Consider the following 113,567-nt stretch of genomic DNA (forward strand, 5'->3'; position numbering starts at 1 on the left):
ATTATTATTATTATTATTATTATTATTATTAAAAAATAACAGGCCAAATTATTACCATAATATAATAGAAGTATGGAAGTTATCATTCTTCTCTAATGGAAGAAACAAAATTATTTTTAATAGTTTATTTAACGTTTAGTAGAATAAAAATAAATTTTATTAGAATAAATTTTAGTACGAGTTTAATATTTTTATTCATCATAAAATATTTATAGAATTACTCGTAGATAAATTTTGGAAAAAAGAAAAAAAAACATGATTTTTAATTTTATTTTTTAATAATATTAATTTTTTACCGTATATAATTATTCAATTATTCTTTAATTATATATAAATAAATTACTCTTAATAAGACTTTTTTGTGTTATTTAATTATCTTTTTTAAAAATTAATTAATTATTAAAATAATTAAACTTTTCAAAACAAAAATAATAAAAAAAATTATGAACGAAAAAATTAATTATCCTGATAATTTTTTGTATTTTTATTCATATTTTAATTATAAACATAAATATAATTTAATTATATTATTTATGAAATGTGACTATAGATGTAGATAAAATTTAGTTATATTACTTATATATAGTTTCATTGTATTGTATTGCTTATAAAGTTAGATTATAATTATGACAATAAAATTGTTCTTGTATTTTTATATGTATGACTAATTGGTGGTGTTAAAACCTTACTCTTAATTATAAATAAGGTTTATAATTTAAAAAATCAAAGACTCAATTAAAAAGATACGAAAAAAATGATGTTAAAATATTCTAACTCTTTAAAATAAAAATATTCGAAATTCAATTAAAAATTATTTAAAATTTAAACTCAATAAAAATTTATATTCAATGTGTTTTGTATTAAATATATTTAATAACCTATTATATCATATTGGTTGAAATTAGTTTTTATAATGTTAATTTTTTAATAACACTTTATTAGAAAAAATTATATTTTCAGAATTTTTTAAAAACTAATTAATATTATATATATTTTGTTACATTACATCTTGTTATAAAAAATTTATTTATTTCTAATGCTTATATTAAAAATAAAAACAAAATTTAAATTAATAAATTTTAATCTATAATATAATAATAATATAGTAATTATTTTATATATTATACGAATAAAAATTAATTATTTTTTTATTTATAAAAATTTTAAGAGTTTGTAATATATATATATATATATATATACACGATGAATGTGATATATTTTTTTATGTAAATAATCTTTAAAAAAAATCTAATAGTTAATTTATTACTTTTTTTGTTTTAGTATAAATTAAATATTTTTTATTGTTTTTGGAAAGAAAATATTTTAAAGAATTTAATAATATGTGATGAGGAACACCGAATAAATTATACAAAAACCAATTAAAACACAACATAAAAACATCTTTAAAAAAAAGACGTTTTAGGCGTCTTTATCTGAGTGGCCTCCTAAAGAAAATATTATGAATTTTGATATGAAAAGCTTTTATTGAAAATCCAGATATTTGAAGTCTCTAATGCCTTCTGTAGCATGTTTATTAAAAAAAGAAATAAATAAAAATAAAACTATCTACTTTAAATAACTTTAACAAGTGTTCTTAGAAAAGTTTTTAAATATATATATTTTAGTATTCGGTAGATATTCAAAAATAAGGGAAATGATATAGTTTAAAAATAAGCACGACTAAAGGAAAAACAGTGAGATAATATTATGTTATTGTTCCTGAATTCTAATAATGGATAAAGGAAAAACAGGCATCTATATATTTCTCTATCCTTGAAGAAAATCATGAAACGCAAGCTCAGACGAATGATGACAATAAAAAATGTACCTCCAGCGATCGAAAGATTAATAATAATACATAATATTTTTATGAATAAATTAAATATCCTAATAAAAATACTTGTTAAAATAAGTTTTAAAAAATGTGCTAAGTTACTTTTTCGTGTGTATTGAAATCATTAAATCTTAAAACAACTTCAACTTTTATATTATAATCATGAACAAATATCCTAATAATAATAATAATAATAATAATAATAATAATAATAATAATAATAATAATAATAATAATAATAACTTTCCTCCATTGCCTTGGCTGACATGGAAGATTCGGTTCTGGACATGAACGTGGTCTTCTAAATCTAGAACAATGGGACTAGGACTAGTAAAATAAATTGGCACGCGAAAACAATGTTATAGACTTATTGAAACCCATCATGAGGGAGCTCAACATAGTTGATTTATGGTGCTAAATGCTAATGTCTTCTAAAATAACTAGTGTACGTCAAAGAGTTAAGTTGATTTAATCATTTAAGACGAATGATTCTTCGCTTATCAAGGTAAGTGTAGTCTTGTCTCCTATTCCACCGCATACCAAAGCCAAAATAATTTATCTTTCGTATCCTAACAGTACAAAATAGTTTATATTTGCATTTAGTTACATAACATTATATTAGTAAAAATAAATATTTTTTATATTGATAGTTTGAAATTTGAATAGTCATTAAAAAGATAGATATATAATTACATGATTATGTAAAATGTTTTATACTTCACTGCATTAAAATTAACCTCATATATTAAAGGTGAAACTGAATGAAAAATATTAGATGATTATTTTTTCTCTTACATTTGAATTAATAATAGCTAATCATCTATTTTTTACATTTTAAGTGTTGACGTTCTGATATTTTCCAAAGTAAACAGCCAAATTAACCTAGTTAGACATGAAGATAAAATATTACCATCTATTAATTATTTCGTAAGACCTCCAAATCTGACCGAGTGTAAGCCGAGGGAAAGGAATTGGAAGTGCAGTTTGACAAATGAGGCAACATAGAGACAGAAAATTTACTTGATATGTGAGAGGCACAACTGTCCTGAAAATCAATTTCAATGGCTTGTGCATATGGATTTCAGTCCCCAATGTGGTTAGTACCATCTATTTTCAACATGTTTTGTTTGCTATGACCAACCTGCAAAGCATATTTTAAACAATAATAATTACAAGGCACATGATCACCATCTGTAGACTGTAGGGCCTCCATACTATCTCCCCCAGGACTTAAACGTAACGACTAACGAGTGAAAATTTAAAGTCTTAAATTAAACGTTTTAATAATGGGAGCAATAATTTATTAGTAAAGGGATCCTAAATGAACAGTATTATTGATTCAACTATTTTTAAAGTTCAGCAAGTGTTGCTATAAGATTGTCCCCAACATGTTGTAAATTATAACAGGTAATAACTTATCATTCTATTAATTCTATTCTTGGAGGTTAAACATTAATACAGTAGTGAATAATGCAAAATTTGTTGTGGAAAAATATTAGATGCTCACGTTAATTAAAAAACACCTATTTAAATAAAGATGTTAAAAATATTTTTTCATGGAGATAGTTGTAATAAAAGTGTGACTTATTTATTTAGTCATACTTTAAATAAATATAATATTTTTATAATATACTAAAATTAAATCTTATAATTCATTATCTAATAGTTAAAAAAAATCATTTTTACATAAAAACAATTATAAAATTTTTATTGTAATATCCATCTAATTAGAATGGTATCTATTCATTTACATATATCTAGTTCTCAATATATATAACTGGGGAGAGTTTCACCGGAAGAAAAACACTTTCAACGTTTTGGATTAGAATTCTTGTTTAGAACTTAACTCTAATTAATTTTTAAACTTTATTTTAATCACAAATGAATCAAAACTCATAACATAATTTAAGTTAAGAAGTATTTAATTTAAATAAGTAATTTTGATGTAATAATAATTTTCCAATAATAATGAATATTTTCAAAAGGGATAATTGAATATTAAGAAAGCTGGATTCTAGTCCCATAAATCCCATTAGTAAAGGGATTAACTCAGAGAGAAGATTTATGACTTACCTTCTGCTATGACCTAATTCTTATTCTATATTAACCCAGTTAAACCCAATTATTCGAATACATTCCTGAAACCTCATGAGAACTCCCCTTATTAAGGGTAGTCAGGAAGGTTTTCTATTTTTAGCATTTGATAATTGGTAGTTAGGCTTTCAGTTACATTCAGTTTTAGGCTAACAGCTTTCTGTTATTGTATCAGACCTTAGCAACTATGTGTATATATATATAAGCCTTGGTCTTACACCTCTTGTATATTTATTTCATTAGATGCTAATTCAGATGAAAACTCTTCTCTCGTACTCTTCCAATCATATTCGAAAGCCTTTCACCGTTACCACTACTGAGCTATTCTTGTTGTTGTGTTCTATTTCGCGTACAATCATCTAGAGCACTTTACACCACTAACTCAGAATCCGTGCAAGTATACCCCCACTACTGAAGTGTCATAGGTCTGGAACAAGAAAGATCGTAGAGATTTGTATCCCAACCTCACACAAGGGCAGAAAAGTCAAGTAATTATGATTTCCTAATTCTTATTTAAAGAAAAAAAATACCTCCATAGGAGAGCAGTATAAAACAAAATAAATCATAAAAATCAACTCCTAAACACATACAAGGATATCAACCGCAAGTACCTAGACACCACTACCTCAAAATAGTAGTTATATTTGAGTAGTAGTTCTTTAACTCAGTGTTAGTCTGTTAGACTAATTCATTTAGCCTAACTCATACATTGTGCATAGTTGCATCATTTTAGCCATCTTATTCGCTGATGCTTTGTGATAGCTTAGCACTTAAAAACACCAATGATGGCTAATTAATGGCTACAAATCACAAAATTTGATGGCCCCTAGCACTCTTCTTTTTGAAAAATGAGGATTCAAAACAAAGCAACTCTGGAGAGAACAAGACCAGTATTACATATATGGTGCAATATGGATGACTCCAGAGTCCAGATAAATATCACTTTCAATCAGTATATCCATGCCCATACAGAAGCGAGTATACCCGATACAGTGTTGACAGAGTACGAATAGTTAACTGATGGAAGAAAATATGATGAATCATGTCCAAATGGTGTGTACAATATAATATCAGAAAAACGTTTCTAGGGTATTATTTACTTCTTATGTTAGTTGTTAGTTTGTTACATATCTTTCAGCGTGTAACACCAAATCCAAACAAGGTTTAAACTAGAATCAATATAGCCAATTTTAAAAAAGCATGACATGCTTGAATAATGAATAAGGTCACTAAAATAATCTGCAATCAGATATTGAATTCACCTCAAATTTAGATGTGATCCATCTAATTCATCATTGATCTTCAGAAGACTTTGGTGTTGGTACAACCTTCGCAAATTCTGTCTTTTAATTCCATTTCTGAACGCAGTGCTTGCCGGACATCTTTTTTCTTTGTAGGATAAACCTGACATTTTCTGCTCGCTTTTTTTCCTTCTAAGGTACTCTGCTGCTTGCACCTGAACTGATGATGAGAGAAAATTTGTGAAGAACAAGTGACTACTTCAATGCTATATAATAATTCTTTTAATTTAAAAAAAAAAAGGTTCTTTTAACATCAACGCGGTATATACTATATAACTCATCAAGAATGGAGAAAAGGTGACATTCGAAAATTCTCTGATATATCCATCCAAAGATGTTTAGGATTTTAAAATAAATGATCCTTCATAGACTAGCAACTGATAAATAACTTCAATGAAGCTTCATTCAAAATAGCTATAAAGTTAAAACTAAACAATGAAGAGGACTAGTGCTAAAAGGGAGAAATCTGGGGGAAGCATCCTACCAAACAAAAATGAAAATTAATAAGAAAATAGAGAGGAGAAGAATACAGCAAAGTTACATGCAGCATCACAGCATTTTAAACATGAAAAATTTAGGACAGTCATGGAAAATGAATATTGTACAAGATACAATCCTATGACAAAGCAAATACTCGAACAAAATGATGCCTTCACGCCAACGAGCTATAGCTTAAATGGCATAGTCTCCCCATACTCACTTAGAGGTTGCAGGTTCGAGTTTTACTTCTAACTTTGGAAAAAAAAATGATGCCTTCACAAATGTGAGCATGGGAGTTCTACTCTAACCAAACCAATAGAACACCATAAATGGCATACTTCAACAAAATTAGTTCCTAGCTGCAACAAAAATCCTTAGAACAAATCAAGAAAAAATTTCCCTAGTATAAAGGACATGAGGAATAAAGGAAAAAAGAATCATAGATAAGGGAGGGCCAGGAAATAAAAGTGTAAGTCAAGAAAACCTCACTACTTAATATTTTTCAATCACATAATCCAAAATGATTTGAAGTCAAATCTGCTTGCAGTATTCACATTTGCATTAATGACAGGAGTTTTCAATGCAAAAGATAAGGAGATACCAGATCGTGAAGCTACCAATGTCATCGCACGGTTTCTGAGCCTTGTAATCTCGCTAATGGCATTCAGATTTTCAGTAAATGCGTCTGGTCCAGGCTTTACAACATCATTATTCCCGTGATATGACAATGCATTTTCACATGCCTAATTTCCAGACGGAGAGCGATGAAGCATACAATTAATTCAGATTTAAATCACCAAAAAAAAAAGAAAAAGAAAAGAAAACAACAGCTAAAATTTAGCAAATGTATCACCATAAAATTAAAAAGGTAGCCATTAACAAAAAAAAAAAGTCCAGAGTATGGTTTAAATTGCTTCTTCTATACGGCATTTTCAATCACAATTCACAATTCAAAACACTGTTAAATTCACTCCAAAAACTTTACTCTCTCTCTCTCTCTCTCTCTCTCTCTTTTTTTTTTTTTCTGTTGACAAGAAATATGGCTCGTTAGGTTCGTTGTCTTATCCTCCTTCAAATTGCAGTTTTCAGATCATAATTATACACTTCAAACAAACGCACCCACTCTCTCTTATATATATATACCTTCTCTGCAACAGAATGAAAACCATTATTCAGCGCATCCTCCACAAAGCGCAACCATTCCAAAGGCGTAACTCGAAGCCATTGATATTTGGAGGACTTCGTCTCTCTCATAACTAAAGCCTCGTACCTCAAGACCAAGCAGCTCTTCAGAGAAAACCAGAAATAAAAAAAAAATGTCGACACATCGTCGCTCGCTAGTAATTCTTCAGGATTAGAAGATGAAATGAAAATGAAAATGAAATGAAATAAAATACGCGCAAAATGAAGCAGAATTCTGATTCATCTAAAGCGTTACTGTCGTGGAACTCAGAAGCACAAGAAGAAAGTACCACATGATCGCCAACGAGTGCGAAAGCACGGACGAAGAATTCAAGGACGAGAAGCTTCTCGTGAACGGTTTTGTCGGAGATAGAAAGGAGAACGGAGATGGATTCAGATCTGAGGAGTTGCGTAACGTCAGAACGGACTTCGATCAGCGATTTCACATCCTTGGAGACCAAAAGCGATCCAAGGAATTGAAGTGTCGAGTCGCTGAAACTGGGAGAAGGAATTGCAAAATGCTATGTTAGAGAGAGAGAGAGAGAGAGAGAGAGAGAGAGAGAGAGAGAGAGAGAGAGAGAGAGAGAGAGAGAGAGAGAGAGAGAACCTTCTAGCTTGGATTAGCGAGCGAAGGAGAGAAAGTGGTTGCTCTGTGCAGTGTGACATCGCGGGAAGAAGGATTTGGCGGTTAGGAAAGGTACTTAGTATTTGAAAAAGAAATTTTCAATTTATATATTAGGATTTTTTTTTTCCGGTTACGAAAGTTTTTTTTTTTCTGTTACAAAATTGTTTATCGGGATTAAATACGAAGAAAGATGGGCTTCAGCCCTTTAGGGAACTAAAAGAAACACGATATAAAGTACAAAAAGAGTAGTTACCAAAAAAAAAAAAAAAGTACAAAAGAGTCATGACCAAAAAAAAAAAAGTACAAAAAGAGGAAGAGGATGTTCAGTTAAAAAAACAAAAGATTAGCATAATTAATTAATTATGTTTTTCTTTGTCGCATCTTTTAAAATAAAAAGATAGAAGAGATTTACCAAAAAAAAAAAAGATAGAAGAGAAATCAAATCCTTGTGTCGAGTATATATCAAGTGATAGATGCTGGCGTTATAAGAATTCATTTTCATGTGCGCATTAATATTGTCATGGTGATGCCATGCATGTGAAGAAAGAAAGCAGAGTTATGTGAAGACTAGTATGAGCGAAAAGCAAATTATGAATCATGAACCATGATACATGCATTTCGCACAATATGCGACTCTCTCTTTCTAGGTATACTTATGATATTCTTTACGTGCAATAATGATTGATAAGCGCACAAGTTTCTGAATTTGTGTTCTTTTTATTTTATAGTCAGGTATATAATTTTCCTACGGCTGCAGTTGCTCAACGCAAGGATATTCATCACTACACAGTACACACTACTGGTTGGGTAATTCATGCCACGTTATTAAAGGCATTAACAGAATAATGACTAATCCAAACGACAAACTATTCTAGGTTAAATTTTAAGCAATCAAATTAAATCACATACAATTTGAAAGAGATTGGTAATACTCATTTTCAATTTCCACATTGTGTCTTCACTATTCAAGTTTTTTTTTTTAAGGATTCGATTAAGATTTCTAATGAAAAAGTACCATTAATAACTGCAAAAAATAGCATTAACGAAATATTTTTTAGAAAAAGGCTTCCAACTTTTAATTGATTTTACTTTTCTCATTAACTATAACTGCAATCTAAAATAATGATATTAAGGAGAGGGCTTTCATTTGTTACAAAGATGGTATGTTATCACAACATTATGAAGAAACAAGTACAAAGACGAGAACAAAATCAAAGCAGCATTCACGGGTCCATTTGCGGCAAAAAGAAAGCCCGACCACCAATTTAATTGTATCTTAGATCAACTATATGGTTTTCAAGTACATTCACTCGAGCAAAGACAAGCTAAGGGAAGAACATTGGGCGTTGGTAACTGTCGTATGACCAAAATGAAGGGCATTCTGTTAGCAAGTGATTCCCCGAATAAGCAAAGAACCATGGAAGCTTGATGTAAGAACCACGATTTAAGGCATATTCTGCCATTGCCCCCAATCCCCATTGCAGATAATCACCGTAGAATAGATGCATGGAAATCTGAACTACAACGTATATCTAAACCATGCAGAAGATAATACCAATAGATGCGTATAACGAACAGTTAAAAATGCACACACTAGCTATTATTTATTATTATTAATACTTGTTCAAACCTAAGAGAAGGGCGAATAAGAGACTTTATACATTATTAATATAAAAATTGATGCTGGTTTGATTCGACTTAAGAATAAGACTGGAAAAAAGATAAACCAATAAAAGGCAAAAAGAGGGGGGGTTTCTGTCATGGGGTTTTGTTTAAAGGGCTTCTGCACTCAAATCAATAATGTATGAGTTGAATTTCTACTGCAATGAAAATATCTGAATCTGAAATTGCATCATTTCTTTAATTAAATAATACACAAAAAGACATGGTAAAATATTCCGAATTTCCGTATTTCAGTAAACCTGCCACCTGATAAGTCGCCAATCAATCAAGGACTAGTTTCACTACTCAAATGCAATAACACAACCATGACAAAATTGCTAACTCATGCCATTCCTGTTCAATGCAATAATTTTAACTCACCGTGTTGGTTTCAAAATATGGGCATTGTCCAATCAAATGCATATGTTGTTGTAAATGAATACTGCTTAAAACATATTCCACTAAGTCATCGCTTTCCTTTCAACTGGCCATGATTATAAATGCAATTTAGCAGCCAACCTATCCACTTTTCTGTCAAAAGCATATTATAGACGACAAACTCTCTCATTCGGATTCATTAATGATCCTATGGAACTATGACTAATATAGTATTATATTCGTTAATGACATTACCAGCTTGTACCACACATGGTTTTATTCCAAGCAAGTATAAAACACATTTTCATGAAAGCGACACTCACCTGAAAAATCAACCTACCTTAGCAGCAAGCAATTTGGAGATTATCCACTTGTCTCTATAAAAACATTCACATGATTGAATTAATCCCTGTTTAAAGATCAAAAACCTACCAGCCAGTGACAGGAAACACAAAGGAGCAAAGAGGCCTCTGCTCAAAGTACGTGAACAACCTACCTCTTTGCTTCCAGTTCAAGAAACCAGCCAACTGAAATAATAAATCCCTCAGCCCACAATTCATAGTACATAAAATGCTCATGTCAGAGCTCTCAGTAGGGTCGTGACCGGTTCCCACCATAATGCTCACGTCTATCAGGCCCAGAATTATCTCTATAATTGTCTCTGCGCCTATCTCCACCATAGCCACCTCTATTGCCCCTATAAACAAAAGAATGCAAATAAACATTCAACTTTGAATTTTGACAAAGAAACATGAAACACTATATATATATATATATATATAAACCTCAATTGATATACAAAACTACAAGGTCATTTTATGAAATCAATAGATAAAGCAAGTACCTGTCAAAGGACTAAACTTATTCCAATATTTAGACCAAACGATAACCTTGAAAATAATTCTTACTTATTTTTTTTCCCATTGTTTTAATTGATAGGGAAGTCATTCAATACTCCAACTTCAACATCTACTCAGGAGAATACGATCTACATATATGAAGAATGACACTGAACCCTCAAGTTCAACAATATACTAGTATCGAGCATTTTAGGTTCGTCAACATTTGGACTTAACAATGGGAGCGACCGTCTCATTCCTACTAGTCCTTCCAACCTAAACCCACTGTCACTTCAACTATGAACTTTTATGGTGTATGTATTACGAAAAATAGCACAAGTATCTCTATCAAAAGATTTAACATAATGAAACCGCTACAACTAAACATTTCAACAACATTAATTCTTGGACATATATAAAGTGTCATCAGTCTATGTATAATGAATACCCATGATTATATGCAGGCCGTGGTGCAGATTTTTCTGCCATTGCAACACTGATTTTATAACCCCTCAAATCGTAATCTGAAATGCAGGAGTTATTATTAGTACTCTTCATATTCAAGAACATATATAAATATGTTAGTAGAGAAGCCAGATAAATACTATTGTAGAAACCGCCGGCTGAGTGTGCTGCAGAGGGATCTTCATAAGCAAGGCAGGCATCACCCTTGTTATTCCCATTCTCATCAGTGTATATTTTTATATTCCAGGGCCACTGATCCTTATAACCCCTCTTCTGCTTTATTCTACCAACCTACAGAGTTAAAACACAGATATGTAACAAAATTCCAACCATGCTCAACAAAAGCTAGTTAAATATAATCATATTTTCCCCTGCACAGAAATCTGGTATTTTTCTTACATGAAGCACAAATAATTAACCGATATAGCACATAAAAATATGCTTAGGGACCAAGAAGCAAGAACATTCCTCACATAATTTATTTTAAGAAAAAAAGAAAACCCTTTATATATAGCTTGTGCAGTAGGCAACAGATCAGAACATTACTTGACCAATGCCTCCAAAAAGTTCTCTCAATTCTTCAGTAGTCACATCTGGTGGTAGGTTGGAAATGTAGATTCTAGAGTTGTCACAGGTATCATCACAATTCTCATCACACTGCTTCACCGGAGCTGCAGGCTCAGCAGGAGCACCACCATACCCACCTCGACCACCACCGCCAGCGCCAGCATTATAACCACTGTCATATCCTCCTGGGGGCCCACTTCTACCACCCCCACGTGAATCGGCTACATTATCGCCACCATAACCACCCGTGTTACCTCCATAAGATGGAGGATATGAAGTAGGTCCACCAGTATAGCTTGTAGGTGGGGGACCAGCATCTGTTCCATAATTTGAATTTCCATCATAAGAATTATAGGAGGGTGGGTAGTTACCACCAGCAGAACCACCATAAGTTTGGGCTGCAGGAGGGGGAACTTGACCATAGCCACCGTCCTCTCTCCCCTGATTACCACCATAAGAACCACCTCTACTTCCACCTCCACCTCTACCATCATTATTACTACCCCTACCACCAGTATAGTCATTACCCCTGCCTCCATCATAGTTACCAGATCTACCCCCTCTGTTATTACTATACCCCCCACCGCCTCCTCCTCTGTTATACCCACCCCCACCACCACCGCCGCCAGTACCACGATCATTACCACCGGTAGGAGATGGAGTACCGCATTTGTTACACTCAACCCTTCTTGCAAAGTTCAAGTTTCCACAACTAGATATAGAAATTTCCAGTGAAGTTCATAATAATAATAATAATAATAATAATAATAATAATAATAATCAACATACTTAAAATTAACAAGTTGAGTTACTGGAATTTTAAAGAATTGGTAAAAGATTGATAGATCACAAACCTTGGGTTAGGGCAACGCCAATCTCCGTCTCTGCCACTACCACCGCCACCGCGGCCGCCACGACCACCACCTCGTCCACCGCGATCTCCACCACCTTGATATCCACCACCACCTCCTGAAATTCAAATCAAATTATAACATGAAATATATGAACAGAAAATTGAATCAAACAAATTTGAAAACGGAGCCAGAAACACAAACCTCGACCACCATAGCCTCCACCTCCTCCCCGACCACCATAACCACCACCGCCGCCTCCCCTTCCACCATAACCTCCGCCATCGTTTCCACCATATCCTCCGCTCCTTCCACCATCGCCACCTCCACTGCCATATCCACCCCCTCCACCGCTGCCTTTCCCTCCGTATCCCCCTCCGCCATCACCACCTCCACCATAACCCCCTCCACCGGAGCCGCCTCCTCCATAGCCTCCACCTCCGAAATTACCACCGCCTCCATAACCACCGGAGGCACCGTAGCCTCCTGTAGCTCCATATGACGGTGGCGCAGAGCCGCCGCCGCCTTCTTGACCGTACGCTCCAGACATGATTCTGATCTAGGGTTTGCAAGACACACTGCGTTCTAGAAAGAGAGAGAGAGAGAGAGAGAGAGAGAGAGAGAGAGAGAGAGTAGTGAGAATATTTTGCGAACACGAGCTTTGTGAAGTGATGTAGAGTTGTAGTAGGCAAAGAACTGTGTGACTGTGAAACGAGTCACCTAGTGAAGTCTCTAAGCCCAACCCTTTGCATACTAATGGGCCCGATTGGGCTAATCCATGACCCATACAAATAGTGAAAACTAATTGTGCACAAAATAAAATTTGGGTTGGTATACTGGTTACTGGTCAGCTCACCTGTTCATTTAAGTAAGTGTTGAAAGTTCAAATTACGTTCTATGCATACAACAATCATTATAGGGTTGGAAGTGAGTCAAGCCAGCTCATGAGCTAGTTCGAACTCGACTCGTTAATAGCTCGATAAGCTGAGCTCGTGAGCTAGTAAGCCAAGTTTGAGCTTGGAATTGAGCTCATAAATTAAATTAGCCGAGCTTGAGCTTGGATAAGCTCAGCTCATTAGCTCGTGAGCTGACTCGATTATATATATACACATATCCTATATGCATTTAATCTATATTTTTAATATTATATATATACATATGAAATAGTAATATATAATTTTATATATATATATATTAATGATCTTAAGTATTTAAAATTTTATATTTATTTTTTACATATAATTTTGATGTAGGACATAAATAAAAAATTTATAATTTTGATGTAAGATATAAATAAAAAATTTATAATTTATTGATAGATAGAAATATATAAAATTGATCTTTTTAAATATTTTTAAAATATATAAATTATAATTTATTGATATAGAATTATAGATTACGTATTTATGTTTCTATAATTTAAGCCAGCTCGTGAGCTCGAGTCAGCTCGTGAGCTTTCGGTGAGCCGAGCTTGAGCTTAAGAAATATGCTCGATTATTAATGAGTCGAGCCATGAGCCAAGCTCAATTTTTGTGAGCCGAGCTTGAGCTTGGTCTAGCTCGACTCAGTTCAGCTCACTTCCAGCCCTAAATCATTGGCCTGTTAAGTTTGTATTGAAGTGATTTATGTTTGGCCATCTTTATATTAAAATGGATTATAGTAAAATAAATATTGTTTGGATTATATTATTTAAAATCACTTTTAGATGAAAAATTATTAAAATAGATATCAACTTAAATAATTTTTTTATATTATCTTATCATTTAAATTTAGATATTTGAATAATCTTATTAATTAATTTTATAATAAAATTAATATTTATTTATTAAAATAAAACAACATATAAAAATTAGCAAAATATATTTTATATTAAAAATAAGAAATATAAATTATATATATAAGAGTATTTAATCAAATATGTTACAATTTCCTTAAATTTTAAGTATTAACGTGAAAATATTAATTTAATATTTTTTTTACATTGTATTTTTGTTCTAATATTCTCAATAATCTTATTCTTAATATTATTTTGGAATCCAAGGTTTATGATTTTATTAATACCTTAGATTACTTTTTATTTAATTTATCTTTTTTTAATGAGATCATAATCTATATTATAAAAGAATTACAATAAAAATTTGTATATGCCAGAATTATAATTATAAAAAAATACTAAAAATAATAAAATTAAATATTTACCTTGATAGTGATGGAAATAAATCTAAAAATTCTTGATAATATGTTTTATATAGTATACTTTTAGTTCTTTTAGTACTTTTTTTTAGTACCCTATAGTTTTTTACTATTATTATTTATGATTAATTTTTTGTTTAATTTACAATACCTAATGAAATTAATAAATTATATTATAAAAATAATAATAATATATATAATATAATCACAATTATAAGAATATATAATGTCAAATAAAAATTTAGCAAAAAAATAAAAATAATAAATAATAAAAAAAGAGAGCTAAAATTTATAAATAATACAATAACATGTCTAAAGGATAAAATTGATAAAAGAAAAATAAATGTTTAGTGTAAATAGCTAAAAATCTGTTAGTGAAAGGCAGACGCAAGAAATTGTTGCTTCTTGTAAACGTGGTTTTAAATACAAAATCATTTTTGCGTTTGTCAAACCAAAAATTAGCCAAACAAAAAATTAAAACTTTTAAACACGTACATTTTCTCTTTTAACGAGTTTGTCAAACACACCCTTAATCAAGTGATTAGCTCACTAATATGAGTAAATTAGTTTTGGCTCACTAATTTAATGCTATTAATTAAATTTAAAATTAATTTACTTTTTTAACCTTATTAATTCACATTTTTCACACATTGTTCAAAATGGACATTGGTTACCTATACTTTTCCAAATTAAAAATAACACCGCAAACAACGTGATATATATATAGTTAGAAAATGGTAGTAATTTTGTGATATATTTGTGAAAAAATGGCAGATTGGTACTTTAGCCGGGTAATGCAACGGGTACCATTTACAAATATCTAATCTGCATTGTTGTATTGACAAAAATTACTAGCTTTCGCCCCTTAAATTTTTTACAACAATCAAGATTAAGCCCAAATCACCAAACAGGAAAAAAAAATGTGACAAATTGAATATTACATCTGCATGAACAACTTAAAAAATAAGTGCTAGCAATTTCATTCACCGAGAAACATGTACAACAAAATTGCAGCAAGCCAAGGAAGCTGCAAAAAAATGGTCATTTTTTACCCATGTCAAACTATCACCAACTGGATTGCTATCACTAAAATCATCCACTGAAAATTATACAAACCGAAAAGTTCAGCATGAGATGTCCAAATCTCAATTGGAAACCTGCAATTATCCATAGACGGATCGACCGACGTGATTAAACCAAGTCCGCCAAAGTCACAGCTTTCGGCTCTCTGATCATGCTCCTGATAGTAACTATTAAAAGCATAAGATATGTTATTAGGCCAGCTGATATTAAAGCAAGATCCGCCGGGGGACAGTGCAGTACAATCAGCATTCGAACAAGCATCTAAAGCGCTGACAGTTGCATTAGACAAGTCCTTGTTGTTGTTCACAACACACCACTTTGAAGAAAGGTACTCAACATTTTGTGCATCCACAAGGCCCTTTGAACCCTGGCCAAGATCCACATGGTACTTTGCTTGGCCATCGAAAGTGAACAAACCCCAATGCCGTTCAAAGTTTCCGGCAGCTATGCTCCTTTGGTCCTCGTCGAGAAGGCTTAAGATGTAAGTTTCTAGTGGAGGATGCCGTGGTCTAAGTGGAGTCCCCAAGTTGCTGTGAAGGTGGTTCATAAGGCCTTTCATAAAGGATTCAGCTAGATTCGAGCTTGCGTTGGCAGCTCCGTCTGTCGGCCAACCAATCTTTGCCACAACAATGTCCATACTAGGAAATCCTGCCGTTGATAATGCTGTCACGACAGTATCATAGCTCAAATCGAAGCTGTTTTTGTAAGCTTTATGGTTAAAATTATGAGGTTTTGCGGTTTCTTTAAAGAGGGAAAAGTCCAGTGATGTGTTTTTCGCTTGTAGGAGAGTCAAGAATGGAGAAATGGTCACAAAGAAAGGTGATCCATTCTTGTCAAGAAATGTGAGGAGCTCAATCATGGTTTTGTTGAGGTCGGGTCGAAAATGAACCTCAGATGAGGACATGTTAGATTCTGACTCAAAATTGTCAAGGCTGCACGGAACCACTACTTTCACTTTGCTGTCCAAATTCGCTCTCTTTAAAGCCGCTTGAATGTTCAAAGCCGCTCCAACGACGAAAGGCTGAAATTGCTCACCATAACTTTTGAGAAACGGCTCATCACCAACAGCAACATATCTGCAAAAGTATGATAGGTAAAGCTGAGACAACAGAGATTCCGCCTTCCCACAAGCTCTAATTTCTTAAATCCCAATATCAAGGAGTGAGTTATACTCATTCTTACAACTATAGGGGAAGAATCATATACAATAAAATGTGATTAAAAAGTTTAGACTCCTACTCTGGGTGCTAGAATAGTAACACAAAATATGATTAAAAGTTTGATTTTGTGAAATACCTATTAGGGAGACGAAGAACTTCGATCGACACAACTTAAAACAAAAGAGCAATGGCAATTGCCAATGCGCCAACATGTACTTGTAGTAAATTATTAAGGCATAAAAGAACCATACACATACAGCATCAATATTTCAGTGCAGCAAGAACATTTGAGAAACAAAAGGTAAGAATTTAAAGTTTCTGACTAGCATGCATGGTGAGATTAGAAAACAGTAATGTTATTCTGTTCAAATCAAAAGCAACATTTCACAAGATTTTCCCACTTGAGCTTGCAATGGAGGGAACACATAGACATAGTAAACCAAGAAAGCATATACAGAGAAAATTAACATGGTCACGGCAAAAGAGGTGAATTCAAGGAATTATGCATTATCTTGTTTCATTCAAACCCTGAAAATCTGCAGGTGTTTCTTTCTTCCATTTCCTTTAACACAATCCTGATATGCCCCTATAGCACTGTTCATGCACTAATTAACCAGACTTTCACACTTAAATTAAACTGAACACAAGCCTTCAAAAATATTCAGGACCATTACTTAATTGAACACTAGCAAGTAGCAACATCACCAAAAGCATTTTTTTTTTCTCACTAGGTAAGTTCAACTACACATCAGCATAACTTAATTAAAACATAAAAGTAACAATCATAAAATAAATCATAAATGAAAGTGAAGCTCACTCAATTTTAGCTGCATTTCCCCCATTGGAAACGTAGCGGGTGACATTATCATGGACCCAAGTGTCAGAAGCTTTCTTAGAAGAGTTGAATGTTTTGAGCATGGAGTTGGGAACACCAAGAGTGATAGCAAGGTTGGAGCGAGAAAGAGCTTGAAGAACATGAGGGTTTGCATCAAAGAGCTTAACCTTGTTGATGTTGTTGGACTTCAAGAGCTTGACGACGATGTGAGGTGGCAAGGGGTGTGAAGCCATGGTGCCCCAGTTGACACCAATAGCTTCAGAAACACATGATATGGTGGAAATGGTGAAGAGGATGAATGCGAGAGTGGTGATGAAGTGGCAAATGCTACTCCCCATTTTTTGGTACACTGAAGGGGTCTTTTCCTTCTTGAGTTAAGAAGAGTGAAGACTGAAGAGTGAATTGTAATTGGGTTAGAGAGGGAGAGAGACAAATGGGAAAGAAATGTGTGTTGTGTGAGTTGGGATCAATGGATCATTTTTTATGAAATAAAATAATGAACGAAAAAAAAATTAAAAACTATCAGAATTTATTAATTTTTATTATTATTTAATTTTATTAATTTAATTTTTTTAATCATGTTTTTAAATATTAATAATTAATTAATGATCAAAATTAATCAATTCTAACGAACCTCTAATAATTTTCTATCATTTTTCATAATTAAAATGTCTAAAAGTTGAATTTATAAACTTTTAGTTTAAATATTGCTCACACATTTAATAAAAGAAAAAAAAAAACTCTAAAGAACTCTAATTATCTCAAAAACAATGAGATTTTTAATAAAAAAATATTTTTTCAGTTTCTAATTTTTACTTTTGTAAGATTGATTAACTTTTTTATTAATATTTTTTATTATTGACATATAGATTAATCAGTCTCATAAAAATAAAAATAAAAAAATTATTTAAAAATTTTGTAGTTCTTTAAAAAATTATCAAGAGTTGAATTGAGTATTCACTCTTTATAAAAAGATGTGAAAGGAATGTCTTGCACAAATTGCTTTTCCTAAAATAATTTTCATCATATATATAATTTATAATAAAAATACTTTTATACTGTTTCTAAAACTCCGACTCAAAATAGTTTAATTAAAATATAAAATATTTACTATCTTAATTAACTTTTTATTTATTATTATACATACTTAATTTATTATAAAAATGATTTAAAAACATGTTAGTGCTTATTAATACCATGTTTTATAAATAGAAAAGAAGAATATATATTTTCTTATTTGTCCTCATATATTTAAACGGACAAGTTAATAATATATTAAGGCTCACGAAAAACAATTTAATTAATTTTTTTTTGAAAAAATAGTTTAAATAATAAATGACTATATTAAAAATAGCTTATAAATAAGTTATTTTGTATTTGAATTTTTAGTTCTAAAAGTGCTTATTTTAAAAGAAATATAATAAAAAGTAATAGTATTATGAGAGAAGTCATTTTTTTTAACTTCTCTATAAATTCTTAAATAATTCTTTAAAAAACTGTAATTTGATTTTAATATTACTACTTTTCATAAGTCAAAAACTCAACAAAATTACTTTTAAAGTTTTCTAAACGGTACCAAGTATATATATATATATATATATATATATATATATATATATATATATATATATATATATATATATTGGAAATTTGAAAATTCGCCGAACTAAATAGATCAACTTTGTTTTTGTCTAAATAAAACGCGAACAAAAAAAGATTGGGTTATAACTTATAATATTAACTTTGAGCCAATTTTTTGGCCTTCTAATAGGATATTAGGTTAGAATTTGAGATATTTTTTAAAACTTTAGATATTTAGATTGGATTGTTAAAAAAGTTGTTAAAAAATTAAAAAATGGTTTAAAAAATGAAAAAAAAAAAAAAAAAAACTTAAACATGCTAAATGCAGTTCATTTATTTCGCCGAATAGCTCCTTTGATTCATGGGTTAAATTAACCTTAGTTTGTTAAACGTTTCATTTTTCACATTGCCTATTTTTAAAGCTAAAAGCTTGGTCATTTAAAATGGTTAAATAAATACACATGAAAGACTCGACCCATTTTAACAGCATTAATACATATATTAGCAACTCAACTAGCGGTATTAATAAGTAAGGTTGGGTTTAAACTCCATCCTAATTTACTTATAAATTTAAATTTATTAATCCGAATTTTAGTATTTTACTCGTACACTAAACAAATTTATTTTTATTCACATACAACATCTAATTATTCCACAATTCATAATACCAAATATTATTTATTTACTATTATTAAACACAACATATAAATACTAGTGCAAAAACAAAAAATTTAAATTTAAATCTTCACTTGTTCATCATATGTATATATATACATTTTTATGAACATACCCATTATATATTAAAGATGCAGAAAATAGTGTTCCCAATCCTAATTCCAAAAGGTGTTTTGAGCCCTTTTTATTCTGGTAGAAATTAATACAATTTATTAATCTACTTAAATAATAAATATCTTAAATTTTAATTAAGATGTTTTGGATTTAAGTTTTAGAAATAGTAAAAAATATATATTTTTTTATAAATTATATATAATACAAAATATTTAAAAAAAATTACATACCAAATTCCTCTCAATTTCTATTATATAGATAGAAAAAATAAATAATCAACAATGCTACGTATAAAGAATTATCACTAAATTAATTGAAAATATAAAATACATGAATACATAATATCTATAATTTAATAGATACAAAATCGATTATATCTAAATAATTTAAAAATTATTTTTAATATGAAAATAGAGATGGTGTTTTATTTGAATATTAACATTTGAAGTGTATCATAATATTATGGAAATTATTCAACACACTCCACGTGTTAACTAGAATGTTGTCATGTATTTAATACATCCCACGTGTTAGTCAGGATGTTGCCACGTGGGCAACATACTCCCCACGTATTGACTCTCTACCAACTAAATCCATTCACTTGTAATTATACTAAATATTTTCATTTTTAATAAAATCACTAATATTTTTTTCATATATAAAAGAAAGTAAACTACAATTTCTACTCATAAAAGTTGAAAACGTAGACATATCTATTCGTAAAAGATAAAAATTACTATTTGTATCCATAAAAGATTGACTTTCGTAAGCAAAATTTCACAAACCCTAAGTAATTACATAAAATTTCCAAACTACCCTTGGTGAGTCTCATCGTCTTTAATTCTTTGTCTATAGCTCTCTCCTTTGTTACAACTCCTCCTTGCCCCTTCTCTTCTCTCACACACCCACCTTCTAACTCATTCACTCACTATCTACAGCACTTCTGTTAGTTGTGAACCACCACTGTCGTAGCATCATCTCTATCTCTCTTTTCCGCTCTCACCTCTTGAACATCAACATAGTCCAGCCATTATCCTCTTCAAAATCATAAAAAAAAAAAACTCATATCAGATCGAAGAATAGAACATGCATAGGTTCAAAATAAAACCCTAATTTCTTAGAATCTTCACAAAAAAATTGTCAATTTCTCATATTCCAAATCACCATTTTCGTTACAAAGAACATAGAACACTAATTTGATTTTGGCGACCTTGGAAGGATAAGACGACGAAGACGCATCGCTAGGAGGAGAAGAGAGCAGTGATGCCGAGAGAAGGAGAAGACGAAGATACGATGTTTGGAAAAAGGAAGGAACTCAACGCTGAAGAAGTTGTGGTTGCAGAAAATAGAGGATTCAAAATTGCTACTTATTGAAGGCAAAAACCTCTCGAAGAAGAAGAAAAAGAAGAAGAGGGGAGGAGAAGATGGAGCTCGCGACACTAAAAGGAGAAACCACCATTAATACACAGAAGAGAGAGAAAAACGACAAAGAAAAGAGAAACATCAGTAGAGAGAAGAAGAAGAAAAAGGAAAAAAGTGCGAAGATGGAAGGAGAGAGAAAGAGAGGACGATTGAAGAAGATAGAGGGGAATGAACACAACTGGTGAGTGAGTGAGAGAGTGGAAAGAGGGATGATGTTGCGACAGTGGTGGTTCGCGGATATAGATAAAGAATTGAAAAGGATGAGACTCACTAAGGGTAGTTTGGAAATTTTATGTAATTATTTAAGGTTTGGATAATTTTACTTACGAAAGTCAATCTTTTAAGGTACAAATGGTAATTTTTATTTTTTATAAATAGATATGTCAGTATTTTCAACTTTTATGTATAAAAATGATAGTTTACTCAAAAAAAAAAATTAGCTATAAAAACTCTCAAACAACATAATATGAAGATATCCGGTTAAAATATAATTATTAAAAAAAAAAAAAGGCTTGCATACAAGGTGTTCAACGAGGAGTCCAGCCATCATATTACTAACATTTAGTTGGGAAACCATGTTCTATTATTAGGTACTAAGTTTGCTGTGTAACTAAAATCATTCTCCAAGTGCAAAGCGCAAACCAATTATGTGTATTTGGATTAACGTTCGTAACCGAAAATTTGTATAAAATTGTATAAAATTCTCACTTCCCCAAAACAAAACCAAACACACCCTATCCTATGTATGTGGATGTTTTTTCTTTTTTCGTCATAACATTGGCACATTGGATTTGGTGTGCGGTGTGGAAACCGCACGTCCTTGTCTTTTCTTTCTCCATGCCCTCTTCTAAACATTGAAGGTTCGTTTCACTTTTTAATAATTTAAATTATTTGTCTCTTTAGCCTCTTATTCTATCATATTATTTATTTATTTTATTTTTATTGCTTCTCAATGTTCCAATTTTCCAGCTTTCAGCTTTGTTGTTTGAATTCTAATTCTCTTCTTTGATCATACATTTGTTATGCCTTCATGCATGATGGGGTTACCTAATTATTCTTCTTTAAGAGTTTTGGTTTCTTAGCAATTCTTGGTTCAGAAATTACCAGCTCCATGGATATCTATGTTCATTGCTAGGAGGATAAACCTTGCACAAACCCATGTTTCTTTCTATTTGTCGTGAGTATTTTTCTTTTCTGCACTTTCTCTTCTTCATATAGATTGTTATAAGAGCAAGTATATGAGATCTGATATTTTGTTATTGAATTTTACTTGGTTATTTTTTCTTCAATGCTCTGTTTTCTTAGCTTAAAGGACAAATTCATGTTATTATTATTATGAGGGTATCAAACTATAGTGAATTAAAGTAGATTGAGGGAGGAATAATGAAATGTATTTGCTTATTTAACCTTGTTTGATTCCTAAGCATTGAAATTTCTGGCCTCAGAATTATTAAAACATATTGGAGTCTATAAATAAAACCTTTTCTCTTAGAGGTTTAATTTGTACCCTGAGATTTTGTCATGATACTTTAATACTTCACCTACTAGTATGCAGAATTAGTCTTAAAAATTCAATGTCACTTTTGTTTGGTTATGTTATTTCTTAAATTGCAGTGTAAATATTTCGCTATTTGGTTTCTTCTCAAATTGCAGAATAGAAAGAATGCTTATACTTTAGGATGTATATGGTAAGTTTTCATCTCAAAGACAAAAGCATAAAGATATAGTTTATAAAATACAGATATAATATATAAAAAAATTGTATCTTTGAATGTTTTTGCTTATTTTAATTTATTTTAATCCTTGTGTAGCCATATACTAGGAGCAATAACATGGCTGCACAGACAGTACCTAAGTTGGCACTAATACATAAGCATGATTGGCTTATTCTTCTGCTTCTTGGTGCTATAGAGATACTCTTGAATTTTATAGAACCCTTTCATCGCTACGTTAATAAAGACATGATCAGAGATCTTACTTTTCCATTCAAAGAAGATACCATACCTATGTGGGGTGTTCCTGTAAGTAGTTTCGCAACTAGACTCCGTTTGGTTTATGTTTTATTTTCAGTGTTTTCTGTTTTTGAGGATTTTGTAAAGAAACGTTTTAAAATGAATGACGAGGTTCTGTTGTTTTCTGATTTTCTTAATAAACAGAACATTTTTTTCAAACCAAATGCTGCTAAGAAAGAAAATTTTTTAAGAAAAGATTGTTCTATATAGCCTCTTATGTTTCTTACATTTTTCTTTCTTTTTCTTTTGTTGGCTTTAGTGCTATTATGATTAGTTTAACAAACTAGTTGATTATTCTTTTGAAACAGATAGTGTCTATACTCGTCCCCATTCTTATTTTTATTGGGTTTTACTTTATAAGAAGGGATATCTACGATTTACACCATGCAATCATGGGTAATTTTCTTTTGATCTTTTAGTCCCTTGTTGATTTATGAACTTTTATTATGCTTGACCCCTGCATTCTATTAACTACTCTTTGGTTTCTTCAACTTGGAACCTTAGGTATCATGTATTCTAGCTTAGTAACAGGTGTTATCACGGATGCGATCAAAGACGCCGTTGGTAGACCACGGCCGAACTTTTTCATGCGTTGTTTCCCCGACAAAATACCGGTTTGTTTTTGTTCTTAACTTCTTATTAAATTCTATGTCCTAAGTGTATAAAATATTTTACACTGATAGCCAACATAGAATTTGGAAAAATTGACAAATTGTAAATGCTAGTTACTCGTCGTTATTCGATATAAAGATAAGTATGATATGAAAACGGAGAATAGTTACCAAATGTTTTTGCTAAAAAAGAAAAGTAACCGGTGCCCACTTCTTCGTTATGTTTGATTCTTGTCATTCAGGAGTTTGATGAAGAGACTGGTGATGTTATTTGTCATGGGATTGCGAAAGTTATAAAGGAAGGATACAAAAGTTTTCCAAGTGGGCATACTTCATGTAAGTACTAAGAACATGTTTCATTTTGTTAGTTTCATGTCAGAGAGGACCATGAAAAAGAGTAAGAAGTTTTATCAAATTCATAACTACTATTCATAACATATTGAATATTCAAATTATCTCTTATGCATGGATGTTTACTTTGTTAGTTTTCATTTCTCATAATAAGGTTTGTTATACTATCAATTAGTAAAATGATTTGATGTTAATTCTTTTTGGTAATTAATAATTGTTAAACCAAATGCAGGGTCATTTGCTGGGCTAGCCTTTCTTGCTTGGTACTTATCTGGGAAAATCAGAGTCTTTGATAGAAGGGGCCATATAGCCAAACTATGCATTGTGTTGCTTCCATTACTAATTGCTTCTCTAATTGGAATTACTAGAGTTGACGATTATTGGCATCATTGGACCGATGTCTTTGCCGGAGCTATCATTGGTCAGTACGTAGTATTCTTTAGATGGGCGAGCATTATTTTAAATAAATTGTAAGACAAAAATGCTATCTGTACGCTAAAAAAGTTATTATTTGTTTCACATATTTTTCTGACCAAATAATTAGCTACTAGGATAATCAAACCTGCATTTGACGATTAACCAAACTTGTTTTACAGTAGTATAGGAAAAAAGTTTTTATGAGATACTAAATATGTATTTCTATATCCGGTGATTGATTTTTACTGTACACGTAACACGATTGATTATGAAAATATCGTTTACGATCCGTTGAAATTGTTGTACATGTAATATTATTGATTCCTATTAAATCTTAACAATTTGTTGTTTCAGGACTTGTGGTGTCTTCAATTTGTTATTTGTTACTCTTTCCCTTTCCTACTCTACAATCTGGTGAGTATTTATTTATTTATTTATTTGCTTAAATTGATGTTGTCTAATACCAAATTGGTTTCCTTTTTTTCCCTTTTTTTTGGGGGTCAATTTGTGTATGTAGGTTGGGCACCTCATGCATATTTTTATATGACTGAGATATCCATTGAGATGAATAATGACTCTGAAGATTTGGAGAATGAAACAAGAACTAAGTAATTGCTGACTTAATGAAGTAAATGGAGATTGTGTGACACTAACCCATCGTTTTATAATGAGATGCAATGTCAATTTAGCAGTCATAGCTACATGAATCGATGGCTTTATCAATAGGTAATATAAAATCTGTAAATGCTTGTTGAGTTTGGAATATGTTGTAATATATATAAGCTTATTGAAAACTTTTATTATATTAAAAGAAATTTGACATAGAATGTTAGTTTAATAAATAGGTTAAATTACTTTGTTAGATGTATAATTTCTTCAAATTTGTAATTAAGTTCTTATATTTTAAAAGTTTTTAATTGGTTCCTCTATCATCAGTTATAGATTTGTAATTATATTCTTGCCATGTGTGAGCAATGGAGAGGACAAGGGACTGAAGGGAGGATGTAATGGAGAGAAGAGAGGGGAAGGGGGAGGAAGGTTTGGTTGTTCAGAAGTGCGAGGAGTGAGAGATTGATTTTTGAATTTAGAATAAAAATTACCATGGAATTTACTTCCGAAAAAATCCAATGATAAAGACTAAAGAGAGTGATTGTCAGTGAAATGATGCGTTTTGATTTTTATGGAATTATTGTCCATCAGTCTTAGGGTGTGTTTGTGAAATACGTTGGAGAGGATAAAAGTGCGTTTCAGTGCTTTGAATGCTGTTTTTTGATGTTTGGCAACTTTTCTTCTCTGAACGCCAACGTGATTCTGCATCCCAAAAGCTCCTTCACTAGAAGCAAAATATTATAGCTTCTGCGTTTACTCAAAAGCACGTTTAAGTTGTTACTAGTTATTATTGGTTTTTTCATAATTTTTTCTAAATAAATACTGAGAATATTAAAATAATTATTCTAATTTTTGTGCTATTTACTATTTTAATTTTTTATAATATATATTATTGTTTCTATTAAAAATGATAAATTAAATAAAAAATTAATTATAAATAATAATAAAAATATAACTTATAAAAAATTAAAACTTAAAATAATAATAAAAATAAGATTATTAAGAATACTTAAAAAAATACTAAAATATATTATTTTATATATTATTTTTAATTTAATAAATAAATATTAATTTTTACTATAAAAAAATATTTAAAAAGTTGTCAATTTTTATATGTTATTTTAATTTTATAAATAAATATTAATTTTTATTATAATAATAAAAAATTATAATATACTAAAATAGAGTATTATAAAAAATTATATACAAAATACTAAAAAATATATAAAAAAATTAAATATACTTAAAAAAATAATATTATAATTTAATATTATATTTTTTTAGTAATTAATTAATTATTTATCTAGAAGTGATTTTAACTAATATGTCTAAACAATATTTATTTTATCAAAATCAATTTTAGTAAAATTGTCAAACATAAATTATGTTGGCACAAACTCATTTTTAACCAAAATCAATTCTACAAAATCACTTCCATTCAAGCTCCAATTTACCCAACGTGAATCCAAATACACACTTAGTCAAATAATTGTGTTTGGCGCCATCTTTTTACGACAAATTTATCGTTGGAACGCCGAATTTGACAGTAATATTTTGAAAAAAAAAATTGTGGATTTGTTTTGAGTTATTCGATGTTAAATCCGATAATAACAACTGTGTTTCTAGTAGTGTTTTGTAGAATACTAATTCCTAATGGCGGTATACAACATTAAGGCTGCGTTTATTTTTTGAGATAGTATAAGACATGACACTAAGACAGAGATAATAGAATGGAGATATTGAAAATTATTTGTTGTGTATTGTATTTGGATAAGATGGACAAGACACTAATATAATGTCTTATATTATGTTTGGATAGATATAGATAGAACTAAGATATTATGCGAAATAACTAAAATAACAATGTAATTCCAAATTTTTTACATCAAATACAAATTAATTTAATAAAACATAAGAGTAAGTAGGAGTACAGAAAATTACGAGAGGAATTGGTCTATGAACCAATAAGATAAAAATTGTATTAAAGTAACAAAATTAAGAATAAATAAAGTAACATAAAGTAAAAGAGTGAATTAAGTTTTCATTAATACAGTATGCCATAGAGAAGATAATGAACCATAAAAAAAATAAATTAATTATCCAATCAAGCAACAAATTCTACAAAAAAAAGAGTATCTGAAAAAAAGAATGTAGGGATAATAGTGAAATAATAAAAAATATCTATGAATAGAAAGGGAAAAAAATTTTGATAAAAAAGTCTGTGTCCACCTTCTTAAATTCCGTGTCCATCATTATCTTTCGTAAAAAAATTAACACAAAATTATAAAATATTGTCCTGAAGACAATGTGTTCCATGTCAATGTCTCTGCCTCCAAATACGTTTTAAACATTCGTTGTCCATATCTTTGTGTCCTGTCTCCAAAAACAAACGTTACCTAATATACGGATTAGAAATTAAAGATTAACAAAAAATAATATTCTAAATCAGTTTTTAAACAATCTAACTAGACATATTTTATTTTTTAACAAATTTTAATTATTAAATAATCTCTAAAATTTCATTATATTAGATAAATGAATTTTCGGATCAACTTTTTCTATTAGTGACTAATAAACTTATCAATAAAGCTCTACATTCAAATAAAATACTTAATCAAGACTAACCAAGATGTTATAATAACTTTTCAAATCACATGCCTCCTTCTCCTTTCCCTTCTCTTTCTTCATTCATGCATGCAAGTTCTTTTTCTCCCTCAATATTATGTCTTCTTTTTTTTTTTTTCTTTTTCATTATCATTATCACCAATAATATCAACATTTTGCAAACATCTTTATTAGTTCTTATTTTATCTAATGTCATCATTAAATAATTTCGGTTCATTTCTTAATTTATTTCAATTCATTTGTGTGTTAATTGAGGTTCACTTGATGCTGCTGATAAGTATTGACCAAATTTTTTATTCCTTAAGTAATTTTGGTTCATTTCTTAATTTAATTGAGGTTCATTTGGATCCAAAAATAAATTTGATGTGTTTTTGTTAATGATTGAGTTTGTTCAAATTTGAACTAATTTCGGTTCATTTGTGTGCTAATTGAGGTTCACTTGATGCTGCTGATAAGTATTGACCAAATTTTTTATTTCTTAAGTAATTTCGATTCATTTCTTAGTTTAATCGAGGTTCATTTGGATCTATAAATGAATTTGATGTGTTTTTATTGATAATTGAGTTTTTTAACTGCTTGTTCAAATATGAACTAATTGAATGGAATGGAGTGGAATCTAATGCAATTGAATAAAGTGATAATGAATAATTTCATTCTTCTTTGCTAAAAAATTTGGTCAATACTTATCAGCAGCATCAAGTGAATCTCAATTAACACAAACATATTGAATTCATTCCTGGATCCAAATGAATCTCAAATAAACTAATAAATGAATTGAAATTAATTACTTAAAGAATAAAAAATTTGGTCAATACTTATCAGCAGTATCATGTGAACCTCAATTAACACACAAATGAACTGAAATTAGTTCAGTTTTCAACAAGCAAATAAAAAGACTCAATCATCAACAAAAACACATATAATTTATTTTTGGATCCAAATGAACCCCAATTAAACTAAAAAATAAACCGAAATTACTTAACGAATACAAAATTTGGTTAATACTTATCAACAGCATCAAGTGAACCTCAATTAATTCACAAATGAATCGAAATTAGTTCAATTTTGAACACGCAATCAAAAAGACTCAATCATCAACAAAAATACATTGAATTCATTTCTGAATCCAAATGAATCTCAATTAAAAGGAGAAAACGAAAAAACACAACAACAACAACATAAGTAATAAAAGAATGACGATTGAGAGAAAACACGCAAAGAAAAAGGAAAAAGACAAAGAAGAAGAAGGAAGAACACGAAGAAGAAGAAAGAATGCGAAGACGAAGAAAGAAGAACGCGAAGAAGAAGACGAAGAAGAATATGTTTTACGTTATTGAAACACGCATGCGTACACACTGGTGTGATGAAAGTGATTTTTGTTGAGTTTGAGCTAATTTAATTACCAAAAATACTTAAATGTATAACTACACTGTAACTCTTAATGTTTTTTACAAGTAAAAATTGTCCAAAACTTCATTAATTCCCTAACTTTTAACTCTCTTTGGATTTTGTTGCTTAATAATAATAGGCCAAAGATTTTAGGTAGCGTTTGTTTTGAGGTACTAAGATAGAGACTAAGAGATTGAGACACAGTATCGTATTTGTTAGTTCAGAGACTGGTATTAAAATTTCTGTTTCTGTCTCTAAGGTAGCGTTTGTTTTGAGGTACTGAGACAGAGACTGAGAGACTGAGATTCAGTATCGTGTTTGTTAGTTCAGAGACTGGTACTAAAATTTTTGTCTCTGTCTCTAAAATTTCAGTATTTCAGTACCTCCAAATAGTAGGGACACAGGGGACTGAAATTTTTAGAGATAGAGACTGAAACTTTAATAACATTTTATACCTAAAATACTTTCATTTCAATTAATTAATTCCAATTTTACCCTTTGTACAAATTAAATTAGAGTTTCATTCTTGTTTCAATTCCTGTCTCCCATTTTGCACCAAACAGAATACTGAGATTTATTTCAATCCATGTCTCTAAGTCTCTGTCTCTCAGTATCAGTCTTTCAATCTCTGTCTCTCTACCAAACGCTACCTAAAATTTCAGTATTTCAGTACCTCCAAAAAGTAGGAACACAGGGGACTGAAATTTTTAGAGATGAAGACTGAAACTTTAATAACATTTTATACCCAAAATACTTTCATTTCAATTAATTAATTCCAATTTTACCCTTTGTGCAAATTAAATTAGAGTTTCATTCTTGTTTCAATTTCTGTCTCCCATTTTGCACCAAACAAAATACTGAAATTTATTTCAATCCCTGTCTCTTAGTCGCTATCTCTCAGTCTCAGTCTTTCTATCTCTGTCTCTCCACCAAACGCTACCTTATAGCTCATGTACATGTATACAAATCTTGTGTCGTACAGCGACCTTCCAAGTTCCAAGTCAGTGAGCCATAAAAGTAAAAACAATAGATACATAAATTAAATTATGAATATATATAAAATTATACACATACATGCACATAGTACATTGTGAGGATAGGTTAAATTTGACCCCTGGCCTTCAAAGGAATGAAATATAATGGGTGATTGACAACTCTTGCATTGTAAGCAAAACGTATATAAATGTCCATTACTGTTTAATTAATATAATTAAATTTATGTTTGGAATTTCTGTAAACTAATAACTCAGTTTTCCTTTCTTAAAACAATAACATAACTCATCTGTTCCACAAAACCGAAAGGGACCAGAGAAAAAATATTCCAATAAGGAGGATATTCTTAAAACAATGTCTGCAGGCATTCTTGCACAATGGCATGGATGTTCTATTTTGCTTTTAGAACGGAGATGTAGTATATATTTAATTTTGAATATGTATTAGAAAAGAATCGAAATTCAGTTGAATAAATTATTTTTATAAACAAATCGAATTAAATTATTTTACAGTGTGTTTTTAGAGATGGCAAACGGATCAAAATCTATTAGACCAGTTCGATTAATTCGCAAAAAAAAAAAAAAAAAAAAAAAAAGGAATCAAGCTAAAATTTTAAATCTATCAAAATTAATAAATTCTGCCTAACTCATAGATTTCGGCAGGACGAAAAGGGTTGATATGGTGGGTCCGTTATTTTTTTAAGACCTAAATTAAAAATTATCGAAACTCATAAACCCAACTACTAAACTCAATATAAATAATCTACTAATAAAGACAATTCACTCCCGTCAACCTTCCTATCTATCCTTAACCCTACTCACATTTGTAATTAAGTTTGTATTTGAAATGTTTGTTTATTTTACTTAAGTTATAACTTGATAATATTTGATTGATTAAAAATTTAGATAATATTTAATTAGATATTTTTTATAATATTTATTTTAATTTGGATAATATATATTTAATTATTTTGTTTTAAAAAATTTGGTTAAAGATTAAGTTTATTAGAAATTATAGATTTATTTAAATGTTTGTGAAATTGTATTTTTTTTAAATATTTAATGGTTTAGTAATTTTTTAGAGAGAGAAAAAGAGTAGGTGGGTTTATCTTGTTGGCCCACAAACCGGCAGATAGATGAGGCAAGGCAGAGATTTGAGACCACCTCACTAAACAGGGTGGAGCGGATTTAGGGGTGAACGCGGATCGGATCGAATCGGATATGTTCAAAATTTCGATTCGATCCGCACTAAAATTATCGGATTGGATCGGATTCAATATCCGCAGTTTTTAAGTTTGGATTCAATCCGATCCGATCCGCAAAACATAAAAATAATTTTAAAAGCTTTTTTTTATTAAAAAATATCAATAAAATTTATTTTTTCTATTCTTTTAAATATGTTTACTCTTAAAATAAGATTAAACATACTTTTTTTAAATAATAAATTAAAATAATACAACATATATGATAATTATTAGTTGAAATAAAACATAAAAAGAATATTTACTTATTTATTTCTTTATTTTGCAGATACGCGAATATGCGGATATCTACATAAAATCCGCAATCCGATCCGATAGTCTTGCGAATTTGATCCGATCCGATCTGATAGCCTTGCGGATCGAATTCATATCCGCAATTTCCGAATCGGATTCGGATAAATACCGTATATATACGGATTGGGTCCGATCTATTAACACCATAAGCGGATTAGTCCACCAATTAACAGACTTTTGACGGAATGAGATGGGACAAGCTTACCCGCTTCTCATCCATACGTGTTTTCAATTTGGTGGAAACTCAAGTGCAGTCAACTTCACGTAAAGTTGATACCTGAGAGTAGTTAGATGAAAATTCAGTCAAATCATCTAACAGTTCTCAGTATCAACTTTACGTGAAGTCGACTTCACTTGAGTTTTCACCTTCCAATATATCTTATATATTGACGCACTTGACGCACTTGTTCAACTTCCGGTATGGTCTTCTTTTTTTTTTAATAAAAATATAAGAAGAAAATACATAAATTTATTAAAAATATATATATAATTTTTTTAAAGATAAAACATAATATTTTAAAAAGAAATGAAAGAAAAAAATACAATGTTTATATTATACAATTAAAATTTATGTGTTATGTAATTAGTTTTTTTGTATTTTTTTGTTATTTAATAAAAAAAATTGTATAATTCAAACCAATTTGTGTATTATGAAAGTAAAATTTCTTTAATTTCTCGCATCGCAGCAAGCAAAGAAGAAACAATGCAAATAACAACTTTTATATGCATGTTGTGTGAACGATTTTTATTTAATCAAACCAAATTAGTTGTATTTAGTTCAAAAATCCGGTTAGTGATGTAGCATGATCGTATTTGATAATCCTAAATTGCTCATTGTCAGAAATGTACTCCAACATCTTTAATGAAAAATTTAATTAACCATTATCCTGAAAATATTGGTCAGAAGAAATGACTTTAATCTTTTAATTCTAAAAATTATTAGGAGCAATCACTTTTAATTAAAAAAATAGAGAGTTGGTTAGTGTTGATTTAAATATATACAAGGAAAAAATTGTTAATTGCTTAACATTTTTTGCTAATTATTTATTTTTTAATTGGATATAGTAAGTCTTTTTAAATATTTATGTGTATTTCTATATAAAGAAAAACTAAGAAATCCTGAGAAAATAAAAATAAAAACACCCCAAAGAGCTTCTACCAAATCAAATAATTCAATGATTGAGGGTTCACCTACTTCATCTCTTATCCTTTAACTGTATATGACTTGATTAGAGATTCAACTCCTATATATCTATAAGAATAAAGCATATTTTTATGACTAGTCTTTTATTTCTTTTATTATTAGGAGAAGTTCCCAACAAGAAAATATAATTATTACCGATAAAAAAATGCTAGTCTCTTAAAAAAATAGAAAAAAAGAAAAATAGAAAAAGAAGTTGATGGTAACCAATTACCCAACCAACCTCTTGTTGCCGCGCAAGGTACATGTATTAGGAAAAGTCAAAACTAGTATATGTGTTGATGTTATTTAAAGTCAATTACTAGTCTTCTATATTTTACTTATATAAAATACACTTATTGTATTTAATAAATATATATATATATCTTTGTCCGTACCTATGCAAACATTAACTTAAAAGGCAAATTATTTCGCTACTATATTTTACACGGAGTTTAAATTTAGGTAATCAATAATTTTTTGAACAATATGAACAACGAATGTTTAATTTATTAGATGTACGAATAATTATCTTAATATTAAAATTTAAATAGATAATTTAAGAGTGTAATGTATTTTTATTTTATTGAGCTTATTATTCACAAAAATTATTATCTACTAATATTTTTTCTTAAATTTAATAACGGTTAAGTACAATTTTAATCTCTAAAATATGGATCAAAATTTTTTATCTTTAACCTTTTTTTTATATAAAATCTTCATTTTTATTTAAATATTAAAATTTAGACTAAATTACCTATAACAAAAAAAATTATAAAATAAATTAAAAAAATAAGAAAAAAAAGAATGTTTCTACTTCTACCAAAGAGAAAAGAAAAAAGAAGAAGCAGTTGTCTACGATCTATTTCTGCATCCATTTTTACTGTCATTTTCGTACGATTTTGGTCTCTAAAATAAGGACGATTTTAAAACCAAGTTAAACTTTAGGGACAATTTTATATGTAAAAAATATTCCAAACGAACAAAATTTTCAACATATACTTTAAAGATCAAAATCATACTTAACCTATTTAATAACCAAGTCGTTTATTATTAGAATTGCATAATAGATGTGAACTAATAAGATTTTAAACAAAAGTATATATCCAGATTTGAGTTTGGAAGGAGAACTTTAGAGTTTTTGATAATTAATTGGAATTAGGGTGAGAACTTATTCAAATGTTACAGACAAACACACGAGATAATAAATTATTTTTTAAGGGAAAAAATGGAGAGTTACTTTGTTTTGGCTGAAACGTAGGATTTTTTTTAAATAAAATAAAAAAATTATTATTTTCTTAAACCCTATTTTTTTAACTTTAATTTTTTAAATATGATTTTTTTTTTGTTTAGGACAAATTCGTTACATTTCCGACAAATTTTATCGAATTTTTGGATATCTAAATTTCTAAACAATTATCATCTCCAAACAGTAAAAAAGAGTAGACAGAAATACACAGGCAACAAACTTTTTCAATATCGTCGGCGTTAATGGCAACTATTATCATCGTCTCTAAAAATATACCGGTACACAGGAATAAGCCATATTTAACAAAGATTTTTTTTTAATTATAAATTAAAAAAATTACTATTTCCAAAAAAAATAGTTTATTCTTGTATACTCCTATGTACTCTGGAGACGATGATAATGATTATCATTGTTGATTTTTTAACTATTTTTTTACCCAATCTGATATTTATGAAGAAGCATATTGAAGTTCACCGGAAATAAGGTGAACTCTATAAAAATATAGAAGTTTACCGGTATTAGTCGAACTCTATATAAATTATAGAGTTTGCCAGGATGCAGCGAATTTGTCCTAAATATATAAAAAATATATATTTAAAAAATTAAAATAAAAAATTGGATTTAAAAAAATTATTTTTTTAATTTCAGTAAAAAATCCCTCAAACGTAAAGTAAATAAATAGAATGAAAAAAATGTTGGTGATCTAACCTTTTTCATAAAGAATACAATTTTCATTTTTAAATAATATTTTAATTTAAAGTATTTGGATTATTAATATTAAGAGACATTGTATATTTTTATAAAAATATTTTTAAAATGATACTCGATTTCTCTCCGATTTTGAAAAATAATTTTACTAAAATTTATATAAATAAAATTTATATATGATATTTAAGATTTAGGGTTAATGTAATAACAATATCATAATTATAAAGTCATCAGTTGAACATTACTTAGTAAAAAAAAAGTCATGCTACACATTCATGTAATTTTATATCCAAGTTCATCCAAGTTGGTCATCAAACACTAAAAAAACCAATACCATTAAATGAAACATGAAATACACGCGCTAAATACATATGAAATTGCTCTTACTCAATGCTTCTTCTCTTCTCCCCCGCGCTTCTTCTTCTTCTTCTTCATCTCCTGCACTTCTTCTTCTTCTTCTTCTTCTTCTTCTTCTCACGCTCGTTTACGCACGGAGCGTCTTCTTCTTCTTCTTCTTCTTCACCTTCTTCTTCGCATTCCTCCTCCTCATTCTCCTTTTTTTTGCATTCCTTCTTCTTCACATGTTCTCTTCTTCTTCTTCTCTTCTCCCCTGCGCTTCTTCTTCTTCTTCTTCTTCTTCATCTCCTGCACTTCTTCTTCTTCTTCTTCTTCTTCTTCTTCTTCTTCTTCTTCTTCTTCTTCTTCTTCTTCTTCTTCTTCTTCTTCTCACGCTCGTTTACGCACGGAGCGTCTTCTTCTTCTTCTTCACCTTCTTCTTCGCATTCCTCCTCCTCATTCTCCTTTTTTTTTGCGTTCCTTCTTCTTCACATGTTTTCTCCTTATCATCTTTCTTTTGTTGTTGTTGCTGCTGTATTTTTTTTCTTTTTCTCTTTCTCTCTGGTGAAGAAGCAGTAGAAAGTGAGGAGGAAGAGTTTTAAATTGTGCAGAACAGAAATGAACCAACACATGTGATTATGGTGAAACAATTGTATAGTACTAAATGAATGGAATATTATCCATTATATAAATTCAAATTCAAACATCATTCTGCATAATGAACCGAACACGTATTCATGGTGAAACAATTGTATAGTACTGAGTGAACGAAATATAATCCATTATATTAAATCAAATTCGAACAGCTTTATGCATAATGAACCAAAACACGTACTCATGGTGAAACAATTGTATAGTACTGAGTGAACGAAACATAATCCACTACATAAAATCAAATTCAAATAGCTTTCTGCATAATGAACCGAAACACGTACTCATGGTGAAACAATTGTATAGTACTGAGTGAACGAAACATAATCCATTATATAAAATCAAATTCAAACAGCTTTCTGTATAATGAACCGAACACGTACTCATGGTGAAATAATTGTATAGTACTGAATAAACGAAACATAATCCATTATATAAAATCAAATTCGAACAACTTTCTGCATAATGAACCGAACTCATACTCATGGTAAAATAATTGTATAGTATTGAGTGAATGAAACATAATCCATTATATAAAATCAAATTCAAACAGCTCTGCCTACAATTTACAGATTATCAATTCAATTCAATTCAATTCATTACACCTCTGTCCATTCAATTCAATTCAAATTAGCAATTGCATTTCATTCAATTCGATTCAAAATTGAATAATCCAAACTTCGTCAATTTGATTCGTTTCAGAAGAATAATCCAAATCACTCTCATTCAACTGATTTGAAGTTGAGTCATTCAATGTTTCGATTCAGAAGTGCAGATCGAAGAAGAAAATGAAGAAGAATATGAAGAAGATAAATCCAACGTAACCAGATCGAAAGAAGAAAATGAGAAGATGAATGCGACCAGAGGAGAACGTTGAAGGTAATGCAGATCAATAAGGAAGAACAGAAGAAGGTTTACTTTGAGCAAAGCTTTAGGTTGCAGCACGTTATATGTAGCGCGTGTATGACAAACAAGTGAGGGAGGAGGGGAGCGCGTCTGGCCAATATTGCTTGGATAATTTAGATGCATTTTTTACATGGATGTAGAGTATTATTGTAAAAAGAAAATGCTTAGAACTATGTTTTCTCAACTAAAAATAATTTTTTATTTTAATCATAATTAATCTTTATTTTAACTCAAGTATAATTGATTTTTTTGGGTACAGGATGAGATTGAATGCTTATTTATTAATATTTGTTCGTTGTTCCAATAAATTCTTACTATATATAATATTTTCAAAGCAATAGGCTATATTTATGTTGTATTATATTTTTTTCAAAAAAAATATCATAATATTATATATGATTCTTAGCAAGTGGAAACACTAACCCGCCAAAGTTTTGATTTGTTGTGTTTTTGTTTTCAGAAAATAATTCTAACCTTAATTGAAATTAATAAAACTAAGTTTTCCTTGGTTTATATATTACTAATATATTACTGATACATGTATTAACGAAAGAAATTAATTTTGGATTTGTTTATTATTTAATTAATAAAATGATATACACATATTATAATTTAATTGAAAAAACAACAAAAAATACCAAGTTATGACAGGTGATCATCTACTTCCAAATTAAACCATTGGTGTTGATTACTATGGGAACTATTTTTTCTTTCTCTCGTAGGATTGTTTTAACATTTTAGGTTTTTTTTTTTTTTTTTTTTTTCTGAAATGGGTATTGATTTGGCTTAAAAAAAAAGGGGCGAGTGCCCGCCAAGATTTTAATTCAAGTGAAAAATCATATTTTTTTTAATATGTTGCATTTGAATTCGAATCTTGACAAATATTTTGTGAATAAATTTATAAATATTGTGTGTGAACGTTTAATATGGATAAATTATAGTGTTGTAAACTAAAAAATAAGAGTTGTTCCGTCTATAAAAAAAATAGTACACTACAATAATTCCGGCAGATAGCGGCGGAAATTTTGCGACGGTTTTGTAAAACTGCTGCGAAACGACAACCTGTGGCGCATATAGCGGTGGTTAGGAGTTGGGGTTGCAATCAGGCCGATATTTAGCGGCGGTTTTTCTCGAACCACCGCTGTATTCAATCAGGTATGCATTTAGCAGCGTATTTTCGAAAACCACCGCTATATATACCGCCGGGTGAATTATGGTTTTACATTTTGCGGCGGTTTTGTTTAAACCGCCGCAAAATACTATTACCACATATTGCAATGTTTTCTTTAGTAATAAACTATCTGGGTATAATCTAGTTAAGTAAAGACTATTATCTTAAGCTACATATGTTTAAATCATTGTTACTTAAACTCGTAACACTTTTTTTACATTCGTTTTACGTAAAAAAAATTCACAAGTTAAATAAGCTATATATGTTAACTCACGTGAACAAATTTACCAATAAGATTTTCTTGATTACGTTATTGGCATTTAAATTTGCTTTCAAACATGGATGTAAAAGAAGAAAATAAAATTACACTCTGAATTTATAAAGTTAAAATAAAGTTATAGAGAATATAAATCAAAGTTACTCCTCTTTAAAGTTATGCCTTACTAAACCTAAATCAAGAAACTCTAAAAGTAGATAAACACGTACAACGGCGACCCAAATTATTAAACTAAGGAAATCAGCGTAACTGTTATAATAAAAGATCAAAATTTCTCTCCAACATCGTATTGACCTGGCGAAAAATACTCTATTATGAATCTTTGGGCTTCACGTTTTAGAGGATTTGATATTTCATCTCCATACCATAGCATTTTATTCAGATCAAAGCACCTTTTCTTAACATGTATACCATCTTGTTTATCTTGTTGATCTTCTAAAGTTTCATCGTCTTCTTCCGGAACCTTATTCAGATCAAACTGCATGGATCTGTCGACTGCGATAGAGAAGATATCATCTAAATCGTCTTCTGAATCAGACTCTTCTCCATCTAGACTGTCAGGAACTATTTCTCTGAAATATTCAGGTAAGACTGAAAATATCAACATGCACATAACAGATTTAGTATACATAGAAGAAACTGAGAACTCCGGAGTCATTAAATACTGACTTAGAAAAAAAACCAGACTACAAGATGCTAAGACAATTTTAAAACTAAACGCAAATTTTTGACAATTACCATCACCCTTGTTAGTAGTTTGGGCAAATTTCTTAAACAGAAGCTCTATAGCAATTGTTGTGCTTGCAGAGGATGACGAAAAGTCCTCAGTTTTTATTGATCTTGTTCCACCGTCATGTTATGTTCACTATTGTTTTCAAAACGTAACACTAGTGAAATTATATTGCGTAATAGATAGCAAGATTATAAAAAATGCAACCATAAGAAAAACAACAACTGTAGAAGGAATAAAGATTTAACGTAAACTAACTTTTTCGTATTAAAAACGTTGAAAGAAACGAAAAATCTGCTTTTACTCATGAAAATTCACAATAACATAAATATTTAACTGCAAATAAAAACTACACAAGTATAAAGTAACCAAAGAAAACAACGTACAACGTTGAGTTTATTTAACTTAGTTTATGACAGAAAGATCATTTTTAAATTACATTAAAAAGGCTTCATATAAGCATTACGCGACATCATCGAAATTCTCTAAAGCATTTTCTATGAGGTCTTCTATATCTTCCTCCCTTGTCAACAGTAAATCTCCAATGTCACCTTCCGCTGACATGTTCAACCCTGGCTGTGGAGAAAAATCAACTTCAGCTTCTTCATTCTCTTCTCTCATGTCATATAAATTCCTTGGTTTCACATGAACCACAACACTCCATTCCTTAGCTACTTCATCATCCACATAGTATACAAGCTGAGCTTCCGATGCCAATGTGTACGATTCATCTTCTTCTTGATTACCAGTGTGTATCGGACGAGAGAAATTAACGCTGGTAAGCCCCAAATGATTTTGTTTGATGCCTCTACTGGTAGTGGTATCAGCCCAAACACATTTGAACAATACCACCATGAAGGAACATCTATAATTCAATTCAATTATGTCTACAATTTTTCCGTAATACGAAACACTACCAACAGCTACTCTATTGTCACGCATGCTTGTATAACTTTTTGTATTAGATGATACATATATTCCACTATTTTGTGTTTTCATCCCGTTTTCCTTTGTGATAGTTCTAAACTTGTACCCGTTAACATTGTACGCCTCAAAACGTCTTGCCCGAATCATGGGACTGCACGCAAGCAACTTCAAGTCTTTCGAATGAAGCGTACTTTTCATAGAAACCTGGAACCACATAACATTCATGCTTTAGATTAAAATCAGTTTTCATATAGTACTAATTCCAGGGTAAAAACACATTGTTCAGGTTAGTATTCTGTCAACCTCATGCTTGAACCACCGAGGAAATTCTGCATGGACGACACTATCTATCTTAGCTTGCGACCTTGTCTGATGACGCAAGCTTCGCTTTGTTTTTCCCTAAATGTACTTTATGGGAGAAAAGAAAATTAGTCCAACTAGTCACTGTGAAAAAAGAGTTATATTGGTGATTTAGAAATACATGTGTATACTTACTCAACGAACGGAACTACAGCATCGCAGTTGACTAGCACATGATGATAATGAGCTTGATGTTTTTTCATTGGAGTGAGTTCAAAATGCGAAACAGCCCCTAATGCCTTTCCAATAGCTGGAAACATACTTTTCCCTGAAGTATGAAGAACATCAACGGGCTCATCATCAACTCACCCTAGTCGGTTGATTCTAGTCTCAATATCATCCAAATATCTAGAACAGAAAGTCAGGATTTCCTCAGATAAATAGCCTTCTGCAATTGAGTCTTCTGGTTGTGTTCTATTATGAATATATTACTTCAGACATCCTAAATACCTTTTATATAAATACAATAAAATGCTCAGTATATACACAATTAATTCAACTAAGTGTACTAAATGGGTTTATCAGCAAGCTAACTTTTCTATTGGAACCATCCACCTATGATGTACTGGTCCACCAAGAGTAACCTCATCAACGAGATGCACCGTGAGGTGAACCATGACGGTGAAGAAGGATGGAGAGAAAATCATTTCCATCTGACACAGGATTTGCATAACATGATTCTGAAGCTCAGCAAGCTGCATAGGGTTTATGGCTTTCCCACAATTTCTCGAAAAAATGATGACAAATTTGCAATCACATTGAACATCAGACTCGGAAGTGCATTCTTCACCAAAATTGGGAGTAATTGTTTCATCAGAATATGACAGTCATAACTTTTCAACCCAGATAACTTGCGCTGTCACAAATCAACACAACGAGCAACATTGCTAGAGTAACCATCTAGAAAGACCACATTCTGCAAAGTCTTCAGGAATACATCCCTCTGTGAATTCGACATCGTAAATATTGCAGAAGGATATTTACCACCTTCCCCCGGCCATAATTCAGGCCTTATGCCCATGCATTGTAAATCTCTGTGAGCTTTAAGATTATCTTTTGATTTGCCGCTATCGTTTAAGATAGTGAAGACCACATTGTCACACACGTTTTTTGTATATGCATCACATCAAGGTTATGACGCAACATCTGATCCTCCCAGTACGGGAGGTCAAAGAAAACACTATTCTTCTTCCAATGCGAGTCATCTTCATCCGCATCCTGACCATTGCATCTTTTTTTGGATGTCACAGTTGAACTCTTCCCAAATGAAACATGCACATTAGACTGTTACCTCAATACATCTGTTCTGGATAACTTCTTTGGTGGATCTCTACCTTCGACCTGCCCATCAAATCTATTCCGGTCTAGTCTGTATTTGTGTCCCTGATTCAAAAAGCGTCGATGGCCCATGAAACACCATTTTTGACTGTCTTTCAGCCGCTGTGGCTTAGCATCCAAGTTACATGTAAGACAAGCTAACCCACTGTGCATATTCCAGCCAGATAGGTTTCTCAGTCCCGGAAAGTCACTGATAGTCAACATCAGTGCCGCACACATCTTGAAAGTATTTCCCTCTTTGGCATCATACGTTTCGACGCCATCCCATAATTGCTTCAACTCATCTATCAAGGGTTGAAGATAAACATCTATGTCGTTACCTGGCATTTTCGGCCCAGGAATAAGCGTGGATAGAATGAAAGATGTCTGCTTCATGAAAAGCCAGGGTGAAAGATTATACTGAATAAGAATCACAGGCCAGATGGAATACTTTGTGCTCTTATTTTCAAAGGGATTAAATCCATTGCTCGCCAAGGCTAGACGAACATTGCGCGGATCCGTCGAAAAATTAGTATACTTTGCATCAAACTTCTTCCATGCTTCAGCGTCCCTTGGATGCCTAAGGAAACCGTCGTTATTAGATGCCTATTTATGCCATAACATATCACTTGATGTCTTCCTGCTCATGAATAACTGCTGCAGTCGTGGTATGAGGGGAAAGTAACGAAGAGTCTTGGCTGCTATAGGTTTTCCATTTCTCTTCACTGGTACATTGAGCCTAACAATAGAGCCCTTTTTAGTCTTCTGCTTCCATCTTGAACACCCACATTTCTTGCACCTAGTCAAGTTCTCATCATCACCTCGGTACAACATACAATCATTTGGACAAGCATTTATCTTGGTGTATTGAATACCTAACTTTCTTATTATCTTCCTGTCTTCGTACACTGTCTTTGGAAGTTTTGCTTGTTCGAATGTGTCCCGCAGTAAGTCAAGAATCATGGACATTGCCTTGTCACTCACACCGCACATACACTTGATATGATACAGCTTCACTAAGAATGATAATTTGGAGTACTTTGAGCATCCGAGATATAACTCCTGCTTTGCATCTGACAATAGATCGTTAAAATCTCACGCCGCGCGACTTGGACCTTCGTATAAGTACGGTAACACGTCTTCATGATCATCTGCATGTTCGATTATTGTGATGTCCTCACTCGCAAGTTGCATCGTGAAATTGAAGGCCTCGTTGACCATTTGGTGCATTTGATTCACTTGGAATATCATATTTTCATCTACTCGTCCCAATTCAGATCTCTCTTCAACCGACTTCTCACCATGACGCAGCCAAATAGTATATCCAGGGAGAAATGGTGGTAACAACAGAAGATCGTATGCATCCTCCCTTGTTTGCATTAGTTGAAACCCGTATTTAGGACATGGACACTTTATCATGCCATCGGAGGATGCATTCACAAACGCAAAGTCTAGAAAATTGTTCAATCCTTGCCTATATTCCACATTATTCCGTGACTTTGAAATCCAGGTTTTATCAATATCTAGTATAGTATCAAAATATATCGAACTAATTAATAGTGGCATAAGAAAAGCGAGAAAACAAGCTTGTAAAAGTTATTCTCCATCAGAATTATTACGATTTAGTTTTAGCTAGCAACTTAGGTTTAGCGAATTACAGTTGATATGAAATTTAGTGAGTTTTGCACAATATAAAAAATATCTTTCCTTCACATACTATAATTTTCATAAGAGACATGGTGACAAATAATACTTAAATAAAATACAACGACAGATAGTCTTATTAGCACTTTCTATAGTTTTGGCATTGTTATTATTTAAAACTTTTGTCAATGTACTTTAAAGTGAGGAATGTGTAACTAATGTCTTTATTAAATATTTTATTACTTCAACTTGTTTTCACTAAATTATTGTTTAGGTGTCATGCAACTTGGTCGAATGTGTTTTCATTTTACGTTAACAAATATTGAAAAAATTAAATATTAAAATCCATTAATGATTATATTGTTATTTTAAAAGAAATTATAAATTCAAATCAATAAATTAATTTTATTGTTCGCCACTTTTTAATTTAGAATAAAAGATCCCCTACGGTTTCAATTTGGATTTCTCAATTATTAGTTGATGATCAAACATTAATTATTTTTTTATTCTATATCATTTTTAAATATACTTTAACATATGATAAATAACATAAAAAAATGTGATACCTCTCCATCATAATATGTAACGTGTATTTCGAAAAAGATAATAGTTAAATATTTAACTTTAGTACAAAACTAAAAAAATATAAAGAACTTAAAATGAATTTTGGAAACCACAAAACAAAAAATATACACACTAAATAATTACTATTTTGGAAACCCCAAACGCGTTGCCTTTTGTGAATTTCATTTTAATTTTGGACCTTTTAATGATCGTCACGATATCTGTTTTGGTTGAAAATGATTACTAAATATGCGAGTTGACAAAAAAAAAGATAAAATGAGTATAATTACTTTTATGACCTTTGTTCTGTTATATTTTTTACAATTTTCTCCATTTAAAATAATCATTAAAATTCAGCGTTTAAAAAATTAATGGTTTTATTTATATTTTCAAATTAGAAATCTAAATTTAACGGTTGAAATTAAACTAAAAAAAAATAAATCAGCTTATGTTATCTAACATATAAAAGGAAAGGGAGAGTACTATATGTACTCGGTAGAAAAAAAAATCGATGACAACATTAATAAAAATTATGTGTAATAAGAAAATGCTGTGAAAAAAAATCAAAAAATTGACTAGTAATTACAATTTTGACCAAGTTTTCGTATGACAGTTATAGTTGACATTGTTTAGTAATTTGAATAAGATGAAAACGTATAATTGGATACTAAACTCTCTGTTTTCCTTTATATACTGTTATAGAAATGGTTTCAGAAATAAAAAATTGAACAAAGTCAATATATAATGAATTTTGATAATTTGCAAAAATTATTATACCATAATTAGTTGTACTTGGATTTATATTAAATAAAAAGATAAACTTAACTATAAGAAACCACTTCAATGCATCAATTTACACATATAACAAGACATAACTTATTCTTTAGAAAATGTGTGAAATATTGTTGCAGATATTTTTGTAATTTATATATATTCTTAAAACATAAAAGTAAAATTGTTCATCACGAATACTATTTTTTTTTAAATTAAATTTACACATAATTCCATTTCTCTTCAAATCATTATCATACTATATTAATCATGGTTATGAAAATCGAATCGGACAGTCCGGTTCAATTGGGTGAACCAGCAGAACCGGTCGATTTTTTTAAGTCTTCCGGTTGAATAAATCCCCCAAAACGGCGCCGTTTTGATTTTTATAATAAAAAATCCCCTAAACCTATTGGACTTCTCGAAAGCTACCCCCTCCCTCGAAGACCCCCACTCATCTCTTCTCCTATCTGAAAAGTAAGAGGGCAAACAAAAAAACCCTAGCCCCCCATCCGCGTAACGCAGCCACCGCCCACCGCAACCATCGTAGCCTCCACAGCCCTGCAGCACTGCGTCAACCTCATCGCCGATTGGTTTTGGATCTGTGTTTGTCGGTGTCGTCTGGTCCTCGGAAGCAGGGTTGAAGATTCCTCACCGTCGCCGTTGTCGCGCTCTCTCTTCTCCTCACCGTCGCCGCCGAGTTCTCTCTTCTCCTCGCCGTCAGTGCCGAGTTCTCTCTTCTCCTCACTGTCACCGTCGAGGTCTCTCTTCTACTCGTCGTTGCCGTCGAGCTCTCTCTTTGTCGCCGTCAAGCTCGCACTCTGTCTCTCTGTCCCTTCCTCTGGTTAGCTTAAACACTGCTTCTTGAGTTTGGTTTTTCTTGTTTTGTTGATCTGTTGTTAATAATACTGAATTACTGATTGAGACTGATATTGAGTAGCTGAGATTTTGTTAATTTCTGAGTATTTTAAGTTGCTGAGATTGCCATAATAATATTATTGAGTGTTTTTATGATGTCTCTTTGTCCCTTCCTCTGATCATCTATTCAGCATTAAGCATTTTTTGTTGAATTTGATTTTGAATTTTTGCTTGTTTTTTTCTCTTGATTTGTGTTGATAATATTGTTTGAGCTGCTGGGTTAAAGTATCAATCATGAATTGTATCAGATTTTGTGAATTTTGTTAATTTTTATATGCTATTGTGAACATGTTTTTTAGTTGTATATTTTTTTGGTTAAAGATTTAATTTTTCAAGGGGCGTTTATTTTGATTTAGACTGAAATTAATTAAACTATAAAAAAAAGGTTTCAAACAATAAATACATGAGACGCAGAAAAACAATGTTACTTACCTGGTTGAAGATCCATATAATTGGATATTGGTGTGAAAATTAAAGACTTCAACAAACTGAAAAACAAAAACCGAGTTTCATCGTGAGAAATCAAAATAATTTAATGTGTAACAGTTCAAAGTAGCATATAAAAAAATATTTAGAGAGAAACCCAAAAAGAGGAGAACCAGATAGGTGAGTGGTGCTTCAGAAATAATTTGTGCTGAACTTGTGTAAACTGATTGTATTGCATATCAGTGAAGTTTATTTAATTGAATAAGCACGTTTATATACCTTTGAGAATCACATATTTTTATAACTGATTATTTCAACAAATATTTGAAATTAAACCAATATTCTCTACTTTTTTGTTAACCTAACAGTTTAAGTCCATTTAAATTATGTAGGTGGTTCAGTTTACTTTTTTAAAGAAGAAATAGTTAACTTGTTTAAGTTAATCCCATAACTTCATAACAGATTTGGGGCGACAATAAAGGAACAGGGATACATTGCATAATACAAATTTGAAAGTGATTTGAAAATACAAAAACAAACTATTTGAAATGATTAACGTTAAATCAATTGGTCAAATATTGTTGTGATCTCCTCCTATTTCTATGCATTTTCTGTTTTCTCCATACACCCCAACATTTCTATAACTCTCATACTCTCACATAAGTTGCACGTCATTCTCATCAGGTGAGAGACTTCTCCATTTCAAACCACTTACGTGAGTTTAGTTCCCTTTCTCTTCGAGAGTTTTTTCCGTTGCTGGTTAAATATAAGATTGTCTTTCCAAAGGTAAAGTACTTTTTTTCTTCTTCTTTTGTTTACCTTATTTTAGTTTTCATTTACATATCATTCAGCAATAAGTAATGTATAGTATCCAAATTACTCTAATTTAGCTCTATGAACCTCTCGTGTTACATTTATGAATTGTTAAACTTTTTTTTCGAAAGATAAAAAACTAATTTTTTAATCCTTAACTTATATTAATCTCGTTAACTGCTTTTTGGGTATATTATTACTTGTATTAATCTCATATTAATTCGACTTTCCATAGGCTACGAAGGACAAGAAAATTGATTTCTGTTCATATGTGTTCATGTCTGCGGGTTTTTTTTCTTTTTAACATATTTACTTTGTTTAGGTCATTTTTTTGTTTTCATTATTTAAAGGGGACCGAATTTGATAATTTAGTTTACTTGAGTCTGCTCTCTCGCATTATAACTAAGTTCTGATGACTTTTGTGTGTTTTATTGATCTTTATCTTTGTACATTCTTTATGTTTACACAGTGCACCCTTGTTTTATCCACTACTGTGCCTGATTTTCTTTTTGTTTAGTTATAAAAGTGACTCTCCCCATCATAACAAGTAAATTAGCAAACAATATTTAACAGAAAAAATAATATAAGATAAAATAAAAGAAAATAAAAGAAAAACACTAACGGTCCCCTCTGGCGGCCGCAGGTCACCATTCCTTATAAGAATTTCCTATGCATTAGGCACTTCTAGCTTACAAAGGGAAAATGAAATGCACAGCTTCACCACCAAAGCTTTCCACAATCACCAAAAAGTAAATTAAGTAACATTTAAAATAAAATCTAGTTTTACTTTTATTCATTAATTACATAACAGTTTCACTTTTTATATTCTTTAATATTTACTTAAATTTATTCGTTAGATGATATTTAGAAAAAAAAATTATACATTATGCAATTAAATTTGGAAACATATGAAAAGTAAAATTAAATGGAGTGGAAAAATTTACTTTGAGAAAAGCTGAATTACCTGCTGTTAAAATGATTTTGGAGAATGAATAACTAATAAATTAGCCTACAAGTTGATTTTTCTTTGCTGTATCCTTACGCCATTAGTAAATCCTTTATTCACCTTTCGAAGACCTTTAAATTCTTTTCAAGCTCTTTTCTTCTTTTCTTTACAATTAATTTATTTTTCTTTTATATATATCATTCAGCGATAAATAATGTATACTACTCAAATTACTCTAGTTTAACTCTATGTACCCCTCGTGTTACATGTCTGAATTGTTAAATATTTTTTTAAGATAAAAAATTATTTTCATTAAATCATTAACTTGTATTAATCTTCATTCACTGCTCTTTTGGTTTATTATTACTTGTTTAGGAAAAAAATAATGCTCTGGAATAACGGAAACAAGAAAAATAATTAAAAATAATTGCAATCCCCTTCTTTTACTATGATTTGCAATTAGTTTTAGTGCATTGTTGTTGTAAAGAGCTTGATGCTGTCAACGGGCCATATACAATTTGCGGATCAAACATCTGGTCTCTTATTAATACGATCTTCCATTTGCGATGAGGGCCAAAAGAATTGATTTCTGTTCATATGTGTGCATGTCTGATCGTTTTTTCCCCTAACTAATTTACTTTATTTCCATCATTTATTCATTTTAATTGTTTAAAGGGGATCATATTTGATTCTTTGGTTTACTTGATTCTGCTCACTCCCAGAACAACTATTTTCCTATGACTGTTGTGTGTTCTATTTATCTTTATCGTTGTACAATCTTTATGTTTAAACAATGCACCCCTTATTTATGACTTGGAATTGGGAAAGATCTAGCACCAATTTTTTTCAAAATACAATATTTGAGATTCCTGGCTTCTGTGTCTGATTTTCTTCTTGTTCGGTTATAAAAGTGACTTTTTCCGTCATAGCAAGCCTATTAGCAAATAGTATTTAACAGAAAAAAATTAATATAAGATAAAATAACATATAAAATAGGAAAAATAATATATAATATTCAAAAACATAAATAAGCAAAGTAAATAAACTAAAAGCTAAGTAAGTAGACAAAATATGAAGAGGAGCTTGGGACTGTGTTGCATCTGCGTGTTTTAAAAGCAGTTAGTGAGGCAGATAGTTCAAGGGGTTGGGACAATCATATATTCATATTCATCAAATCAAGCATTTCATTAAAAACATGTGTTAAGTAGATTTCTTATGTAATTTTTCTTCTCTTCTTTCATTATTTTAGACTAATCATTATGTTTTTGTGCGTATTTTCCTTTTTCCTCTTCCAGAATTATGATAACTGATAAGTGTAACTCCCATTATTTGTTTATTTTGGTTCGGAAATTCTATTGAATCTCATGCTACAACTTTAGATTAAAAAGGGAAGCACTGCAAATTTCATGTACGTCACGTGTGCTTGGGTTAATTTCTAAACAAAAGTGTTTATGTATCTTCTTTCTTGAAAATAAATGAAGGATCTAAACGTCATTTTTGATACCAAAAAACAAAAAAAAGGCCTAGTTCGGGAATCCAACAGAGTTTCACTTATTCTCCCTCAGTTGCCATTGTTCTTCCCTTTCTCCTGCCGGCTGTCGTGTGTTTTTCTTCCCTACGCCGTCCCTTCATTGGTTTGTATTCTTCCCTTTTTTGTTCATGTCTTTATTTTTTTTTATACTTTTCCTTTTTCGCCATCCCTGTTTCTCTGCTTTTATTTACTTTTGTTCCGTTGCTTCTTTATTTTTTTTTCTTTGGTTGCATATGTTAATTTTGGATTAATTTCATTGGTTGTTGCTACTGCTATGTTATGGCTTATGAGTTATGATATTCTTGATATGGTATGTTAATTCTTGTTGATGTTATGTTATCAGCTAATTGATTTGGTATTGTTGCTGCTGATACTGTGAAAATGATGTTATTACTGTGAGTATGACCTTGGTTGATGTTTTGGATTTTTTGTGCATTCTTGATTTATTTTCTTCTCCCTTTTTTTATCGCAAAAAATAAGCAACGTAAGTAGAGAGTAGGGAAGAGTATCAGTGCAAGATTCATTTCCTGCATTCAATATAGGGAACCCATCTCAATATAACAACTCATCTATCTATTTATTATAATATTATAAAATACTACTATTATTTGTTTATTTATTCCAATAATGAATATCCAATGTAGGATATTAGTAGTAGTTTGTCAAGCTTGATTCTTGGCTTTTGATAATAAATAATCTTTCACTTATTCAAGTGTTTTTACTTACCAGGTTAAGAATTAATTTGATATACATCTGCTTTTATGACACATTCAAATTTATTTGTAAATCAGTCATTAATCCTATTAAATAATAAGACTTGAACTAATATAAAAACTAATTAATGTTTTTTATGTTAAACTAATTTAATTAGACTTAATTGATTAAAAACTTAAATTATTTTAAAAAAAAATAAATTCTAATATTCTATTTATCATGATCTATCATGTAATGTGTCTTATAGTGTTCCATATAGATTTCATAATTTTGTATTCCCTAATTTTGGGGTATAGTTTGTATTCTCTATTTGTTTTAAGGGTCTTTTTATGTTGTGCTTGTCATTTGTCTAGTAATATTGTTTTTTGTCAAGGTTTGTAAGGATGCCTAGAAAACCACGATACAACATTATACGGAAACTCCCGAAAGATGCCGGAACTAATGTCGGAACTGAAGAGACAACGGTTAGGGTTTGTGGTTAACATTTCTTGACGTAACCTTATGTAAAAATTAGTTATCCTTCAATTGCATCATTGAACCATGTTGTTAATTTTTCTCCCGAAAAAATGATTAGTTTATGAATTAAATTAATTCTCAATATTAATTCTTTCTCTAGAAAATAATTCTAAATGCTTTCGTATTGCCTTAAGGTTGGGTCCATGACTAGAGGAGCTCAGACATCACGTGAGCAACCACGTGATAGGGCTCCTCCAATTTCGTCCTTAGCTAATAAAGCTCCGACAACCCGTATCAATGAATCGTTTCGTGCACCGCGCATCGATCATAGGATTGTGTAGTCGAGCAGTGCTGATGATCCTCAAACTCGCACAGAACAATTAGAGACTTGGCATCGCGCGGAAGTGGCTGATCATGAATTAAAGGATGAGGATTACGACCCAGAGGCGGATGAAGTTCCGTCATTTGATGACCACATCGACGACTTATTTGCTGCCCAAGAAGTCGAAGGTCAGCACAACAACGGGAAACGCAAAGATACAGATTTATGGGAAGTTACTGTTATCGGTAAACCTTTTTTCCTCCTATTTTCGTAAATAGTTGTCTTTAAAGTCCTTTACTTCTATTTTTCTTTTTTGCAATGAATAGATAGTAATTTTATTTTTCATACACTTCTTAGAGGACAGCGTGAGAAAAGCTTCTAGGTTGAGCGTGAAGGAGGCTATAGCGCTCCCTTCCAATACAAAAATAGTACTCCCATTTAACAACGAGCTGCAACTGATTGGTTAGGCATCTAGATTATTCAGTGGTTTCTTAGGGAGTTTGGCTGCGGATTATTGCCAGTTCCTCATATGTGCAGACAGTTGGAAGCATGTGAACAAAGCTAAGAAGGAATATGCATACGACATGATTAAGGTACATCTTTAAGCTTCAACAATTTAAGCAATTTTAGTATTCTATTTTTTTTTGTAAGGGCTTTTGCATGGGTAAATTATATGGTTCGTAAAATTTTCATATTTTGTTTTTCACATCATAATTTAAGCAATTCTCATTTATACGTAATTGCGACTGCTTGTACTGGATTTGAGTGTCATACTTAAACAATTTAAATTAGCCTGTAATGGTTGTGGTATTTCTTCAAATTATCAGTCTTATGCTTGTTAGTTGGTCTTGGTTAATGACAATGTCAACTAATTGCAGCGAGTCTTTCACTATGAGGACGATGTTGAAGAAAAATAAAGCGCGATATTATGAAGAAGATAGGAAAGAACTGGAAGGATACAAGGCACCACGTCCACTTGTATTATAGGTGTTACAAAGAAATAAGGACTTATGAGAAAAATCTTAAGCATCACCCGAAAGGAATAGAAGAAAATGAATGAAAAAAGTTCATTGACTATCGCTAGAAGGAAGAAACAAAGGTAAGCCTTGGTATATTTTATTATTTTCACAAAAATATATATGTGTATACATATTACTCCCTTTACATTTTATATTCAACATCTCTTTCTCATTTACATTTGTTCTGTTATTTGTTCATAGAAAAAGTATAAACAAAACGCTTTAAATTGGAGAAAGAGCAAGGAAGGCCCGTTGGTAGAGGAGAGTTGTTTATCATGACTCATAAGAAAAGATATGGCTCGTATATCCATCCCAATGCGCGTGTTGTTAGTGTAAGTCATGTTTGAAAATTTGAAGCAACTTAGCTTACTGTATATATCGTACTACTGTTAACTCATGCCTTTCCAATGTGTTGTATATTTGTAGGAAGCAATTGCGAATGTTGAGAGGCAGGATGGATCCTCTAAACACCTTTCACAAAATGATTCGCTAGCACAAGTTCTCGAAAAGGAGCACTCATCAGGACGAGTTCGTGCCCTAGGTGCTGGACCATGTCCCACCCAAGTCTTTGGTAGCGCTGCTGGACAACCGTCGGGTTCTGCAGAGCCCAATGAAGAGTACGAGAGGAGGATTGCAGAATTGACAGCTAAGCTAGAAGAAGAGCAGGCGAAGAGACAGTCGATACATAAGGTCTTGGGGTATTTAGTCCAACAGTAAGGAGGCAATTTGCCAACTAAGGTTGCTGCAGAGTTGGATTTTTTGGGCGGTACACCGGACTCGTCATGCGTAGGGCCATCTTCATCTGGCAATCACGACCAACAACAGAAATTTTGAATTTCAATCAATGTTCTTAGATACTTTTGCATTTAAGTTGGTTTAGTGCTTTATGCTTATTTTCTTCAACTTAAGCATTCATACTTTATTTCGGATGATGTTATGATAATTTCATTATATATGTTATGTTTGCATACATTTAATTTGGTTTGTTATGTTAATTGAGCTGTTTTACTTGATTGCAATTTCTTTAAATTAATTGAAAAGTAAAAAAATTAAAGTTTAATAAACATACGTTTTCAAAAGGGGCAAAATAATAGAAAATCTAAAATTTTAATGGGAAATTTGAATTTGGCGGCGATTTTTAACCACCGCAAAACAGTAATATTGTCTATTTTCTTGATATTTAGCAGCGGTTATCACCCGCCACAAAACTGCGTTGTTTTCAAATCACTGGCATTTAGCGGCGGTTGTGCAAATTGGGAAATAACATTATTCATCCACATACTGCGGCAGGTAATAACCGCCGCAAAACCCAAGTTTCATTTCACGGCGGTTATTCCAGCGATTGAATAAAACCATCACTAGCCGTTTACCCGCGTCCTATCTTCCGGTGTTTCATTAAACCGTCACGAAATATTTTGCGGCAGTTTAAAACCGCCGCTAAACAGCTCTAGAAACCGCCGCTAAGTGCCGCTTTTGTTGTAGTGGTATCCTAGAATTTATAATTTTTTATGATAGTTAATATAAGTAAAAATTTAAAATATAACTAATCAATGCTCTTTGATACTCTTTTCTATTAACTTAAACTTAAAAAAATATTAACAGTATTGCCTAATAAAATATAATGTGGCAGAATTTTCATTTTTTACTAGTTTGGTGGATTCATTAATTTATTAACAGGGTCGGTGTCTAATTTGTTGTAGTTGTAGTCTGTTTTATAGATATAATATTGTTATATATGCACAAAATATTGCCTATACCTACCCTTAATTTAAACAACATTATATTATTGCTTAAAATAATGTGTTGCTCAAAATTATAATTGAAGATAAAACGTGGTTGCCCTAATCCAGATCCACCTCATATAAAACGAGAGAGAATGATAATTTGCAAACTGCCCATGCAACGTGCAGTTGAGATATCTGCATCCGATTGTTCAGCATTCTTCTATTGCATTGGCTCTATATTTAAAAAAATATATATTTATACACAAAAATCAATTATTATATAAAAATTCACAGAAAAGAACTGGATGAATTGGTTAGATTTATATTATTAATACATCAAAGTTAAACTATGTATTAAAAATAGATAGAGTTTTATGTTATATTTTATGAAATGAAAATATTAAATCTAAGCATTACCTAAATCACACTCACACAAGAGGTCAACGTGTATTTTTATTAAAAATGAAGATGATAAATCGTGTTTGTCACCAAAGTTGGTATAATTTGTCTTATTATTATTATTTTTCGTATGTACGCGGAGAAATTGTATGTTATGTAAATACTAAAGAGGGTATTATTCTACTCTTTCTTTGTTCAATAATTGTGAAAGACTTCAATTATGAAATTAGTTGGGTCCAATCTTTAGCTATTAGTTAATTATGATGTCATTATTAATTTATATTAAATTTAGTCTCTTGTTAATTTTAATTTTAATTTTTTATGGTTTGAGTTTTTAATAATAGTTGTGAAATATAAACAATTATTTTAAAAATACTAAATTGTTTTTAATAATATATCAATTTATGTATGTTTTATGGCTCTATATGAAATATATATATCGAAAAAACTCTGCATCTATGTATTTTTTACATGGTTGTTAAAAAAGTAATTTCCTCCACACGCGTGTCCCCCACCTCTCATTCGTTTGTCATACATGCGCTACATATAACATATAATGTGCTGCAACCTAAAGTTTTGCTCAATGTAAACCTTCTGCTGCAACGTAAACCTCCTCCTACTCCTCCTACTCCTCTTTCTTCTTCTTCTTCTTCTTCTTCTTCTCTGCTCGCGTTCTTCCTTATTGATCTGCATTTTCTTCGTCGTTCTTCTCTGGTCGCGTTCATCTTCTCGTTTTCTTATTTCGATCTGGTTGCATTTATCTTCTTCATATTCTTCTTTGTTTTCTTCTTCGATCTGCACTTCTGAATCGAAACAATAAATGACTCAACTTCAAATCAGGAGAGCGATTTGGTACTCTTCTGAAACGAATCAAACTGACAAAGTTTGGATTATTCAATTTTGAATCAAATTGAATAGAATGCAATTGCTAATTTGATTTGAATTAAATGGACGGAGGTGTACTGAATTGAATTGAATTGAATTGATAATATGTAAATTGTAGGCAGAGTTATTTGAACTTGATTTTATATAATAGATTATGTTTAGTTCACTCAATACTATACAATTGTTTCACCATGAGTACTGTGTTCGGTTCACCATGAGTACTGTGCTGTGCTCGATTCATTCTGCAGAAAGCTGTTTGAATTTGATTTTATATAATGGATTATGTTTCGTTCACTCAGTACTATACAATTGTATTGTGTTCGGTTCACCATGAGTACTATATTCGGTTCACCATGAGTACTATATTCGGTTCACCATGAATACTGTGTTCGGTTCACCATGAGTACTATGTTCGGTTCATTCTACACTATTCAAAACTCTTCTTCCTCACCTTCTACTGCTTCTTCACCAGAGAGAGAAGGAGGAAAAGACAAAAAAATACAGCAGCAACAACAACAAAAGAATAACGATAGGGTTTCAGGGTTTATGGTTTTAGGGTTTATGGGTTCAGGGTTCAGTGTACAGCGGTTCAGTGTGTTTCAAACTTTCGGTTCGTCCCGTGTATTAATTTTGGTTCACCGTGTTCATGGTTGAGGGTTTAGGGTTTAGGGTTTAGGGTTCAGGATTTCAGGGGTTTAGGATTTACGGTAGAGTTTAGGGTTTAGGGTTTAGCATTTAGGGTTCAGAGTTCAGTGTTTAGGGTTCGGGTTCAGGGTTTAGGGTTTAGCGTTCAGGGTTCAGAGTTCAGAGTTTAGGGTTTGTGTTCAGGGTTTAGGGTTTAGGGTTTAGGTTTTAGGGTGTAGGGTTTAGGGTTTAGGTTTTAGGTTTTAGGGTTTTATGGTTTAGGGTTTAGGGTTTAGTATTTAGGGGTTCATAATTTTTTGGTAAACAGGAGAGCGATTTGGATTACTCTTCTGAAACGAATCAAACTGACAAAGTTTGGATTATTCAATTTTGAATCGAATTGAATAGAATACAATTGCTAATTTGAATTGAATTGAAATAAATGGACGGAGGTGTACTAATTGAATTGAATTGAATTGATAATATGTAAATTGTAGGCAGAGTTATTTGAATTTGATTTTATATAATGGATTATTTTTCGTTCACTCAGTACTATATAATTGTTTCACCATGAGTACTGTGTTCGGTTCACCATGAGTATTGTGTTCGGTTCATTATGCAGAAAGCTGTTTGAATTTGATTTTATATAATGGATTATGTTTCGTTCACTCAGTACTATACAATTGTATTGTGTTCGGTTCACCATGAGTACTGTGTTCGGTTCACCATGAGTACTGTGTTCGGTTCATTCTGCACTATTTAAAACTCTTCTTCCTCACCTTCTACTGCTTCTTCACCAGAGAGAGAAGGAGGAAAAGACAAAAAAATACAGCAGCAACAACAACAAAAGAATGACGATAAGGAGAAAACATGTGAAGAAGAAGGAAAAACATGTGAAGAAGAAGGAACGCGAAAAAGGAGGAGAAGGAGGAGAAGGAGGAGATGGAAGAACGCAATGAAGAAGGCGAAGAAGAAGAAGACGCTCCGTGCGTAAACGAGCGTGAAAAGAAGAAGAAGAAGAAGAAGAAGAAGAAGAAGAAGCGTGGGGGAGAAGAAGTGTTGGGCAAGAGCGATTTCGTGTGTGTTGGGCGTGTGTATTTCACATTTCATTTAATGGTATTGAATTTTTTTTGTGTTGGTCCAACTTAATTACATGGTTACATGGATGTGTAGCATCCTATATATATAATCAATAATATTAATTACTTTAAATTGTAATGAACAAGTCATTATAACAACAAAAATATCGTAAATCTAATAGTTAGAGAAAAAAGAAAGATATATATAAAAAGGAGGGACAACTATATAATGTTACGTTGAAGAAGTTCAATACATCAAATCAAGCACATAGTAGCAGCTTTTTAGCGACGGGTTTTCAAAGCCGCTGTCAAATGGGATTTAGTGGCAGTTCGCGTGAGAAGGTAGGCACCGGAAAAACAACTACATTTAGGGCGATTAACACAGCGGATTGCACATTAGCTGCAAGATCAATAATGATTCCCAAAATCAAATAAACTAATTAATTCAATTCAAATTACAATAGTTTGAATCTGATTACATTAAAACTAAATTAAAATTGATAAAATACATATTATAATTTTTTGATAAAATTAGATTAAATTAAAAAATAAAAATCAAACTAATACCATGTAAATCATCCAATTTATATCGATTTTATTTTCTATATTGATTCAAACCGTATTGCAAATATGATCGTATTTCGTTGCCCTCCCGACAAGCTAAGATAGACTCATTAATTTTTTTAAAACACATCTTTTTTTTTTCACTTTATCTTGTTGGCAGTGACAACTAACAAAATACGAGTAACATCGTCTCGTTCGCAAATGAGACAAGTTAACGAGATAAATAACATACTGTAAAAATATAATTTTTTTAAATGTATAAATCTAACAATATTGAATTTATTTTATTTATTTTAAAAATCCCAACAAATAATATAGGAGTAATATTAAAAAGAACACACAGTATTCCTTCCTTTGCCTATCTAACTAGAGAACGAAATAGGGCAGCGATTGTTCATAGTTCATACATCATTTTTGTCGAAGTCAATCTTTTCGTGTAGAGTTGAATATTTGTCCATATTTCCCTTAATTGTGTTCCCCCCCAGGAATTATATTCACTTTCTTCCCTTTTAATTAGGTAATAATTCAAGATAAAATGTAATTAGATATCATTCGCATTATCTATATTTTAACATTTTTTCTTTCTTTTATTATTAATATCTTGTCTCCTTTTATTAATATATCTTTATTTAATTCACATTATATATTGTAGTCAGATTATAGTAGAGTAGTTCAATAACTTAGGTAATTGATAGTTTGGTAGCACGTATAACAAGTTGTCTTACTTAATAAATTAACATCAAAATTAGTTAGAGTAGTGTAAGGAATTTAGTCAGGCAGTTATCAATGTGTTATTCACATTAAATGTATATATATCAGTTTACAATAATGAAATCACACTTTTTGCCTCTCTTTATTATCTCACATTTTTTGAGTCTCCTTCTCTTGCGTGAAGCAACTTCTCTACCTCACCGTCACACTCTGCAACCGAACAGAATTTTTTCATATATATTGGCATTTTCTCTCTCATTTTTATTTTTTAAATAAAATATTTTTAAGAAAATATATTTAACAATAATTTAATAAAATTTTAATATTAAATATACAATTTTTACATTTATAATTTTTTTAATTTTTGGTTCCTCATTCACAAAAAAAAAAATTAACATAAAGAAGTTGTGTGTACTGCTGTTTTTCTTTTGTTTTTATGTTCACATACATTCCATTTTGTAAAATAAATAAATAAATTGACATTAATTTAATTTTAATATCAACAAGAGGAAATTAAAAAAATAGTATATAAGTAAGTAATATCAGTACATTAAAGTATTAGATATGTCTACAGAAAAAGACTAATAAAATATTTAGTGTAGGTAAGATATATAAAAGATAAGTTTAACAAAAAGAAAAAAAAAAAAGATAATTGAATGTAAAACGAAAAATGTGAATTTTATGTTCAAATCATCAAAATGTGTAGGATGCTAATCTAGACATGAACTTGAGAACTTGTGTATGTTATTATACACACACGCAATATATATATATAATTTGATATCTATATATTTAATTTACTAAATATTTTTTAATTTAACCTCCAACTAGCAGTTGTATGCGCGTAGTTGAGCAAGAAAAGTCTTGGCATAGGTGCATGTACATATCTGGAGAAATATAATTGTATATTGATAAGAAAATATTTGTGTTCTCCTAACTAAAATCGACTACTTGATTTTATTTTATATTAGTTTAACATTATATAAATAGAAATGAGGAGTTTTAAATAATTTTAAAGTACGTATTAGTAATATTTCATAAATATACAAAACATTACATGTAGATATCCATAAATAATCTCATGTCCAATTTAATTATTCGTCACTATTTAGGTGATGAGAAATATTTATGTCCTTAAAGCTAAGTATAAGTATATGGGCTATGCTATACAAGTAAGTATTTTTTCATTCAAATTTTATTTAAGTAGGTTCAATATTAACAAAAATCATTTTCATTAAAAGAACATCATTACACGCGCTTTATCTTCTTCTTTCAAATATACGCATATATCATTATCTTCTTCTTTCAAATTCACGTATATCATCTTGTCCTCCTCTTTCTTTTTCTTCTTCTGTTTCTTCTCCTTCTCCTCTTCCTCTTCCTCCTTCTTCTTCTTCTTCTCCTTTTTCGTTATCATTATCACCAACAACACCAACATTTTGCTAATGGATTATTTTTTCAATCGAATTGAATGGAATGCAATTGCTAAATTGAATGGACGCATGTGTTATGAATCTGAATTGAATTGAATTGAATTGATAATCTCTAAATTGTAGACAAAGACGTTTCGAATTTGATCTTATATAATGGATTATGTTTCGTTTATTCAGTACTATACAATTGTTTCACCATGAGTACGTGTTCGGTTCATTATGCAGAAAGCTGTTTGAATTTGATTTTATATAATGGATTATGTTTCGTTCCTTCAGTACTATACAATTGTTTTATCATGAGTACGTGTTTGGTTCATTATGCATAAAGCTGTTTGAATTTGATTTTATATAATGGATTATGTTTCGTTCCTTCAGTACTATACAATTGTTTCACCATGAGTACGTATTTGGTTCATTATGCAGAAAGTTATTTGAATTTGATTTTATATAATGGATTATGTTTCGTTCATTCAGTATTATACAACTGTTTCATCATGAGTACGTGTTCGGTTCATTAGGCGAAAGCTGTTTGAATTTGATTTTATATAATGGATCATGTTTCGTTCATTTAGTACTATACAATTGTTTGACCATAATAACATGTTCGGTTCATTTCTGTTCTGCATAATTCAAAACTATTCCTCCTCATTTTCTACTGCTTCTTCACCAGGGAGAGAAAGAGGAAAAGACAAAAAAATACAGCAGCAACAACCACAAAAGAATGACGATAAGGAGAAACACGTGAAGAAGAAGGAACGCAAAAAAAAAGGAGGAGAATGAGGAGGAGGAGGAACGCGAAGAAGAAAACGAAGAAGAAGACGCTCCATGCGTAAACGAGCGTGAGAAGAAGAAGAAGAAGCGCAGAAAAGAAGAGAAGAAGAAGAGAAGAAGCGTGAGGAAAGAAGAAAGCGGAAAAAGCTCGTGACCTAAAATTGTTTGAATGAACTTGGATGTCAAAATTGTTTGGATGTGGAGAATATCTCTAAGTATATATATTACAAACATTTACACTTATTTCTTTTTTATTAAATAATTTTTTTTTACATTATAAACAAAAATGAAAGTTAAATCTAGACAAACATTAATTAATTGAAGTTAATTTTTTCCCCTTCCATAGTTTACTTAACTACATAAGTTAGTACACGCACACAAACATTAATCATTGTAGGATTCTTCTATATGTTTAACGAGTAATACTAATAAAGAACAATTTTTTTTGAATCAACATCAGTTAATATCTTTAAAATTATTTTAATTTTTTTAAATCGTAGATTTTATCATAAACTTTTAATTATAAATTTTAAATTATAAATCTAAATTTTAAAATTGGCTAATATTAAAAAGTTAACTCTTGTACTTTTTCCTTTTTAATTTCTTCATTTTTAGTAAACAAAGTTTGTTATATTAAAAAAAAAACCCTCAAGTTTTTAAGACATGATTAAAACTAATAATAAAGATAATTTAGTTTATGAATGATGGCCACGGCGACAAGAAGGTTCATCTACCTAGTGTTATTATATAAACCACCTCTCATATCTCTCAAATCTCACTAAACCATTTCTCATATCTCAAATCTCAGTAACATAGAATCTTTCACCAAATTCATCCACACATACACAATTTTAATTTCCATGGCAAATCATCATAAGAGAACCCTAAAGTTTGACATTAAACAAATTGTTTATGTGAAACCATCAAAACCCACACCAAATGGCAACATTTCACTCTCTGCACTTGATAATAGAGCTGATAACAATGGCCTATGCCATATTGTTCAAATATATCAATCACCGAAAAATGACCAAAATGACCCTGCCCTTATGATCAAAGAAGCACTCTCAAAGGCTTTGTTTTATTACTACCCTTTGGCGGGTAGAATAGTAAAACATGCTGATGGGAAACTTAGAGTTAATTGCAATGCAAATGGAGTTCCCTTTGTAGAAGCCATTGCTAATTGCAACCTTTCTTCTCTTCACTACCTTGATGGTAGTAACACAGAGATTGCAAAACACTTGGTACTTGATCTTCCTTCTGAAGATGAACATGGTTTCCAATTATACCCTTTGTTGATCAAGGTAACCAAGTTTCTATGTGGGGGTTTCACAATTGGCTTAGGAACCTCACATGCTATAATTGATGGGAGTGGAAAATCTCAATTCTTGCAAGCCATAGCCGAATTTGCAAGTGGAAAAACCGAGCCATCGGTGAAGCCTGCATGGGAGAGAGAAAAGCTTGTTGGGTCAATTACCAAAATGCCCTTGGAGATTCCTATGGATGAGTCTTCTGCCGCAGTCTCACCTTATTTGCCCACCAAAAAACTTGTTCACGCATGCTTTAAAGTTGACAATGAGAGCATAAAAAGGCTCAAGATGAGTTTGATGAAGGAAACTATTAGTGACCAAAACAATAACATGGAAGAAAGCTTCACAAGTTTTGAGTCTCTTGCTTCCTATGTTTGGAGGGCAAGAACAAGAACTTTGAAATTGAACAGTGATGGTAAAGTTATGTTGACTATCATAGTAGGGATAAGAAAGGACCTTCTTGATCCTCCTTTGGCTAAAGGGTATTATGGGAATATTGCTGTGGATGCAAATATTGTGTTGACTGCTAGAGAAGTCAACGAAAGACCACTCTCCCATGTAGCGAAGGTCATCAAAGAAACTAAGAAGGTTGCTCAGACAAAGGAGTACGTCAAGAGAATGATCGACACGTCGGCGACGGCGGCCGACGACGATTTCGATTACGATGGAAGGGGTGCGTGCATGGTTTTGACAGACTGGAAACATTTGGGTTTTTCAAAGAACATGGATTTAGGATGGACACAACCGGTGAATTTTGTTCCTGCCCCATGTGGTTTGTTTGATAAATTGCATTTGTGTATTTTCTCATCTCCGAGTAGCTTGGATCCTTCAATGGATGGAGGTGCTAGGATCTTTGTGTCACTCCCCAATGCTGCCATGCCCAAGTTTAGGAACGAGATTGAAGCTCTTATTACTAAACCATAGGCGTTAGATGTATTTCAATTCATCATGTTCTAATTGTGTGGTGTCTGTAGAGGGCAATATAGTAATTTCATGTTTGTTTATATTTTATAAGTCAATGGAATAAGATTTGATTGTGTTTATTACTATACCCATTTCAACGAAGGGAAATTCAACTTTATCCTAGTTTGTTGTAAAGAAGACATGGAGTGAAAGATTTTAGTTATGCTTTTTACAATTCTTTATCGTTCTTATATTTTTCATGGGTTTCTAAATTTCTCATTATGTGCAAAGAACAATATAATTCGAAAGGTTTGACTTTGTAATATTTTTTCCAATCGATATTCGATATTTCTGTTTTTTAAATTTATAATAATAAAAATGTTAGAGTTGTTCATATTCTGGTCTAATACCATGGTCCAGGTTCAAGTAAGTCAAAAAGACACAATTTAAAGATTGGCTTTCACCACCCACCCGACCTCTTCTAAAGAGGTCGGGCTCGACATAGATTCCTCTCCAAAGAGGTCGGGATCGAGGTGAGTTGGCAGATAACACTTATTCAAATAAGTAACTATCTCCAAAAATCTCTCAACCGACTTTTAGGAGTACTATCTCAACAACCCTAAGATAAAGGGACGGTTATCCACCCCCAGAAGTGGAACTACTCCAACGGTGGTTATTGGATCACCACTATAAATATACTGACACCCCTCAGGTATCTCTAAGTTCCAATACTCTCTAAACCTGCTTACCCCCTTTGCTAACTTAGACATCAGAGTGTCTTTGTAGGTACCACCCCCCATTCTCTAAAATACACAACTCGGACGACGGCTCCCGAGCGCGAGCAAGTCAGAGTTCACCTTCTTTTGACGTTTGGGCCAACCCTTCGAGTCCAATCCACTTATCTCAGGTTACCTACGTAATATTGGCGACGTTGCCGAGGACCTGGGAGATCAACCCATGATGGTGGACGATCTAAACAAGGACGGAAATACAGCATCCGAATCTGAGCAAGAAAACCAAGTCGCTGGTAACAATGACAGAACCATAGTCACTCTGCAAGGTGCAGCTAACCAGCACAAAGAAGGTCCCTCAGGGTTGAAAGATCCAAAGGGATCTCTTCTGAAGCGCACGAATCAAGAAAAGAAGGACAGCCCCATGCGGCCGACCTCATGGGATTGCTCTACGGCCACCAAGAACGGCTGGAGTAGCTAGAACAAGAACTAGAGAGACAGCAAGAAGCGGAGAGAAACCTAAGGAGAGAGGTCGAGCGACGAAAAAAGTATGAGGAAAAGCTCTTGAGATTAGAGTCCAATCTCCGAGGTAAAAGCTCTCGCAGTGATCGAGAAGATTCTCCCTTGGGAGGAGAAGACCTGTTCAGTGAAGACATAATGAGGGCAAAAGTTCCAAGAAACTTTAAAAGTCCCGATATGGACCTATACGACGGAACCACCGATCCAAAGCATCAACTGAGCAATTTTAAAAGTTGGATGTACCTAGCCGACGCCTCTAATGCTACTCGCTGGAAAGCCTTTCCAACAACTCTGTCAAAAGCAGCGATGAAGTGGTTCGATAGCCTCCCTCTAAGTAGGGCTGTCAAATGGGCCAGTCCAGCCCATTTAAGCCCAGACCGATTAGCCCACGGGTTAAACGGGCTAGCCCATTTAAGCCCACTTTGTTCGCGGGCCTAAATTTTATAGCCCGGACTGTTTATGGCCAGCCCAACGGGTTAAATGGGCTGGCCCGTTTATCTGTTGAAATATATTTTTTTTTGAAATTTTTTTAAAAAAAAAAAGCTAAAAAAATCCAATTTTGAGGAGAAAAACTGGTGTACATATTTGAACAAAAAAAATCCTGTTTGACACAAATAAAATTAAAGTTCTAGTAAACAATTAAATACATTTAATTTTAGTAACTATTATATTCTAAATTTGTTGTTTTAACTCAAAACAGAACCACATTCACATCCAATTAGTGATTCCATATTTCTAATTCTAATATTTCTAATTAAAGGGGTATTTGTAATTCCCCTCATATAGTTAATAGACTATTATAAACCAACATAGCAACATCATAATTCTACCAAAAAGCCACACAAAGGTAAAAAGAAAGTATTTAACAGATTACATGGCATGCAAATATTTTACAAAAGAAGCAAGCAATGTAATCCCCAAAATCTTTTATTCAATCCACCAAATTAGTCAACACCTGCAATAGAAAGAAAAATAAATTATCAAATAAAAGTTAGTGACTTAGTGGCAGAAAAAGAAGTTTCATAGAATTGAATTAAAAAATGCATGGTTTGAAACAATTAGACAATACTAATAAAATACCAGGCATCATATTAATTGAATCCACTTTATCTTTATAATGTTCTTTGTCACTTTCATTTTGACACTCAAATTCAGCATCTACAATTTAAAGTTAGTTAGTAGAAAACTAAATAAATACAATATGCAAGTCATTCATTATTTATTGCCAATAGAAGTTAACAAAATAAATTTAAAAAGTGAATTACCATCATCTTCAAATCCATGTATCCAATTACGAGCACAAATAAGAGCTTGCACATTCTTATCCAAAATAGAATTTCTATATTTATTTAGGACATGTGCACCAATAGAAAAGGCTGATTCTGAAGCTACCGTAGTTATTGGAATACTAAGCACATCACAAGCCATGGAAGCTAAATCAGAAAAGCGATGGGCTTGAGACCTCCAATATTGCAAGACATCTATTTTAGAGTTCATATCAAGAGTTGACTCTTCCAAATAGATATCTAACGAAGACTTTCTTTGTGAAGCATTAGTTTGAAAATTTATATTTCTCAACTCCTACAATATTCAAAAAAAAAATAATAAAACAATTAAGAAAGTAACATATTGACATAAACATATAAACGAAAATTATATTAACATAATGCACAACAGAGATAAAACTTACATCAGGCACATCAAATGAAAGTGAATCATCTTCTCTAGAAGTTGGAATTCTTATTTGACCACCAGAAACATTAGAAGAGGCATTATGTGACAAAGTTTCTGAATATGCTTTAAACAATAAATACAGCTTTTTCTTGATGGTGGTCAATTTCTCATTAGCAGTACATGGATCCACTTTATTCAAACAATATTCCAAAACATGAAATTTCATTCGAGGATCAAGAATAGCCCCTAGAGAGAGAATTATGGAATAATCGCTCCAATACTTATCAAATTTGGCTTTCATTGGTTGCACCATTTTTCTTATGACCTCATCCTCACTAATGGAGAATTCTTTCAGCAAACATTCAATCCTCCAAATTTGCATAAAATATAAATTTGAAGTAGGATAAGATTGACCAGACATCAAGGTAGTAATTTTATAAAATGGATTTAGAAATTTACAGATTTCTCTTCCTCTTTTCCACTCTTCTTCCGACGGACAATCTCTGAAATTGTTATCCTTCAAAGAGAGTCTAACAAAACCACGCTCGCATCTCAAAGCACTCTCCAACATCAAGAAAGTAGAATTTCATCTAGTAGGCACATCTAAGTTCACTCTAATGTCAGAAATTTCAAGTGACTTAAGAACATCTCTAAATTGGATAGCCTGTGCCTCCGATGCTCTCACATACTTGATACTCTCTCTGATATTATGAAAAGTAGAACTAGCAACCTTCAACCCATCTTGAACTATCAAGTTTAAGATATGAGCACAACACCTCACATGAAAAAAATCCCCATTACACAATAACCCATCACTTAAAAGAAGGTTTCGCTTGAGTAAAGTTTGCATGCTATCATTAGATGAAGCATTGTCTAAGGTTATTGAAAATATTTTCTTCTCTATTCCCCATTCAGATAACAACTCAAGTACTTTATTTGCTAATTGATGTCCCGTATGTGGAGGGGGCAAGTGAGAAAATGAGAGTATCTTAGAATTTAATTTCCATCGTGAATCAACATAATGGGCAGTCAAAGTCATATAACCCTCTGTTGTGCATGAAGTCCAAATATCAGTAGTTAAACATATCCTACTTCGAAGTTTTCCTAACTGACATTTTAATTTTTCTTTTTCAGCAATATAAAATTTAAAAATATCAGCTACAGCAGTGTTTCGAGAAAACATCTTAGCATCAGGATTCAAGTACTTAAAAACATCCCTAATTCTTCTATACTCAACAAATGAGAAAGGCAAATCATGTTCTATGATTGCTATTGCAATTTTTTCACGAAAAATCATAGGATCAACTTGTCTAGCCCTTAACCTCCCAGCTTCATCAAGCATCATTTTTCCCAAATCATGAAATTTGGGAAGTTCACGACACACAGGGATATGCCGTCTCAATGTAGAGGTACCATGAGTACTATCCCCACCTTTGTATTCTTTTCCACACCCTTTACATTTGCACCTTGTTTTTCCATCTTTCCCAACTATTTTTATAAAGCTATCCCAGACATTAGATGTAGTTAACCGTTTTCTCTTTTTAGCATTTGACCCATCAATAGCAGCAGGTGGAATACTTACAAGAGGTGTCGCTTGAGTTACTTCGGGCGAGACTTTGTCGTCAACAAGATCATCAAAGTCATCATCAGAGTCTAAGTCTGAGTCCAAAAAAATTTGTTCTACCTCAGCATTTGGATCAACAATATCTCTTGCATAGTCATCCATAACTCCAAATTAAATCACTAACAAAAAATAAAAACACAGAATCAAATTAATCCTTATTATAACCCAAAATAACCCAGAACAAAACATAATACATAAATAAATAAATAATTGATGTTAGTGTCGTACTATTCATCTAAATGTTGAGAACCTAAGATTTGTGATAAAAGAAATAACATGCATATTTTATTATTAACACAAGAACTGAAGAAAGTAATCTTACAATAGTTGGTTGAAAATTGATGAGTGTGATGACTGAAGGCTACAAAAACTAACGAAGAGTAGAAGCTGACTGAAGAATGGATGAGGTAATGAAAACTGAAGGGCTAACGGTGATGAGATCCTCGCAAGGCTTTAATGGTGGGGATGCTCATCGATGACACCGACAAAGAAGTTACTGTCGCCGAAAGAAGGATGAACACATACATAAATAATAAATTTGTGAAGCTGTGGTGCTATGCAGAAGAATTAGGGATTTATGCTACTTTAGTGTGCTTTCTCTTTTTTCTTTGAACGTTTGCTCACTTGCTGTGTACAAGAAACAGAGATTGAAGAATTAGGGATAGGGATTTACTGATTTAGCATTTAGGGCATATGGTGATATGGATTATTGGATTATGGGCTGATGGGTATATAGGCATGGGCTATGGTTACTCTTGGGTGATTTTTCTTTTTCCTTTCATCCTTTGTACGTTACAATTTCTAGTGAGTGTTAGAGAGAGTTTTTTTTATTTTGTACTCTTAGTCTTATATTGTATATGGGTTGGGTTATATTTTGGGTTGGGTTCAAGGGTTTTTTTATCTTCATAATATTGGACTATTAGTCTTTTTATTATTTTTGTACGGGTTGGGTTATTTTTTTTTCAATGATGCTTGGCCAAAATCTGAAATTTTGGTTTAAAAAAAACCAAATTTTATGCGGGCCCCCATTTAGCCCGCGGGCTAACCCATTTAACCCGCAATTTTTTTCGGGTTAATCGGGCTCAGCCCGTTTAGCCCGAAATTTAAATGGGCCTAAATTAGAGGCAAAAGCCCGCCCATTTAAACGGGTAAACGGGCCAGCCCGATGGGCTTGGCCCATTTTGATGGCCCTACCTCTAAGGTCAGTCACCAGTTTTGACGACCTCTCGCGTAAGTTCCTTATGTAATTTTCAATCCAAAAAGATAAAGTGAAACACGCCCCGAGTCTCCTGGGAGTAAAACAGGAGGTTGGAGAACCTTTGAGGGACTACATGGAAAGGTTCAATAAGGCGTGCCTAGAAATTCAAGACCTGCCTACAGAAGCAGTGATTACGAGCTTGGTAAATGGACTTCGAGAAGGCCCTTTCTCCCATTCCATCTCGAAAAGGCACCCAACTTCTTTGCGTGATGAACAGGAAAGAGCGGAGAAGTATAACATAGAGAAAAATGCCAGACTGCGGGAACCCAGCTGGTGACCTGGACACTCTCACCCGACAAAAGAGAAAGAGAGGGAGCCCAAGAAAAAAGAAGAAGTTGGGACCGAAAGGCCCAGGAGATATCACTCCTATACCCCTCTACGAGTTTTTCTAGTAGACATTTATAGGAAAATCTGTCACACTGAAAGGCTACCTCCCCCTAGACCCATCAAGAATAAGAAAGGGGAAAGTCGCGGCGACTACTGTGAGTACCATAAGCTATGTGGTCACTCAACAAATGATTGTTATGACCTGAAGAATGTGATAGAAAAGCTGACCAGGGAATGTCGGCTTGATAGATATCTCATGAAAAGGTTGGACCATCATGGCAAGAGGAAGCTAGGTGAGGAGGATCCAAGAGATCCACCACCACAGACCCCAGAAAGGCACATACATATGATCTCGCAAGGGTTTGCTGGAGGAGGTCTCACAAAGTCGTCTCGCAAGAGGCATCTGAAGGAAGTTTACCAGGTCGAGGGCGAACTGCCCGACCTCCCAACCATCTCTTTCACCAAAGAAGATGGGCAAGGCATTGTTCCTGGACATGATGATCCGGTAGTGATTACCATGATTCTCGTCAACACCCATCTACACAGAACCCTGGTGGATCAGGGGAGCTCGACCGACATCCTGGTCAAACCAGCATTTGACAAATTAGGGTTGGATCAAAAGGACTTAAGGGCATACCCTGATATCCTATATGGGCTAGGGGATACACCCATAAAAGCACTGGAATTCATATCCCTACATACAACTTTTGGAAAGGAGATGAAATCCAAGACTCTAAGTATCGACTTCATAGTCGTCGATGTGGGCTTAGCCTATAACGCTTTAATAGGCAGAACAACCCTAAATCGGCTTGGAGCATTGGTGTCTACCCCCCATCTCTACATGAAGTTTCTAACACCAGAGGAAATTGCAACCATTAGGGGAGATAAAAAACTGGCGAGAAAGTGCTACAATGAAAGCCTAAACCTGAGAGGAAAAGGCAAGGAGGTTCACACCATTGAGCTCGGAGGAATTCGAGCTAAAGAAGAGTTACGACCACAGCCCGAGGGAAAGACTGAAGAGGTACAGGTCGGGAAGGAGGAAGGAAAGAATACCAACATATGAGCCAACCAGAAAGAAGACTCGAAGCAGAAGCTTATAAGGCTCCTACAGGAGACTTCCGACCTCTTTGTCTGGAAAGTCTCCGGCATGTTCAGGATAGATCCCGCTCTCATGTTGGACAAAATGTCGGTATACCCTGGATCACGGCCTGTCTAGCAGAGAAGACGGAAGCTCGGACCTGACGGACTCAAGTGGTGGAAGAGCAAATACAAGCCCTCCTAGAAGCCGGCTTCATCAAAGAGGTCAAATATTCGGCTTGGCTGGCAAATGTGGTGCTAGTCAAGAAACAGAACGGCAAGTGGAGGATGTGCGTCGACTACACCGACCTGAACAAGGCATGTCCAAAAGACCCACATCCACTTCCAAATATTGATACCCTAGTAGATTCCAGCTCGGGATATCAATACTTGTCATTCATTGATGCATACTCGGGATATAACCAAATCCTGATGTACCAGCCGGATCAAGAAAAAACATCTTTCATCACGGCTTGAGCGAATTATTGCTATGTGGTTATGCCTTTTGGATTAAAAAATACAGGCGCCATATACCAAAGGCTAATGAATAAAGTGTTTGCACCACACCTTAGGAATTTAATGGAAGTATATGTAGATGACATGTTAGTAAAAACCAAGGATGAGGCTGACCTCTCGCAAGTCTTCAACACCATAAGGACGTACGAGATGAGATTGAATCCCGCAAAGTGCACCTTCGTGGTGGAGGCTGGAAAATTTTTGGGGTTTATGCTAATACAAAGGGGGATTGAAGCCAACACCGATAAGTGTAGAGTTGTCCTAGAAATGAAAAGCCCGACCTGTTTAAGGGAGGTCCAACAGCTAAATGGTCGACTTGCAACTCTCTCCAGGTTCTTGGCAGGATTAGCATTAAGATCCCTACCACTTTTTTCTCTACTAAGAAAAGGATGTCACTTCGAATGGATTCCAGAATGTGAAGAAGCTTTCCAGGAGTTCAAAAGGTTTTTAAACCAACCTCCTATTCTGACACGACCCAAAGTCGGCGAAGAACTTATCTTGTATTTGTCCGTAGCTGACAAAGCTATAGCATCAGCTCTAATACGAGAAGATGAGGTCGGGCAGTATCCTGTGTACTTCACCAGCAAGGTTCTACAAGGCCCCGAGTTAAGGTAAGAAAAACTCGAGAAGTTTGCGTATGCCTTAATAGTGGCCTCTCGAAGGCTACGGCCTTACTTTCAAGCACATACAATAAAGGTTTGAACAAACCAGCCCATGAAGCAAATACTTCAAAAAACAGACATTACGGGCAGAATGGTTCAATTGGCCATAGAGCTATCCGAATTCGACCTCAAATATGAAACTCGAACAGCAATTAAAGCCCAATGCCTCACCGACTTCGTGGCAGAATATGCAGGAGATCAAGAAGAGGCCTCCACAGCTTGGGAACTATATGTGGATGGCTCTTCCAACAAGATCGAAAGCGATGCAGACATAATACTGGTAAATCAAGAGGGAACCCAAATAGAGGTCTCCCTCAAATTTGAATTCCCGGCCTCCAATAATCAGGCAGAGTATGAGGCCTTGATCGACGGATTGAAGTTAGCAGAGAAATTCGGGGCAACCAAAGTAGTCGTGTTCAGCGACTCTCAGGTGGTGACCTCTCAAATCAATGGGGAGTATCAAGCTAAAGACCCTAATATGAAGAGGTACTTGGACAAAACCTTGGAGTATCTTAGGCGGTTCTCGGAGACCGAGGTCAAACATATAACTCGAGATCTCAATAGCAGAGCAGACGCCCTCTCGAAGTTAGCAAGTACCAACCAAGCCAGGAGGGAATAATAGAAGCCTGATCTAGAAAACTCTCCAAGAGCTCTCTGTCACAAAAACAGATGCTAGACAAGATGTCCTAGAGGTATCCAGGTTAAACCTCGGATGGATGAATCCACTAATTGAATACATAAAATTCGACATCCTACCTAAAGAGGAAAAAGAGGCTAAGAAAATTTGGAGGGAGGCACAAAGCTACACATTGGTGAAGAATATCCTCTATAAAAGGGGAATATCCACACCATTGTTAAAATGCATCCCGACCTCAAAAACGACAGAGGTCTTAGAGGGGGTGCACAATGGTATCTGTGGAAACCATCTCGGAGCGAGGTCTTTGGCTAGGAAAGTCATCCGAGTCGGGTTCTATTGGCCGACCTTGCAGAAAGATGCCAACGAGTTCGTAAAGAAATGTCAACCATGCCAAATTCATACTAACTTTCACGTCGCTCCCCCCGAGGAACTTATCAGTATAACTTCACCATGGCCCTTTGAAAAAGGGGATTGGACCTACTAGGGCCCTTTCCCCAAGCGTCTGAACAAGTGAAGTATCTAATAGTGGGAGTGGACTACTTTATGAAGTGGATCGAAGCAGAACCATTGGCCACCATTACAGCCCAGAAAAGTCAGAAGTTCCTCTACAAGAACATCATTACAAGGTATGGAGTTTCCCACTCCATCACCACCTATAATAGAACCCTGTTCACCAACTCTACCTTCAAAAACTTGGTAGCCAGCATGAAGATCAAGCATTAGTTCACCTTGGTAGAGCACCCACAAACAAATGGGCAAGCTGAGGCAGCCAACAAAGTTATACTGGTTGGGTTGAAGAAAAGACTATAAGATACAAAGGGGGCCTGGGCCGAAGAACTCTCTCAAGTACTATAGGCTTATCGGACTACACCTCAGTCTGCCACGGGAGAACACCATTCCGACTTGCTTATGGCGTAGAAGCCATGATACCAGTCGAAATCAACAAGCAAAGTCCAAGAGTGAGATTCTATGACGAGGTTGGCAACATTTAAGCACACAAAGAAGAACTTGAACAACTCTATGAAGTCCGAGAACAAGCCCAGATAAGGGAAGCCGCGTTGAAGCAAAGGATGACAAACAGATACAACAAGAAAGTTTTTCGAAGGAGCTTCACCCTAAATGACTTGGTGTTGATTAAAAATGACATCGGCGTTAACAAGTCGGGGGAAGAAAAACTCGCTGCTAATTGGAAAGGGCCATATAAGATAAGTGAAGTCCTAAGAAAGGAATACTTTAAGGTAACCGACTTGAATGGTACCGAGCTCCCAAGGTTGTGGCATGCTTGTAACATGAAGAGGTACTATAGCTAGAAGCGAACTCTACTCCCTGATGTACTCTTTTTTCCTACTTCATGGTTTTTTCCCAAAAGAGGGTTTTAACGAGGCATCAAAGTGGAGGCTAAGGGTCAATACGTCTTAAAATTCCCTTAGTAGCAAAAGTTACCTTCATCAATAAATAAAGATTTTTATCTCTTTATAATTCCATTACTGTAATCATTATTCTATGAAACGCACCGATTTAAGCTCGAAAAAATGTCAAAATCTCATGACCGACCTCCGTGGTCGGCAGGATGAAACGACGAGGTACAAATCGATGTAAAGAGGTTACAAAGACGATCATGATAACTCGGGATCTCAACCACTTAAACGACTAACTAGTCGGAAATCCTGAGAAATTCGAAATGCATCACAAGAATAACCTAAGTTACGAAACAATTCAATAAGCAGAAAATTGAATATACGAGGAATGCAAAAGAGATAAGAAAAATCCTACCAATCTATTAAAAGCAAAAGCAGTTTTCAGAGTCTACGAAAAATCTTACGGAAACAGCTTACCCAGCACAAAGATTTTTTCACAAAAAATAAAAAGGTTTCCATAAAAAAACCTTACATAAAACACAACAAAGCATGCATAAGCAAAACATTTCATAAAAAACCATTATCCAAAAAAGAGAAAATAAGCAACATTTTTTGTTAACGGCCAAAATGCCAAAAAAGTCAAGAACTACCACCACAAACAACAAAAAGATAAATTGTTCAAAGGGGCCCACAAGCCGGGCCCCAAATAGCTGAAATTAATTAGAAGAAGGATTGGAATCACCAATAGGAAGGGAGCTCAGATCTGAAGCAAGAAGGGTCGGAGCGGTCTCTTCGACAGCGGAAGTCGGAGCCTCTGAAGAACCCGGCAGGTATCCCTCCTATTGCTCCTCACGAGGAGGAGACTCAATAAGCCTTTGCCCACGGGTCTTCAGCTCGGAATCTATCTCAGGACGAGGAGGGGAGACAATAGCTCCATCAATGACGATCTTGTCGGGATGGAAAGGAGAAAGGTCCAAGTCAGGAGCAATAACTCCGACCTGTTCCTTAAATATCCTCCAAGCCTCCTCCGAGCTCTCCGCTACAGAATCCTCCAAGTCCTGATAAGCCTCCCGGTTCGACTCCAACTATCTTTGTAAATCAATATTTTCAGAAAAGACCCTGACATAGTTCTGCTCCGCCTTCTCCTTCAGGCCCTCCGTCATAGCACATTAACCCATAAGCTTCTTCTTCCTCTCCTGAAGCCGGATTCGCTCATCCCTCAGCCGGCCACCTCCTTTTGAAGTCGCTTATCCTCTTCTTGATAAAGGGCAAGCCTCCCCTGAAGTTCGTCTATAGTTTTTTGGGAAGAACCCAAAGAACTCAAAGGAGTTTTGTCCAAAATATCAAGAAGAGCAGTGCAGACACCAGCAGTTTGCACCCTTCCCCGAACCAAAATTTGAAGATGATTTTGAAGGAAAACGTCATCCATAGAAATCTGGCTATGAGGAAAGATGTGCTTCTGAACTAACTTTAGACCGTCGAAGCCGGACTCTCCAGCAATAGAGCCAGACTCCGAGGTCTTACGCTTCTTCTTCTCGGGTTCAGAAAGAGGTCGGACTGGGGAGATAGGGGGATGAGGGAGAGGAGTAGAAGCAGAGGTTACCATAATTGCACGAGAGGAGGTCCCCAAGTTTTTAGGAGGAGGAGGAGGAGGAGTGCCAGCAGCCCCAGCCTTCGCCGCATCCGCCCGGGCCCGAGCCTTCATTTTGGCCTCCTGGACCTTCTAATAGGTAGCGCTAGATCCACTCTTCACCATTTCTGTAAAAGAGGAAATAAGATCATCAGTTTACAAGTCGGGAGCTCTCCAACAAACAAAAGAAATGAAAACAACCTAATTGGGTCTGCACAAAACTTGGAGAACCCAAAAGAAATTTCTTAGTATCTAAATTAGGGGCTCTCCCCCAAGCCTCTCGGAAAAATCCCACGATGGCCTCCTCCAACTCATCCAAGTCATCCAGGCCATACTTCTCAACAGGGGAGGCCTCCAACCAATAAAGAGAAAATCAGGGTTCATGGTTATCATTTAAGAAAAAAGGGTGATGGCCCTCTGCGGCTTGGACTTTGAAGAAAAAGTTTTTGAAGTCATGAAAAGATTTGTCAAAAATTGAAAAGACCTTCCGTCCCTGAATAGCTCGGAAGGATACCCACTGCTGTTTATTATTCTGGGCACTAAATGGTTTGGTCAGATGGAAAAGATAGAAAAAGATCTTTAAAGAAGTCGGGAAGTCAAGCTCTCGGCTGACGAGTTCGTAAATTCTCATAAAACTCCAAGAGTTGGGATGGAGTTGAGTAGGGTCAACTCGGCAATGAGATAGTACCTCTATTTCAAAATCGGAAAAGGGGAAGGAAATCCCCAGGCAGGTAAAAAGACAATCATACATAAAGAAAAAATGAGGGTCAGAGTCAGCATCCCTCTCACAACAAACCCGGTCTTCAGGACTCGGGGCCAACAGTTCGTATTTAGGCTCATCAGCCTCTAAGCTACAGATCCTATGGTGAATGCGAAATTCAGTCAGGTAGTCGGTGTTTACTAAAGGTTCCTCCTCAAGTACAGTATCATCTACCCATCTCGAAAGAGACTCAGGGATATGGAAAGACATTTTTTCAACAAAAAGAAGTGGGTGTAAAAGCGATAAGACCTACAAAAGAAAACAAAAAAGAAATCATCAAAAAGCAGGGCTCCCAAAGACAAAACAGTCTTTCTCCAAAAAAGCGAAGAATCACCAAACCGACAAACAAACTTGAGACAGTACTAAAACCTCAAACAAAAAATCGTAAAAGCATGAAAAACTCCTCCAACATGCAAAGTAAAAGCGCAACCGATAGAAGAAGATATAGAAAGGACTAACCTTTATCTGTAGATTCAAAGAGGAGTAGGCACAACAACAACGAAACGCCTCAAGAAGGAAGACCAAAGAAAGTTTTTTGAAATAAGAAAGAATAAGAGTATAGGCAAGAAGCTTCAGAGATGAAAGAAAACACAGAAAAGAGAGGGAAAAGTATTTATAACACGCCAGAGGCACAATGGTAAATTGACGTGGTCATTAAAAGAAACGGGCCGTTACCAATGTAACTGCCCCCACGTGTGAATACGAAACCCCAAACGATGCGACGTTTGATTAGACACAGCAGTTGAAGAAACCTAAAATCACGTCGGTTCTAAACCAAAATCACGTCAGTTCTAAACCGAAATCACGTCAGTTCCCAACTTGAACAAATTCGAGTTCAATTAATACTCGAATCCAACTCATACGTAAAGAGATCGGACTCGAGTAGGGTCACTGTTCATACCCTGGCCCAACACCATGGTCCAAGCCCAAGTAAGCCAAAAAAGCCCAATCCAAAGGTTGACCTTCACCACCCACCCAACCTCTTCTAAAAAGGTCGGGCATAGATTCCTCCCCAAAGAGGTCGGGATCGAGATGAGTTAGCAGATAACACTTATTCAAATAAGTAACTGTCCCCAAAAATCTCTCAACCCACTTCTAGGAGCACTATCTCAACAACCCTAAGATAAAGGGACGGTTATCCACCCCCAAAAGTAGAACTACCCCAACGGTAGTTATTGGATCACTACTATAAATACACTGACACCTCTCAGGTATCTCTAAGTTCCAATACTTTCTAAACCTACTTACTCCTTTTGCTAACTTAGGCATTGGAATATTTTTACAGGTACCACCCCCCATTCTCTGAAACGCATAACTCGGACGGCGACTCTCGAGCACGAACAAGTCAAAATTTACCTTCTTTTAATGTTTGAACCAACCTTTCGAATCCAATCCACTTATTTCAGGTTAGTTACGTAATAAGAGTTATGTCATGTATCTAATATCAATAACATCGGATTTTTAACCAAATTAATTGCAATTAATAATGTTTAAATACATATCAACTTATTACTAGTAGGACATAACATGTGATACAATGGAACAAAAAATCTCCGTCTCTTTCTTAGTAATTTTATTTACGTGTTATGATATACGTAGCAAAAATAAAGCACGTAACTCACATTTTAGGTCTTTAAAAGATTCCAAACTTCAGATTTTTTCAATATTTAAAAAAAATGTTCGAGATAAAACTACAAGAATGAATATGATTAAAAGTTAAATTAGTTAGTATATCACAATTAAATTCTTTTTTAGTAATTAAATCTATGAGTTATTATTAGTCACCAAAAAAAAAATCTATGAGTTATTATTTAAATTAGTTCATAAAATTATGAGTTATATTAGGTAATTAATAATTTTTTTAAAAAATATAAATAACTATCAATCAAATAAAAACACATTATACCTCTAAATTACTTACTTAAATCTTAATATTAGAATAACCATATGCGCGCACACTTACTGAAATAAACATCCCAAAATTTCTATTTACTCAATAAAATAAAATAAAGCACCACCGTGGAACTAAGTTTGTACACCAAGACAGATACTGAATGTTCATTCATGAACCATGAAGATGCCAAATATCTGCTACGAACCACACTTTCGTGTTCGCGCCACGTTCCCTCCACGTGGCAGCCCTCGTGCCAATTGTATGAAAAAAACAAAAAGGTTAAAATATTAACTCCCACTTCTGATTCTTGGAGATTCACCCATGGCTTCTCCCACGAGCACCTTCTTCTCCTTCTTCTTCTTGGCCTTGTTCTTATTCTCTCCTTCTTTATCAGATGATGATAAGGTATCTTTGGAACTGTACTACGAGAGCTTGTGCCCTTACAGCGCCAATTTCATCGTTAACTACCTCCCTCAGATCTTCCAAGACGATGAACTTGCCTCCATCGTTGACCTAAAGCTCGTTCCTTGGGGTAATGCCAAACTCAGTGCTAACGGTACCTTTACATGCCAGGTATATACTTCAACTCACTCTTGCCTCTCAACATTTTCAATTTAGGTTTTTATTTTTCAATTCATGTGCTTTTTCTTTTGCAGCATGGAAAATATGAGTGCTTGCTTAACACCGTGGAAGCATGTGCCATTGATGCCTGGCCTCAGTTGGTAAGAACTTAAGAGATTAGGAATTCACCACTTGCCACTTAATACTCATTATTAATTAACTAATTAATTAATTGGATGTTAATGTGTAGTTACAAATTCCCTTGGTTATTGTCTGCATAATGAGTTCACAGTTCAATTTGAGAAATGCTACTTGTATAGCTCAAGGGCACAATTAATGCAATTACATGCATAGATGTAAATGTTCTTAGAGATTGGTAATGATTACTCTGTCAATTACATGGATTTTTTATTTGTTTCAATTTTATTCCATGTGATTGTGGTTCCTTCTTGATTTGATCTTACTGTTGGTTCTATATTTTCAGTATGACAGTAAATTGGCATGTATATTATACATTAGTCCAAGTATTTTTACATTCCTTACCTTGTTGCAGAGCAAGCATTTTCCTTACATCTATTGTGTTGAGGAACTAGTTTACCAAGGTGAGTACAGGGAGTGGAAATCTTGTTTTGAGAAGCTTGATCTGGATTCAAAACCTATTGATCAGTGTTATCATGGTGATCGTGGGAAAGAGGTTAGTGCTAATTTTCTCTGGTTTCTTTCTTATAATCTTGAAAGACGATTCTGTTACAGAAAGTGACCTGTGTTAATGTTACCTACTAATCAAAAGACTTTTTTTGGTTACCACATTTTATGTCATAAAGAAAGAAATTTTTTTAAAAAAAAAACCTTTTCTCCTCTCTAAATTAGTTTTTGAGTAAACTACAAAATTGTCTCCAAATTATTCGATCATTGACGAAAATACTCTCTTAAATGACAAAATACCCTCAAATTATTTAAAATACAACAAAAATAACAAAACATACCACTTAATAAGTCGCAAACTCCTTATGTACTTGGTAAACTGTTTGTGCATTTGATCTGAAATTTTGTGGGAATATTTGAAAAATCGGACCAAACTATTGCAGAAAAAATCCACTTGATGTAAAATCACAAAATTTTAAGGATAAAAATGTCTCATTTTTCTAATCATGTTTCAAAAATTGCATCAAAGTTTGATCTTTAAAGCCTTTTTGAGAATATAAATTTAATGGGAATGGATATTGTTATTTAAATTTTAATAATGCTACTTTTTTTTCTTCTATAAATTTATGCAAATATACAATGCATGGCATTATCAAAAATGGAAGTGACATTAGCATTTTCCATATTTAATGGTTGGATACTTTTGTCGCGTTTAAAAAAATTTTGAAGATATTTTTGTAGTTGATAAATTTGGAGGTACTTTTGTCCGCAATTTTATAATTTGAGAATATTTTTGGTAGTTTACTCTAATTTTTTAAATGAAATTTTGAAGTTCTACTGACGATGCTACATGAAGTAAGCTTATGAGAAGAGAATTAGAAAGATTAACTGAAAGAAAGGTTGCTCTTGCTTTTGATTCTTTATAAAACTCTGGAGCATTGTAATACTTGCAATCTTCTCATTACCTTATCTTCATAGATGATTTACTGCTTCTTTGCTGCAACGAATGTTAATATTATCTTCTTACATTAATAAAGAGATGATCAATGCGCCTTAACTTGATTCTATTATATAAATTGTTTGGCTTTGGTTTCTCTCACAATTTTAGCATTTACCTATCCGAATGCAGCTTGAGCTACAGTATGCAGCTGAAACCAATAAGCTGCAGCCACCTCATCAGTATGTCCCATGGGTAGTTGTGGATGGCGAACCACTCTATGAGGTTAGTTTATAATTTTACAAATCCCTTCTACACTATTCGAAAAAAGAGTTGACAAATTAGTCCTTCTATTCAAACTTTGTACATGTATAATGTGTCTAGAAAGGAGGGTGCGGTGAGGGACAAATCCGTCCAGTTAGTGATAAATTCCTTATTGTCCCTTATGCCTTGAACAATCTCACTATAGACATGATACATGATAGAGTTCAATGACATTGTTTGGTACATGTAACTGACCCTACCTAGTGGAATAAGGCTTTGTCATCGTTGTTGTTGTTGTTGTTGTCCCTTATGCTTTGAAGTTTGAACAGAGAAGAGATTTGGGGTTCACTCTAACAATAAAATTTGTGCTTTACATTATACTTGAAATTTCGAGATTGATCGAATTTATTTTGCTGCAGGACTATGAAAACTTCTTAAGCTATATATGCAAAGCTTATAAAGGCAACAATGCACCCGGAACCTGCACACAAGCATACCTTAACACAATTCGAAAGGTGGAACCAAAGAATAAGCATGGTGCTTGCTATAAGGAAGGAGTGATTCCAACATTAGCATATATGTAATTTAGATGTGACAATAAATAAATGTATCATATATGTGATGTAATAATATCGAAAGTGGCTTGTTCATGTACTCATGTAACTTCTCAGCAAAACAATGCTGCAAAAGTAGCTATTCCCATCTGAAACTTGAATGTGTTTGCATTTTCTCTTTTTGGGTTGATAGACGCTTAAAGGTTGAAAGAACAAGGAAAAGGAAACGAAGAAATACACAGCTTAGACATGGCAGGGTCATGTCATGCAGTTAGCCACCATGTTTGCATTTTTCAAATATCAGTGTTGCTGATCCATTTAGTTAAAAGTAATTTCAATTTGGTGAAGTATGCAGAATTAATTGGGTTGCATTTGCTTACACAAAAAGAAATCACTTGTTTCAATAATTAGTTGTTGAAAATTGATCACACTTGTTTGAATTAGATATTATAGTTTGTTTTAGAACTTATTTGTTCTAGTCAAAATGATTGGTTTTGGTAACATTCAAACGTATCCTGAGTGTTAATATCTCTAGCTATATCCCTGACCCTGAGTAAGATCATGAGGGTCTCCAGTTGTGATGCTCCGCGGCATCATATATTTTTTATGGATACAAATAATAATTTTTGTTTTTTATAAATAAATATGTCAGTATTTTTAATTTTGAGTATAAATAATAGTTTACTCTTATCTTAAATAAAAATATAAACTTTTTTTCTACAAAATTTTTTCAAAATGAAAGAAAAAAAAAAAAAAAACCAAAACCGTTATCGAAAAAGAAATGGATTGAATTTTATTTATAGGTGTGACAATATAATGGAATCTCCTATGTGTTTGTTTTCAATATATTATACTTCCTCATTACAAAAATATTATATATATACACAAAAAAAAAATCAATCACCAAATTAATTATTATATTTTTACATGTAAATATATATATATATATATTATTAATTTATTTTTAATATATATTTTATACAAATAATTAATTTAGTATATGATGTTTTGTGTGCATACAATATGATTGATTATATTTTTTGGTGACATATGATTGATTATATTAATTATATGCATTGTCACTATTCAATTATATATTGCTATAGTAATTAACTAATTATGTAAAGTATTTAAATAAACCAATAACTCTTTTAATTTTTAAAAGGCACATAAAAGTAAAAATAGTAGCGCGAAAATGTCTTACACCTCTGATGGTTTGATTATCCCTAGTTAACTAGACTTTTTTTTTACAAGAAAGAAAAAAAAGATATTAGTTACATTTAAAATGAAATAAATGGTTTGTAATATATTTTTGTGTATAACTACTTTTGTATGTACAACGCCCACCTCACTTCTGCTTTAAAATGGGAGTTCCTTTTGTTCTTATAAGCTTCAAAAAAGCTAAAGATAATCATCAATTGTTAATACAAAATTACTCACCTAAAGCTGCTTTTTACATGGATAGTAATACTTAGTTATATTTAATCTTTCTTTTTTTTGGGTAAATAAAATGAAATTAATATTATTATTATTGTTGTTGTTATTGTAAGTACTATCTTATGATTCATGTCTCTTAGTTTTATATAATGTGTTTAAAATTTCAGAAACATGGATTGAAGACCAAATGCATTAGATGAATGATGAATCTGGAATTTTTATAAGGTAGACCATATTTGAAGCTTGCTAATGAGGCAAACTATTGATGATTTATTACTATTTTATAGGTATTTTATTTTTGTCATTGTAAGATTTATGGGTCACACTTTCAGTTTGGCTTATTACTTAAAGTCTCACTAATTGATTGGGTTTGTAGTTGATGATAATTTTTTTGGTGAGACTTGAGGACCTAAGTGATTGTATGGATGTTCAGATAAAGAGATGTTTTGCCAAGAATTCTACATTTTTTTTTTTTGCTTTAGTTAGTAATATTCTTTCTTTGAATAATAGTTAATTTCAGGGGTTTGTTTGCCATTGGTAATGGATGCAAGACGTTAAGGAATCTAATATTAAGTCACAAGGGTTTGAAAGCAATTACTACCGGATGCAAAAAATTTGCACATCTTGAAGTCAATGAATGTTTGGCCTCTTTATATTTATATTTGGTCAAGTTTTTCATTGCTTGCTATGTGTTTCTCTGTTTATTTTTCGTTTGTGGTGCTAAGCTCGGCTTTCTATTGGCAGACGTCTTATTGAGTTGGCATTATTTTACTATCAAAGAATTGTTGATGTTGGTCTTCTTTAGGATGAAAAAAGATGCAAGTTCCTATAAACTCTTCAACAGGTAGATTACTCAAACCTTGGGGATGGTGCTATATTTGGTATACCTATTGGCTGTAGGAATTTAAAGGAACTTCATATCCATTGTTGTTATGAAGTACTTCATTTGCATGCCTATTTGGTTTACCATGTTAAACTTCATTCAAAAACGAATATTTTTGGGATGGCTCGCTTTCAAAATGCTCTTCGTGTAATGTGATAGAGGAGAATGACTCTAACTCATTTTGTCTCAATACACAATTTTACTAATTTTTCCTTTATCTAAATGGCTTCTATTGGTGATTCCACATTTAAAACTAATGTTAGTCAATAAAATCTGAAAACCATGAGAGTTTGAGACCAGTGAGCTACATGAAAATCAATGTCAAAATGCAGTATTTAACTCGGTTACAGCAATTTATTTACGTCCCATGCATAATCTACCATTCTCTTTTGATCTGTTTCATCGTCGAATACTGCATTCCCATTCTGCACACACATGAAAGTGTGTTACGTTTTCTATATATGATATAGTAAATTGATTGGTATATGCTATGATGTTTATGCAACTTTAGCAAAAATTTAAAAACGTTGCTGAAATTAAAACATATTTTTTAGTATGTTACTCATTTTTGTTGAGCTTAAAGATTAGAAGTGTTTTATCCAAATACAGTTTTAGTGTTAGTCTTAAGCTTTTAGCCTTTTTTCTCTTATCTTTTAATTCAGTTTTTTCCAAATTTTTAAAAGGTGCAGATAATTCTATCACAAGTTGAGGTTATTAGTACTTGATTTCAATGGCTGATTTATATAGCTTTATTGCATAAGATATCATTTGTTATATGTTAGTACTTTCCCATTTTATATTCCGACCAACTATTTGACTTTATGAAAGTATCTTTTTCTTTTCAAAAGAATAATTCTTTGTTAATAATATATTTTTCGTTACTCTCTCTTGAATCCGCTTTGTTACTTTTTATCCGTTCTGAATCTGCTTTGTTATAGCATATGTTTTTTTTTTTAATTTCTTCTCAATTTGGCTTATATTTTGTTACATGTTTTTTGTTGCTACAACCATTAGCAAAATACATATGATTCAGGCATTCATGTATTCATTTTTTAAATTTGATATTTTGATTTCTTTTACTTTGTCTAGATTTATTGCAATTTAAATGGTACTTTATATCATTATTAGTTCTAAACTTTTTCTTTTTCTCCTTTCAGGAAGTTACTGTAGAATCTTTTAAGCCATCACTCTTACTTTTATTTATTTTTTTTCTATTTTTAGATTTTCTTATTATTATTTGATTCATTGGCTAAAACATTTAAGATTACTTAACACTTGAATTTTCAGACAAATTTATACTATGGATGTAGTTGAGTTTGAGTTTAGTTTTGATAATTTGGGATTAGGTATATTTTGAATTATACTTAAAAAATAAAAAATAAGATTAATTTCAAGTAATGCATCTTTATCTTATAATAATTATTTTGTTTTATTTTAATTTTTTGTGTTAGTGTAATGATTGGTTTTATACATTGTTCAATTAAGGGACCACCAATGAATTTGAAGTATGCAGTGATTCCTATAGATGAAAAAGAGTTTTAGAAGATAGAAGGGTCATTGAAATTGTACAACTGATATAAGCTTAAAAACTCAATTTCTTTATTATTATTAACTATTGTTATTCAATTTTGATTTCTTTTTCTTTCCATTATTAAGTGTTTTTTTATGGCATATAAAATAATTTTTTTCTCTTTATTTTACTTTTTTTTCACTACACTTTTTATTTTTATTATGGATAGTTTCAATGAAATAGTATGTTACTTTATATTTGGATTTGAATATTTTGTACTATTAGGTGTTAAAAGGATAACGTTAATAAAGATAAATAGCCTAAAATAAAAGGTAAAGTAATATATATGATAAAAATATGGTACAAGAAAAAATTAATGGAAATATACTGCAAATTTATTGGTAAATATTGTACATGTCAGAATTGACTATTTGAAGTTGGTATTAGATAATAAGAATATAATTGAATGGATAAAAGCCAAAAAATATGTAAATTGAGAGATGCAGTTTTTGAAAAACGAAATAATTAGCCTTAGGCATATATTCTAGGATCTATTTATTGTGGCCAAACGTAATAGAAAATTCAGAGTCAAGTTAAAAAAGATTGGGATTAAATCGGTTTTGAAAGGAAAATGAATGAGTTGAAGGTTTCGAGAACGTGATTTAGTAAGGAAAATGACATAACATCGAATAAAATGGGGCGCTTAATGTTAACGATTTTAGAAACAAAATAGTGAGACGTGCATGAAGGGCATGAACACTAGGAAATTATTATAAGACTGAACCAGTTCTAAAAGTTGAGTGATGATGTTGGATTGGTGAGATGTGCATAAATAGCATGAACACTAGGAGATTATTATAGAACTGAACCAATTCTAAAAGTTAAGTGATGATGTTAGATTTTTCTTTTAGTTGATTTGAATACTATATCCTAAATAATAGTTGGAAGACTTATTTTTCTAATATATTTTTTATATACAGATTGATCATTCCATTGTTAAAAAATTTAAAAATGAAGGGACAAGTTAAAATTAAAAATTTATTCATTTTGTATTTAATAATAGAATTTAGGTAATACAAATTTTGAAACTAAATCTTAGAATTTAAAACAAAAATAAATTGACTAAGGACAACATAAAATACGTTTAAAAAGAACATAAGATCTTAGTATTTTTTTTTATTTTTAATAGTTTATTTACTATTATAAAATTACGTAAATTGAATTATTATAAAAAATAATTTATGTATTGTAAAAATTAATTTATATATATTAGTTAATAATTTTTTATTATTTAAGTTAATTAAAAACTAATTCTATGTCTTTCAATTTTAATTAACATATATGATATATCTAATATTTTTTTTATTATTTTTGTGTCATCTCCGTCCAACGCACGGATCGATGCACTAGTGCTAGTATATAAGGTAGCGTTTTTCTTATTGCGTTGTTCTCAGATATGTACTTTCTTCTTTCTGCTCTTTCTCTATCTCTTTCTTTTCTAAGTACTCTCTCTCATTTCTGTAGAATTTTTTATTGAGTAGATAATTCTTTTTTTTTATTGTTTTTACTTCAATACAATTTTAACCTTATATTATATTATTTGATTTGTAATAAAAATAATAACAAAAATAATTAATCTTAAAACTTTTGAAAGATAAATATTATCAAAAGTAAAATTGATCTTTTAAAATGCTAAAAAATAATTTATAAATTGTAATTGATTTTATATAATTTAAAGAAAAATCAATTTTTAAAAAAATTAGTTTTTAGATAAAAAAATAATTTTCTAAATAAAAATAGATTTTTATGTACAAAAACTAATTGTTTTTTCATGTAAAAATGGATTTTTTAAAAATTTATTTTTTATTTAAAATTAATTTGGCTTATTAACCTAAACAAAATTTTTTATTAATCAAATTCAGATTTATTTTTTTTGGTAATCTTAACCATATGTATTCCTACATATTAATAATAAATTTAAAAATAAAATAATTATATTTATAAATTTTATTTTAATATAAATATTAATATATTTTTTTATTAAAATTTATTGTCTCTTCAAATATTTTTTTTTAAATTCCGTCTGTACTCTTTATGTACTCTTATTTTTTATTAAATTAATTTGTATTTGATGTAAAAAATTTAAAATGACAGACTATTTTAATCATTTTATATAATATTTTGTGATGATGCTTTTCAAAACAGAATGAAAATAGCGACGCCATACGAAGTTACATCACCAAAAATGTGATATTATTTGCCAACCTTGCGGGAACGGCTTTAAAAATAAAAGGGATTTGAGATTTCATCAAAGAGAGGTAATCTTTATTTTATTTTCATTATGACATTACCATCCAAAAATTATTATAATATATCCCTTCTCTTCTTTGATCTTTTGTCGGTGCATTTATGTGGGAGAGGTTCGCTCTAGACCAGTGGAAGAACAGTTATAATGTGTTCACTGTAAGGGAGTTGTCTTCAATCATCCGAATGACTTAGAGGACCATGCTCAACAAAAACACCAGGAGTACAAGGCTCTGTGCTGTTTCTGTGGTAATCTTTTTCAGACGAAAAAGAATCTCAATCTACATCTAAGAGAGGTAATTTTTGCTGTTTCATTTTTCACAATCATCTTCTTTTCTTTCTTTTTTTCAAATGATTTATTTTCTGTCTTTCTTTCGTGTAGTGCTTTCACTCTCAAGGAAAACACAAAAGGAGTAATACCATTGCTGTTTCTTCAATCTAAGCTCATGGTAAAGAATCTTAGTGCTTTTTTTTTTCTTTTGGTTCCTTTTATTGTGTTTTTGCCTTTTCAAATATTTTTTTCAAGTTTCGTCTGTATTCTTTATGTACTCTCATTTTTTATTAAATTAATGTGTATTTGATGTAAAAAATTTAGAATTACAGAACTATTTTAGTCATTTCATATAATATTTTGTGATGATACTTTTCAAAACAGAATGGAAATGGCGCGCTATACTAAGTTACATCATCAAAAATGTGATATTATTTGCCATCTTTACGGAAACGGCTTTAAAAAGAAAAGGAATTTGAGATTTCATCAAAGAAAGGTAATGTTTATTTTATTTTCATTACGACATTACCATCCGAAAATTATTATAATATATCCCTTCTCTTCTTTGATCTTTTGTCGGTGCATTTATGTGGGAGAGGTTCGTTCTAGGCCAGTGGAAGAACAGTTCACATGTGTTCACTGCAAAGGAGCTGACTTAGAGGACCATGCTCAACAAAAGTACCAGGAGTACAAGGTTCTGTGCTGTTTCTACGGCAATATTTTTCAGACGAAAAAGAATCTCAATCTACATATTAATAATAAATTTAAAAATAAAATAATTATATTTATAAATTTTATTTTAATATAAATACTAATATATTTTTTTATTAAAATTTTTTGCCTCTTCAAATATATTTTTAAGTTTTTTTTTTGTGACTAAATATTTTTTTAAGTTTCGTCTATACTCTTACGTACTTTCATTTTTTATTAAATTAATTTGTATTTGATGTAGAAAATTTGAAATTGCAGGATTATTTTAATCATTTTATATAATATTTTGTGATGATGCTTTTCAAAACAGAATGGAAATAGTACGAAGTTACATCACAAAAAAATGTGATATTATTTGCCATCTTTGCGGGAACGGCTTTAAAAAGAAAAGGGATTTGAGATTTCATCAAAGATAGGTAATCTTTATTTTATTTTCATTACGACATTACCATCCGAAAATTATTATAATATATCCCTTCTCTTCTTTGATCTTTTGTCAGTGCATTTATGTGGGAGAGGTTCGTTCTAGACTAGTGGAAGAACAGTTCACATGTGTTCACTGCAAGGGAGCTGTCTTCAATCATCCGAGTGACTTAGAGGACCATGCTCAACAAAAGCACTGAGAGTACAAGGTTCTGTGCTGTTTCTGCGGTAATCTTTTTCAGACAAAAAAGAATCTCAATCTATATCTGAGAGAGGTAATCTTTGCTGTTTTATTTTTCTCAATCATTTTCTTTTTTTTTTTTCCAAGTGTTTTATTTTCCGTCTTTCTTTCGTGTAGTGCTTTCACTCTCAAGGAAAACACAAAAGGCAGTAATATCATTGCTGTTTCTTCAATCTAAGCTCATGGTAAAGAATCTTAGTGCTTTTTTTTTTTCTTTTGGTTCCTTTTATTGTGCTAGCATATAACAACCCCTTTTGTGCTCATGGTAAACTCTTGAAGATGAAGAACAAGAATGAAAGAAGAAGAGAGAGAGAGAGTGAAGGAGGAGAATTTTCTGAAAAATGAAATGTATTAGCTGAATTGACTAGTTTGTTACAGTGCATTAGTATTTACAGTCTCTAACTCCGAAAGTTCCAAACCATTTCTAATGCTAGAATATTTTGAATATCAAAATTTAGTGCGACACTCTAAATAAGCTGTCGATATGTCCGAGTGGTTAAGGAGACAGACTCGAAATCTGTTGGGCTATGCCTGCGCAGGTTCGAATCCTGCTGTCGACGTTTCTTTTAAATTTTGTTATGTCCTTTTTTTTTTGGGTTAGCCTTTTTTCCATTATTTTTTTGCCACTATCTTTTTCCTATAGTTTTTGGCATACAAAGCACGTGATTTCGTATCAAAGTTTACAGGCCCAATAATCAGAATCAAATAAGCTCCTCTACATCAATAAACAAAAATTTTGAACTCCACATGACTATCCACTAAAATCAGAGCACGTTCCAAACTAAATGAGTTCTTAGTTCTTACTTCTCAAGTCTTAGAGACTTAAAACTATCACCAAGTTAGGTTGGTCTAGCCTTAGCTAGCGAGTTCGTCTAAGTAAATATTAGAAGATCGAATCTTATCTTGTGCATGTAACAATTTATTGGTTAATATTAAACTTTTAAATAGAGCTTCAATCTATAACGAAATCTTTGGCCTACTGAGTTATAGGATATCATAAAAATTAAATAATAAAAAAAATTATATATTTTGTACTTTTTAAAAACAGGATAAAAAATATTCTTACAAATATTATCTCTATTTTCCTATTTCAAGGACAGAGAATTCAAATGCAATTTTATAAAAACCTTTACATTTTACCAAATACCAACTAAAAACGTTCTCACAAATAATATGTATCTTTGTAAAAAAGTTCTTTCCATACTCACTTAAGTGGTCGCAGATTCGAATCTCTCTATATTTGGTAAAAAAAATAACAATTAAGCAATAAATTCAAGTTCCCCCTTGAGTAGACAATAACTGAATCAATGAAAGTAGCTGAATTCTACATGTGATCTTTTAAATGTTGCAGTAGTAGTTTCACTACTTAACTGACACATTTCATTTAGAAGGGTCAAGAAAGATGTGATTATTTTGATTAGACACGTGTCTGTTCCATGTTAATGGTACTATATGTATTTAGATAATTTAAAGTAAAAAAATTAATAAAATAAAAAATTAATCATCATTAAATTTATAATTTTTGTTATACATGAGTTCTATTATCTTAATTAAAATTATTAATTCATCACTTTATTATTTTATTAACTTTTTATTTTAGAATATTTTGATCCAATTAATGTAAAGACAAAACGAGAAGAAAATAAAAGTGTTGTATCTAAGTCTTCATGAATATGTTACCTAATTGGACAAGTAACAATGTTATGCATTGAATCAGGGAGCATGAGGTTGATACTTCGGTGTTGATACATTATTACTATTGATGACTACATTCTTGATATATCACAATCTAACATTAAATAAGAGGAGGGGAAAAAGAAATTAATGGTCATACCCACTTAGAGACGATGATATATAATGACGTCTTAAAATTTAGATAGATTCAAAGTTAGTTATTTTATCAAGATTAGGACATAACTTTTAGATTTTTGGGGTTTGAGCGTTTATAATTTTATGAGTTGTTCGTATATAATTATCCACTCATAGAAACCTTCCTCAGTTAGGCTAAAAAAATCTTGTTATAATCCTACAGACATCAGAAAATTAAACAAAAGGAGTTATGATGATGGAAAAGAAAAACACCTAAAGTTGAATTGCCAAGAAGACTAGCCGGATTTAATTAAGGTATCAAAATTTTTGTTAAGATAAACGGTCAGAGTTTTCAATTTGGATTCATGGAATTTCTAGTTATATGGTTTGTATATTCTGCTAGTCATTTCATGTGTTTGGTTATCGGAAAAGTTTGGCAGCAAAAAAAATATTAGCAAAAAATGGTTAAAATTTATTATTTTTAATTTTATTTAATGTATGTTGTAATAAATAAATATTAAATAAAATAAATTTAGACGGATTATTTTTTGTTTCTCTAACATTACTAATTTGGTTTTTTTTGTTCTTTTTATAATTAACGGAGCTTGCGCCAACGGAAAAACAAACTAAATATATATTGTTATCGGGAAAATTACACCCCTAAAATCAGCATAAAATTGAGCAGAAATAGCATGTGTTTTAACTAATTTGGATTGATCAAATGGTTAGCTCACTAGTTCGCTTAAATAAATATCAGAAGTTTAAATTCTGTCTTATATATATGCAACAGTCTATTAACCTGCAACAGATCCTTAAATAGAGGACAATAAAAAAAAAAGCATATGTTTTGTTATTTACTCTACACATTACAATTTTATATCAAATAATTAATGCCAAAACTATCGATATAACTAATATATAGACTAAGTTAATAATAAATCTCTATGCTTGGTTGGTCATGTTGAAGACCTATCATATATAGTCAATAGTCACAACTCACAAGCAGCAATCTAGCTAGGTACCTTTGAAAAAGAAAAATTACTCTCTAGCTAGGTACCTTAGAAGATAAGCATGTAGGTGTAAAATATGACCTATAGCATGGTGCGTCATTTGAATAGGGTTTACATTAGTGGGATTAAATTTTAAATACTAAATTACTAATAAATTTATAATTATAAAATATTTAATTATTTATGTATCTTTATTTGTCAACAACTTAAATGATATAGTATTAAAATTTTTATAATGAAAAAATCTAAAGTTCTATATTTATTATTACAGAAAAAATCATTTTCGTATAAGACAAACTAAAAAAAAGCTTATACAAAAATTCACATAAATAAATAAATAAAAACTCTTGGTGTGAGGGATATATAAAATAAATAATCATTTATGAAGTTGCTTAAGCCTTTTTTAGATAAATAATTTACGGCAATAATATCCTTAAATGGGTATTTATATAAGAAATGAGGCTTTTTAATTTAAGAGTTTATCAAATAATAAATACTTTAAAAACACTTGTTAAACATTAAATATGTTTAAAAAATTATAAAAAATATAGCGGTCCACGTTTCCTCAGAAATTGTCTCCATCTCATACCACTGACTATGAAGTCTTTGTAACTTTGTTAATGAATTTGATCACACAGTAGATGGACCAATATAACAATTATTGAGCATATGTTGTCTTTTAGGGTTTACAACAACCTACTTTGAAACGTCATTGATTGCAACAATTTAAGATTTGGGAATATTTTTATTTATTTATTGCTTTCATTTGTAGTGTTAATTTGCTGTTGAATTTCAAGCATATGATCAATCTAATGCAGCGTTTGGTTTATGTCCATGTTCACTAGAGACATGGACACGGTGGAACGTGTATATTGTTTGTTTGTTAAAACATAAAATTTTGATGGACACGATTACACACAGATATACATGAAATACATGTATTTTGTGTATCTTCTTCAAACTGTGACATTGAGACATAATCCATGAGACACAATTTTTTCAATTTTATCCTTAGTTATTTTTTAAAATTCTAATTTTATCCTTTACCCTATCTTCATAACTCTCCCTCTTCTTCTTCAATTCATTCCACCTTCCAACCTCTGTTTTACCCCTGCCTTCTCCTTCCACCATTGTCACCGCCACCACTACCGGCGTCGCTACCGCCTCCTTCCTTTGTCCGCCTCTCTTCCTCTCTTCTGCCTTCTCTCTCTTCTTCCGCCGCCGCCCTCATCTTCCTCTCAGCATTGTTGCCGTCACCATTGTTGTGCCACCTCTTTGTCGCCTTCCGTCATCCCCATCGTCGTGCCGCCTCCAGATCTGCCTTGATTCGCCTCTCTTCTTTGTAGCATGTGTCAATGCCTCTATTATCTCGCCTGCCTCTAGATCTACCTTCACCCACCTCCAGATCTATGTATTTGTGTCTCAAAGACACTATCCAAACACTGCCTAAACTGAACAAATGAGACACGTCCTACAGATCGAAAAGTGAATTCGGACAAAGTTAAGAATTAGTCATTACTCTTTCAGCTAGTAATATACTCGAGAATTTTCGCCCAAAAAAAAATGCTAAGCTTAGCTTGGAGAAGCTTCATTTCTGTATAGTGATTTTTTTTAAAAAAAATAGGCAATATTATAACCAATTTTGTATAACTTTAAATAATGTGACACTAATTTCTAAGAGAGACTTGAAAAATATTATTGTAGTCCGGATAGTTAAAATGAAATTGCAGTATAGTTTTACTAAATTAAATCTTCACCAAATTATAAAAGATATCAACATAATTTATCTTATATTCTTAAACATATTTCCACTGATCAGGATGTTCCTTCTTAAAGGTTGATTGATCAATGCAGTTTTTTAACCTCCTACAAAATAATTGCATTAAATATGATCATTTGTTTACATTAACAGCACATCCAAAATTGTCCCAATAGGAAAAAGTACATCCAAATTACTTAAGGACAAACATCTTCAGCTCTTTTGTTGTAGCGACAAGAATCTAATACCACATCTTCAAATATAACATACTCCTATTTTCTTGTCTAATTTATCTAGCAACAAGAAGGACAGAACTGAAGGTTGTTTTAAAGTGTAGCTCAAACACCTAATAACACATTGGAATCCATACACCAACAGACCAACTATACAATACAATATGTAAAATATTCTTCTACTCATTTTCAACCAAATAAGAAAAAAACATTTAATTATTATTTTCAACTATTTGTCAGACATTATTGGTAGATGTACAATAATGCATAATGATATAAGAAACGTTTTTCCCATGCTGTAAGGACTAAGTAGATAACATTATTGCTCTTCATCTAAGTTTTCTAATTTGACCACAGTCCTCCAAAATAAATTCCAATCCACAACAGTATGCATAAATTCGGCACCTACATTTCATCTACCTTCCACTGATGGAAACTTTAAGATAATTGTCTCATCAATGGAAAACAAACTGTATCACACACTCTAATGTCAGAGACAAGCAAAGTAGATCAGATGGCTTGTTAATTTCAAACACATTAATTTCGAAATTATTAATATCATAGTTGATCAATCAACATTCATCAATCTCCAACAAATATTCCATCCTGCAGTAGTTAAAAATTACCAGTAGTAGATGGAATTCCCTATGCTTGGTGGTCATAGGAAGGTAGCTTCCACAGGAGAAAATAATTATTCCTCTTGAACACTTCCTTTTGAATAATGGAACATGGTGAAATTAGATACGAGTATTATGTTAAAGTGCTTCCCTGGTAAAATAACCAGCAAACAACCTTCTATGGCATCCTAAATATTATCCTCAAGAATTCACAATTTCACTCCAAGGAAACTCCAAATTCCCAATCCAGCGAAGAAAGTCATCGACTACATGTGGTTTTACTGTTGCAGTAATTTTTTTCTGTACCTATTACCAATGCGATGTTCTACATTGTTGATAGTGAATCACAATGCCCTCATCTGGATTCTATAATTTCAGCATGGGAAAAACGTTTCATGTAAGTGTAGGGTATGAAGGACTTGCCCACTCGATGTAGAAAACGACCCAACAGTGTAGATAACCATTTTTCTGTTGTCACCAGCTCAGAAACAGAACTCGGTGTCAAGAAGACTCCATTAATCTGTATATCATTGCTAAACTTACTCAGTTATCTTCTTTGGATCAGTTTTGATTTCTTGATCTTGATTGGAATGGAAATAACGAACCCCAAGAGTTTTGTAGTCCCATACCATTTGAGATATTTCTTCTTGAGGAAGAATTAAACCTTTTTGCTTGACAGTTCTGAGCAATTCACAGAAAAACTTAGGATTTTCAAGTTTTATGTACTCATGCAACACCCGCTCATGACCTGGGATCCAGTTCCTTGGGAATGGAGTGTAATCACAGGATGGAATTAACGACATGTGTGAAAACTGAACACCCTCAATTACATCAACCAGCCCCATCCTCAAAAGATCAGAATATTCAGGCGCAGAATTGTTAGTGCTCTCCCTCAGCGGACGGCTAAGATTTCGCGATGCTATACCATACACTTTGGCACGTGACTTCAGCCTGTACCTAGCAGCATACAATTTGGCCAAAGAACTACGAACTACATAAGCGCAAAAGCCAACAACTTTTTTGCGATTGTCAGCATACCTATACCAATCAGCCATGGTCTCGAGAAATTTATTCATTTGGGAGTTCGTATGAGCTTGACCCGAATACAACATAGGAGTACAAGGAAGTGGCTTCGGGTCCTTGTCACCCTTCACCAGTTCTAGATGCCTAAATTGACGAATGCATTGCGGCAAGCTAGCAGTAACCGAAAGCAAGGTTCCAACACCCTTTTCACTCACAATGTTACCTCCAGAACCAGTGTAACGCAATGTCGGGTATATCACCCTCCGGCATATTATATGATCCAAGAACTGGATCCCCCTTGAAATATGCTCAATCTCTAGCTTCGAATTATCCAACCTTAATCCGAAAGTACTCTCACAAAACTCAATAATTTTTTTCCTAACTTCCACTGCATCCTCCCTAGGCCCTCTGATTCCAATCAAGAAATGACCCCCATATCTTATGTAATCCATCTTCCTAGTCTTCTCCTTTCCACTGGCTGGAACAAACTCCGGCCATGCAGGGTTATGACAACCATCATCAATTGAATACCGCCATATTGAATCAAACTTACAAGGCCTAAAAAACTCAACAATCATCCCTTCCATCATGTGATCCAATTCATTAAGGCAGACATTAGCAATCAATGGACTTAAAATCCCACAATAACCATAATCAGGTACCTTAGCAGCCTCCTCTGGCGCGAAACCGAAGAAAGTCCTCAACCAATACGGGTCCGGCTTCGGCTCATTCTCATTGAGAATCCTCTTCTTAGTAGCCCTCCTCTTCTTAACCTTCCTTAACTCTTCCTTCTCCTCATCATTCCTAGACACACACTTCAAAGGATGCTCTTTAAGTGCAGATTTTATCAAACCCAAGATTTTCCTATCCTTTGTACCTTTTTCAAGACACACCATGACCACATTCTGATCCACAGTATCAAGAATCTCACTCAAATCGCCCTTCAAAAACCACAAGTATCCAGCAAAATTACTCCTAATTGTTCGAATCACGGTATGCGCGCTTCTTCCCGGTCGAAAGGCATGTGATTTCTGTGAAAACCTAGACTCGAAAACAGGCTCAAGGATCATCAAGAGAACCTCCTGAACCACCCGGTCCTGGAAACAGGGCTCAGATGAGTTCATAAACTTTTCAAGCTTGCGTTTTGAGAGGGGTTTTAAGGAGTTGGGAGCGAGGAGGAGCTGGTGGGCCTTGTCATTCCATCTAAAACGACCACAAACAACAGCATTTCGGAGAGAGAGAAGGTTTTGGAGGTGGTGGGAGTGGATGGCATTGCGGGGAGGGAAGGTGCCGGTGGAGTGGGCGCAAGAGCGCTGGTAGGCAAGGACCCAAAGATCAAATTTGGAGAGAAAACCAGTGAGGTTGGAGAATGTGTAGTGGTTTGGGGAGGAGAAGGATTTGACCCACAAAGATGTGCATATTTCAATTGGGTCCTCTTTCAGCAAAGAGTGAGGGTCTTCGACACGGTGGTGGTGGCTTTTTGGAGTTTGGGTGGAAAGAGTGGAGAAGGAGTGAGTGTTGGGCAGGGATTGGTGGCATGACCGAAGGTGTTTGATGAATTTCCGCATTGACATTATTGCGCCTAGTGTTGAATTTACATCTGCTACCTAAAAATGAAAATGAAGGATATAAATTACTTATACAAGCTATCACATATCTTGTAAATCAATAATCAAAACCACCAAAAAAAAATACCATCACAAAGAAAATAAAAATTTACAACACAATAAAGCCATTGCAGAAGTTTCCATGATTATAAGCTCAAAAAACAAGTACCTATGCACTTCATTTGCCTTGCCAAGAAATCTGAAACCTGATAGCCATGAGGTATAAATTACTTCCAAGTTTCCAATAAAAGAAGGGAAAGAAAGTAAGACACTAATCACAATTCATGATAACATACTCACAAAAGTAATGGGGGCATAACCAAAAAACCCTATAGTTTGAAATAACTTAGAAAGTAATTGCATGTGAGGTGCCTTAGCAGATATATCTCCAGACATAAGATATCTGCAACAATATTAACAGTAATAAACCACTTGATGCACCCAAAGTAAGACTGTAAGAATATAAGAATTTATATCATACTCTACACAATTTTATTAGATAAGATTAGCATAAAATACTTAAAATAAGTTGCCCATGTGAATTCCATATTATTACAACCGCTACTGATTCTTGAAAACGTTTGCGAAGATGTAAGCCTGGTGTTTATCACAGGATTGCCAAATTCACATGGTTTCACAGTGGTGCTAGTAGTAGTTGATCAACTCTCCAAATATGCACACGTTCTACTGCTTAAAGGTGACTACAATGCTATGTTAACTGCTGAGTTGTTTTTCATTAACATTGTCAAGCTCCGTGGCATGCCAGGAACCATTTTATCAGACTGGGATAAGTGTTCATTAGTGCTTTTGGCAACAGTTATTTAAACTGCAAGGGACACCATTGGCCATGTCATCAGCTTACCATCCACAATCAGATGGTCAAACCGAAGGAGTGAACATGATTTTAGAGATGTTTTTGCAGTGCTATTCATTTGAAAATCATAAAGAATGGGCCAAGGAATTAACATGGGAAGAAATGTGGTATAATACAGAATTCTAAAACCCATGCAGGCATGACCCCATTTGAGATTGTATATGGCCAACCTACACCCTCCATGACAAAATATGCCGTCACCACAACAGCCCCCTTGCCCATGGGTTCAAGAAATGCTTAGGAACAGAGATAGCATATTACAACAGCTTAAAGTGAACTTACAAAAATCACAAGTTAGAATAAAGAATCAAGGTGACAAGCTTCGGATCGATAAAGAATTCATGGAAGAAGCCAATAAGCAACATTTGATCTAACTCAGCAGAAATCGAAAGCTGAGCCTTAGACTTCACTACGAGTTATTTTATGGTTAAACCAGGTTCCATTAACACAGTTTTAAGTATTATATTTGAATAATTTACATGCAATATAAGATATATGCAAAAATGGAACTCTACTAGTTAGGAGTTAGGACAAATGCACTGAACATCAATTGTGGGGTGGGTTGCTAATTAGAATAGGTATGAAAAGAAAGTGGTTCAAATATGAAGATACCACACTTCAATTAACTGTAGCAAAATAAGAAATAAATAAAGAGGAAGAAGCAAACCCGAAGAGAGGCAAACAACAAGAGGGAGAGGCAGCAGCAGCAGCTCGACAGCGAGGAAAATCAAGATTGGCGGTGGCGTACGTGGTGGCGCGAAGGTGAAGGGAGAGAGGGACAAAGCACGAGGAAGGAGGTTGAGGGATTGAGGCAAAGAGCACTAGCTTAAGGGTTCTCAACATAGTTATCAAAACGAACCGATAATTAAACTGATCATAATACTGGGTCATTAGTTACTGGTTCAACCAACGAATCACTGGTTGAACCGATTGACTTGGTCTCAAATAAAAGAAAATGAGTAGCAATAACTATTATCATGCAAATTATGTAGTCAGAATTGATAAAAACAAAGTAAAAGCATCCATGAGATAAAATCCATGGATTCATAGTTATCAGAATCGAACCAGTACCGGGTCACTGGTTCAACCAATGGGTCACTAATTCACCCGGTTGATCAGGTCATAATTAAATAAAAATATAAAATTATAAAAATAAAATTAAAAACAAAAGTTAAAATGCATGTTTTCACAAACATATTAATAATAATCAAGTATCAATTTTTAGACATAACTAATGATGCAAAAAGAGATAATAAACTAGTCACTGTACAAAATATTTTCTCAATTTAAATGAACAAGAGTGAGCGGAAGATAAACGCAATTGATAAACCATATCCAAGAAGTGATCTCATAGTTGGCATCTGTATCTTCTTAAGACAAATTTAAAACTTGACCAACATTTTCCTTATTTAGAGTTGCATCTATATTTCCATAGCATTGTTACTTGGTCCATCATTATCTTAAATCAATTAATCCCACCTCCCCTGACAGATTTGTCACAATATATGTACATCACAGTGATTTCCCCTGATTTTTCAAGTTGATGAGCTTGTTCTTGGGATGGTGGCTTTTCTGATAATGGTATTTGTGACTAAGACATCTTTTAAATTCTAACAAAAGAAAAACAAAAGAATTACAGCAATAAAAGATTTAGCTAAGTAATATTCAGCAACAATTCAACTTACAGTAACATTTTAAAAGAAATAAAATGCTTCAACTCTGTCACAATAAAATGCTTCATTAGTTCAATGTTTTCCAGCAACAAAATGCAATGTTCAGCGATATATTGATTATATTCAGCAACAAATTCAACTTACAGAAATAAATTCAGCTCATTGATAATTTTCAACAACAAATTCAACTACGATAAAATTGAAAACAAAGAACATGGCCGAAGGAAGCTAACCTGTCCAGGGACCAATTGACGGTGAAGGAAGCTGACCAACTAAACTGACGGCCGAACAAAAAGACGACGACCACCACCACCCGAGGGACCAGATGCTGGTTCGGTCTGCTTCTACCGCCGGCGAAGCGAGCGCACCGAAGGCGGCGACCGAGTGCGAGACGGTGACGACGCAGGCCGCGACGACGAGCTTGATCCGCCGAGTCCGAGAAGGTGAAGACACAGGCCGCGACGGAGGGCTTGAGTCCGCGGATTCCGAGACAGTGACGACACAGGCCACGACGACGGGTGAGACTGAGAGAGCTTGCAGGTGAGGAAGACAGTGACGAGAACGATAGCGAGTCTGAGAGAGAAGAACGACAGGTGAATGACCGATGAGCAAGGTTGGGGAGGGGGACGCCGAGGGTTCTGGGATAGGAAATTGGGGTTTTTTCAAATTTTTTTTTTTTCCAAATTTCAAAACAACCTGCCATTTAGAAAAAAATATATTGATCCTCGCTGGTTTTTGAAAACCGACCGGGCCACCAAATTTTCTCTAAAACCCATATGGGTCAAATTGGTTTGCGCCAGAATTTGGATAAACAACTTAATTAATCTCTTTTAAAAAAAATTAAATATAAAAATTTATATTAAAAATAATTTATAAATATTATAAAAATATTTATTTTAAAATTATTTTAATAAATAAAAATGATAAATAATTTTTAAAAAAAAAGAAGTTAATTTTTTTTTATTTTTTTAAAAATTCTTAAACAATTTTTTAAAAAATTAAAAATATATTTAAAAAAATATACCAAATAATGTTAATATAATTTTTTATAAGTCAAAAACTTAAAAAAAATAGCTTTTAAAATTTTTTAAATAGACTCTTAGTAACATAACTTTTATAACCTAACTTTTATATTCAATTTTATAGCGTAATTGTCATGTTGGTGGCTAATTTTATTATAATTATCGATTTAACAACCCTAAATTTTTATAGGCATTTTTTATTTAAATCGATCATTAATTTTATCACTAACTACTAATTTATAGACCAATTCACTAAAGAATAAAGATTGATATCAGTCAATAGTTTTCATTGCCTAATTTCTTGTTGGCTACTAAAATGGTCAACATCTTCATATTTACCAATAAAAAATTTAAACAAAAATCTAATTTAGTCTTAATTGCTGCTAATGTCATATTTAGCAATAGAATTAGCTATCAAATAATATGATTCTAGTGTTAATCGTTAAATCGATTGCTAAAAAAATTTAGTGACCAGTTTAGCGATTAATTTTTAGATCATGCAATTACTGCATTTTGAGTTATATTTATTTTTTTGGAGTTGATAAACTTTTTTCTTGTAGTATTTTTCAATTTGATAGGTCAATGATTCGCTGTGAATTTGAATTTTATTTAAAGGTTTATATTGACCAATGAATTATTATTTGTATGAAAAATTTAAATTTTTAACACTTAATTAAATAAACTAATAAACTAATTATTAAATTAACTCAAGATAGTTAAGAGTTTTTTTTTTTTTTTTGGTTTCCCACGGTATCCTCCAACTCGACAGGTCAATGACTAATCCGTCGCGAATCTAAGCTCCATTTAAGGGTCTATTGCTAGCCAATGGATTGCTGCATACACAAGGTAGGAATCGAACCCCCGACACTTGCTTAAGCAGACGAGTGAGCTGACCACTCGACCAACTAAAATTGGTTAAGATAGTTAAGAGTTGAGAAACTCCTAATAGAGGAGTTGTTTTCTTTTTTCTATTGGGCCAAAAGACAAACAAGGTTGGTTGGACTCTGAAATTGAACCCTGCTACCAGAAACAACCATCATTTCATCCAAGCAGCAGTTGTAGTAGGTAGTTGCGCATAAGTGCATAACTCAACCAATTAGTTCTAATTATTTTGCCCACACAAACTATAGAATTTTTTTTGATAGAATAATTTAAAAAAATGCCTTCCAAAATTTTAGTTGATACCAAACTTATCTCCAAACAATAAAAGCAAAAATATATCTTCAAAAAATTTAAAAACATCATGAAAGTGTTAATATTATTATGACTCAAGTGATCGAAGAATAATATTTTATCTATGTGAAGGTTTTGGTACTCAAAAACATGTGTTGTCTAATCTCCTAAAAGATAACATATGATAAATTCGCTAACCATCAACAAAATTAGATAGATGCATGAATCTTTTTCTTGTAGCAATGTATATACAGTGATTAGATCTTAATCATTATTAAAAACTTATATTAAAACCGTCCTATACTATTATTTTATCTTATTATATACATTAATAACGAGATTTAAAAACCTAATAATACAAAGTAACATTCAAAACTCACCGAATCATTTCATATACTTTTAAAAATATCAGGTTTAAATATTTAACTCGTCTTCACAACAACAAAAATCGACAATCAATAAAAGCCACCACAAAAAATTATAACAAAAAGAGCTCCAATAATATAAAGTAAAATAAATATAAAATCCAACTTACTTTGTGTCAAAATACTTTTATTATATTTTTAATTGTCCTAAAAGTATTTTTTGTGATGAATAAAATATCAAAATGGTAGTTAAAAGTTCAAATTGCTAATAAAAATAACTCTAAAAGATATTAACAACAAATTTTTTTTTTGAAAGATTCAAAAATATGACAAAAAGAGCTAGATATTAAATAAAATTTTGATACAATTTTATTAAAAATATTACTGAAAAATAAGATATTTTTATCCTTAAATTTCGATAATTTTATGTCAAGTGATTTTTTTTTTAAAAATTATTGTGAATAATCACATTATTTTGAAAAGTAAAAAAAAAATAAAGATTAAATTTTGTTTCAAATTTTTTTGTATATTTTTTAAATATATATTCGAATATTACTACAAAAAATCAGATCAAATAAATAAATTATTTGTTAAATAAAAAAATTGATAACTTATAAAATATATTATTTATTAATTTTTTATCATATTTAAAAATTATTTTATTAATAATATTTTTTATTTTTTATCAATAACATCTGAATTTTTTTAGTACTAAATTAATAATGAACTCTTTCTGCCACTAAATCAGAAAATTGCAATGCAAGAGGAAGAGGCAAGAAAGAAGGGTAAAGGGTTACCGTTACTCGTCCCATATACATTGCTTTTTGTAGGGGCCCCTTTTTCTGTGAAGTTGAAATATTGCTCCTCATTAAGAAGTCACCATCCATTGTGGTACAACTATTAATTAATTAATATTTTTCAACAATATACGACCCATCCGTTAGTAACAATGTGCACGTAAATAATATGTATGGTTCTAAATGCTGCATGCTTTGGACACTATGCCCCACGTGTTATTGTACCCTCCCTTTTATTTATGTGACTACAAACAATCCCATGTGGTACGTGTCACCCTCCTTATTACTATTTTATTATTATATATTATTATTATTAGACCATGACTAGGGCTAAGCCTATAAAGCTATATATATGCTAACCAAAATTTCAATGTTTCATTATTCTCTTTTTTCTAATTATTTTGTGTATTCAAATGGAATTTGACTCAGATAAGAGACCAATAAAAATGATTGATGTAGGTAGCTAAAGGAAAAGGAAAAATACTAAACTTTAGAATATATGGCGTATATATATTATACATACATAAACTAAGTATCCCCATGTGATGAATGTATTTTGATTAAAATATTTATTAGGGTAGATGACATAATCTTATAAGTTAGTATAAAATTAAATGGCAATGTAAATATTAGTATAGACACTTTAATTATACTTTACAGAAGATATACTTTTAATTATGAAGTTAAAGGGATCGATTTTGATTTGTTATAATAATTATTTTAAATTATCTTTATGAAATTGTACAAAAACAAATATAAAAGAGATTAAAATTCAAATTAAACTATTTTTTTTCTTATAAATGCATGGATATATGTGATTATGTAACATTAGGTAACATATTTCAATAACTATAAATAGCAATAGTAGATAGGATTTAAATTTTATTTTAGTCTTATTTATGCATTTAAATTTTTCAACCAGAATCTTATTATCCACATCATAAATCTCTCAACTTGATCCTATTGGATCCAACCTGCAAAAAGTAAATTTATTTTTACTAATAAACGCAATATTTAATCCTTTCACATCTCATAATATCAAATATTATTTATATATGATTAGCAAATTGAATTACTTGCTTGATGACACTAACTTCTTATGCAAAAAATAAGAATTTGAGTTTAAATTTTAGCTTTATTTGCTCGTTTATGGTATAAATCTGATCTGAGATTTAAATCTAATTCTGTTCATAATATATTAGATTATCAACTGCCTTATTTTAATTGAATTGGACCGAGTTGAATATTTATAAATATAGCGAATTATATTATCATATCTAATTACAATAGTAATTAATTAATAATTGATCAATTATATATTAAAACAATCATGTTACAAGTATATCAAAAATTAGTCATCAATTCAATTACTCATATAAAATATATATTGAAAACAAATTAAATATTATATACATTTATACATAAATATATAATGACTAATTTTTTATGTGAATATAATATTTTTATATTAAAAATTTAAACAAAAATGTAACTTCAAATATTAAATTAATACATCATAATTTCAAAAATTAAATAAATCATGCTTGGACTTTAAGGATCAAATAAAATCTTTTTACATCCAATAATAATGATAAGAAAGTATATAGTTTTTTTTTTTTTTTTTTTGTTCATTTTTCCTGAAGGAGAAAAGCAAAGATATACCCCACTCTAAAGAATCCAAAGACCAATGAAGAGAGAGCAGAAAACCCCCTACTCCCCACCACCGTCTCCACTCATCACACCCATAAATGAAGTTATAGAAGGAGGCAGTACCACAAAGACATCAATGCAATATAATGCTATATATATATATATATATATATATATATATATATATATATATATATATATATTATGGAAGAGTTTTAAGTGTATCGAGAATATTGATGTTCTAATTATTTTAACTGTTGATTTGAATTATAAAAAATATATAATATATATTAATTAAAATTAACCGTTAAAATAATTGAAACACTAGTATTTTCGATACATTTAAATTTTTTCTTATATATTATATCTATTTCTAATAATAATCTCCCTCTCTCTATTACTATTCTATGTGGCGACAAAAAGAGGCAAAATATTTCCCAAGCTAAGTGGGATTCTCTTCTCTCTTTTCCCTCATCAATCTTGTGACATTGCTCCCTTAGCACTTAATTCTCTTCACTGCTCTATGACCCCACTTCTCTAACATAAAGATATATAAATTTTATAAGATACATAGATACATACACAGAAATACATAAATATAAAGATATATAAATTTTATAGTATATTTAATAATAATATATAAGATACATATATATAAAATAAATATTAATTTTATTTTTCTTAAAAAAAAATAGAAAGTGAAAAAAAAATGTAGATAAAATTAATAATTTTAAAAATAATTAAAAATAAAAATATTAAATTTTGTATTTTATGCATTATGTTTTCGTATCTTAATTTTAAAAAAGTATTAAATACATATATTTGTATATTTTTATATATTACTATGTCTATTTAAATCTGTATCTCAACAAACAAATAATAAATATATATCACTGTATCTAATAATTAGTATATATATCTCAACAAATAAACACAACCTAATATCATCAACATAAATTTTTTTAAGAGTTGGATTCAGCCCAAAGGGCATTGCATGTACTTTTTTATTTTTATTCATTTTTTCTTCATTTTTAACGTATTTATGCCGTTGATAAAAAAACTATTACAGAATAACCAAAATTTTCCCCCCTAAAATGCTCATAAATATTTTATTCGTTTCACAAATTTATATTATCCACAAAGAGAGGTAATTTTGCCAAAAAAAATTTAGGTGATTTTTCTCAAAATTTGCATATTTTGTATTTTCATTGGAATTTTGTCAGCAATATGACATGTACTCAACCGTGATGTATGTATATCACATTATCACTACATTGCCGGGTTTTATATATATTCATTTCACTATTAATTTTTCAATAATTACTTCATCCAAAATTTAAGGGATATAGAAAATCGAAAATTGCTCTTTCATTATTTTTTATTATTCACCATTCTTTAAAACTTTAAATTTTTTTTCTCTACCCATTTAGATAATGTAAATTTTGTAATTTAAAAAATATTAAGACTAATTTTTTTAATTAACGAATAAAAATATAACTTAAAAACACCAATTTACTCAATAAAAAAAATTCTTATATTATATTAATTAGTTAGTTGGTATTTTTTTTATTTATCAAATTACGTCAAGTGATATTCAAATCCGAAACCTCTTAACGAGAAAAAGAGACATATATCATATAAAATACGACTCATTAACAGTTAGTTGGTATTTATTCTCCCTCGTCCAAACAAGTTTAAAATCTAAAACTATTATGACCTTAATTAGTTTAACTAAAGTAACAGCTTTAATTAGTTAACATTAGTAATTTTTAAAATTATTTTTTATTTTAAATTATAGATTTTAAATCTTAAATTTAAATTTTTTTAAAAGAAACTAAGAATTAAACAATAATTTTATAATAAAAAATTAATTAATTAATATTAATTATATTTATTATTGTATTCCATGATGAACACATCTTTTCTAATAAGAGCTATTGAAAAATGATACATATATTAATAATAAGGGTTTGTTTATAACCTATCCAACAAAAGCGCATTTCAATGACAAACGTTTATTAAATTTTGGTAATAGATGGTTTGGTGTGGAAGCACAAGTAAACATTTTTTTCCACCCAAAAGAAATAAAAAAAAATAATTAAAGCATGAAGAAATTACCAATTATAGGAGAAGAGAATATTTGAAGAGTGACTCAGTGACCAAACAATCACGGATGTTAAGTTTTTGTTGTTAGACACAAAGAAGAGGATATATCCAATATTTCCTTTTTGACTTTTTAGAAATCGAAATGAGTTAAAGTGGCCACCGCGCATAATAAAGAAAAAAACAAAAGAAAGTAAGGAAAATAAAGTGCCCTATACGAAATTATTTGCTTCTACAAAAGGCCAGAAAGCGAAAGTTCCTCTTAAATCCAAAAGATATGAATTATTCTTCATCAAGAAATTAGGAAGAAAATAAACAACAACAATAATAATAACAATAATTTATCTATTTTGTGTTTTAAGTATACATATTAAAATTATAAATTGAAATTTTTATTAAAAATATAACAAAATTAAATTTTAATAATGTATTTATTTTGTATTTATTAAAAAAAATTTAAAATTTTTTACTGATAGTAAATTCATCATATATTCTAAAAATACATGGTAGCTAAATAATAATAATAATAATAATAATAATAATAATAATAATAATAATAATAATAATAATAATAATGTCAGATATCAAAGAACCAAACAAAAGAGTAATACAAAGAACGAAATAATTTTGCGGGTGCATTATTATGATAATGAGGATTGAGGAGATGAATCATGATTTTTTTAATTAGTGGATACATTATACATATATGGGTCCAAAATCCCAAATTAAAATTTCAGAAATGTGGTTTTGTTTGGGAGTGGCTGGTGGGTCTATGCTATAATAACATATAGAATTTAATAGATTCTAGATGGGGTTGTGATGACTCAAAAAATGAATAAAAAAATTTAAACAAAATAAAAAAAATATAGAATGTAATAAGGAACAGTACGGTTGGCTAATAGTCCTTTTCACACTTAGGTGGAGGTTACTAAAATAAAATATGATCAACAATCACAAGGTATCAAAAATATTAATTTTTTTTTTCTTTCTTCTATTCATCCATTATATTGATGCTTGCTTCCTATATGTTGTAGTAAGGTGTTATTATCACGGAAAGAAATTAAACGTCTATTATAAGTATCATAATAGAGAGAGAAAATTAAAGAAGCAAAGCATGTGAATGATTAATGTAATTAATGGAGTAACAAGAATACCAAAACTTATTATATATATAATAATCAATAAGCCAGACACATACAATTCTAAAAATTGAAAAACAAATTCTTATATATAACAAGTTGCAACGAAAGAAAAGCATGCACCTGATGAATCATAAGTGCCAAAGATATTTTGTAAAATGATGGAGTGCACGTGTGCATCATTGCCGATAGATTGAGGAACATATATATATATATATGATCAAGAAGAGCTTATGAGTTATGAGTTCCCCGGGGACCAATTAAACAGTAGTGATTACTGCTTGAAGTTGTGTATAGTCCTATAAGATTAAGAAAGAGTATTAGACCTTGTTATAATATATGGCTGCGTCTGGAGAAGAAGATTGAAACGGAGAAATTGAGATTAAATTAAGTTATTATATTAGATTTAGTATAAAATATATTTTATTAAATTATATTTTAAAAATAAAAAAGTAAATTTAAAATTTAAAAAATTAAATAAAAATATTTTTTAAAAAATTATTAAAATTAAAATTTTTATTTTTAAAATTTTTAATTTCTTTTGTTTTTATTTTTCTGGAGATACTAAAATAATTAAAATAAATTGAAAATTTTAATTTTAATTTTTAACTATTAAATATAATATTAACTTTCAATCTTCAATCTTAATATCTAAAAACAAACGCTATTATATGTGGGGACATTCTACTATACAGATTGAAGTGGTATAGAAAGAAAAAATAAATTATTTTCTCATGGAGCCAATTTCTTCTTTGTTATTATTATTATTAGTTGAAGCACCAAAACAAGAGAAGAATGAGAGAATAATAATTAAAGAAAATGTGTCATATTCCAAATCACTTGATATATAAAAAACTTTTTGTTAGCCAGTTTAGTTTCTAATAAATTTTAGTTACTAAATTAGTCTCTAACTATTATTTCATTAGACAAATAATTTTTTACATAATATTTTTACTTAGAACTGGACTAAGATTTTTTTTATTTAAAGGAAACTTTCATTTTTTATATAGTAATAAATATTAATTTGGTAAACTTGAAATCTGATTTGAAAATTAATTTGTTTAATAAAACAAAAGTTGAGAAATGATTTATAATAAAATTTAATGTCTAATATTTGATAATAATAAAAAAAAAACTTAAAGCTAATAAAGATATTACTTAAAAAATAATATTATATTTATCCACTACTTACTAAAAGTAATTATTGTGATCATAATGGAAGGGTCAATGTATGTCTTTGATTGCCTTAGATCTAGCGAGTTATATTTATACACTGTTCTACAGAATGACATCCAAGGATAAATTAAAAGATATCATTGTGATTTAATTATTTTCTTTTGAGATGGTATCTTTCTATAATTTTCACCAAATTGTTATATCCAAATAATGCACTACTTTGATTTGAGCTTCACATAGGTCAAGACAAAAATGGAATGTCATTATGAAAGTAAATGAATGATGTGTGTTATTTACATTGCAAGTATATAAAGCTATTAGTTTCCTTAATGGAATCATGCATAATCACTATAGACTATAGTGATTTCAATACAATGTGCAACACATACAGTGTTTTAAGCTTTCTCCTTCACTCTCCAACAGTAGTAGCATTTCCCTATAAAAGAAACTAGAAATTAAGAAAATGAACGACATCATTGATGATGAGTTCCTAATGATGAAAATGAAATAAAGGACTTTGAGAATTTTGAGTTTAATTTCCATTCTCCTAAAGGTACTAAGAACATACAATTGATAATTGAAAATTTTTTGAATAAAGAGTGAAGACTGTAGTTAATTTTTTAAGAGAAATTCATATTGTACATACTGTTTTTATTTATTTAATATTTTTTATTATGAAAAAAAAATCTCTTCAGCATAGTATTATTTTTAATAATTTTTAAAAAATTTAAAACTAAAGTATATATATAATTTAATCTAATAATTGAAAATATTCTTAAGAAATTATATCAAGCTAGCTAGTGCATGGAGTTGTTTTTATTAATTAGATGAACGAACACCCCCTCCCCCAAAGCAACACAAAAAACTGAATCTAACATATGAATTATCAAATGAGAAATAAACCTAGCTAGTAGGTATGAAAGTGCCATATCAACTAATTAAATCAAACAAAACAGTGTATATATAATTGAAAGGGCGTGTCAATTAATTAATTTGATCATCAGAAAATAAATTTGCCACAACAATCATGTAACTTGTACTCCTTATAATAATCACAATTAATTTCCTACACAATAATCAAAGATAATTAAGAGTAATAATAATTTTTTTTAAGAAAAAAAATAAATTAATGAAATTCATAAGTTACTATACGGTGGTAGAAGTAGTAGAAACATTAGCTGTAGAAGTTAGAGTACTAGCACTAGAACTAGAACCACCGGCTCCACCACCACAGGCAGGAGTTTCACCACCGCCGTTGTTGCCGTCGCCGCCACCACCACTTCCACTAGCAATAGAAATTGCACCACTTCCACTACTACTACTCACCGCCGACACCGTCACCGTCGACCTCTTTCGCTTTTTCTTCTCATAAGGGATCCCTCTCGCTTTGGCTTGTCCTTCCCTAACTTCCCTCAGGTAAATCCTAACGGCCTTGGCGCCGAACGGGTTAGACTCAGGGCGGCCTCCGTTTTCTTCGTAGGCCGCCCTGAGTCTTCCTATAAGGGCGTCAAGGCTGCCCCACGCCTGCTTAAGAGGGCAGGCGCAGGGTGCGGGAGGGTTAGGATGTCCGAAATACGGACATCCCGGCACGTGGACCTTGGTCTTTCCGAACTGATCCAAGTATTTCAAGAATTCGATCACGTGCGCGCCGCTGCACCTTGCTAGCGTTAATGGCGGCTTGTGGTTCCGAAGGTACTGCAAGAACGTGTTCCAGTCTCTTCGCTTCTGAGACTCGTACCTGCTCGGTGGCGCCGGCGGCGATGATGTCTCCGCCGGCGTGGCTGTGGTAGTGGTAATTGTTGGTGCTGCAGCAACAGGCAGCGGTGATGGAGGTTCAGGCTCTCCTCTTTCTTCTCCTCTTCCTCCACCTTCACTACCTGAAGCTGTGTCCATTAATGAAGAAGCACCACAACCTAGTAATATAGGTTATGGTTTTTCTGTTTGTGTTTGGTTATTGTGTGATGTGGGGGTAGTTTTGATTTAAGAGTTTTTGTAAGAAGGGTTGGGTTGGGTTTCGAAGGTTTTAAGGTTTGGTTGCTGTTGTTAGTTCAGTGTTTTAAGGTTTTGAAGGTTTTAAGGAGTGTGTGTGTGTTTGTTTGAGTTTGCGGTGAATGTTTTCACGGGAAAGGGTTTCTGGTTTCAGAGAGAGAGAGAGAGAAAGGAGCGTTTAGTTTTGGTTTGGTTTGGGGGAGAAAGAGAAAGAGAGAGAAAGAGAAAGAAAAATGGGAATTTTTTTAGGGAAAAGAGAGAGAGAGAGATTGGTGATGGGACGTGAAAAAGCATAGGATGAATGAATGGGGCAATTTTTTTTTTTTTTGGGTATCGAATTTAGACACATTATTACTATAAAAATAAAAATTAGTAGATAGTCTAGGTTGAATGAAATGGTTTTTGCAAACAGAAGAAGATACAAGAAGAAGGGAATTTAGACACTATTTTCAACAGTATTCCCATTTTCACATGCTGGTGGCCCCTCTTGAAAGAGAATATATCACTATCAACATTTTTATTAAAATTTAGTCAATATTAAAAAATATATATAATTTTATATTATTAAAATTTAATTTAAATAAATAATTTAATTAATTTTTTAAATTAATTTAAATAAATAATTTAATTAATTTTTTAAATTAATTTAAATAATAAATATTTATATTAAAATTAGTTTATAAATAAATTATTTTGTATTTAATTTTTTAATTTTAAAAATATTTATTTTAAAAAAAATTTAATAATAAAAAAATCATTTTTTTAATTTTTTCATAAATACTTAAATAATTTTTTAAAAAATTAATTTAATTTTAAAAATTATACTAAATATTAATACTATTATTTTTATAAATTAAAAATTCAAAAAATAATATTTGAAACTTTTTATACGGACTCTAAATATAATATCACATTATTAAAAATATTAATAATAATCAATTGATAATTATATATTATAAAATATACTGATCTCTTAATACTATTATCTCTTGAATTTATTACACGTTATAATACTTTTTATTTTTTCTTTTTTCTATTTCTCCTAAAGTTGTAGACTAGTAGTACGAATAATTTTTTGTTAAAAAATCTCTCCAATCTTTTGTTGACCATTTTTATTAATCTCTTCCAGATGAGTTCATTTATAACATTGGTTAAAATGTCTTTCACATATACATATTGTTGTCAAAGACAAAGATTAAACTATACCCTTTACAATACATTTAAAGATTGGTAAACATTCAACTTAATCTTTAAATAAACTTTCACTCTTAAATAATTAAATTGGTTTTTTATATTTTAATCTGTTATGTGTGAATCTCGTAAAGACAACCTTGTTTATCTTTCTCACCTCAATTAAATATGTGACTATATATAACTTATCACTTTTTCTTTTTGTTTTTCACAAAAAAAAAACAACACAACTCTTCTTCTGATCTTTTCATTCATGTTTTTATGGTTCTGAGAATCGAACTTAATTACTTTAACTGAGAATAAATTATTATATCAATTCAGTTCGGATAAAAAATCAATTTATAATAAACCAATAAAAAAGTTGAAAAAATCAATAAAAAAATCAGTTAACTACTAATCAATTTTTTAGTGATTAATTAATTTAAAATAATAAAATAAAAAATTACTTTTTTACATAATTATATATTTTATATATAAATATATTATTTTATTATATTCAATTTAATTCTAATTAAATTTTGGTTAAACCTATAAATTTGTAAATTTTTAATTATATTAGTTCAATAAATGGTTCGATTTTTAGAATCTTATTTCTTTCTCAAAACTTATGTCCCAAATTTTCTTTTAATATCACATGATCTGATCACATAATTATTCATTTTGACACTCTGTTAACCCAGTAAAACAAAAGTAATCGCAGAGACTAATGTAACAGAAAAAATTCAGTAGCACTTTGATGCAAAACATTTTGAGAACTAATTTGATTCAAATACAAGATTTTAGAGACTAAAATAAATATTTAATTAAAGTTTCAAACTATCCAATTAACTACCAATAACCATGTTAGACGCCACTAGTATATTATATAAAAGTTAGAAATTTAAGTAATCAACCTTAACAGAAAATATCGTTAGAAATTTCAATGAATTCAATCGAATTGGACTGAAAAATCTTTTCATTTTCATGGCTTTAACTGGATACTTCTAATTAATTATTCAAAATATTTATTATGTTAACTAATTGAGTTGCGTAATTAGAAATTTTATTTATGATAGGAGTTATACATATATGTAGCAGTACCTTGACTCAGGCCCAGTTTGGGTAAATAACTTAAATAAGTTCTTTTGAAAAAAGAGCTTAAAGCATAATGACTTTTATTAATAGTAGCTTATAAATAAGTTATTTTGTGTTTGGATTTTTAGTTATAAAAGTACTTATTTTGAAGTTGTAGTGTTTGAATAAAAAACTCAAAAAATAATTTTTTTTTATAAAAGAGGATGAATATTAAAATAACGATAATAACAAATATTTTCCAATATTGAATGTTGATTTTACCTAATCTAATCACTAATATTGTGTATGATATGGTAGGTGAAAATAAAAAATAACTATAAAATGTGTCAATGTATATTTTGTTGTTATTTTTTATTTTACTCCTATTAGAACTCCCTTCTCCTTTATTGAGATCAAGAACTTGCTATAATTAACTATGAAAATAATAGCAAGCTATAAAATCACATGTGAAAAAAATAAAATTAAAACTAAAATTTCATACCACAGTTAAATACAAATTTAATAATAAAAAATAGAGTGATAAAATGATAAAAAAAATACTTAGAAGGAATATATGCAGTAGGTTGTTCTTCAGATGCAATATTGTCTGAAAATAAAAATGGTGGTAGAGGATCAATACTTTCATCAGATGAATCATTACGTGAAAATGATGGTGAGGTTTGGAACATTGCATGAGAATGATGGTGGAATGATGGTAGAAGGCCAATGCTTCTAGCAGACCTTGAGTGAAAATAGTGGTGAAGAGTCAATATTTTTCACAGAGTAGATTTTTTTTTGTTTTGAAATTAATTTTAAAAAAAATGGTAGAATGACTTATCAAAAAGCCGAGAAGTCATATATTTCTACTTCTTCAAAAAGCTGTAAATTAACTTTTCGGGAAGTTAAAAGCTTTTTTAAAGATGGTGCCAAACACGCAGATTATGACTTTTCATAATCCAAAAGTCAAAAAAAAGTAGCTTCTACTACTTCCCAAACGGGCTCTCAGTCTCTTAGCTCAATAACTTTCCTTCTAAAACAGTTAGTTCTGTTAATGCTGTTTTTTGTTATAAGTTGGTTAGTAGGTCTCAGCTGACTCAGCAGTAGCTTTTAGGCCCTTCTAGTATTTGTTATAGTCTGTTAACTTAGTTCATGATTTAAATCATGTGTTAGTTAGCCAGCTATACATATAAATTGTAAAATCCACATGCTGTAAGTTCAGTTGCTTGCTTGAATGCAAATCACACACTCTCTCATCTTTTCTCTCTCTCTCTACTCTTCTCTTTGAACTTCTCCTCTGAGGCCTGGTACCTTTCATGGTATCAGAGCCTCCAAGTTTCGCTACTTTATCAACAATGGCGCAAGGATTTATAGCAAATCCTATATCGATGAGGATAATTTCCTGCAATAGAAGGATCAAGCAATCTCAACAATAGAAGGGAACGATATGCTGAGCCACGTCACAGGAAGAGGAATTCCTCAACAGCTAGTGCAATCGAATGAAAAAACAGATGCTGTAGTGAATCCAGAGTATCAAAAATCGAAGAGGCAGGATGCACTCCTCAAATCTTGGTTACTGGCATCAATAGCATGTTGGCAAAGTTCAGAAAACCAAAGGCATTTGTCCAAGCAAACATTGCTCAATTTGAAGGACACA

At 31.6% G+C, this 113,567-nt stretch overlaps 10 protein-coding genes, 1 long non-coding RNA gene and 1 other non-coding gene across 30 annotated transcripts; 6 read left to right on the plus strand and 6 right to left on the minus strand.

The window, feature by feature from the left end:
• Positions 1 to 2,819: 2,819 nt before the first annotated feature.
• Positions 2,820 to 7,951, minus strand: LOC112719950 (protein DOUBLE-STRAND BREAK FORMATION-like). 2 transcript variants are annotated; one of them, XM_072206321.1, is made up of 4 exons: positions 6,853 to 7,124; positions 6,311 to 6,452; positions 5,191 to 5,389; positions 2,820 to 2,975 (listed from the first exon to the last, which is right to left on the minus strand). In XM_072206321.1, the coding sequence occupies exons 1-4, from the start codon at positions 6,961 to 6,963 to the stop codon at positions 2,948 to 2,950; spliced, it is 480 nt and encodes a 159-aa protein (XP_072062422.1). In that variant the 5' UTR covers positions 6,964 to 7,124; the 3' UTR covers positions 2,820 to 2,947. The 2 variants fall into 2 exon arrangements, with proteins under 2 accessions (XP_072062422.1, XP_072062421.1); XM_072206320.1 differs by lacking the exon at positions 2,820 to 2,975 and adding an exon at positions 7,499 to 7,951 and having other exon boundaries at positions 4,998 to 5,389; positions 6,853 to 7,389.
• Positions 7,952 to 8,620: 669 nt separating this feature from the next.
• LOC112719951 (transcription initiation factor TFIID subunit 15b) lies at positions 8,621 to 12,948 on the minus strand. 2 transcript variants are annotated; one of them, XR_003161962.3, is made up of 7 exons: positions 12,483 to 12,948; positions 12,282 to 12,396; positions 11,407 to 12,139; positions 11,001 to 11,151; positions 10,844 to 10,919; positions 10,053 to 10,253; positions 8,621 to 9,933 (listed from the first exon to the last, which is right to left on the minus strand). XR_003161962.3 is itself a non-coding variant. In XM_025770700.3 (6 exons), the coding sequence occupies exons 1-6, from the start codon at positions 12,826 to 12,828 to the stop codon at positions 10,145 to 10,147; spliced, it is 1,530 nt and encodes a 509-aa protein (XP_025626485.1). In that variant the 5' UTR covers positions 12,829 to 12,948; the 3' UTR covers positions 9,881 to 10,144. The 2 variants fall into 2 exon arrangements, 1 of the variants encoding a protein (XP_025626485.1); XM_025770700.3 differs by having other exon boundaries at positions 9,881 to 10,253.
• Positions 12,949 to 15,381: 2,433 nt separating this feature from the next.
• Positions 15,382 to 18,006, minus strand: LOC112719953 (glucan endo-1,3-beta-glucosidase 9). Its single transcript, XM_025770701.3, has 2 exons — positions 17,532 to 18,006; positions 15,382 to 16,630 (listed from the first exon to the last, which is right to left on the minus strand). Exons 1-2 carry the CDS (start codon positions 17,885 to 17,887, stop codon positions 15,529 to 15,531), a joined length of 1,458 nt encoding a protein of 485 aa, XP_025626486.1. The 5' UTR covers positions 17,888 to 18,006; the 3' UTR covers positions 15,382 to 15,528.
• A 3,813-nt stretch (positions 18,007 to 21,819) lies between these two features.
• On the plus strand, positions 21,820 to 25,661 carry LOC112719954 (probable lipid phosphate phosphatase 4). 8 transcript variants are annotated; one of them, XM_025770706.3, is made up of 10 exons: positions 21,820 to 22,201; positions 22,424 to 22,518; positions 22,995 to 23,029; positions 23,153 to 23,362; positions 23,662 to 23,749; positions 23,858 to 23,967; positions 24,207 to 24,300; positions 24,548 to 24,736; positions 25,087 to 25,146; positions 25,250 to 25,661. In XM_025770706.3, exons 3-10 carry the CDS (start codon positions 23,021 to 23,023, stop codon positions 25,342 to 25,344), a joined length of 855 nt encoding a protein of 284 aa, XP_025626491.1. In that variant the 5' UTR covers positions 21,820 to 22,201; positions 22,424 to 22,518; positions 22,995 to 23,020; the 3' UTR covers positions 25,345 to 25,661. The 8 variants fall into 8 exon arrangements, with proteins under 8 accessions (XP_025626491.1, XP_072062423.1, XP_025626493.1 ...); XM_025770708.3 differs by having other exon boundaries at positions 22,056 to 22,201; positions 22,439 to 22,518; XM_025770705.3 differs by having other exon boundaries at positions 22,062 to 22,201; positions 22,956 to 23,029.
• Positions 25,662 to 60,889: 35,228 nt separating this feature from the next.
• LOC112724030 (tetrahydroanabasine acetyltransferase-like) lies at positions 60,890 to 62,263 on the plus strand. Its single transcript, XM_025775336.1, has one exon. The coding sequence runs from the start codon at positions 60,890 to 60,892 to the stop codon at positions 62,261 to 62,263; it is 1,374 nt and encodes a 457-aa protein (XP_025631121.1).
• Positions 62,264 to 64,436: 2,173 nt separating this feature from the next.
• LOC140176454 (zinc finger BED domain-containing protein DAYSLEEPER-like) lies at positions 64,437 to 65,479 on the minus strand. Its single transcript, XM_072207830.1, has 4 exons — positions 65,183 to 65,479; positions 64,758 to 65,073; positions 64,573 to 64,650; positions 64,437 to 64,447 (listed from the first exon to the last, which is right to left on the minus strand). The coding sequence occupies exons 1-4, from the start codon at positions 65,477 to 65,479 to the stop codon at positions 64,437 to 64,439; spliced, it is 702 nt and encodes a 233-aa protein (XP_072063931.1).
• A 2,642-nt stretch (positions 65,480 to 68,121) lies between these two features.
• Positions 68,122 to 69,438, plus strand: LOC112724035 (uncharacterized). The gene is made up of 2 exons (XM_025775338.1): positions 68,122 to 68,321; positions 68,454 to 69,438. The coding sequence occupies exons 1-2, from the start codon at positions 68,122 to 68,124 to the stop codon at positions 69,436 to 69,438; spliced, it is 1,185 nt and encodes a 394-aa protein (XP_025631123.1).
• Positions 69,439 to 77,050: 7,612 nt separating this feature from the next.
• Positions 77,051 to 80,025, plus strand: LOC112719955 (gamma-interferon-responsive lysosomal thiol protein). Its single transcript, XM_025770711.2, has 5 exons — positions 77,051 to 77,482; positions 77,566 to 77,631; positions 78,024 to 78,164; positions 79,245 to 79,337; positions 79,736 to 80,025. Exons 1-5 carry the CDS (start codon positions 77,231 to 77,233, stop codon positions 79,898 to 79,900), a joined length of 717 nt encoding a protein of 238 aa, XP_025626496.1. The 5' UTR covers positions 77,051 to 77,230; the 3' UTR covers positions 79,901 to 80,025.
• Positions 80,026 to 86,029: 6,004 nt separating this feature from the next.
• Positions 86,030 to 88,068, plus strand: LOC112719956 (uncharacterized). 3 transcript variants are annotated; one of them, XR_011867190.1, is made up of 7 exons: positions 86,030 to 86,300; positions 86,387 to 86,453; positions 86,660 to 86,969; positions 87,297 to 87,402; positions 87,487 to 87,684; positions 87,768 to 87,835; positions 87,930 to 88,068. It is a non-coding gene; the product is annotated as an uncharacterized lncRNA (long non-coding RNA). The 3 variants fall into 3 exon arrangements; XR_003161963.3 differs by having other exon boundaries at positions 86,660 to 86,771; positions 86,885 to 86,969; positions 87,768 to 88,068; XR_011867189.1 differs by having other exon boundaries at positions 87,768 to 88,068.
• A 60-nt stretch (positions 88,069 to 88,128) lies between these two features.
• On the plus strand, positions 88,129 to 88,210 carry TRNAS-CGA (transfer RNA serine (anticodon CGA)). The gene has a single exon. It is a non-coding gene; the product is annotated as a tRNA-Ser (tRNA).
• Positions 88,211 to 92,647: 4,437 nt separating this feature from the next.
• On the minus strand, positions 92,648 to 98,980 carry LOC112719957 (nuclear intron maturase 1, mitochondrial). Of its 8 annotated transcripts, none has more exons than XM_025770714.3 (4): positions 98,489 to 98,960; positions 96,009 to 96,111; positions 95,878 to 95,914; positions 92,648 to 95,708 (listed from the first exon to the last, which is right to left on the minus strand). In XM_025770714.3, exon 4 carries the CDS (start codon positions 95,673 to 95,675, stop codon positions 93,618 to 93,620), a length of 2,058 nt encoding a protein of 685 aa, XP_025626499.1. In that variant the 5' UTR covers positions 95,676 to 95,708; positions 95,878 to 95,914; positions 96,009 to 96,111; positions 98,489 to 98,960; the 3' UTR covers positions 92,648 to 93,617. The 8 variants fall into 8 exon arrangements, with proteins under 8 accessions (XP_025626499.1, XP_025626501.1, XP_072062426.1 ...); XM_025770716.3 differs by having other exon boundaries at positions 96,005 to 96,111; positions 98,489 to 98,926; XM_072206325.1 differs by lacking the exon at positions 98,489 to 98,960 and adding an exon at positions 97,250 to 98,192.
• A 9,664-nt stretch (positions 98,981 to 108,644) lies between these two features.
• On the minus strand, positions 108,645 to 110,055 carry LOC112719959 (protein LIGHT-DEPENDENT SHORT HYPOCOTYLS 6). Its single transcript, XM_025770720.3, has one exon. It carries the CDS (start codon positions 109,571 to 109,573, stop codon positions 108,827 to 108,829), a length of 747 nt encoding a protein of 248 aa, XP_025626505.1. The 5' UTR covers positions 109,574 to 110,055; the 3' UTR covers positions 108,645 to 108,826.
• Between the last annotated feature and the right edge of the window lie 3,512 nt (positions 110,056 to 113,567).

Source organism: Arachis hypogaea, chromosome 11 (assembly GCF_003086295.3).
Source record: "Arachis hypogaea cultivar Tifrunner chromosome 11, arahy.Tifrunner.gnm2.J5K5, whole genome shotgun sequence".
In the NCBI taxonomy this organism is placed as follows: Eukaryota; Viridiplantae; Streptophyta; class Magnoliopsida; order Fabales; family Fabaceae; genus Arachis; species Arachis hypogaea.

What these genes read in the sequence shown, in the direction of transcription:
- LOC112719953 (XM_025770701.3), bottom strand. Translation starts at nt 17,887, where the DNA reads ATGGGGAGTAGCATTTGCCACTTCATCACCACTCTCGCATTCATCCTC. An exon ending in GGAAATGCAGCTAAAATTGA is followed by an intron (nt 16,631 to 17,531) that starts GTGAGCTTCACT and finishes ATACTTTTGCAG; the next exon opens with ATATGTTGCTGTTGGTGATG.
- LOC112724035 (XM_025775338.1), top strand. Translation starts at nt 68,122, where the DNA reads ATGGAAAGGTTCAATAAGGCGTGCCTAGAAATTCAAGACCTGCCTACA. An exon ending in AGACTGCGGGAACCCAGCTG is followed by an intron (nt 68,322 to 68,453) that starts GTGACCTGGACA and finishes AGACATTTATAG; the next exon opens with GAAAATCTGTCACACTGAAA.
- LOC112719959 (XM_025770720.3), bottom strand. Translation starts at nt 109,573, where the DNA reads ATGGACACAGCTTCAGGTAGTGAAGGTGGAGGAAGAGGAGAAGAAAGA.
- LOC112719954 (XM_025770706.3), top strand. An exon ending in TCCAAGTGGGCATACTTCAT is followed by an intron (nt 24,301 to 24,547) that starts GTAAGTACTAAG and finishes AACCAAATGCAG; the next exon opens with GGTCATTTGCTGGGCTAGCC. An exon ending in CTTTCCTACTCTACAATCTG is followed by an intron (nt 25,147 to 25,249) that starts GTGAGTATTTAT and finishes TTGTGTATGTAG; the next exon opens with GTTGGGCACCTCATGCATAT.
- LOC112719955 (XM_025770711.2), top strand. Translation starts at nt 77,231, where the DNA reads ATGGCTTCTCCCACGAGCACCTTCTTCTCCTTCTTCTTCTTGGCCTTG. An exon ending in ACGGTACCTTTACATGCCAG is followed by an intron (nt 77,483 to 77,565) that starts GTATATACTTCA and finishes TTTCTTTTGCAG; the next exon opens with CATGGAAAATATGAGTGCTT. An exon ending in TTGATGCCTGGCCTCAGTTG is followed by an intron (nt 77,632 to 78,023) that starts GTAAGAACTTAA and finishes ACCTTGTTGCAG; the next exon opens with AGCAAGCATTTTCCTTACAT.
- LOC112719951 (XM_025770700.3), bottom strand. Translation starts at nt 12,828, where the DNA reads ATGTCTGGAGCGTACGGTCAAGAAGGCGGCGGCGGCTCTGCGCCACCG. An exon ending in TTTTTGGAGGCATTGGTCAA is followed by an intron (nt 11,152 to 11,406) that starts GTAATGTTCTGA and finishes TTAACTCTGTAG; the next exon opens with GTTGGTAGAATAAAGCAGAA. An exon ending in AGCCGGCGGTTTCTACAATA is followed by an intron (nt 10,920 to 11,000) that starts GTATTTATCTGG and finishes CCTGCATTTCAG; the next exon opens with ATTACGATTTGAGGGGTTAT.
- LOC112719950 (XM_072206321.1), bottom strand. Translation starts at nt 6,963, where the DNA reads ATGAGAGAGACGAAGTCCTCCAAATATCAATGGCTTCGAGTTACGCCT. An exon ending in TTCATTCTGTTGCAGAGAAG is followed by an intron (nt 6,453 to 6,852) that starts GTATATATATAT and finishes TCTGGAAATTAG; the next exon opens with GCATGTGAAAATGCATTGTC. An exon ending in ATTGGTAGCTTCACGATCTG is followed by an intron (nt 5,390 to 6,310) that starts GTATCTCCTTAT and finishes TCTCATCATCAG; the next exon opens with TTCAGGTGCAAGCAGCAGAG.
- LOC112724030 (XM_025775336.1), top strand. Translation starts at nt 60,890, where the DNA reads ATGGCAAATCATCATAAGAGAACCCTAAAGTTTGACATTAAACAAATT.
- LOC140176454 (XM_072207830.1), bottom strand. Translation starts at nt 65,479, where the DNA reads ATGGTGCAACCAATGAAAGCCAAATTTGATAAGTATTGGAGCGATTAT. An exon ending in TTTCATTTGATGTGCCTGAT is followed by an intron (nt 65,074 to 65,182) that starts GTAAGTTTTATC and finishes TGAATATTGTAG; the next exon opens with GAGTTGAGAAATATAAATTT. An exon ending in ACATGGATTTGAAGATGATG is followed by an intron (nt 64,651 to 64,757) that starts GTAATTCACTTT and finishes TTTAAATTGTAG; the next exon opens with ATGCTGAATTTGAGTGTCAA.
- LOC112719957 (XM_025770712.3), bottom strand. Translation starts at nt 95,675, where the DNA reads ATGTCAATGCGGAAATTCATCAAACACCTTCGGTCATGCCACCAATCC.